Source organism: Oryctolagus cuniculus, chromosome 5, assembly GCF_051225735.1.
Source record: "Oryctolagus cuniculus isolate XC-2025 breed Fujian yellow rabbit chromosome 5, ASM5122573v1, whole genome shotgun sequence".
NCBI lineage: Eukaryota > Metazoa > Chordata > Mammalia > Lagomorpha > Leporidae > Oryctolagus > Oryctolagus cuniculus.
The window spans coordinates 125,559,119-125,702,975 of NC_142871.1; the positions used below are offsets into that span (position 1 = coordinate 125,559,119).

The 143,857-nt window shown below is 46.0% G+C and overlaps 3 protein-coding genes, 2 long non-coding RNA genes and 1 pseudogene across 10 annotated transcripts; 3 read left to right on the forward strand and 3 right to left on the reverse strand.

Moving 5' to 3' along the window:
* Nucleotides 1-18,006: 18,006 nt before the first annotated feature.
* Nucleotides 18,007-69,101, reverse strand: CDC5L (cell division cycle 5 like). The gene is made up of 16 exons (XM_002714454.6): nt 68,923-69,101; nt 65,306-65,409; nt 63,804-63,965; nt 60,079-60,206; nt 58,292-58,391; nt 54,044-54,262; nt 51,901-52,045; nt 49,263-49,451; nt 41,828-41,976; nt 40,139-40,301; nt 37,879-38,043; nt 36,640-36,720; nt 35,087-35,329; nt 31,831-32,028; nt 19,096-19,308; nt 18,007-18,441 (listed from the first exon to the last, which is right to left on the reverse strand). The coding sequence occupies exons 1-16, from the start codon at nt 68,965-68,967 to the stop codon at nt 18,337-18,339; spliced, it is 2,409 nt and encodes an 802-aa protein (XP_002714500.1). The 5' UTR covers nt 68,968-69,101; the 3' UTR covers nt 18,007-18,336.
* Nucleotides 60,459-61,813, forward strand: LOC100341621 (F-actin-capping protein subunit alpha-1-like; annotated as a pseudogene).
* Nucleotides 69,102-70,293: 1,192 nt separating the features above from the next.
* LOC149126642 (uncharacterized) lies at nt 70,294-82,189 on the forward strand. Its single transcript, XR_016234576.1, has 3 exons — nt 70,294-70,932; nt 80,842-80,930; nt 81,963-82,189. It is a non-coding gene; the product is annotated as an uncharacterized LOC149126642 (long non-coding RNA).
* On the reverse strand, nt 77,716-113,875 carry SPATS1 (spermatogenesis associated serine rich 1). 6 transcript variants are annotated; one of them, XM_089333881.1, is made up of 9 exons: nt 113,541-113,875; nt 113,190-113,305; nt 104,781-104,916; nt 94,796-94,917; nt 90,447-90,608; nt 85,558-85,678; nt 84,920-84,982; nt 78,095-78,210; nt 77,716-77,854 (listed from the first exon to the last, which is right to left on the reverse strand). In XM_089333881.1, the coding sequence occupies exons 1-9, from the start codon at nt 113,858-113,860 to the stop codon at nt 77,826-77,828; spliced, it is 1,185 nt and encodes a 394-aa protein (XP_089190007.1). In that variant the 5' UTR covers nt 113,861-113,875; the 3' UTR covers nt 77,716-77,825. The 6 variants fall into 6 exon arrangements, with proteins under 6 accessions (XP_089190007.1, XP_089190009.1, XP_089190006.1 ...); XM_089333883.1 differs by lacking the exon at nt 84,920-84,982; XM_089333880.1 differs by having other exon boundaries at nt 77,722-78,210.
* Nucleotides 86,443-89,287, forward strand: LOC149126643 (uncharacterized). Its single transcript, XR_016234577.1, has 3 exons — nt 86,443-86,675; nt 86,982-87,098; nt 89,164-89,287. It is a non-coding gene; the product is annotated as an uncharacterized LOC149126643 (long non-coding RNA).
* Nucleotides 98,003-98,249, reverse strand: LOC108177428 (large ribosomal subunit protein eL39). The gene has a single exon (XM_051854673.3). It carries the CDS (start codon nt 98,171-98,173, stop codon nt 98,018-98,020), a length of 156 nt encoding a protein of 51 aa, XP_051710633.3. The 5' UTR covers nt 98,174-98,249; the 3' UTR covers nt 98,003-98,017.
* Nucleotides 113,876-143,857: the final 29,982 nt, after the last annotated feature.

The window sequence follows — 143,857 nt, forward strand, 5'->3', positions numbered from 1 at the left end:
TTGTAACATCGGAGTCCTTAGTAAGAGAAAAGCGGGGAGTGTACTTGTCAAGTGTATTAGTCGGGATTAAGTTCAGCTGTAACAGAAAAGCCCGCAGTAGCAGTGGCTTGGTTCTGTTTCCCATGTCTGAATGTATTAAGTGACAGTAACGCCTGCTGTGTGCCAGGCGCTGCCCCAGAGGCTGAACATTCAACCCTCAAAAGAGCCCCTCTCGGAGGGTCCCCTCTTCACAGGTGACCGAGGCTCAGAGAAGGGAGGACACTCGCCCGAGGTCACACAGCCCCTTTGTTGCAGAGCCTGCCCAAACCCAGAGTTCTTCCTGCCCCACCAATTGCCCCTCAGGAGATGACAAGTGCACCCTCCCCCTACCCGGAGGGCACGGAGGGAGGTGAGGAGACAGAGCTTGGGTTCCCAGAATGGCTTCTAGCACGTACGTGCTAAATGGGTGAAAACTCAATTCCCAGTGCTGTTTCCCACTCATCACCCCATAGCGCCTGTTAACATTTTTTAAAGCCCACAGAACAACATATTTGGGTTGTGCTTCTGGTTCACCAAGTACAACTCATCAACACATCTGTGTGCTCAGCTATGAAGCCACGCCAAGGACACCCGAGTCCAGAGCCCTCGGCGCACCGCCGTCTCCAGGCACCCCTGCCTCTCCAGCCAGGGGGCCCTGTCCCGCCTCAAGTACCATGTCCCCACCCCCACCCCCACCCCCACCCCCGGGCAAAGCAACCCAGCTCGTGGCTCACAGCTGGGGTGAGCGCTCCTGCATCTGCTGGGTGAGCTGTGGTCCAGGATGAGGATGAGTGTGGTGGAAAGGAAGCCTTCCAGACGCGGGCACTCGGCGTCTCCCGGACCACACAACCCGACTCGTGACAACCCTCCATGCGGTTTGCAACCGCTGCATTTCACACCGGAAGTCAAGACAGAGACGCCAAGTCATCTGTCCCGAGACACACAGCCTACAGTGACAGAGTCGAGGCTCAAACCAGAGCTCACTCCTGCCCCCAGGAAGTTCTCCCTCCCCGCCGTCTCCCTCGTCCCCTTCCCTGGTGTCTGCAGCAAACGCACACCAGGGCTCACCTACGGCTGTGGGTGGCAGAGATGGTGATGGGGGTGGCAGGGCTGTTCTCCCGCTTCCGTGCAGTTCAGCCGTGCAGGGCGGCGAATCCCTCACAGACTCCTGAATTCAGTGATGCGTCTTTCTCTCCTTGTTGTGCTTTGGAAAACTGTCCAGGTTTTCAGTACCATCACCCCCAGGGCTTGTTTAAAATGGTGTGGAGAGAACTTCAGCCTGCAGCAGGAAGCTCTGTAACCCCAGGCCAGATGGCAAAGCAGGCGCAAGATGGAGAACTCGGCCAAGTGAACCGTCCTGCCATCCTAACTGCGCACCTGCTGATCCTGACTTACGCATTCTCTCTCTCCCCTCAGCATCCTTTGAAGTCTGTAGCCATGGGAGAGGCACAGGGGTGCAGGTTAGGCTACCACTCAGGACAGCTGCATCTCCTATCAGAGCGCCGATTCAAGTCCCAGCTACTCCACACTTCTGATCCAGCTTCAAGCCAATGCTCCCGGGAGGCAGCAGGTAATGGCTCAGGTACCTGGTTCCCTGCCACCCATGTGGGAAACCCAGATGGAGGTGGTGGTGCCTGGCTTCAGCCTGGGCCACCCCTGGCTGTTATAGGGATTTGGGGAGTAAACCAGCAGATGGAAGATATTTTTCTCTCCTCCTCCTCCTCTCTGGGCCATACTGCTTTTCAAATAAATAAATATATATATTTTTAAAAGTTTGTATTCACATAAGATGTGATCTCAACTAAGTTAAAACTATATTGAAAGGAATTAAGATTGTGGAGTAGGGAGGGAGCTTACTGCTCTAGTCTAGAAGATAGTTCTTAAAAAAAGGAGAGTGCAGTCTCAGGGGAGAGTTAGGGAGAAAACGGCAGAGGAAACTGTACACAAGTTAGAGGGACACAGTGGACCCAGGTGATGGGCGTGAACACCCACAACTCAGGACCCCAGCACCAGCATTGGAAAGTGAGGTGAGACCAGACTGCAGCAGCCCAAGCCACTGGTGAAACAGTTACAGGAAGAACCTGGAGGGCACCCAGCTTGGAGCCCCATGGGGTATAGTGTACCTGCCAAACTAGAGGAGGAAAAACAATGGAGGGGCACGTTTCTCTCCCCCCAATCACTCTGCAATGGCATCCTGTAACAAGCTGATAGAGTGGGCACCATTTTGGACATAAGCTCATGAACCAGCTCATGTCCACGCCCAGCAACCAGCCGAGTGGAGACTCTTAAATCTGGTGGGGAGAACCGACGGGGGCTGGGTGCTCACGTCTGTGGGAGGCTTGTGTGCTGGCACTGTGAAAACACTGAGGTGCATGGGAGGGTTCACGGTGTGTCTGGGACTTTGGGCAGTCACTGTGGGAGACTCCACCTGCTCAGGGATCCCTGGTTACCTGATGAGGGACATTGCTGGGGAATCTGAGTGTACACTAAGGACTACACAGATCCTTTGTGTGTCCTTGGGATAGAGCAGACGAATATTATACCCACTGGGGCTAGCGCCCAGGCACTGATCTCATTTGAAAGGAGCTCAGATGAGCAGAATAAACCTCCCCTCTGATTAAAAAAAAAAAAAAAAAGAGTGAGAGATTTACTGTGCCAAACCTGGGTGTGTCACCTTAGACATGCCCTTCACCCTGGAGAACTGAACAGAGCTCCCTGGCCACACCCACCACATGCCTCTAGATACTCACTGAAAGCAGACACTCCACTACATAGCACAAAGATAAAAGCCGCCACAGGGAAAAAGAAGAAACCAACAAGTATCTCCATAGATGCCAAATAACAAATGCACCAATTCAAGAAACAAGAATAAGGAAGACAACATGACACCCCTAAAAGAACACAATACTTCAATACTAGATTGTGAAGATCATGAGATTGAAGAAATGCCAGAAATGGAATTCAAAAAATTGACAAGATTACATAGAAGTAATCAGAACAAATGCACCAACTAATAAAATCCAAACATGACAAGAAAGAAAATTTCACCCATGAAATTGAGATCTTAAAGAGAAATCAAAATGAAATCTTGGAAATGAAAAATTCAATAGAACAAATAAAAATGTAGTGGAAAGCCTTAACAACAGCATAAAATTATTAGAGAACATTGGGGAAACCCTTCAAGCCATTGGCACAGGCAGAGTTCTTGGAAAAGACCCCAGAGACACAGGCAATAAAAGCCAAAATTAACAAATGGGATTACATCGGGGCCGGGGCCGGGGCCGGCAGCAGGAGCAGTAGGTTAATCCTCTGCCTGCGGCACCTGCATCCCATATGGGAACTGGTTCTATTCCCAGCTGCTCCTCTTCCAATCCAGCTCTCTGCTATGGCCTGGGAAAGCAGTAGAAGTGGCCCAAGTGCTTGGGCCCCTGCATCCATGTGGGAGACCAGGAAGAAGCTCCTGGCTCCTGGCAACAGATAGGTGCAGCTCTGTCTGTGTGGCCATTTGGGGAGTGAACCGACGGAAGGAAGACCTTTCTTTCTGACTCTCCCTCTTACTGTAACTCTCTCTCTCAAATAAATAAATAAAATCTTTTAAAAAAAAATGGGATTACATCGAATTGAGAAGCTTCTGCACTGCAAAAGAAAAACTCAGGAAAGTGAAGAAGCAACTGACAGAATAGGAGAAATTATCTGCAAACTATGCAACTGATAAAGTATTAATAATCAGAATATATGAAGAGATCAAGAAACTCCACAAGAATAAAGCCAACAACCCAGTTAAGAAATGGTCAAAGGACTAAAGGACTTAAAATTGTTTCAAAAGAGGAAATCCAAATGGCGAACAGACACATGAAAAAATGTTCAGGATCACTAACTGTCAGGGAAATGCAAATCAAAACCACAATGGGCCGGTGCCATGGCTCACTAGGCTAATCCTCTGCCTGCGGCGCCGGCACCCCGGGTTCTAGTCCCAGTCGGGGCGCCGGATTCTGTCCCGGTTGCTCCTCTTCCAGTCCAGCTCTCTGCTGTGGCCCAGGAAGGCAGTGAAGGATGGCCCAGTGCTTGGGCCCTACACCCGCATGGGAGACCAGGAGAAGCACCTGGCTCCTGGCTTCGGATCAGCGCAGCGCAGGCCATGGTGGCCATTCCGGGAGTGAATCAATGGAAAAAGGAAGACCTTTCTCTCTGTCTCTCTCTCTCTCACTGTCCACTCTGCCTGTCAAAAACAAAAACAACAACAACAAATAAAAACGCACAATGAGGTTTCACCTCACCCCAGTCAGAATGGCTTTCATACAGAAATCAACAAACAACAAATGCTGGCAAGGATGTGAGGAGAGAGGTACTCTAATCCACAGTTGGTGGGAATGTAAACTGGTAAAGCCACTATGACGACAGTATGGGGATACCTCAGAAATCTGAATGTAGACCTACCATATGACCCAGCCATCCCACTCCTGGGAGTTTACCCACGGGAAATGAAATCAGCATATGAAAGAGCTATCTGCACCTCCATGTTTATTGCAGCTCAATTCACAACAGCTAAGACATGGAATCAACCCAAATGCCTGTCAGCTGAAGACTGGATAAAGAAATCATGGGATATGTACACTATGGAATACTACACAGCAATAAGAAAAAAAAAAAAAAAAAGAAATCCAGTCATTTGCAACAAAATAGATGAATCTGGAAAACATACTTTGTGAAATAAGCCAGTCCCAAAGGGACAAATAGAATATGTTCTCTCTGATCTGTGATAACTAATAGAGCACCTAAAAGGAAATCCGTAGAAGTGAAATTGACATTTCAAGAAGCAATGACTTGGGGCCTGTGCGGTGGCATGGTTAATTCTCCGCCTGCGGCACTGGCATCCCATATGGGCGCCAGGTTCTAGTCTTGGTTGCTCCTCTTCCAGTCCAGCTCTCTGCTGTGGTCCAGGAAGGCAGTGAATGATGGCTCAAGTGCTTGGGCCCCTGCACCTGCATGGGAGACCAGGAGGAGGCACCTGGCTCCTGGCTTCGGATCGGCGTAGTTCCGGCCGTGGCAGCCATTTGGGGGGTGAACCAACGGAAGGAAGACCTTTCTCTCTGTCTCTCTCATTGTCTAACTCTATCTGTCAAATAAAAAAAAAAAAAAAGCAATGACTTGAACACCCCCTATCTTGACTATCAAGGAGCAGGTTTTTTTTCTTCATTCTATTTTTGAACTCTTTACTTAATATAGACTTAATCGTATGTGTATAAAGTCAATTGAAAATAGATCTCAGTAGGAATAAGAGAGGGAGGAGGAAGTTTGTAACTGTAAAGCTGTATTGTTCTGCATTCATTCCTATGGACTTACTTCTAAGAGTACAATTTAAATACTTGCCATAGAACCCCAAATCCTATTAAGCTGGGTGGTAAAAATGCCATCTTAAGTGTTAAAGTGAACATATAGATAGGATTAAGTGTTGGGGCCGGCGCTGTGGCTCAGTAGGTTAATCCTCCACCTGCAGTGCTGGCATCCCATGTGGCACCGGTTCTAGTCCCAGCTGTTCCTCTTCCAATCCAGCTCTCTGTTGTGGCCTGGGAAAGCAGTAGAAGATGGTCCAAGTCCTTGGGGCCCTGCACCTATTTGGGATACTGGGAAGAACCATCTGTCTGGTGCAACTCCAGCCATTGTGGCTATCTGGAGAGTGAATCAGTGGATGGAAGACCTTTCTCTCTGTCTCTCCCTCTTACTGTCTGCAACTCTTACCTCTCAAATAAATAAATAAAATCTTTTTTAAAAAAGGATTAAGTGTTAAAGTGATAAAATAAATAGGATCAAGTGTCTGCTAATAATAGAATTATAAGGAAAGAATGTTTCAACATGGGAAGTAGTCCACACAACAGACTCATAGGGTGACAGTTTCTTTAAGTAGCACTCTGACCTCAGATTCAGCCTGTAAGGCATTCTGGTCTGGCTGAAAACCCCATGAAAGCATTTCAGGCAAGGAAAGCCAAGACACTGTGGCAAAAAAATTTTCTACATGAAGGATCTCTATGAGTGAGATGCCAGTGGAAAGAGTGGCCATTAAAGAATGTACTCTTCTGTGAAGGGAGGAGAGAACTTCCACTTTGCTTATGGCCTTGTCTAAATACTGACGGAGTTTTTGGATTCAAAAGGCTTCCATAGCCTAGGCAGCTCATATCAACAGCCTCGAGTGGTCACTGATGTCATACAGAAGAGTGTTAATTGTTAAATTAACACAGGAGAAATTGTGCACTAACTTCACACGCAGGACCTCTGTCCTTAATGAGTTGTACTATGAAAATTAACTGTAAAACTTGTTCTGTTTTTTCGTGTATATGTGTGTGCAAATTGTTGAAATCTTTCCTTAGTATAGAGTTGGTCTTCTGTGTATAAAGTTAATTGAAAATGAATCTTAAGAATGGGACTGGCAATGGGAGAGGGAGGAGGAGAAGCAATGTGGGTGTGGGTGGGAGGGTGGATATGGTGGGAAGAATCACTATATTCCTAAAGTTTTACTTATAAAATTTGTATTCCTTGAATAAAAGGTTTCTTTGGGAAAAAAAAAAAAAACTATATTGAGGGGCTGACACTGTGGTGTAGCGGGTAAAGCCACTGTCTACAATGCTGGCATCCCATATGGGCATCTGTTCGAGTCCTGGCTGCTCCACTTCCAATCCAGCTCGATGCCATGGCCTAGAAAAGCAGCAGGAAACGGCCCAAGTCCTTGGGCCTTTGCACTCGAATGAGAGACCCGGAAAAAGCTCCTGGCTTCAGATTGGCCCAGCTCAGCCATGGCAGCCTTCTGGGGAATGAACCAGTGGATGGAATCTCTCTCCGTCTCTGCTCTCCCTCCCTGTAACTCTGCCTTTCAAGTAAAATAACTAAATCTTAAAAAAAAAAAAAAAAAAAAAAAAGACTCAAATCCTAGATGCTGTTTTATCCCCCAAGGAGAACCAATCAACAGCACTGAATGAGTTAAAAGAAAAAGAACTTTTCTCTTACTGACCAGGAAAACACTGCAGGGAGCAAGTACTTTTAATTTCAGGCAGGAAAGGAACAAGCCCTTCCTTAAGTAAAATGTGGCATTATATCTTCTGTTGCTTTCCCAGGAACATTAGCAGGGAGCTGGATTGGAAGCAGAGCAGCCGCGATACAAACCAGCGCCCATATGGGCTGCTAGCACTGCAGGCGGCGGCTTCACCCGCCACGCCACAGCATCAGCCTGTCCTTGGGCTTCTCTCTTTGTCAAAGCACACAAACAGGAACTGTGGGCAGAGCAAGAGCCCCTGTTCTCCTCTCCCTCATCCCCAACCCCCTGCCCTTCCTGCATTTTCCCTGCCACCCAACTTCGCCAGACTTTTCTGGGGCCAAATATTATTTCTAATAACAGAGCTTTCTCATTCCAGTTACAGTCTCAAAGCCCTTTGGGGATAAAGTCTTAGAGTACAACAAATGGCCTATCCAAAGGTCTCGGAAAATTACTTCTCAAAAACCCTTTGGAGTGGATGATGCAGGAAAATTAAGCGAGTATCAGGCTGGCTTGGGTAAGCTATCGCATACGCCCCAGGAGCTTCAGGGCGTGTTTTGAGAAAGCTTTCTTCACTGGCCCCAAATAACAGACAAATTGTTAACGTAATGACCGATCGAAGGCAGGGCCGGCTGCAGCCTTCTGAGCAGGGAGAATATTAATCAAGCCTTCTTTAGAGCAGGGGGCAACCAGGAGGAAAACAAGCCGCTGCTTCGTGGACCAGGCAGCTCCTGGTGAGACTCCAGCAGTCTTTCTTCCCGAATCACGCACACCACCAAGGGAATCGTGTTAAATAGATTCCCACCCCGCAGGGCCCAGCGATGCTAATGCCATTGGTGCAGTGAGGTTCCAGCCCCAGTGTCCTGAAGTTCACAGGGTCCACTGAGCACAGCCCTGTCTGGTGGCTGGCTGCCACTGTACATCTCCCAGTCCCCCTCCGCAGGCCAAAGGCTGGGTTCTCTTAAAATGAGCATCTTAGAGCCGAGCCTGCTTCTTGTAGAAATTCAGCCCTGCTTTATAAACCCACCCAACTACAACCAGCAGTCAATCAACAGACCTCTGTGAAGTTGCCAGAACCATCCAGATTATAGGACCAAAGCCCCAAGACACTAGCTAGGGAGATATAAAAAAATATTAAGAAGGGCCAGCGCTGTGGCACAGCAGGTTAAGCCACTGCCTGCAGCACTGGCATTCCACGTGAGTGCTGGTTCGATTCCCAGCTGCTACACTTCCAATCCAGCTCCCTGTTGATGCACCTGGGAAAGCAATGGAGAATGGCCCAAGGGCTTGGGCCCCTGCATCCATGTGGGAGACCCAGAAGCCCCTGGCTCCAGTCTGGCCCAGCTCTTGGCCGCTGTGGCCATTTGAGGAGTAAGCCAATGGATGGAAGACCTGTCTTTCCCTTTCTATCTGTCCTTTTATATAAATAAAAAATAAATCTTAAAAAAATTTTTTTTGGACTGGTGCTGCGGCCTAGTAGGCTAAGCCTCTGCCTGTGGCACCAGCATCTCATATGGGCACCAGTTCGAGTCCCAGCTGCTCTACTTCTGATCCAGATCTCTGCTATGACCTGGGAAAGCAGTAGAGGATGCACCTGTGTGGGAGACTAGGAGGAAGCTCCCAGCTCCTGGCTTCAGACCAGCCCAGCTTTGGGCCGTAGCAGCCATTTGGGGAGTGAACCAGCAGATGGAAGACCTTTCTTTCCCTCCCTCCCTCTTTCAAATAAATAAAAAATTTTTTTTAATATACGTATAGATGAAAATACCATATTCCTGTATTTCCCACATGGGCAATAAGCAGGGACATCATCCGCAATGCTGCCTGTTCCCACCTCCTCACAAGCTGGTGGCATCCACCTTAACACCTTTCAGACCTGTCAGCGTTGCGCTCAGTGCTGCTGCTGCCCTGTGTCCGGTCTTCTTTACCTCTCTGCTCACCCCTAACCTGAACTTCAGAGATCCTCATTCGCTCTTTTGGAAACTCTCCTCCTTACCTCTGAAGTCTCCCACCTTTGACCTTGACCTTGGCGTGAGCTGGAATGGTTTGTTTCCAAGTAAGCAACACCAGTACGAGCTCCTGTAAGCTAATGGGCAGTCTTCCAGGGACCAAAGGGATTTTGCAGCTGGATTTCAAGAAGACCCTGAAGGCAGAACTGACGCCTCTGCAGTTCCCCCCAGGCTCCCTCTCTGGCCCTTTCAGCAGACAGCTCTCTGGGCTCATCCTCCACATGACAAACAAACAGCCGTGCATGTGGCTCCTGGGTTCACACCCAGCCGGCCATCAGCTGAGACTCCAACTCTTTGTTTCAACTCAACTTCCCCATATAAAAGATTTTATTTGCACAGTTCGGGTCAGGAATATCAAATCTATTACAGTACAAACAAGGAAGCTGGGACCTGGCAGCCACAGTCTCAATATTCAAGGTGTCTTCAAAAAGGTTATGGAAAATGTATGTTTCCAAAGAACTGCAGATTTCAAAAAAATTTTTGCACCAAAATAATTTTTAATTTCATATTTCCAGAAAATTTTTAAAGTCCCCCCATGTAACCTCCCTTGGTATCAAACATCTCCAGTGCATCTCTCTCCACTCGTCTGCATGGACCTATTACTGAGATGGCCCTTGGGGTTCTAAGTTGCAAGCAACAGAAGCCAATTCAGAAAGGGCGTGGACAGTTCACACCTTCATCTCAGGGAGGCCCAGGAAATCAGGCACTCTGTCTACATTCCCAAAATGCCCAGAAGACACCCCGCTGGCTCAGGCCTGACACTGGGCAGACACTGAGGCTCACCTTGTAACCTTACTCGGATAGTCCTTGAGTGCCTGTGAAGCGTGTGGCGCTCCTGCCAAGCTGAGAAGAGCAGAACCTATGGCTCTTGTGCGCCTTGCACCAGCAGTTCCTGAACTGGAGTCCCGCCAGGTGTGTCTGACCAGGGAGCTCTCACTGTCATAAGTCTGGGGGATGGGTCAGTGCTGTGGTGTAGCAGGTTATGCATTAGCCTGCAGAGCCAGCATCTCATATGGGCTTCAGTGTGAGTCCATGTTGCTCCACTTCCGATCCAGCTCTGTGCTATGGCCCAGGAAAGCAGTAGAAATTGGCCCAAGTGCTTGCCTGGAAGAAGCTCTTGGCTCCTGGCTTCAGATCGGCCCAAGTCCAGCCATTGCAGCCATTTGGGGAGTGAACCAGCAGATGGAAGACCTCTCTCTCTCTCTGTCTGTAACTTTATCTTTTCAAAATAAAATCTTAAAAAAAAAGAAAAAAAGAAGAGAGAGCAGTAAAACCCAAACAACAAAATCTAACTGGTCACTTCTGGGGCTCATTCAGGTTCAAAAGCCTGAGTCAGTGAAGAAAAGGGCAGTGACTCTCACGTGGACACGACCTCCACCATCCCTTCCCGGCAGAGCAGGCAGGACGGGGTGCAGAGGAACTGGGAGAGCACGCGCTAACACTTGGGTTCAGAGAGAACAGAGAACCAGGGACTGTCTAGGCAGAGGTCACTCTCCTCCTTTCTACACTGCTGAAAAACTGAGGACGCCAAAGAAGCTGCTGCGTATGCAGGTCATACCTATTGATATTTACTGTATTCGAAATTAAGACAGAAAATTTTAACATACTTGGCCATAACATCATTTTAAATTAACAACAAGCAACATTTACTAGGACAAGGACAGGCAAGGTTTTTCTGTGTTTCGGGCTTGTAGGCTGCCTGGTCTCCGTTGCCATGGTGTGAAGGCGGCCACAGACCACAGAGAAACATAGACATGGTGTCAATGTGCTCCTAAACAGGCCGCAGAAGGACTCAGCTGACTACCAAGCAAACTGTGAAAAAAAGCCCAAATTAATTAGAAGGAAGAAAACAGGGGCTGGCGCGGTGGCGTAGCCAGTAAAGCCGCCACCTGAGGTGCCAGCATCCCATATGGGTGCCAGTTCGTGTCCCGGCTGCTCTACCTCCGATCCAGCTCTCTGCTATGGCCTGGGAAAGCCGTGGAAGATGGCCTAGACGCTTGGGTCCCTGTACCCATGTGGGAGACCCGGAAAAAGGTCCTGGCTCCTGGCTTCAGATGGGTCCAGCTCCGGCCATTGTGGTCATCTGGGGAGTGAACCAGTGGATGGAAGACCTCTCTCTGTCTTTGAAATAATAAATAACTAAGTAACATTCACAATGTGTACCCTCCTCCTTGGTAGGTGCTGGGAAAGGAGGAGAAAGCCAGTCACAGAAACAAGCCAGAAACGACAGACGAAGGAATTAGTACGCAAGCGCATTCAAACCTCTAAACATGCTGCACGTGCTCAAGGGTGTACAGGGAACGTGAACAAGATGAAGCGATGAATTAGGTTAAAAGAAAAAAAAAAGGTGGAACTGCTAAATAAGAAAAAAAAACGATGTTTGAAACAAGGATTTCATGGGAAAGGATTAACAACAAATGAAGATACTGCAGGAGAAAATCGGGAAACCACAACAGCAATCGTTACAAAATGAAGACAAGGGAAGGAATGAGATTTTCAAAAGGAACACAGCCCAGCGACCTGCAGGCTCTCAAGGGGCCTGAGGCACTTGCCTACCTCAACCCAGTGACAGGACTCCTGGAGAAACCCTCTTCAGGGGCGGCCACGCAGCCTAGCAGCGAAGGCACTTGTTGAGATGCCGGCACCCCGGCCGGGCCTGCCTGGATTCAATGCCCACCTCTGGCTCCTGGCTCTAACTTCCTGAGAAAGCAGACCCTGAGAGACAGCAGGTGACAGCTCAAGCAATCGGGCACTCGTCATCCACGTGGGAGGCTTGGATTGAGGTCCCAACTCCTGGTTTTGGCTTGTCCCAGCCCTAGCTGATGTGGACACCTGGGGAGTGAACCAGTGCATGGGAGAGAGACAGATCCGTTTCTCTCTCTCTGCCTTTCAAATAAATTAATGAATACATTTTTAAAAAAAGATACAGAGAGGTGAAAAGCTGGTGATGTAAACACACCTCACTCAGCAACAACTTACAGAACAAGCAGGGAGAAAAAGCAATCGAGCATTTTGGGAGCCTTGAATTCTATCAACAACTTGACCTAAGTGGTATTTATTGATGATTACAGCCTGCAAAACACACATTATTTTCAAATGAACAAAGAACATTCACAAAGAAAGACCATATGCTGGGCCATCAAACAAGTTCCAGCAAATTTAAAAGGACCAAACTCATGCCAGCTATGTTCTCAGACCACAGTGGAATTAGAAATCAGTAACAAGCACGTTAGAGTCATGCTATGTGGCAGGAACAGAATGCAAGCCACATATATAATTGTAAATTTTCTACTAGCCACAAAAGTATAAAGAGGCAGGTGAATTTCAATAAAACATTTTACTTCACCCCAATATATCCAAGTACTCTCATTTCAACATGTAAGCAATACAAACACAACTGGGCTACCTTGTCATACTAAAGTCTTCAAAATCCATTATTTTATATATAATAGCTCATTTCTGTTTGATTGAGCCACGTTTCAAGAGCTCAACAGCCACACATGGCTAGGAGCTACCACACTGGACGGCACAGCCCTACGCGACAGGTTAACAAATGCGCTGTGGCTGATAATTCTAATATCCATCTAAGTTACTACACCTTTTTCAAAAAAAAAGATCTTGCCTGAGACCAAACAAGACTTCTAGAATATTTCAGCCCTTCTTAAAAACAAACAAACAAACAAACAAACAAACCACTAAATCATTAATCATGGAGGCGGAATGCCTACTGGCCATTTCAGAACTCCCGTCTTTCGATCTGTCGATGCGTGAGCTCTTCCATTTCTCTCTGCAGATACCAATCGCTCGTGGGACTGTAGCTGGCTTCCCCTTGACTCTCCCTATTTTGGAGTTCATGGAGTATCTAGTAACCTAGCTGTGTTGTGAATGTTATCCAGGGGTTTTTAGTTGACATTTTTATGTAGAGAGTAAGAAAATCCCAAAACTCAAATATATTCTGGCTATCACCATTTTCTCAGAATATGACTTTGTAAAAAGTATGCATGTACTGCTTAGTTTTTAAAGAGATAATGTCTGAACTCCATTCTTTGGCATTACATCTGGGGGCAAATGTGGAATAAAAGAAAAATAAAGGACCACAGGAAGGATAGGGAAGGAATCACTTCCCACAAATAAGCCAAGAGGACAGACAGAGATAAAACAATGGTTACTGTGCCAGCTCCAAACTCATCTTCTGCCCTGTTTCGTGACACTGAAGTTGCGACTTAGAAATATCTCCAATTCACCATCTCAGACCATCATTTACTACTGCTATCACAGAATTCCCGAGACTGGGCAATTTATAAAGAAAAGGAATTTATTTCTTACACTTCTAAGACTGGGAGGTCCAAGGGTGAGAGCCTTCCAGCTGGTCACTCCATGACAGAAGACAGAATGGCAAGACAGCACACACAAGAAAAAGAAGGAAGCGGTTGACCATGTCCTCTATCAGGAACCCACCCCCTTGATAAATGGTATTAATCCACTCATGGGGGCAAGACTCCAGGATCTCAAGGGGGCACTTCTCAATACTGTTGCACTGAACGTTCATTTTCCAACATCTGAACTTCAAGGGACACATTCAGGCCACAGGGCCAGTGGACACAATCACCAGGCACTGAGGGGCGCTGCGCAGAGAAGGGGCCTCACTGCTGCATCCGGGGCTTCTCTCCCTGCTCCTGCTACACCACTGTCGGATGTGGCTTTCCTGGTAGCGGGAGGCTTCTCTGCCACTGAGGTGAGAGCCACAGTGGTACAGCCTCTCCAGAGCTGTGCAGGTGCCCAAAAGGCAGTGTTCCTCTACGCATCCCCAGCACCCCAGCAAGTGAGCCCCTGGCAGGTGTCTGGCACGCTGCCTGCCACTCCAGTCTGTGGGACCTCAGCAAGCTTCTCTCCACACACCCCTTCACAGAGAGGAGACGCTGCCCTGGGAGAGGAGGCGGGCGCTCTTTCAAGTCTGTTCCTCCTCGGGCACTCGCTTGGTCTACAGGCAGCGGCTGTTCCCTGTACCTGCTATTCCTATATTCCCTTTTGTAAAATGTAAGATCTGTCTTGTATTCTTTAGACATGTTTTCAGTCCACTAATAGATAATTCCTCATTACTGGCCAATAATTCTCCATCTGAATCTTCCTTGTTCCAAATTACTGACGTGGTTTCTTTATCCTGAGTGGATCCCAAACTCTGTATAATACTATAATTACTTTTAAAATCTAAAAGAGAATTTATATTGTCTAACTCACTAAGAGAATTAAAGCCAGGAAATTACAGTTCATTTAGGAAACAGAGAAAGAATAAAATAATCACAAAAGACAAGTCAGTTATTAACATACAAGCAAATGGACTAGACCCTATTCAAAGATTCTTCAAATGGGTTGAAATAAAATGAATAAAATAAAATCCAACAAGATATGCTGTTTAAGAGACAACTAAAAATTTATATATAACAGTTTAAAAAAAGGCAATTTATCAAACAATTACAAACAAAAAAGAGAAACATTCTAGTATCAAAGAAAATAAAATTCAAGGCAAAAAGCATCAACTAAACAAAAACAGTCACTCTAGTAAATGTTCCTTATGAATTGTACATATGGAAGTATTTCTATACTAAATAAAGGTATTGAAATATACAAAAGTTCCACACAAAGAAAACTGAAAGAAATAACTATAATAGGATACTTTAAGACACCACTATTTTCCTACATATATAAGCAAAAAGAAAATATGATTTGAATAATATAACTCATTAAAGAGACACATATTTAATCCGTCTCATACCAACTGAATAAACCTGCACTCACTCATACAATAGTAAAGAATGCTAGGTTCCAAAACTTCAATAAATTCTAGCTACATAAACCGTACTTTCTTTCCATAAGATAAAATCCTACCAGGAGAAAACATTTTTAAAAAACAAAAAAAGCCAACCACAGAAATTTTTAAATATTCTTAATTATTGAACCAAAAGATTAAAACACAATGATAAACTACTTACAAAACAAGACTACTACGCATCAAAATGTATGGGACGGTAACACACAAAACTCACAAGCCTTCAACGTATCCATTTATATACAGACAAAAGATAAACATCACTCAAAAAGAGGGAAACAAATCTAGAGAAAATGAAGAGTAATAAACATAAAATGAGACACTAATATATTTTAACACAAAATCACAATTGATCAACAGTAGTTTTCTGAAGGAAAAAAAGATACTTAAGCCAAATCAAGTAAAAAAATAGAATTAAAGATGTTTCTTAGAACTCAGAAGTGACAAAATTAAAAATATTCTGGAAAAATATAAATTACTTAAGTTTAATATGCAAAAACACGAAAGGGAAAACTTCTTAAAAATTTTAAGTTTAAATTTACTTAAATGTAAAATCAGACACCAAAGCAACTGATAATTATCAAACTATTTCCAAAAAGGACTCTGAATTCAGAAATTTTACAAGCAGTCTTTTAACCTGTCATACAACAAATCAATCTCATGCTATAATTGCTTAATGCACAGAAAAATACTTATCCTATTTACTTTTTAGAGTTAGCAAAACCCCAGTGTCAAAATTTGTGCAATAGCCCCAAAGTCCTATCTCAGTCATCTAAGAATGTAAATTTTCTAAATAAAAGATTAGCAAATTAAATTCTAAAATATCAACAGGGCAGTCACATTTTAGGAGAGAGAAGTGCATTCCCAGGGAGGAAGTGTGGCTGGGCGGCATAGTCTACAATCACTGTAATATAGTTTGTCTTTGACAGTATCTTCTGAATTATCCCAGCATTATTTGTAATACTTCAGAGAACTCTCACTCTGATGATGGTTTCTTTCAGCGTTTGTCGCATTCTACATTACTGAGACTTGGATGTGCTTTCCAACACCTGTTTTAACACAACCACTTAGTGAATGCCGCGCGAGAACAGGACGACATGAATGCCGGTTAACATGGTGGCCAAGCATGCCCAGAGTGCTGCTGAGGACCCCTGAGCTCTACAGGTGCTGCTGACAAAGGGTGATGCACGTCTGTTTTGAAGCCGACATGGCAAAGGTGTGGCCAATGCCCTGAGACTGCCAGTTCTGAGAATTTTCTACTCTTGGTAATATTTTTTAGGCTATAAATCTGTGCATTACTTCAAATTTTGAGAACAAAGTGAAACCTATTTTAATCCCACATAAATCAAGTCTACATAAAATGCAAATTTTAACCTACTGGATTCCAGGAGTACAAACGTGTTTTTAATGTTGGAAAATCTAATATACTATGTCATTAACATATCAAACAAGGAAAACTACACAATCATCTTAACAGATGCTCAAAGTGTATATTTGACAAGTTTCCAGAGCCATTTATAATTAAAATTTAAAAAAACTAAAAATAGATATAATGCAGCCAAGTTAAAAGTAAAACACAATGGCAGTTTAATTAAAATCACAAACAAGATTGTCTGCCATAATCACGGATACCTAACACTATTTTAAACATATTAACCAATCAACAAAACATGCAAAAATGAAACAAAACTATTAGGAGAAAACATCACCATTATTCATAGATGATATCAAAGTCTTTGCTAGAAAACTCAGGAGAATTTACTGGAAAAATTGCTAGAATTAAGTGATCAGATAGGAAAATTTCAATTTTTGGTCTCATAAGACTAGAGGTATTATCTCAAATCTATCACCATCATCAGCATTTTGTCTGCACAAGAGTTTGAGTCACTATTATTGTTTGCCTGGATTACTCTATCAGGCTCCCAAATTCACGGCCTTCCCTATCTGCGGCCTGGTAAGACAACACACAATATGGTCACAGCGATGTTTCCAAAACCAAAGCTAATATCCTTTGTTTAGAATGTCCTCATAGCTCCCTCTCACATTTAAAACAAGATCCAAATTCTTCCCCCAGTTACAACCTATATGTGCAACCCTATACAACCAGGCCATTCTTCACACTCCAGCCTCACCATCCTCTTCTGTTCCTCAAACACAGCGGAAAGGCTTTGTGTTAGCTATCACCCTACCTGATGTGCTTTTCCTTGACTCTCACAAGAATGGCTCTTTCTGAAACATCAGTCACGTGATTTAAATGCTACCTCTTCAAGAGATCTCTTCGACCACCCAATCTACCCAGTCATGATCTCATACCACCCTACTTAATTTCCGAAACAGAATAGAATCTGAAACCCTGCACGTTTAGTATCCACTCCCCACCAATCACCATCATGAGAGCAAGAAGTTTGCTTAAATAATTGCTCATCTCCAACACTTAAAGTGTCCAATACACAAGTCACTCTCAATAAGCCTAAGTTCCACAAAACAGAAACCAAGAGTTCTTATTCACAGTTCTGTCTCCAAGACCCCGGCACAGGATATATATTCAATAAGTAGTTGGTGAATGAATGAATGAACCTCTCCTTTCCTCCCTTTAGTCCCTAATATTCTGAACAGGATAAACTTTTTTGGTGAGTCCAACACATCTACAGCCTATATGGAGCTTGTAACCAACTAATACTGTACTAGATCATTCTATATGAGCCCTACGTCTACCCATTCCAAATTCCACACTTATGTGACTGACTCACTAAGCTAATGCAGAACCTTAATAAACAGTCTCATTCAAACTTTATAAATGCTTTTGTGAAAAAAATACAGTAACAGGTCAACAAACATTAAATCTTTTAAATCCTAATTCTAAGTGTGTAAGTAGCTGACAGACAAGCGACCATCCCTAAATCAAAAAGTGAAAAGAAAAAAAAAAAAAAGGAAAGAAAAAAAAAACCTGAGGTATTAAAAAGTGAATCCTGTCAGTGTATATAGAGAAATGACCTCTGAAAGATTTGAGATACTGGATCACCATTTTGAGTAGCCAAGAGCTGCTCATTACAAATGACACAAAATACCCAGCTGCTTGTTTGCAGGCACTCTAAGTAGCTAATTACATCAGACAAAGGGCTACATTCTCAGTCTTTTATATTTTGTTTTTATTCAAGAGTTTACTCACAGGCAGCACTTTAGAGTCAGGCTTTTTAAGGTAAAGGCCAAAATAAAAATAAAAAAATTTGCAAATGTGACACTGGTAAAGAATGATCATCTTAATAATTTAAATCCTTATCCCTCCTGGCAGGGGTTAAGTCTTTAACACAGTATGTGGAAGGTCAGCATCATTTAAAATAAAAAGCCCCAAAACTACAGATGGTGGGTACATTTGTCAATGAAGATGAACATCAGTGTCAGTCTTGCCGAGTATGAAAACCAGCAACTAACTCATTCTGTGGCAGAAGGTAAACTGTACTTCAGAATTTTGATTTTAAAGTCTCTTTCTCCAGCAGCAGGTCAGCATATCTATGCTGAAGTTCCTTTTCTCTTTCTTGTTGCCGCTGAACATCTTCTTTTAGACACTTCAAGAGATAAAAACATTGAATAATTATTTCATATGTAAGTACACTGGAAATTAAAAACATCTTATGGTACTCTGTCATCTTAAGAGGTAATATTACCCAAAGAGAAACAAATACAAAGGATACTTTCGATATAAGTACTGCAGTCATTCTTTGATTTGGTTATCTGACTACAATCTCACTGTACAATCTCTGCTGCTACCTCAAACAAACAAGCCATTCTTATCCTATCAATTTCCCACAGATGCACTTAAATAGGCCCTGACCGCCCTCCACCCAGCAGGGGCAGGGGCTGATAAAGCCAAACCAAAATCTGGCCAAAGGAATTTGATGCTTTGGGACGACTATGTCCCCAGAATCCTAAACTAAAGAACAAAGGCACTAGTTTGGTTTTCCACTCATAGAACTATACGAAAGGGATGTAAATTAAGTTTCAGGGAGACAAATTACAAGGGTTAGTTATTCCATTCCACAGTCTATCTAGACACCAAACAGAAAACCCTTTGCACCCACCACTTGCCTGGTCTATCCCTCTACACATTGGCCGTTCTAGATTAGTCTTTAGGCTTTCACTGGAAAAAGCCTGACAGTACCGGCTTCAGAAAGCCTGCACATCAGAAGGATCGTAAGCAACGCTCTGAGGGAAATCCTTACCTCTAGTCTCCGAGGAATAGCAGAATCTTCATGTTTCTTCAGTTCTTCAAAAGTGCGTAACTCCAAGTGTGCCTGCTCAATTTGGTCCCATAAATCATTCAACTGTTTCATAAGCCCCATAGCACGAGACTGGTAACCCCCAAGCAAAATTTTCATCTTCTTTTCCATCTTTGCAGCTCTCTTGGCTTCTGTGGTCATGTGACCCCTGTTTATCTGAGACAGGGAAGATCCCATCAGCATACATGAAAAAGCTACTAAGTAACTGGTTAAAGGTACCACTGCTTCACCTAGAGCCTGAAAGCAAAAATACATTTAGAGCTCCTTGAATTTCAACAAGAACAACACAAAATTAAGATCAAGGATTAATCTTCAACTGAAGGTTTAACAGGTTAGTCCCCTAGATTATAAATCTATAATCCATTTGTGATAACTTTGCCAATCATTTTGCTCTCAAAGCAGAGTAGAAATCCACAGTACAAGAAAATCTGCATTGATTTTGTACTGCTGGCAACCCATCCTCATCATCCACAACTCAAAAAACATACTTCTGCATTACATGTCTGGTACTTTTTAATAAGTGAATAATATTTCATCTAATTACTATACTATAGCTGGGATCAAAACATAACTATAAATTTACTAGATTTTTATAATCCTAAATTTGGCATAAAAACCATAAAGGAAAGAATATCAGTATGACAACTGGTAACAAATTTTTTTTTAATTTTTAGGAGTGAAAAGATACCATAAAATTAAGAGAAATTAGTTTTCCTATCAAAAATGTACACTTAGCACACGTTGGCTGTCTTATCAAATCACTCCAAAATTAGGGAAAGAATTAACAAATGTGTGAACACAAAAGAACAAGAGGGACAATGAGCAGAAGAAAGCTTTCAACAAAATGCTGGAGCATGCAAATGATGCTTGTGGGCAGGGAAAGCCCCAGCTTAGAAGGCCCAGGTAGATGGGGATGAGAATGAAACAGGTGCCACACGGAACTCCATTATCATAACTTTTTTCTAGATACATCCCCACAACATAATAACTTCACATTTTAAAGTGAACTACAAATGCTTGCGCTCTATGCACAACATTTAACAACTGCGAAGCCAACGCCTTGGGAATAATGATTAAATCTGTGCTGATTTCTTGGTGTCTACCTGTTCCTCCCTTCCTCCCCTACCCCCTTTCTCTTTCTTCCAAACTGCGTTTACCAAGTGACTTCTGTAAGAAATCAAAACTATGTACTTTCAGGATAATGTATACTCAAATGATACTCTAATTCAAAACAATGTAACTAAGAGCATGTTACAGTAAAGGAGATAGTATGATGGTGTAAATGTGTGTGGGAGATGGGGAGGGCAGAGTTACATAAGCAGAACTGGTGCCATAGAGAAAATATTGTCAAATGCAAAATATTGATATGAAAACTGTACCTACAGGGCCAGCACTGTGGCACAGCAGGTAAAGCTGTCGCTGGCAGCACCAGCATCCCATATGGACACCGGTTCAAGACTCCATTGCTCCACTTCTGATCCAGCTCCCTGCTCATGTGCCTGGAAAAGCAGTGGAAGATGGCCCAAGACTTTGGGCCGCTGTACCCAAGTGCGAGATGTGGAAGAAGCTCCAGGCTCCTGCCTTTGGCCTGCTCCAGCCCTGGCCATTGTAGCCATTTGGGGAGTGAACCAGAAGATGTATGATTTCTCTCTGCCTTTACCTCTCTCTATAGAAACAATATAAACAACAAAAATACAAAGCTTTGCATAACAACTTGGAAACACTTACCTCAATGCATAACATCTGACTTAAAAACATACAATGCTTTTTTATGATTAGAATATATAAATGCCAAAACACAAGATGTCCCTCAAAATGTAAAGTGCAGTACTTCTACTGGAAGAGGAGTACTTCACATTTACCCAACTCCAGCTTAGTTTATGAAGTCAACGTCAAATAAGCTTAGGAAGAAGGTGGGTGTGGCACTGCATGTACACGTGTTGGATGAATGTGAGATGGATCTAACATTAACTTGAATAAAGCTCCTTTAAACCATTCCTTTCTTCAGTGTTTTCTAAAAGTTAAGCTTTTATTTCTCTGTATTTTAACTGAATAAATCCATGAGAACTGTTAATGTCTTTTATAAAAGAACCATTTTTCTCTAATAGGTATCAGCTGTTCTCTCAACTGCCAGTTACAGTCCTCAGTCCCATCAAGAAATAAACATCTAAATCCAACAAGTTACATCTAATTCCTTACACTATAATTCAGTAGGTTCTAAGAATATTCACATGAGATACTTCAATAACATGTGGGTTCAAATACACTTTCAAACAACCTTAAAAGCGTAAATTTCAAATTCATACATACAGTGCTTTTTAAAACTTTGTCATGCAAATTAACATTTTCATTGGTTAAGATATTACAATTAGCTGTATACTGACTATACTCCATGGATATATAATTTCCAGCTCGACAGAACAGCCTAATACCTATGCTCACAAACTTTCATTAGTCACTGAGGTACATTTATTATGAATACTCTGTATCTGGAAATTGCCTCACCTCATATAGTTGAGTCATTTACTATTCCCAAACCAACAAATATAATTTTTTAAGATTTATTTATTTATTTATTTGAAGGGCAAAGCCATAGTGCAGGCCCCAACAAAGATTTTAAGACTTGGAAGTTTTTAGTTTCCATTTAATGCCAGTAATATTACTTCATTCAGTACAAGCTTTAAAAAAAGTTTTCTGGTTTAAATACATTGTGCTGGGGCCAGCATTGTGGCATATCATGTTAAGCCTCTATTTGTGAAGCCAGGCATCCCATATGGAGCCAGTTCGAGCCCTGACTGCTCCACTTCCATTTCAGCTCTCTGCTAATGTGCCTGGGAAAGCAGTGGAAGACAGGCCAAGTGCTTGGGCCCTTGCACCAATGTGGAAGACACAGAAGAAGCTCCTGGCTCCAGCCTGGCCTATCCCTGGCCACTGTGACCTTCTGGGGAGTAAACCAGAAGATGGAAAACAGATTCTCCCCGCCCCCCCACTCCCTTCTCTAACTCTGCCTTTCAAACAAAAAAAGAATAAATAAATCTTAAAACTATGTATGTGTGTATATGTGTGTATGTCTATAGATTAGAGAAAAATAGAGTACTAAGATCCTAAGGAAATTTGGAAATAAATTACAAAAACATAAAGCACAGAAAAAATTAATTTGGCCAAATTACCAGATACAGTTAGTCATCAGACGTAAAGAAATGGAAGACAGTTTTCAGTATTCAATTTTAGCTTAGTAATCTTCCAGTTAGTTACCTTACATTTGCCAAATGACTATGTGAAGGAAGAGATCTACATGCTTTGTAAAAGATTCAGCTGACGTCTGCTCTATACATTAAGAGGCAAAAACCTTACCTATAGCTTCTGGTGTTTTTCAAGCTAATAAAATTTCAACAGTGAACCCACTTGCATGCAGGGCACAGAACTACCTTAAATCAACCCCACCTTCCACACAAAGAAACAGCACTGAAGCTCAATAGAGTATAAAATCTTACTGTTTAAAAGACAAACAATCAGGACAACTCAGGCTCTGATTTAATCAGAATCATGTTTCTTAAGTCCTTAGGGAAAAAAAAGGCATTAACAGCTGTCTTGAAAGACAATTTATTTTGAACAAAACAAAACTGGCTTAAAGAGCTTGTACTGCATCTTTTAGCTGATTTAACAGAAACTCACCCAAAAAATACTTTTCAAATCACCACATCTTAGAGCTTACTTACCAAAAGCTCTTCTTATCTTTACATCTGCTTGTGGATACACTTTCTTTTCTTTTCTTTTTTTTTTAAGATTTATTTTACTTATTTGAAAGACAGTGTTACAGAGAGAGGTAGAGACAGAGAGGTCTTCCATCCACTGGTTCACTCCCGAGATGGCCGCAATGGCTGGAGTTGTGCCAATCTGAAGCCAGGAGCCAGGAGCTTCTTCCACGTCTCCCACGTGGGTGCAGGGACCCAAGGACTGCCCTCCCAGGACATAGCAGAGAGCTGGATTGGAAAAGGAGCAGCTGGAACTAGAACCGGCGCTTATATGGGATGCCGGCGCTTTAGGTCAGGGCTTTAACCCGCTGTACCACAGCACCGGCCCCATATACTTTCTTAGAACATTTAAAAGTTGGCAGTGATGCTAGGATTAAATACATTGTTCTGATCATAATATAAACTTTGCAAATAGTTACGATGGAGGTTAGAAGCCACTACTGTGTTACAGGTATTTCTCAACACAAGATTTCTAATACAAGGGGTCTTCAAAAGTTTTGGAAAATGGGTATTATGAAAAGTAATGAATGTATGACTCTCAGATTATCTTACAGCAAAATAAACAGATCTTTTAATTCATGTTTCCATGAATTTTGGAAGCCCCCCATGTAATCTTACATAAAACCAATTTCACTAGTACTATTAAGAGTTAAAAGTAGGCTGGCGCCGCGGTTCAATAGGCTAATCCTCCGCCTTGAGGCGCCGGCACACCGGGTTCCAGTCCCGGTCGGGTGCCGGATTCTGTCCCGGTTGCCCCTCTTCCAGGCCAGCTCTCTGCTGTGGCCCGGGAGGGCAGTGGAGGATGGCCCAGGTTCTTGGGCCCTGCACCCCATGGGAGACCAGGAGAAGCACCTGGCTCCTGCCTTCGGATCAACAGGGTGCGCCGGCCACAGCGCACCGGCTGCAGCGGCCATTGGAGGGTGAACCAACGGCAAAGGAAGACCTATCTCTCTGTCTCTCTCTCTCACTGTCCACTCTGCCTGTCAAAAAAAAAAAAAAAAAAAAAAAAGAGTTAAAAGTAGACCAATACTAGATAGAATGTAAGCTGGCTTTTCCAATATAAATGAGTAAATTTCAATTCAAAGCAGAAGATGAATGAAAATGTAACTACATGTAAATGTATAATGTAGTATCTGGAATTTGCTTTTAAACTCTAGAAGGCAAGATGTTAAACAAGAATGGCTAAGACTTTATATGTATCATAACAGGGTGAACATACATGAGGCTTCATTATACTAGCCTATTTTGGGACATGTTTGAAAATTCCTGTACTATGAGGGTACTTCAAAAAGTACACCTAAGAATGGAATTAGGGTCTGGTGCTATGTAGCAGTAGATTAAGTCTTTGCCTGCGGTGCCAGCATCCCATATGGGCGTTTGTGTCCCGGATGTTCCTCTTTGGATCCAGCTTCCTGCTAATGCTTGGGCCCCCCGTCACCGAGCAGAAGACCTGGAGGAAGCTCCTGGCTTCGGATCAGCCAGCTCCAGCTGTTGCGGCCATTTGGAGAGTGAACCAGTGGACGGAAGACCTTTCTCTCTGTCTCTCCCTCTCTCTCTCTGTAACTCTACCTTTCAAATAAATAAAATAAATCTTAAAAAAATAATTTGGTGCAAAAAACCTGAAATCTATAAGCATTTTTCATGAATGTGTTGAAGACCCCTTCTATAAAAACCTTTTTGCACCAAAATAAACTCATCTTTCCATTCCATTTTGCATGAACTTTTTTTTTTTTTTTTTTTTTTTTTGACAGGCAGAGTGGACAGTGAGAGAGAGAGACAGAGAAAAGTCTTCCTTTTGCCGTTGGTTTACCCTCCAATGGCCGCCGCAGCCAGCGTGCTGCAACCAGCGCACCGCGCTGATCCGAAGCCAGGAGCCAGGTGCTTCTCCTGGTCTCCTATGGGGTGCAGGGCCCAAGCACTTGGGCCATCCTCCACTGCACTCCCTGGCCACAGCAGAGAGCTGGCCTGGAAGAGGGGCAACCGGGACAGAATCCGGCGCCCCGACCGGGACTAGAACCTGGTGTGCCAGCGCTGCAGGTGGAGGATTAGCCTATTGAGCAGTGGTGCTGGCCCATTTTGCATGAACTTCTTGATGTGCCCTCCTAAAATATTTTTTAAATGCAAATTCAACATCTACTCTAAAAAATTACTCTGGTAACAACTTAAGACCATACATCCCAAACCATAAAACATCAATTTAATGAAATGTAATGGAAACATTAAGATGTACAAGTATGTAAACCATCTCAGCACACCAAAATGTATACATGAAATTTTAAATTAAAATCCACAATGATGTAAAATCCAATTACAATGACCAAAATCTGAGCCTCACTATCATAATCTTTCTCGTAAAATCAACCCACATCTCAAATTTCTGACATTCATCAAAATTCAAAGAATATAAAAACAGTCACTGTTTCTCAAGATGAAGTTAGATCTGATACTTCAGTATCAAATCAAACTTAATGCAATTTAGGTAACTCTTAATGGTGATGCAGACTTGAAGACACACAGGCGAGAACCCTGACTAAATAACTTGCTATTCTCTTGTGACACAGTATCACATTTAATCTTACATTCTCAAATTTCAAATTACTATTCATCCAAATTTTATAGGTAAGGAAATTTAAGACCCAGAGAAGTTAAGTAACTTGTCCTAGGCCACACAACTACTAAGCTATTCCACTGTACCCACCTCAAAGTCCAACACATTAAGACATACCACCACCAATAAACCAAGTGTCTGCTATGCCTCTGTGAAAGATGCAAACCTGCCTGGACAGTCAAGCTGTAGGAATGAACGGCTCAATGCCACCAGACAGCTCCCAGAAAAACACATTCTTCCAGACACACATGAACAAGATGGTAACAAAAAGACCTGCCCGTCATTCTTTCCGATGTAGATGTTAATCTTCATGTGACCGTGTACAAAACCTTTACTTGACACCTGAGAAAACCCTGTACCTTTCCCAGTTTATATATTAAAATTCTAACTCTTTTATTCTTAACAAGCTATAAAACCAGAGAAAAATATCTCTCAAAAAACTTTTATAAGAAAAAGTTACCATTTACCATAACTAGAGCAAAATATAACTAGCATTTAGTTCTTGGAGACTATCAAAGCTAACCACAGCCACCGACTTTAAATGAGAGCAAGTAATCAGTTTTCTCTTTGTTTCGATCACATTTATAATCTTGTTCTATTAAATACACAAGGATCCCAATTTGGTTTTAAATACCTTCCTCCCTTCATCCATACGTACAAAAAAGCAAAGACCCATGAGCGTGCGTGCCCGCCTTTCAGCGTGCTTGTGTGTACCACTGATGGGGGTCTGGGGAGGCAGCTTATTTCTCCTTTATTTTTTCTATTACTTTTAAATTCTCTACAAAGTACAGGTATTATTTTTAGAAAAACTCCTACAAATGTTATTTTTCTGTAATGCACAGAAGAGAAACTGTCTAAAAAAGACTGGCCAGAGACCAATGGAAAACTGATGGTCCCCGGGAGATGAATCAGTAGAACCGTAAGTGTTTCCTCGGGTCATTACAACAGGGAGCTGTATGGGACTTATAAAAGTGTAATTGTTACTTTCAAGCTCAGTAAGTTTGTTAAGGTTACTAAGCTTAAGTAATTCCAAAATAAACACATTATCCTGGGGTCTCCAGTACTGTCTTTAGTTAAAGTCTGTTACTGTGAGGTTGGCAGACATTAAGCGCATCCCTTACTTGGGGGCCCAGGATATAACCTTATACCACTGGAAAAACAGGTTTAACGATACCCAAAATAAATAAGCCAATGGCAGCTCCACTTCCTAGTCCATCATTCAGTAATTTGATCCTCTAATAGTAAAGATGTGGTTTAACCACCAAAGCATTTGCAAACAAGAGCCCATGAAGGAGTCTCCTGTAATCTACACTACTCACTAGCATTAAGCTTTATCAGTGAACCCTCTCTACACTGATGGAATCCAGAGCCAAGCAAATGGTTACTGTCAGCCTTGAAGAGTTAGTCACAAGATCCACACTGTTAAGCTGCCACCTGCAGTGCTGGTATCCCATATGGGTACCAATTCAATTCGAGTCCCAGCTGTTTGGCTTCCGATCCAGCTCCCTGCTGATGCACCTGGGAAAGCACTGGAAAATGACCCAAATGCTTGGGCCCCTCCTACCCACATAGGAGACCTGAAAGACGCTCCTGGCTCCTGGCTTGTGACTCAGCCCTGGCTGTTTTGGCCATTTGGGGGAGCGAACCAGCGGATGAAGAGCTCTCTCTCTGTCTCTCCTTCTCTCTAACTCTGCCTTTCAAATAAATAAATAAACAAATTTTAAAAAAATACTTAATCTTGGGGCTGGAGCTGTGGGCTAAGCTTCTGCCTGCAGTGCCGGCATCCCATATGGCAGCCAATTGTAGTACCAGCTGCTCCTCTTCCAATCCAGCGCTCTGCTACGGCCTGGGAAAGCAGTAGAAGATGTCCCTGCACCCGAGTGAGAGACCTGCAGGAGGCTCCTGGCTCCTGCTCAGGTCAGCCCAGCTCCAGCTGTTGCAGCCATTTGGGGAGCAAACCAGCGGCTGAAGACCTTTCTCTCTGTCTCTCCCTCTGTCTGTAATTCTCTCTCTCAAATAAATAAATCTTTAAAAAAATTAGTTTTGCTTATAATAAGCAAGCCAAGCAGTGAGACACATCTTAGTAAAAATCTTTCCAAGGACAATAACACTTCTCATTTCACTCATTCAAAGCACCTGGAGGAAGACCCCTGACAGCTACATGTGTTAGGGAATGAAACACAAACCATAAGAAACAAACTCTAGGCTAAGGCTAACAGAGAAAATGTAGTTGGACTAAGCAGATCCCTAGTATTGCTTAGTAGCTAGCGGCAACTAAGAAACCCATCACTGTCTTTAAGGATCACAGCAGAGAGCAGAATTTAGGAACAAGATTATCCCCAAGGCCTGTCAACACCTTCCGTCCTCCACGGCACCATTCACCACCACCTTCACATGAGACAACATAGTATAAACCCACTGACACTACAAAACACACCCCTCTACCCAGGACTGTCTACTACCTCAATCCTTGACTTAAATTTTCACTCCTTAAAAGTATTAAGGAAATTTTTTCCTATATAAAAATATCTGACTTTATAATAAAAATCACTGAAAAAATAGGATCCTTTATACAGATCAATTTTGTTGAAATATAATTTCAGTAAAGTTGGGGTCCTCCTAAGAGCTCTCCAAATATACTAAGAAAGATTTTGTGTTATCTATATCTTTTAAATTACTTTATTGCCAAGAAGTCAATGTTACATAATATTTCTTGACTATAAAGACCGTGCCAATAAAACAGAGGGAGAAGTATTACTTCTGGAACTAGTTTCTACCTCTAAGGAAAGCCTTTTCGTTTTTATAGCTAACATGACAAAATCTACTTTCCAGCCAAACTTCCTCAACACAGCAGTTTAGATACTATTTCAAGTACTATTAAGTTTAATGGCAGGCCTAAATTCACTTCTCATTTCACTTTTGTACCTACTGGAAATTATTTCACTCAAAATAATTATGTCTTCAGATGATTTCCTAGTTCCACTTAAAGTGGAAACAAATTAGAGTACTTCAAATTCTATTTGCACTTCCCAAATACAGTAATGACTCATTTATCTGGCATCATCAGAAAATGAGGTTCTCCTCCACAGTAAGCATCTTGCAGATAAGTGACACAGAATTCACCTGCCTCAGTGCCGGCTCTGTTCCCCAGGCCAAACACAGTGAGCGTCCGTCCATAGCAGATAGTCAGTAATGTTCACTGCATACGCAAATAAGTAACAGTGAAGCTCTTTTATTTTTAAGCATTTGATGAAAAATTTCCCACAGTGAGTTACAATCATCCCTCCTTTTTTTATTGGCTGTGCTACAACGCTGGCCCCTAAGCCCTCCCTTTTAAAGGAAAACATAAAAATGAAAAGAAAGTAAGTTTATCTTATTAATTTGGGGTTTCATTACTAAATAGCAATCATTCTACTCTCCTAACATATGCCTGCAATGCCCTCAGAAGCTATTAGAGCACACAGGCCTTCCTGCCACCATGGTGCAACATCTTCAGTGTGCTGTTTTCACAACTTTTCTTTCTCCTCGCAGTTGTCATTTCTCTATTTGCTGTTGCTGCCTGTATTTCACACACAACGGTTCTAAAGTTAATTTTGCTCCCAAGGCAGAATAAAACACACAGAGCCTGGTTACAATTCTTAAGTCTTTTCCACTTACTTCTGATCTGTAACTACGCTCTGATTTTATTTACTTAACAGATTGCTTGCACACATGTAGCCCCTACCACATTCTATACAAAATCCGAGATGGTTCTATTAGTTTTAAATGAGTATCTTAAGGATTTTCAGTTATGTGCTAAAGTTTCAAATATTAATCATGAGTAATAGCTCCAAGATTAGCTCTAATATAAATCTCAGGGCCTATTTTTTTAATCCATTTAGGATACACCAGCCACGACAAAGCTGGATCTCATCTTGCTTGATAGGCTGTGATAGGGCCATAATTTAGATTCACTGTTCTACAGTTCATGCAGCCACAGCGTACTGTGCTTGCACAGAACGGCCATCTCCCCACGCCGAGGAGTGGAAAGGGTAATTTCAGGATAGTGCTTCGTTTATACAATATAACTGTAGTTCCTTCCCCACAACAAACTTTGAATAATGTTTATAATTTAGCAATCAACTGAAATGATGAAAGAATTACCACAATTGAAATAAAATATTTATGTATTTCAAACCAGTAAAACTGTGCCTTCAAAAGCTATGAGAAACCTAGTTCTAAATTAGGGATGGATACAAATAATATGGGGATTTGTTTGTTTGGGTCTTTGGGTCGCTTTTCTTCTTTTTAAAGATTCAGTGAACTTCCATTTGAAATAAGGATATTTTACTAAATTAGAGAATTTGATTAAATATTCTTTAAAAGTAACTAGTCGGGTAACAACAAAGATATCCAGGAGTGAAGAAGAGAAAAATTACTTCAAACCATTTTATGAATATTTTTCCAAAATCACCAATCCTTCAACAAAAATAGTTCAACGGAAGATTTCAGTTCCTGGTACTGAACTGAACAAAGAGAACCACATGTTTTTAATGGTTGCTCATAAACGACCCAAATAAATCTCCAAAAGAACAGCAGTGGGCCTTTCTGTATTTTTCCCTTAAAAACTCACAAGACCAATTCAACACAGAAATAAAAATTACTGTACTTTATGGCACCACTCACTTTGTGACACATTTATTTGCTGTCATGAAAGTTAGTACCCCAACAAAGTAAATGAGATTTAAGGAAAAATTTTTCTTTAAATTTTAAACAGCACAAAACATCCTTGCCATTTGGGGCAGAGTTTACCCACCTCAAACGAGAAGATTTTCAAACTTAAGTAGACCTAAGTATTTGTATTTAAATGTTACAAGGAAGCTTTCCAAACGGCTTTCCAATCAATTATGCTGCTGACCTTAGATCAGAATTACACTGCTAACTACCATTTATAAGAAATAGAGCCTACACAACAGAAAACATAACTTACAGTTTAACCACTGATGTTCTACTTTCCCTGACTTTAACTCTGAACCAAAACACAGAGCAACAGCACACCCTGCTGGAAGCAGACTATACAACCAGAGTAAATGGCAGCACAGAAACGCTAAAATTTTCCCCAAGATGAAAATTACTTCAGAAACATCAATTTCCCACTAACTGGAGGGGAAAAAAAAAAGAGGTTCAAGGCCTTAAAGGTTAAACTGAGACTGAGAATAACTTTCAAACTAAGAGATACTACTGGGGCAGAGATTATGGTGCAGTAGGTTAAGCACTGGCTTGGAACATCAACATCCCCTAATCAAAGTGCCTGGGACTGAGTCCCACCTCCACTTCCGATCTAGTTTCCTGCTAATGCACCTAGAAGGTAGCAGATACGACCCGAGAACATGGGTTCCTGCCACCCACATGGGAGACCCAGATGGAGTTCCGGGCTCCTGGATTCGGCCTGTCCCAGCCCCAGCAGTTGTGGATGTTTGGGGAGTGAACAAGCAAATTGAAGATCTCTCCTAATAAAGTTAAAAAAAATACTGCTTTCTTCTGCTCATTTCCCTAACCACCTCAAGAGATTTCACTATTTCTAGTTTTAACTCTTAAATTAAATAAAAATACTTTCAAACCTGCCTTCTGTAGAGAAACTGGTAATAATATAAAACAGGAAACTGAGACTATTTTCTGCATACAATGGCCTGAAGTCCTTCTTCCCATCCCCTACTGGTCTCAGAAACTTCCCTGAAAATCACCATTAAGAATCCACAAAGCAGTCTGGTGGTCTGTGAACCATGATTCACATGCCATTGGCAAAATGCCTACACAGATCCTGGAATTCAAGACATGCACACTACATAAAGAAGCCACATACCATGAAACTGCATCTTGTATATGTCTGCGTTTTCAGAGACACAAGAAATCATGGAAGCCATTGTTTAGGTAATGCAGCTCAGCCCTCTCCAATTCGAACTTAAGAATCAGGATGAACAGTAAGGCATCAAAATTTTATAAGTGTGCTTTCTTGGGTATAAAGAGAAAATTACTTGATTTCTCATTAGAGAAGACCAACTTTTCCATGATTGATCTACACTCTTCTGAACGTCTGGCTCCTGGCTCACCAGCTGAAAGGTTCCAGCCGACCTCTGGTAAGTGTGCACCATTAGACACCAAGGCCAGCAAGCACGAAAAACCAATGAACAAAGATCAAATAAACCCCGGTGAAGTTTTCTTCTAAAACTGCAAAGGCAGTCAGCACCTCAGGTCGATTTTTGTCATCAGTGGCATTATTTCGTTCATAATTTCAATCAAGGTTCATTTAAACTGGAATTTTAAAAGGATACTAACCTCGAGCCTCTTTTCAAGTGATTCAATTCTGTCCTTCTTGCTAGCTAGATTGGCCCGTGTGTAGCGGCTCTGCCCAGGAAGATACAAAACTTGACTGTAGCATTCTTCCCACACCTGGTTATAAGCTTCACTTGAGAGTTCTCCATGGCTCATCCCTTGTTTCACCACTTCCATCTCCTGCACCAGAACGTCCTGGGCCTGTTTACAATAATGATTTCAGTAAGTGTTAAGTATTACTAATACCTGCCATCACCAGAGAACTTGAAAAAGCTAGTTTTTGTTCTTCCTCCTTTTTTGGAGCAAAGTCAAAAAGGGGGGGGGGGGGTTGGTGGGTTGGTTGATTTTTGGAAGGCAGGGGCCATATATAAGGAAAATGAATCAAGAAGCTTACATAAGTACATGTAGATTGATCTTATAAGGTCAAACATCCAGATCTTCCCAATAGTATAAGCATCCTATATGCATACTATCATTGTCAGCGCAGTTATTAAGTATCTACTATATGCCAGGAACTGGATTAAAAGTTTTACCTACATTATCTCCAAAGATCACAACCATTTTACAAGAAGCCAATATTAACCTCATTTTAAAGCTGATGAAATTAAGCAGTTTGTTCAAGACTACACGGCTAGTAAGCAGGCAAGACAGGATCTAAGCCAGATGGTAGCAAAGCTTGGCTGTGCACCTTCCACTCTAACAATCCACCTAATACTCAGGACGTGAAGGGAAACCAGGCAGCCTTCTGACATGTGCCTCGTCCTCATTCTTCAGGAACGTCTCTGACATGGTCAGAGAATGAGACTGAAGACACAAATATGGATCACAAATCACCTTTAGTTCATTACTAAATAAAGAGTTAAAGATGGCAGAACAACAGGAAGAGTAGGATAGGCCTGGGTTAAAATCACAACTTTACCTTCAAGTAGCTAACTGAATTTGTTTCATTTCTGTGAGCTGTTTCTCATCTGTAAAATGAATGGGCCTAATACTTGCCTGACATGTTTTTTATTAGGATTAAGTGAATAAATTACAGAGAGAGCCTAGCTCAACAAGAGACACACAGAATTTCTTTCTAGAAGCCCTTCACCTCATGGATTATGAAAAACTGGCAACCACCTTCTGTGCCCTATGGAAGGCTTTCAATCTTTCTAGCAAAACTGGAAGAAAAAAATTAACAAAATGCAGAAAACAATACAGATGATCAGCAAACCAAAAAAAAATTTTTATGTTGGAATCAAGAATAGAAAAGAGAATGAAAGGATATATTCAAGCAATGCCTCTTAAAAGGGAAATAACAGAAACAAACCAATTCTAATGTACTTAATGAAAATCTGACAGCTATTAAAAGAGAAATGGATTTCACTCTGAAACTGTCATAGTAAAAGCTCTTATAGTCTAGGAAAGCATAGCTAGCTTATCTTTCAACTGTCCATAAGGAATCTGCTAAATGAACAGCTACCCCCAATTTTCTTATAATAGGAAAAGATATATAAATAGATATACAAAATATAGGAGAACATTTAAAGTACTTGGTTTCAAATAATCCTACAGCAGTATTGCAAATATTTTCAAAAGTTACAGTACAATTTACCCCCATAGAACCTCGAAAAGCAACAATGAATGTGATCTTCATTTCAGATTTCTGCATGTACAGTAAATTTAGGAAAATTTATTTTCTAAATTCCTTTGCTCCTCATATTTTCAGTTTAAAAAGAGGCGTTAATTCTGCAGCCTGATATATACCACCCCAATTCAAGGATTAAAGGTGTTTGCCAAAAAGCAGAAACTTAACAGATGTCAGCTTTCCTGCTGCAATACTGAAAAAGAGTAACTCAAAGCTCCTTAAAAATCAGGAGCAAGTTGTTGGAATATAAACAGAAACCCTCCTTATCTAAAAATCCTGTAATACAGATGCATTGCTTAGGCAATAGGGAAAATGAAGGGTGAGAAACAGAGGGACAGAGAGGAAACGTACTGGAGAAAAGAATGGAGAAAAGGTCTTGTTTTCTCCCAAGTATGCAGCAGCCCATTAAAAAACCAATGGGTCCGACAGTGCCTCTCAGGGTGAAGGCTGAAGGCAAAAAGGCTTTCATGTCAGGAAGTTCAAGATCAAGGGTGTGCATTTAAGAAGGGCTTTTCTGCTGTCCTCTAACACAGGGAGGACATCAGAGTGTGTGAGTGGGCATGACAGAGTTTGCTTTTATAACAAAGCCACTCACAGGTAACTCACTGCCAAGATGACAACATTAATCCATGCGTGAGGGCAAAGCCCCCTCATTCAATCACTTCCTAAAGGTTTCACCTCTTAATTCTGTTACAATGGCAATTACATTTCAACAGGAGTTTTGGAGGGGACATTCAAACCACAGCATCCAACTATGAAACCAACTGTATTTTCTTACACCACTGTGGATTTCTAGCACATAATCATAGCTGTCTGCTGTCAGAGCACAAAGAGTATAAAATGCATATGGAGAAGAAACACAAACCCTACACAAGGAATCTTTCATTTCCTCATCCAAAAGAATAGGGAGAAATCACGTCAGGGGAATAAATTCAGCAAAAGTAATTCCTTTCTTTGAATAAGTGAAAGGTTTAATCTGCAAATACTTTTAATACAGATAGTCCTTCTTTGTGATGGTTTGACTTTTTGGCTTTGCAACAGTGCAAAAAAGCAGGCATCAAATCGATATTCTACTTCATATTTTGAACTTTGATCTTTTCCTGGACTAAAGATATGCAATATATTCTTCTCACATTGCCAAGCAACAGCAGCGAGCCGTAGCACCCAGTCAGTCATATGATCACTGGCTAAATAACTAACACTTCTATAGTGTACCATGTTGCTAAGCTAGGAGTTCAGTAGCTGAGGTGTGGTAAATGCAATTTTGATTTATGTTATTTCCAAACTACAATGAGTTAATCAGGACATAACCCCATCACAGGTTGAGGAGCACCTGTATATTACTGCCCTTCAATTATCAATCAAGCCAAACACTCATGAAACAATAACACCTTGCCAAGAAGGCCAGTGTTTACCTGATAAACACTTATTCCTAAGCATGAGGGAGAGGGGTACTTACAGCGTGTTCCTTTCCTAACACTTAATGTGAGCATTCATCTCCTATGGTCATATGCTTCAGTTGTTTATGAATACACAGTGTGGCAAAATACATTCACCTCTGTCCATGACACACAGCATCTAAACAGATGCTTAAATGTCATGTCATGGAAGAAATATTCCTGTTCCACATACCTTTTTCAGCTCTTCTTTGGAGAACTTTTCATAAGGGTTATGTTCTAGATAGGTAATGTGCTCTGAATTATTAGTACCAAATCCCACAGTTTTGCCTTTCTTATTTCCAGATGGCTCATAAGGGTGATGGAGAAGATCGTAATGAAGCATTGTGATCATTTCCTTTTTGATTAGCTCTTCACTTTTCTGTAAGTCTGTCAGAGGTGGTTCTACATTTAAGGGTCTTAGAATAGTTTCATTTACCTAAAATTTTAAAACAAGTACAATTATCAAACACATCACTCCAAAAACTATTGTTACTGCCTGTTTGTTTTACAACATGAATAAAATAGCAGTTTTACATTTTCAAAAATGATTTTTTTTTCCTTCAAAATTCTTACCGGTGGGGCCGGCACTGTAGTGTAACAGGTTAAGCCATCACCTGCAATGCCTACATCCCATAAGGGTGCCAGTTCAAGCCCCAACTGCTCCACTTCCAATCCAGCTCCCTGCTGATGTGCCTGAGAAGGTAGTGGAGGATGACCCAAGTCCTTGGGCTCCTACATCCATGTGGGAGACCCAGAAGAAGCTCCTGGCTCCTGGCTTTGGCCTAGCCTAGCACTGGCCATTGCTGCCATTTAGGAAGCGAATCAGTGGGTAGAAGATCTCTCTCTCTCTGCAACTCTGCCTTTCAAATAAATAAATCTTTTTTAAAAAAAATTCTGGTAACAGTGCAACATTTTAATTTCTTTACCTTCTTAAAATGTGTTTGAGATAGACAGGAAGTGGAGGGAGAACGGGGGACACAGAGAGACAATTCCACTGTACCCCCATCTTATGGTTCATCCCCCAAATGCATATGATAGCTAGGAGTGAGCTAGGACAAAGCCAGGTCTTCCATGTGGGTGCATTTCATGAGTGGCTGAAACCAATGGCTTAAATCATCACTGCCCTCCAAGATCTGTATTAGCTATCAAACCCTGATACTCCAAGAGAGGACAGAGGCATCTGAACCACTAGGCTAAATGCTCCCATATTCCCACCCCCAGTGCAACATTTTGGAGACTGGATTTGAGAATTACTTTACTATATTCCAGAGAGTAGATGAAATTCTGTTTTGGTTTTTTGTTTGTTTGCTTGTTTGTTTTTTGACAGGCAGAGTGGACAGTGAGAGAGAGAGAGACAGAGAGAAAGGTCTTCCTTTGCCGTTGGTTCACCCTCCAATGGCCGCCGCGGCCAGCGCGCTGTGGCCGGCGCACCGCGCTGATCCGAAGGCAGGAGCCAGGTACCTATCCTGGTCTCCCATGGGGTGCAGGGCCCAAGCACTTGGGCCATCCTCTACTGCACTCCCTGGCCACAGCAGAGAGCTGGCCTGGAAAAGGGGCAACCGGGACAGAATCTGGCGCCCCAACCGGGACTAGAACCCGGTGTGCTGGCGCCGCAAGGCAGAGGATTAGCCTAGTGAGCCGTGGCGCCAGCTGAAATTCTGTTTTATAGTCTTTATGGATGATATAAAAATATCAACCATATAAAAGAAATTTAAAACTTCCTAAACCAGAAATCCTAACACTTACTTCTGATGGTCTTGGCAGATCTTTCTGGACAGCTTTGTGCATTCGTTTCATTTCCTTTACACGTTCTGCATCTCGTATGGCCTAAAAAATGATTTTTATGTCCATTATTGCTGCTATACAATAGTTGACACTTCTCAATAAAGCTGAAGACACTTTGGCCTGTAGGATCAGGTATGTTCAAGAGCTAAAGCTGTAGAAATCTATGTAAGTTTATAGGAAGATAATGGTAAGGCAACAGAAATTACTGATTCTCATAAAAACTAAGAAAGTTCAATGTCTCATAGAGCATTCTCCAAATCTACATGGCTGCATTCATCAGATAAATAATCTTATCTGAGTAGGAATCCTAAACTTAAGAGATTCCCTCAAACAACTTTTCTCTTTCATCTCATAGCTCCTGACTTTTAATTCAAAAGGCTAGACAATGTTTCCTGATCCTTAAATTATGAATGTGGTAACATATTAAAATTTCACACCATTTCAGAAAAAGTAAATGTAACTCACGGTAGCTCAAAAAACTAAACAGAAAAAGTATCCTCTGTCTCTCACCAAAAAGCGTAATTATGATTCTCCTCCAAAAGTGATTTTCAATGATAGTTCTCATTCCAATGCCCTGAGATTAAAGCTCCCTAAAGCCACCCTGAAGTAGACTACAGCTTGATTTTCTGAAAGGGGTCCCATAATCTTAGTTGTAGCTCAGGAGTCACCACTTAGCAGCTTCAAGACCTGGCAAAATTCATTCATTTGATAATGTTTCCTAATGTCTAAAGAGGAGCCAATATCTCTCCAATTTACATCATTGGGATGTTACATGTAAATGAAGAAGAAATGAACTCTAAGATATATATCAGTACAAGGTACTACTACTATTATTCTGTCATACTCTAAAATTTTAAATGTATTTTTTATTAATTTACATTGGTTGAAAATTATTTACTCAACCCAAGATGTACTTTGTTTTTAAGATTGACCAAGAACATCTCTCTTCACTAGACTGAAGCAAAGTCTACAAGACTGTATGTTACAGAAGCAGACTTAATTTGATGGAGTATTTACATCTCCACATATATGTACATTTTAAGAATGCCCATCAGGAGGGTGTGGCAATATATTATTAATGATGTAAGTCACTGACTTTTGAGATTCTTTTTAAATGTTGAAAAACCTGTCATGTCCTTCACTAGCTAGGCCTGCTAAGACCCTCAACCAAAGTGACACTTCTTTCCAGCAGTCACCCACCTGCTTTCGAGCATCCACATCAGCAGCATCTTCAATGTAAGTCTCGTCTACTTCACGCTCTTCCAGCTCCTTCTCAGCATTTTCTGGTAGAACAATTTCAAAATCATTCTTAGGGGCAGGAAGGCCCAACAACCCTAAACGGAGATGTTCACGAGATTCTCTTTCCTGTAGAAAAAATATTGGTTCTTATAAATTCATATATGTTAAGTATTCAACTAATATAAGACTCTTTAAAAAATAAAAAAGCCTAATATTAATTCTAGAAAAATTATACTCAACTTCAGAGCTGAGACAAGAATTCTGTTTATTTTCTATGTGCCTTTACTCTTTACATTAAGCACAATCAAGTTTAACCTGTGGGGCAGCTATATGGTCTAGCGGTTACAAAACCAGTAAGGATGCCTACATCCTGCTCCTGAGCACAAGGGTCTGATTCCTAGACCCTACTCCTAATTCCAGCTTCCTGCTAATGTGGACCCTGGAAGGCAGCAGTGATGGCTCATGTAATTAGGCTCCTGCCATGTACATGGGAGACCTAGACTGAGTTCCCAGCTCCCTGCCTTCACAAAGCACTTGGGTGATGAACCAGCAGATGGGAGTGATCATGCTCTATCTGCCTTTCAAATTTAAAAATGAAAACAATAAACTCTGATTTGTGATCAATGAAAACACTTCAGGAATATTCTAACAGAAGGTTTGGAAATGACCTCTGCAGAGACAGGAAAAAAAAATTTAGAATTTTCACTTGAAGAAATTTTTTTTGACGATTTATTCATTTATTTGTAGGAGTTATAGAAAGAGAAAGAGAGACATAGAGAGATCTTCCATCCACTGGTTCACTTCCTAGATGGCTGCAATGGCCAAGGCTTGGCCAGGCTGAAGCCAGGAGCCAAGAGCTTCATCCTGGTCTCCCACGCAAATGGCAGGGAGCCACGTACTTGGGCCATCTTCCACTGCTTTTCCTAGGCCATCAGCAGGGAGCTGGATCAGAAATGGAGCAGCAGGGATACAAACTGGTGCTCATATTGGATGTTGGTGTCACAGGCAGTGGCTTTACCAACTCTACCATAACATAGGCCCCTTAAAAGAAACACATTTCTGACAATAAAATTTAACAACAAATGAAAAGAACAAGTTCAAAATTCCTTTTGTCCTTAGACTAATAAAACCTAAGCTGAAAGATACCTGAATTTGTGTGCCTGTTTTTAATGGAAATATTAATTCACAGACAAAAGAAAACAGAGTTCACAGACTGCAGGCAATCTATCTGGTACACAAAGTTTTCCTCAGTACATCTTGGCTCACCTTTCCAGCCCCATTCCTCACTACTCCTTTTCTGTGTGCTAGACATGAGGACCAGAGAGGCTGCTTGGCAAAAACATGCTATATGCCTTCCGAACTACAGCCACCATCTGGTACTACCCTCACTTTCCTTCTGAACACACTTCCTCAATGAAGGCTTTCCTGACACCCAACGAATGCATTACTTTCTTTTAGCATCCCAGGCATGTTGGTTCTTTTAAAAAGCTTATGTTCGTCTGATATCCCGATTATTTTCTGTATTTTGTATGCCTCTCTCTGTTGCTCTTTCAAGTAGATAAAAAATAAAAACTGCTTACATTATAAATTAATCAAATCTACACATGAAATCAGAATTAACTCATAAACTGAAGACAGGTCATTATCATTAGAACTCATTTTTTAAAAATTCCACAATGATCCCTTCCTTAGGAGATCAGACGAAAAAGAGCAATAGTGAAGCAAGAAAGGCAGAACCATGGGCAGAAGCAAAAAGTGTAACTTTTTAACTTGCTCTCACCTTGTAAAATATACAAAAGAAAACATGACTGGAATCAACAGACACTAAATCAACTTAGCTTTAAGATGTAGGCTACTTAAACTGAGGAATTCAAGACTCAAAATTTATGAAACATTTGATACTCAAAACTTAACGTACAGAAATAGAAAAAATTAAAATCTATTACTCAACAAAGGACACTATTTTAAATGATAAAAAATTAAAATCATAGAGATTCCAGGAGCATTCTTTTCATCAATATTCAAATACATAAAGAGTAATAAAAAGTAGTCTTATGATCCCAAAGAAAGGTTTCATTCTCATCAAATCTTATCTACAGCATCCAAAGCTGTATAGCTTCTTAATGTATATGTGATAGGTACTAATGGGGGAAATTTTCAATTTGGCGCCCATGAGATGTAAGAACTTTTTTCAGTGTATAAAAGGGGAACTGATAGTCACCATCTGCTTCACGTAAGAAGGATCGCTGTAGTCGGCCATTCCATCCTCTGGGTTAATGTTTAACTTATCTCGAAGAGGGGTTCTACCCGGGGTGGAGTTGACAACTGGTTTGGGAGTTGTTCCACTCCGGGGAGTCAGTCCTTCAGCTCCATTAGAAGGAGTCCTAGAAAAGCAAAATCCCAATAAAAAGGCCACTTATAATTACATTGTGCTTTGCAGTGCTTTCTGTAGAAATTACTTCACAGAGAATGCAGAAAAAAAAGTAAGATTCCTGAAATTCTACCTGTTTTAAGTCAAATCTCTATGTTGAATAAAGATCTGGTGCAGCAAGTGTAAAACTGACACACAGTATTTTTATTTTACTGACTTCTAGTCATTTCATTTCACATTGTCTTGCCTGCCTAAGCTGGGCCCAGAAAACTGACTTGTTGACACATTAATGAGGCTAAGATCATGCAGTGTGCAGGGAGGCCAGCTACCACACTCAGTGACCCCAGATGACTCTTTCTGGGTTCAGTATCTTCATTTTATTATTTGTCTCTTCCCTCCCTATTATGCTGTTGGCTATCACATCATTATCACCAAGTGCACACGTAAGTAGTTTCTCCCTTTACATTTTGTTTGGACACCAAATGTCACACTTAGAATCACATCGAAATGTAAGTAGGCTCTGAGTGAAGCCTAAAAGACTCTCCTAGCAATAAAGTCCACAGACTTGCAGCAACTTATAAATGTTTAAAGCCCTTTTTTTAATTGCTTACTTCCTGTATCTTGGCTGTGTTCCAGACTGGTGGTGCTGCCAGACAGCTGTTCCGGATAGGTGAGGTGTTACCGTATAAGACATGGTCCCTGCCCCCAAGGAGCTTACAATCTAGTTGAGAGACAAGACATACACAGGAAAACAGGGATTAGGCTCTCTTACAAGCCTCATGAGAATTGTTAAATCTTATACAAGGATTAGCTGCCAATGCTCTCGATTCTGCTGTCATGTACAGCTTTCACAGTCTGAACAGCTTTGGATACTAAACAACCAGTAGGAGGACAAATCCTAACACTTAAAACTCCAAATATTTCTAGCCCTTAAACACTCCAACTCTGTTTCAATACAATTTGCTTCTATTTAGTTGAAATTCTTGAAAAACAGTAGCTTAAAAGAACTGCAAACAATAAATTGGAATTGATGATATGTACGTGGAAGTGTTTAAGAAATAACACCTGCAACTACTTTAAAATTCCTTAGAAGATGAGATGAACTAATGGGCAGGTAAGCGGTAAAGCAAACAAATCACAGAAACTGTGGGAAGTCTATGGATGCTCACTTTACCATTCTTTCAACCTCTATGATTGTCTGAATTTTCATAATAAAATGCTGGGGTGGGGCAATAGTAATACACACATAAAATGAATTCACCAAGTAAACATCAATGATGAATCCATTTTTTTCTTTAAAATCAAAAACAAAGTATTCAAAAATAACGTGAAAACATACTAAACTCTGAAAAAACAAAGAAGCTCCATAGTACTTAGCCATTTCCTGTTTACTACTATGCTATTTATTAATATGAGTAAAAAGAAATCAAGGCAAATTGAACATTTACTTCCATTATCTGTCAACATTACTAAAGCAAACACAGTGTCCAAGTCCAGGGATTCTTTTTCTAAAATATCAAACATGTTTATTTACAATACCTGAATGGAGTAGAAAGAACCGTGTTTGGAGTCTGTACAACCTGCCGCTGTGGAGTCACACCTGAGAAATCACTCTCATGTAATGGAGTATTAAGTCCGCCTTTCAATGGGGTGTCCACATTAGTCAAGGCCATGAGGTTCTGGGCTTCCTGATTAACAAGAAGGTGAAGAAACATGTTTAACAGTTAAACAGGCTAGCAGAATCCTCTCTTCTTTCTGTACCTACTATACAAATCTTCAGGAAGGAAGAATTTTTTTTTTTTTTTTTTTTTTTTTTGGACAGGCAGAGTTAGACAGTGAGAGAGAGAAAGAGACAGAGAGAAACAGAGAAAGGATTTCCTTCCATTGGTTCACCCCCCAAATGGCCGCTACGGCTGGCGCTGCACCCATCTGAAGCCAGGAGCCAGGTGCTTCCTCCTGGTCTCCCATGTGGGTGCAGGGCCCAAGTACTTGGGCCATCCTCCACTGCCCTCCTGGGCCACAGCAGAGAGCTGGCCTGGAAGAGGAGCAACCGGGACTAGAACCCAGCGCCCCGATCAGGACTAGAACCCGGGGTGCCGGTGCCACAAGCGGAGGATTAGCCAAGTGAGCCATGGCGCCGGCCAAGAATGAAGAATTTTTAAACATTTTCTCAATGAAAACCAAGAAAGAAAATGAACACCAGTCTTGGCAGATTTCAACACTTCCTCTGTCAACCTCACACATCACATCAGAAGGTCTGGAGTAAATTTTATGTTCAAGTATGCTGTTATCATCTCATGTATGAAATTATCATTACCTAAAAGCTTCTCCTATTACCTGTGCAAAATCTCTTTAAAAAGCAGTAAGAACTCAAATTTCCCAATGTGAACTTGGGCCAAATGTCAGAACAGTTAGGTTTTAGTCTGGCTTCATCACTAATTCTTTATCCAGTCTTCACTGCCTTCTCTGTCTCATTTTCTTGTGCCACAGCAAGTTAACATACTCCCAGGTACCCTATCCACTTCACAAGACATCTGGGTCTAGCTCCTTCAGAAGTCTTGCCCGATATCTTCAGGCAGACCTGATTATGCTCTCTTTGGTCCCTCCACTACAACCCTATCCTCACTACCTTTGCAACTGCATTCCGGGTCTGTGGGAGACTTTATTTCTCAAACATGGTCACAACTGTTGCCTCTCATGCTTTATGTTTTTCTTACAATCCATTCTCGAATCTGCATGGGTTTGTGATTCATCTGTAACCAACAGAGCACAGCAAGAATTAGAGCGCTTGACTTCAAGAGCGCTAGTTAGAAAAAAAGATGCTGCTTCCCACCTCACTCAGTGTAATACACTGGAGCCCGAGATACCTCATGAGAACTGTTCTAAGGCCACCACGTTGTGAGAAAGCCCAAGCCACATGGACAGGACACAAGCAGATTTAACACATTTCTAACTGAGGACTAAACCAACAGCTGTCATCAACCTCACGGAAAGATGCAACGCCCAACTACAACATCATCCTCAACTGCTGAGGATTCCTAACTAAGGCCCTGGACACCCTGGAGCAGACAAGCCACACCTTCTGTGTCCTGTGCAAATTTCTGACCTACAGAAATCATAAGCACAGTGAAATATATTAAGCCATTAACTTATAAGGCAAAATTAAAACAACCAGCACAGGCCGGCGCCGTGGCTCACTAGGCTAATCCTCCGCCTTGCGGCGCTGGCACACCCGGTTCTAGTCCTGGTCGGGGAGCCAGATTCTGTCCCGGTTGCCCCTCTTCCAGGCCAGCTCTCTGCTATGGCCCGGGAAGGCAGTGGAGGATGGCCCAAGTGCTTGGGCCCTGCACCCCATGGGAGACCAGGAGAAGCACCTGGCTCCTGGCTTCGGATCAGCGCGATGCGCCGGCCATTGGAGAGTGAACCAACGGCAAAAGGAAGACCTTTCTCTCTGTCTCTCTCTCTCTCACTGTCCACTCTGCCTGTCAAATATATATATATATATATATAAAACCACAACCAGCACAAAATTTATCCTATTACTCTGAAGATCTTTATCAAGAGAATCAATTCTGAATATTACATAATCAAAATCCTATCTGTGGCCGGCGCCGCAGCTCACTACTGCGGCACCGGCACCCCAGGTTCTATTCCCGGCTGGGGTGCCGGGTACTGGTCCCAATTGCTCCTCTTCCAGACCAGCTCTCTGCTGTGGCCCAGGAAGGCAGTGGAGGATGACCCAAGTGCTTGGGCCCTGCACCTGCATGGGAGACCGGGAGGAAGCACCTGGCTCCTGGCTTCAGATTGGTGCAGCGCACCAGCCGTAGTGGCTATTGGGGGGGGGGGGTGAACCAACGGAAGGAAAACCTTTCTCTCTTTTTCACTGTCTAACTCTATCTGTCAAAAAAAAGGGGGCGGGGGGAGTCACACATCCAGCGTCGGGGCCCAGGAGCACTCTGGCATGAGATAACCTAGTAGGATGCTGTGCATCTCTGATTTGTCTCCTAGGGGCCTGCGCTGTAGCGCACAGGGTAAAGCCTCTGCCTGCAGTGCTGGCATCCCATATGAGCTCCAGTTCGAGTCCTGGCTGCTCCACTTCCGATCCAGCTCTCTGCTGTGGCCTGGGAAAGCAGTGGAATATGGTCCAAGTCCTTGGGCCCTTGCACCCGCGTGGGAGACCGGGAAGAAGCTCCTGGCTCCTGGCTTCAGTTTGGCACAGCTCCAGCCGTTGCAGCAACTGGGGAGTGAGCCAGCGGATGGAAGACCTCCCTCTCTCCCTCTCTCTCTGCCTCTCCTTCTCTCATTGTGTAACTCTTTCAAATAAATAAATAAATCTTAAAAAAAAAAAATTGTATCCTACATGGCAGATTATTCTCTTGTCAACTTGATTACACCAGGATGTTTCCTACACCTCCTTCCTCAAAAGGTTCTGGGTTAAAGTTCATCGGAAGTGAAACAGAGGAAGAGGCAGATTGGAAGCTGAAGGTGGCAGAGGTGAGGCAGTGCCTGCTACGCTCTGAAGGCTGTGGTGTGTTAGAGCAGTGAAGGACATGCAGGAGTTGGCAAGTTTCAGCGCGTCCTTATGCCCCTGATCCATGTCCAGTCCTGCTGTACCGCCAACTCTGTGCCCATCTCTAGACTTCCAGCTATCAGCTCACAGAAGCAGGAGCCGACAACCCTGGGTGGGCGGCAGAGGGTAAAACCACCACTTGCGATGCCAACATTCCATGTCAGAGCACCAGTTCCTGTCCCAGCTGCTCTGCTTCTGACCCAGCTCTTTCTGATGTGCCTAGGGAGGCGGAAGAAGGGCTTGGGCTACTGCCACCCCTGTGGAAGACCCAGATGGAATTCTTGACTCCTGGTCATTCTGGGAGTGAAACAGCTGATAGAAGGTCTCTTTAAAAAAAAAAAAAAAAAAGAATTATTGATTTATTTATTTGAAAGGCAGAGTTACAGAGGCAGAGGCAGAGAGAGATCTTCCATCTGCTGGTTCACTCTCCAAACGGCCACCGCAATGGCCGGAGCTGGGCCAATCCAAAGCTAGGAATCTGGAGCTTCTTCTGAGTCTCCCAAGTGGGTGCAGGGGCCCAAGGACTTGGGCCATCTTCTACTGCTTTCCCAGGACATAGCAGAGAGCTGGATCAGAAGTGCAGCAGCCGGGACTCAACCAATGCCCATAGGGGATGTCAACACTACAGGAGGCAGCTTTACTCGCTACGCCACAGCACCAGCCCCTGGAAGGTTTCTTTCTCTTCTCTCTACCCCTCTGTCACTCTACCTTTCAAATAAATAAAATAAATCTCAAAAAAATCAAAATAAAAAAGGGGGTAGGTGTTGTGGTATAGTGGGTAAATCCACTGTCTGCAATGCCAGCATCCCATATGGGCACTGGCTCAAGTCCTGCTTGTTCCACTTCCAATCCAGTTCCCTGCTAACGGCCTGGGAAAAACAGCACAAAGACACAGGAAAATCTTCATGACTCTGGGTTGGGCAAGGCCTACTAAGATAAGACTGAATGCATAAACAACAAAAGGAAACAATAAACCGAAGCATTTTATGTTGAGTGAGAATGTTAAGAAAATGAACATACCCACAAAATGGGAGAAAATATTTACAAGGTATAAATCAGATAAGGGACTAACATTCAGACTACATAAAAGACTTATACAACTTAATAATAAAAGCTAGTAACTTAACTTAGAAACAGGCCAAGGAGATGAACAGCCATTTTCTAACACAGACATAAAAATAAGCACATGAAAAGATATTCATTATCATTAGCTATTTGGAAACTTCAAATTAAAACACAACATGACACCACTTCACACCCAGAGTGTGTGTAAATATAGGATGGCTATAATAAAAATATAATAATAAATACTGTCAAGTATGTAAGAAATCAAAACCCTCGTACATTCCTGACAGAGAAGTAAAATGGTGCAAAAACTTTGGAAAACAATCTGGCAGTTAACAAAAAGTTAAAATACAATTACCATAAGACCCAGAATTCTGAGGCCGGTGCAATGGCCTAGCAGGTAAAGCCGCCACCTGCGGTGCCGGCATCCCATATGGGTGCCGGTTCGTGTTCCGGCTGCTCCAGCTCTCTGCTGTGTCCTGGGAAAGCAGCAGAAGATGGCCCAAGTCCTTGGGCCCCTGTGCCAGAAGAAGCTCCTGGCTACTGGCTTCCGATTGGCTTAGCTCCGACCATTGTAGCCATTTGGGGAGTGAACCAGCAGATGGAAGACCTCTCTCTCCCTCCTTCTCTGTCTCTCTCTCTGCCCCTGCATCTCTGTAACTCTGCCTTTCAAACAAATAAAAAACTCTTTAAAAGGACATGTAAAAATGGAAGTAAAGGGGCCGGTGCTTTGGCATAGCAGGTAAAGCCGCCGCCTGCAGTGCCAGCATCCCAAATAGGCACTGGTTTGAGTCCCAGCTGCTTTACTTCTGATCCAGCTCTCTGCTAGGGCCTGGGAAAGCAACAGAAGATGGCCCAGGCCTTGGGCCCCTGCACCCATGCGGGAGACCTGGAAGAAGCTCCTGGCTTTGGATAGGTGCAGCTCTGGCCATTGCGGCCAGTTGGGAAATGAACCATTGGATGGAATACCTCTCTCTCTCTCTCTGCCTCTCCTTCTTGCTCTGTGTAACTCTGACTTTCAAGTAAATAAATAAATCTTTAAAAAAAATCCTAAAAAAAAAAAACTCATAATTCTACTTCTATGTATAAATAGTCAAAAGAAATGAAAAACATATATCTGTGAAAAACACTTGCACAAAGCAGCATTATTCACAGTAGCCAGAAGATACAAATCATCAATGTACATTATCATTCATCAGCTGATGAATGGATAAATAAAATGTGGTAGATTCATACAATGGAGTATTATTCAGCAATAAAAAGGAAAGTTGTACTGGTAAGTGCCACAAAAATGAGATAGACCCCAAAACCATCATGTTAAGTGAAAGAAGCCGGTCACAGGTTACACTGAGTTATTCACATGAACCGTATAAACAAGGAAACTCTACAGAGATAGAGTGTATCACTGGTGACCCAGGGCTTGGCAGGTTTGAAGGGAATGAGGAGTGACTGGTAATGGGTACGAGGTTTTCACTAGATGATGGAAATACTCTAAAACTCACCAGAGTGCTGGCTGTACAACTCCATAAATATACTAAATAAATGTTGCACGAATTGTCTATAAAAACTGTTTAAAAAGCAATGCAGCCGGCGCCGTGGCTCACTAGGCTAATCCTCCGCCTTGCGGCGCCGGCACACCCGGTTCTAGTCCCGGTCGGGGCGCCGGATTCTGTCCCGGTTGCCCCTCTTCCAGGCCAGCTCTCTGCTGTGGCCAGGGAGTGCAGTGGAGGATGGCCCAAGTACTTGGGCCCTGCACCCCATGGGAGACCAGGATAAGTACCTGGCTCCTGATATCAGATCAGCGCGGTGCGCTGGCCGCGGCGGCAGACACTGGAGGGTGAACCAACGGCAAAGGAAGACCTTTCTCTCTGTCTCTCTCACTGTCCACTCTGCCTGTCAAAAAATAAATAAATAAATAAAAAGCAATGCAAAGGATTCCTATTAAATGTTCTTTATATTACCCTATGATACAACCTTTCCCCAAAACAAAAAGCTTTATTATTTTTCTTAAAATGTTCAAGTGTTACTAATCATCACACCTGGCAAACTGTTTGAAATAGTGAGGAAAGAAGGGGCAGGTGTTCCTATCTGCCAGCGAAGAGGACATGGGGATGCTGCGGGGCAGGCGAGCACACCCTGCTGTGCTCCACGCTGACATGAAAGCGGGGAGCAAGCGCTACGTGATCGGGGAGCACCTCCCACTACACCAACACCACGGCAGGGTCACCAGGGCAAGGTGGCTAACGGGATTCTTACCATACCTACAGTCACTAGCGTCCTCTTTAGTAATAGGTTTATTCTGCTGAAGTGGATCTCGGCCGTATTCTGGGCTGTTGGGACCCTCTCTATTCCCTCTGTAGGTAGTTAGCTTTTTCTCTTTCCCTATCTGCTTGAACAGGCTTACCAGACACTTTACCTCCCCTTCAACACTGTGGAACAAACATACCTGATTGGTAATCAAGGGTCCAAGACAATAAATCACAAGATTGATTTTTAAAGCTTCTGAAATGCTGGATATATGACTTATTTACTTGTGAAAGCCTGTGTCCAAACCTCTTCAAAACCTTGAGTTGGAGTAGGGCGTTTGGTCTAGCAGTTAGGACACCAGTGTTGCATTTTGGTTTAATTCCTGGCTCTGGCTCCTGATTCCAGCTTCCCATCAATGCAAATAGGCAGCAGTTAACAGCTTCAGTAGTCAGGTCCCTTTCACTCATGTGAGAGACCTGGCATAGTTTAGTCAGGATCACTGCAGGCGTTTGGGGAGTAAGCCAGCACATGAAAACTCTAATTAAAAAAACACTTTTTTGTTTTAAAAGCCCTGAGCTGGCTGATAAAATAACCAGTGAGCAATAATTTAGTGAGCTTTTTCATAATATACAATAGCATTTTGTAGGTGTGCATACACTCTGGCATGTAGACACCCTGGGAACACAAAGATCTATGTCTACCCTGTGCGTTGAGAAGGAGGGAAGCAGTACTACTGGCACCATGCCAAGCTAAGTTTAGAAATGCAAGGAAGTTCTAAATCTTACTGACTACACATCTGATTTCTTTCTAGGATTGTGGGTGATACAAAATTTAAAAATTTAAATGTTATGCTTTACTGACAGTACAAAGAGCTGGTCTCAAAAGCTATAAACTAATGAATACAGGAACCAAACCATCTAAATACAGAGTCTGCTGATTTTGCTTCTCTACCACAGAGGTGATCTATGCTTGCAGGACTCAGTTTCACAGTTTATCCTGAAAGAAACACAGTCAACCCACTGAGTGATCTTCCTGACACTTTTAAGGACCATAAACAAAATTAAAGGCTCACTCTACTATGTGACACCTTACCTGCAGAATTCTGTCCTGGGAAGCTGGTGTTCGTGGTGTTCTAAGAGCAATGCTGTTGTTGGTGACATTATACTCTGACAAGAGAGTACTGGAAGCAGAGTTTGTTATACCAGATTCCTCAGCAGTCTGACGTGCAATTTCACTTGCTTGGCCTACTTTTACAACTTCCTGGAGTTCCGCATCTGAAATCTAAAAGGACATAACTGTCACAGTAAGCAACATCGTAACCAAGAATCAACACAGCTTAAAATGTCCATATACTAGGAAGAAAAATTATTGAAGCTGTATGTGCGATGAACACACAGGAATTCCTTGCACTACTCTCCTTTCTTGTGAAGCTCTGAAAATATCCATATTGAAGTTTTAAAAAGCATGGTGAAGGGGCCAGCATTGTGGCACAGTGAGTTAGGCAACCCGTATGGTTGCTAGTTTGAGTCCCAACTGCTCCACTCCCGATCCAGCACCATGCAAATGTGCCTGGGAAAGCAGTGGAAGATGGCCCAAGTCCTTGGGCCCCTGCACCTACAGGGAGATCTGGATTCAGCTCCTAGCTCCAGCTCCAGCTTGGCATAGCTTCAGCCATTTGAATGAAAATCAGCAGATGGAAGATCTCTCTCCCTCTCTGTTGCATGCTCACACTCACTCGCTCACTCTCTTTTTGTGACTCCGCATTTCAAATAAAAAAATCTTAAAAAAAAAAAGTGTGGGCCGGCACCGCGGCTCAGTAGGCTAATCCTCCACCTGGCGGCGCTGGCACACCGGGTTCTAGTCCCAGTCGGGGCGCCGGATTCTGTCCCGGTTGCCCCTCTTCCAGGCCAGCTCTCTGCTGTGGCCAGGGAGTGCAGTGGAGGATGGCCCAAGTGCTTGGGCCCTGCACCCCATGGGAGACCAGGAGAAGCACCTGGCTCCTGCCATCGGATCAGCGCGGTGCGCCAGTCGCAGCGCATCAGCCACGGCGGCCATTGGAGGGTGAACCAACGGCAAAGGAAGACCTTTCTCTCTGTCTCTGTCTCTCTCACTGTCCACTCTGCCTGTCAAAAAAAAAAAAAAAAAAAAAAAAAATTCTTTTTTAAATTTTAAAAAAAGTGTGGTGAAAAAAATTCATATGATACTTCCATGCCAAAATTCTTTCAAATCAACATATTAATATACCAAGAACATAAAATAGGGGCTGGCCTGAATCCCATATAAACACCAGTTTGAGTCCCAGCTGCTCCACTACTGACCCAGCTCCCAGCTAATGCACCTAGGAAAGCAGCAGCTGGTGGCCCAAGTGCTTGGGCCCCTAACACCCATGTGGGAGACCTAAATGAAGCTCCTGGCTCCTGGCTTCTGGCTTCCACCTGGCCCACCTGGTAGTTGTAGCCATTTGAGGAATCAACCAGCAGATAGAAGATCTCTCTCTCTCTCTCTCTTTGTAACTATGACTTTCAAATAAATAAGTAAATCTTTTAAAAAAAAATCTTTAACAAAACATGGGGCCCACACTGTGGCACAGCCTGCAGTGCCAACATCCCATATGGGTGCCAGTTTGAATCCTGGCTGCTCCACTTGCCAATCCAGCTCTCTGTTATAGCCTGGGAAAGCAGTAGAAGATGGCTCAAATCCTTGGGCCCTTGGATCGGCATGGGAGATCCCGAAGAAGCTCCTGGCTCCTGGCTTCAGCCAGGATCAGCCCAGCTCCACCCTTTCTGGCCATCTGGGGAGTGAACCAGTGGATGGAAGACCTCTCTCTCTCTGCCTCTGCCTCTCTGTAACTCTGCCTTTCAAATAAATAATCTGTTTTTTAAAAAGACATAAAATAATAGCATTTGCACAAAACAATTTATCAATATCAGTAGAAAATAGATTGAAAGCCAATTAAAATATCATAGAGAGAAAGTTCATTGAGCCACAAATCCTAAGAAAATATAAAGGTGTTATCTTAGTAATTTCAAGGAATACTGAAAAAAGACAGGCAAAATTTCAACTTGAAAAATATCACTACTAGAAAAAGCAGCATATGACAAAATTAGTTCATGTCCAAGAATCTTGTGTTGATGCAGACAATAAACTCATTTGAAGAAGGAAGCTCTTCTGATTTCCTAAGTCTTTTCCTGTATCCCACTAAACCTGTATGATTCTATAGAGCTGCACTTTTCAAAACAAAACCAGCAGTTACTCCAAGTTCCCATGTTCCTGATCAACTATAATTAAGTATACAACAAACTGAGTAAGAGAATGTTTGTTGTCTCCTCCACAACTCCCACACTGATTATCATATCTATTGTCTCAAAGAGAAGCAAGACATACAAAACAGTCCCTGAGAGAAAGCAGCTTCAAGTTCACAGAGCCAACACACATCTTCAACGACAAAAGAGGCTGAAGCCCTAACCTGCTGCAAAGTGGCGAACAGCTGACGGTTACTTAACTGAATCATCACAAAGCAGTTTAAGACCTGATATGGTAACTTACACAGAGAACATGTTGTTTATTCATCATACCATATCTCAACTTACTTTTATGTGTGAATCACCCCTAAGACTGAATTTCTAAAAAGATTCTAGCACAAGTGTGATAGATAGGCCCTTAAACATTTGCTGAATAAATAATACAAGATACACATTCACACAATGAAAAACTGCTTTTATGAGATTACCTGAGGTGCAGGAAGTACTAATTTGCTTCTCTTTTTAGTGAATTCAGAAACACCACTAGTTTGAAGAATAGCTGATGGTAAATCAGATTCTTTTTTCCTTTTCAAATGCTGTTTGTCTTTTTTTCTGTCTCTTCCCTCTTTTTCACTGTCATGGATCAAGGTAAAGAAGAAGGCATTTGTAAGTTACATATAAGCAGTAACACTAAAAGTCATATATAAATACAATTCCATTTCTAAGAAAATAACTAAATACAAAGACGAAAACAATACACATTTTAAACCATTACTTACCTACTATAGTCAAGAAAAATACAAAAATTCAATACAGAATTAAGAAAGCAGGGTACATTAAGTAAATACCAAATATCGAAATACATTAACTATAGAAAGATATGCAAAACATTACTTAATGTCAAAAGACTAAAACTATTCACACATTAACATATTTATATAAAAATGTGTGACACACAGGAAAAGGATGAAATGATATGCCAAAAAGGATGAAGGAAATCAAATTAAAACACACTGTAAATTCTTAAATTTCCCTTTAAAGCTGTTACTAAATTGTAATGATTTTTAAAATTCACAGAGGTAGGCACGTGGCCTTGTGGTTAACATGCCAATTAAGTCACCCGCATGCCATACCAGAGTACCTGGATTCAATATAGAGCTCTGGCTCCTGACTCCAGCTTCCTGCTAATACAGACCCTGGAAGGGAGCAGTAATGGCCCAGGTAATTGGGTACCTGACACTCACATGGGAGATGTGATTGAGTTCCCAACTCCTGACTTCAGCCAGGGCTGGCCATAGTTGCTGTGGACATTGGGAAATGAACCAGCAGATGGGAACTCTATGTCTTCTGTATCTCAAACTGTGTGTGTATGTGTGTGTGTGTGTGTGTGTCTGCCTCTCAAATAAATATTAAGAATAAATAAATAAAATTCACACATTTTTAAAAGGGTTGTTAACTATTTGAAAGGCAGAGAGAAAGAAAGAATCTCCCATCTACTTGTTCACTCCTCAAATGCCTGCACTGCACAATGCTGAAGCCAGGAGCCAGGAACTTAATCAGAATCTCCCACATGAGTGGCAAGCACCCAGGTACTTGAGCCATCATCTGCTGTCTCCCAGGGTGCACATTAGGAATTGGAAGTGGAGCCAGACCTTGAACCCAGACACTATAATACACAGCACAGGCATCCCAAGTAGTGGCTTAACCACTACTCCAAATGTTTGCCCCAAAAAAGGATTTTGAGCACTGAGAAATGACACTCAAAGGCCATTAGAAAGCCTACAGCTAGGGGAAGGTGATCTTTCAAACCTCCACTATCTCCTTGTCTTCTCTCAAATGTCTTTCTTTCCCTCCACTGGCCTATTACTTCCAAATGACCCATTTTCCTCTCTAATCTCTTTATTTGTAAAGCCTATCTACAGCAAGGTCCTGATTTGATAAGTAAATACAAGGGCGTATATCAAGAAAACTGTTTTACAATGACTTGTATCTGGTTAGTAACAATTCATGTCAACAGAAATAGAAAGGCATCAGAGAACAGAAAACTAAAAGAATCCTTAATGATTGTAAGATGTTCACCCCACAATATTCACATATAAGATTAAAGTATGTTCTAATAAACTCTGACATTAAGAAAAACCCTCTGCACCATAAATCCTCTACAACAAAAATAACTTATAAATATGCCTAGCTATCTCTATCAAGTGAAAATATTCAAGAATGCACTGGTAACTTTTTTTCCTTTTAATTTTAATAAAAACAGGGCAAAATTTTCAACTAGTAAAGAACCCTCTTCCCAAAAAAAGAAACCAGCAGACTAGATTTTGATGACAGATTCCTTAAGGCTATTAGTAAAACAACTGATCTACTCCAAACATGGGAAGATGTGACTCAGTGAGTAAACAGCCACTCAGAGCCAAACACTACAATTCAAGAGCCACAAACAGCATTCAGTGCTAAAAACAGGACCACCAAGGCCACCTTTTCTCAGAAAGGTGAATCCATAATAAAGGAGACTGAAGACCACACTCTGCTAAATAATAAAAACCTGGCTCTGATAAAAACAATAGCTGGTCTTTCAGAAAATTCTTCCCATATCTTTCCATTTTCCAAGTCAGAAAGGCAACTTACGATCTCAGCTCTCCATCCAGATCCTGTTGTCTTAATTTCCTGAAATCTGCATCAAGGGTTTGGTAGTTTTCCTCAGAAGTGTCGTAAAAACCAAGGGCAGGCTTTTTTTCAAATGGGATTTCAGCATTATAATCAACTCCTCTCTTCTTCTTTCTTTTCTTCTGAATTTCTATGCCAGCTGCTCGAAGTTCTCTTCTTTTCTGGAGGGCAGCAAGACGCCTAAACAAAGTGAATACAAAATCACCTTGAAAATCACATACCATGGGCAGGGAGGTTTGATCAACAGAGTTTAGAAAACCAGCTGGCTATTTAGGAAAGAAGTATCTCCTTAAATCCTCACCTCACACCATCCTAAAATAAATTCCAGTTTTGGTTTAACGGTATACAACATAAGCATATATAGTATAATACAAAAAGAAAAACAAGAAAGAACTATGATAAAACTTATCTCTAGATAGGAGTGTACTTTGTAATTAAATAAATGGCAAGAAAAGATTAACAGCTATGAGATTTAAATTCTATAACTTTGTAGCACTATAAAAAAAATCCTAAAATGAAATTAAAAGACAAATAGGAAAAGTACAATTAATATTAGGAATGCTTAAATAGAGTCCATGCAAAGCTTTTCATTTATTTTATTTTTTTTTAATGCACTCCAGAGCAAATGTTTGGTTTAGCAGGTAAGATTCTGCATTGGGGGAGTCCAGCATTGCATCACAGCAGGTTAAGCCACCACTTGTGATGCAACCATCCCAAATCAGAGTGCTGGTTGGAGTCCCAGCTGCTTGTTTCCAACCCAGTTTCCTGCTAATATACCTGGGAATACAACAGGGGATGGTCCCATAGTAAGCTAAGGCTCTGCCTGCAGCACCAGTATGCTACATTGGTGCCAATTCAAGTCCCAGCCGCTCTACTTCCATTCCAGCTCTCTGCTATAGCTTGGGAAAGCAGTGGAAGATGGCCCAATGTGGGAGACCCAGAAGAAGCTCCTGGTTCCTGGCTTCAGAGTGGCTCAGCTCTGGCTGTTGCAGCCATTTGGTGAGCGAGCCAGCAGATAGAAGACCTTTCTTTCTCTGCCTCTATGTAACTCTGCCTTTCAAGGTGAAATTCCATTTAATTTTTACTCTTTTCTTTGTATTTTCCCATGCCTCAATGATGAGAAACATTATTCACAATATTAAAAGAGGGAGACACATTACAATACAGTATATAAAACTACTTTCCAAGGGGCCAACCCTGTGGCTGTAGCCTGTAAAACCACTGTCTGCAGTGCCAGCATCCCATATGGGTGCTTGTTTGAGTCCCAGCTGCTCCACTTCCCATCCAGCTCCCTGCGATTGTGCTGGGAAAGCAGCAAAGGACAGCCCAAGTGCTTGGGCCCTACTACCCACATGGGAGATGGAGATGGAGTTCTGAGCTCCTGGCTCCTCCCTGGAACAGCCCTGGCTACTGCGGCCATTTGAGGAGTAAACTAGCAGGTGAAAGATCTCTCTGTTTCTTCCTGTAACTCTGCCTTTCAAATAAATAAATAAATCTTTTTTTTACAATAAAACTTCAAAAATGACATGAAAACTTCAAGAAAAGGACTCAACGAGTGGTTTCAAATTAGAAGAAAAGTGAAGACAGATCAGCAATGATTATTACATCCCAAAGAAAAAGGAAAACAAGAAATATAAACAGCGCCTCAAGTGTATGTGGAACACCTTTAAATGTACCAACACATCTAACAGGAGAACCCAAAAAAGAGGGGAAAGAAGCAAAATAAAATATTCAAAGATACCATCACAGAAAAGTCTCCAAATTTTTTGAAATACATCAATCTTTACATCCAGGAAGCTCAAGGAAGTCCACGACAAAGAAATCCACAGATAAATCATTAAAATTGCTGAGGGCCAAAGACAAAGAGAAAATCTTTTTTTATTTATTTATTTATTTATTTTTTTTTTTTTTTTGGACAGGCAGAGTGGACAGTGAGAGAGAGAGAGAGAGAGAGAGAGAGAGAGAGAGAAAGGTCTTCCTTTTGCCATTGGTTCACCCTCCAATGGCCACCGCGGCTGGCCACAGTGCAGCCAGCGCATCATGCTGATCCGATGGCAGGAGCCAGGTGCTTCTCCTGGTCTCCCATGGGGTGCAGGGCCCCCATCCCCCACTGCACTCCCTGGCCACAGCAGAGAGCTGGACTGGAAGAGGAGCAACCGGGACAGAATCCAGCGCCCCGACCGGGTCTAGTGCCGGCACCGCAAGCAGATTAGCCTACTGAGCCGCGGGGCCAGCCAAAGAGAAAATCTTGAAAGCAGTAAGGCAAAAATGATTTAACACTTTTAAGTGAACCCTCAATAAGTTTAACAGCTGACTTCAAACTTATAGTATGATCCAACTTTGTATAAGTATTAGTGGAACAGGTCTTCAAAAAGTTCATGGAAATGTGTACTGTGAGAAAACTGCATGAATTTCAAAATAAGCAATATTTTTATTTATCAATGAACTTTTTGAAGTACTCTTATATACATAAGTGCATATCTATGTTATTGAGAGAAAGGTTTGGAAGGATATATTTCAAAATGCTGAAAAAATTTCATTCTTTAAATGAAAAAGAAAAAAGAGTTAAAATTATACTAGAAGGCTTTTAAACATAATGTTCTGTGACTATAACCAAGTCATAAAGCATTGTCTCAACCATGTCCCAAAATAAAAGTATGAAAAGTACTTTTATCAACAAAAATGCTTTGAGTAATAAAACAGATCTATAATTTAACAGTTTCTTTAAGAATTCTGCACTGTACATTGCATCCAGCCAAGATGTATGTATGACACAACTTATAAATACATGTAGATTCTACGAGAAAACCTACCAGAAATTGTAGGGCAAATTAAAATCTGCAAATATGGGGTCTGTGTTGTGGTGCAGTGAGTTAAGCTACCACCTGCAATGCTGGCATCCCAAGTACCAGTTAGAGTACTGGCTGCTCCACTTCCAATCCAGCTGCCTGCTAATGTGCCTGGGAAAGCAGAGAAAGTTAGCCCAAGATGCCACCCATGTGGGAGATTTGGATGGAGTTCTGGACTCTTGGCTTTGGCCTGGCCTAATACTGACCATCTCAGCCATCTGAGGAGTGAACCACCAGATGGAAGATCAGTATCTCTCTCTCTGTCACCCTGCTTTTCAAATAAATAAAGCCAAAAAAAAAAAAAAAACAACAACAAACCTGCAAAAATGTATTTAAATCATTCAACACTAGCCACACTTAGAAATTTTTTACATATGTATTTGCTGTATCTCTTGGCACAAACCACATGGCTGAAAGGCTCTGAAAATCTAGTCCTCAAACAACCCTGGCCCAAATGGAAAAGTAAATTCTTTTAAACCTTACGTTACTTAACCCTAAACTGTATACAGAACAGACTGGGTAGTAAACTTAGCACTTCCTCCTGGTTTCTGTCTTCTACCCCAAGCCAGTCACAGTCCCATCAAAAGTATCTATTCTAGCCTGGTGATTGGCCAATTATGCCAACAACCATCCTCAGACTGAATGAATCCTCCATCCCAGGATCTGGCACTTTTAAGTCATTACTGGGGGAACTATCAACACAATGCTACCCATCAGGTCCAGAGCACTTTCTAGCCAGCTTGGGGAGCACAAAAAAACACTAATGCCTAAATCTCAGATGTAATAAGTTATTATACAGTTCAAATTTTTCCCTTTATTGACTTCATTCTGGGCTAACATGGATGAGATCAACCATGAATTTAACCACAAGGAAGAAAGAAGGGTAAAGTGGAGAAAATCCTGGTGCTTAATATATACTCATTTCTCAAATGACAATTTCTATGACCATAAAATTTGCTTCAAAGTTCATTAGTTCTCTCTGCTCATTTGAAATTCCTGTTTCACAGCCAGTGCCTGCCCAATAATAACTAGGAAGAGTAACTAACTGGTAGTCATCCTAAAGTCGCATGATGTTGTGTGTCCTCCAGAACAACCCAACATACCTGGTACACTGGGCATCACTTCTGTGATGTCTTATAAAATTTTGTAAAGATGTATTTTTTTCTATAACTACTCTGAAATGGTGAGGGAAAAAAGTACAAGACTTTTTCAAAGTAATAAAGCAGCTAAGGAATATTAGCAAAATGGGAACTGGATAATTCCAATTATTATTTACCCAACAAGGCTGATAAATCACGCAGGTTTGTCAGGCCTACAGATACAGACACTAACCACTGAACATGGATGGAGACAATCATACCTTGCTTCTTCCAACTGTTTTTCTCTTGCTTTCCTCTTGGCCTTCTTTCCCTGAGTATTAGCTAAGCGAGCTCTGGCTTCAGAGAGCATCTCAAGTTCATCTGCAAAAATAAAAAGAAGAAAAACTTAGTTCTTTCCTAACAGACATACACTAATGCTTAAAATGAGAAAAAAAAAAAATTGAATAGCACAATAGAGGTAGCTTGAGTTTTGAGGCCCGAGAAACAGGTTAAAAACCAGGCTACTACTGCTAACACTGTGACCTTACTCATTTATTTACTGTCCCTGACCAAGTTCCCCTATGAGACTGGAATAATTCCTATTTCACAGGGATGTTCAGAAGCACTAAGTAAAATGAAACATGTAAAGCACACAGTAAGTATTTATTACATGGTGGCTCTAATTACCATATCCTTCATTATCATCAACTAACAGGCAGTGTACAAATTATGAAATATTATAAAAACTACTTAATTAGGGAGAATTGCTCATCTTCATTAAACATTTTTTCCTCAGAACTATTTCTCTCCTCCAGCACATTTTCCATGGTTCTCCAGAATAGAGTAATAAATGCCATTACTAATGCCTTAGAGCAACTCCTATACAAGGCTATCCAATGAAATCACATGAACTTTCAAATAACCCACATTCTAGTATCATCGGTCTCCCTTGCCTCCCAGCTATACCCAACCCCCTTCTCATCCCCAGACGCACAGAGTCACTATCTGCAGGGTAGGACTTGGCACATATTTGCAAAAGTTCCACAAGGCGCCAGGGCTGTGATGACGTGGGTAAAGCTGCCACCTGCAACGCCAGCATCCCATATGGGCACCAGTTCGTGTCTCTGCTGCTCCACTTCTGATCCAGCTCCCTGCTAATGGCCTGGGAAAAGCAGTGGAAGATGCTTGGCAAAAGTGTCTGGGCCCCTGCCACCTACATAGGAAACCTAAGTGAAGAAGCTCCTGGTCCTGGCTCCAGCATGGTTTAGGCCTGATCGCTGCAACCTTCTGGGGAATGAACCAGTGGTCAGAAGATCTTTCTATGTCCCTATCTCTGTGTAACTCTGCCTTTCAAATAAATCAATCAATCATAAAAAAAAAAAAAAAAAAAAAAAATGTTCCCCAAGTAGCAATGATGCAGCCAGTCTACCCAGTGTTCCTTTGGGAAATACCACCTTCAAACACTTTTAAAACTCAACAAATAACCATTTACTGTTCACAAGAACCATGAGAGGGAAAGCGGGTGTTATTCTCTAGCTGACAGGAAAGAATACCATGACTCAGAAAGATTATGACTTGCCTAAAGTCACATGTCTGTCAGTGGCAGACACAGGTCTAAAATCCAATTCCTCTGGGTCTTGGTTCAATGCCTCCTGGAATCATTAAGTCTCTATCAGAGTTCTGCAATGCTGCCATCTCAGAGATTAAATGACCATCAAAGAAGTAGTTAACAGGAGAACTGAGATCTGATATCCTGACTTGTTACCTCTGTGGAAGGGGAATGAGAAACAAAACTCAAGGGCTCACTCTAGCCTCCAGTAAATGTGCCCAGTGCCATTACACTGTTTCATTTATTAAATGAATTAGAGAAGGAAGATAACAGAGCACTGTCCAAAAAGAGCAAATACTCTGTAATAGGAACGACTGGACACACTTAGATACCTGAAGCAACAACTGATAATGTGGACTCAAAAAGTCAGGGTTCAAAAAGGAGCTAAAAAGTTAAAAAAGGAGGCCTGAGGAGTTTACAGTAACCAAAGAAGCAAACTCTTCAGAAGCATATATTTACCTTCATCCATATCAATTGGATCAGGTCGTGCTGGTTTTGTTTCTGGATTTGGGTCTATTTCTCCAGGTTTAAGTTTTCGTGGATCATCTGTTGTTTCCTCCTCATTGTCTCTTTGGGCAGTTTTATCCCTACAAAAAAGCCCATATAAGTCAGTTACACTATCATACTATGTGGTATGACAATTATCAGATTTCCTAACTCTGGTATTCTATTTTTTCCCAAAAAAAAACACTGAATACTAACAAGATAAAGCATGTCCAGCGTTGCTTCATCTGAAATAAATGAAATTGAAATCTTCTACTTTCATTGAGTGCTTCCATTCTCTATGAAATAACTCTTAAGCACAAATACACAGCCATACTAATACAAACCCTATTAGCCACCTGCAACGCCAGAATCAAAATGTTTCATTCAATATTTAATTTGCCCAGATTTTCTATGAACACATAGGACTTATAAAAGTTTTTTTTTTAATTATTTTAACAAGTATGTAACGTGCCAGAGGAACCCAAAATGGCAGACTTTGAGGACTGGGTATCAGATGAGGAGAAGGTACACATAGCTGCTAAATTCATAACTCATGCACCCCCAGGGAAATTTAACAAAGTATTCAATGATGTCTGGCTACTACTTAATAATGACAATCTCTTCGGGGAAGGGACAGCACATGCATTTGCCCAATATAACATGGATCAGTTCATGCCTGTGAAGACAGAAGGATCCGAAGATCAGGTCTTTTTTTTTTTTTTTTTTTTAAGATTCTATTTATTTGACAGGTAGAGTTATAGACAATGAGACAGAGTTTGACAGGTAGAGTTATAGTGAAAGAGACAGAAAGGTCTTCCTTCCATTGGTTCACCCCCAAAATGGCCGCAACGGCCAGAGCTACGCCGATCTGAAGCCAGGAGCCAGGTGCTTCTCCTGGTCTCCCATGGGGTGCAGGGCCCAAGCACTTGGGCCATCCTCCACTGCTATCCCAGGCCACAGCAGAGAGCTGGACTGGAAGAGGAGCAACCAGGACAGAATCTGGCGCCCCCACCGGGACTAGAACCCGGGGTGCCGGCGCCGCAGGCGCAGGATTAACCTAGTGCTCCGCAGTGCCTGCCCCAACCAAAGAAGATCAGGTCTTAATTATAGAGAACAATGACCCGGGTAATAGCAGATTTTTAAATCCAAGAAACAAAATTTCCTTTAAGTCTGATCACTTACAGAAAGAAGCAAGAGATCCCCAGTCAGAGGAAGCAGCTAAAGGTTTGAAGTCTTGGAGAGAACCCTGTGACAGTGCTTTAAGAGCCTACGTAAGAGATCATTCTTCCAACAGCTTCTGTACTGTGTATGCTAAAACTATGGATGGGCAACAGACTACCACTGCATGTACTGACAACCACCTGTTTCAGTCTAAAAACCTCTAGAACAGTTGCTGGAGATCAGAGTGGAAATTCACCATCACACCACCCACAACCCAAGCGGCTGGAGTACTCAAGATTCAGGTTCACTATTATGGAGATGGCAATGCTCAGCTGGTTAGTCATAAATCTGTACCAGATTCAGCAATTGTGTCAAATGAAGACCAAACTGTCGAGTTTATTAAACACATAAAGAACACAGACAACGAGTATCAGACTGATCAGTGAAAACTATCAAACCTTACACCAGTAACTTTCAGTTACCTGTACCAAAATGGACTGGAACAAGATACTCAGCCAAGATTAGCAAAGAAATGCAGAATGCTTAAAAGCTGACTGTAGATTCTTCAGTATGTGCAACTAAAGGATTCAACATGTGGTCTTATGATAAGTGATTTATAACCAAGAGTGATATCTTGCTAGGGCTTTCAAAGCTAACAGGTTTTAAAGTACTGTTGAAAACTATAGCATTGTCTTGATTTCTTTTGTGTTGTCTACCTTGTAATTTTCTGTGATCACTGAATTTACTCGTAAATCTTTTTTCCTTACATTTAACGTTGGAGAAAGAAATCTATCCTGAAATCATTTTACTGTTCAGAAAATTTTCTTAGTCACAAAGCCCCATTACTGATGTAACAGATAATATCTTCAGTACTTTCTAACCCCTGTCCTTCAAAGCACTTCTGGTACTTCGGTGGTGATCCACCAACAGCTAAAGAGGCTATGCTACAAACTACAGTTAAATGGAAGACACTGGCCGGCGCCGCGGCTCACTAGGCTAATCCTCCGCCTTGCGGCGCCGGCACACCGGGTTCTAGTCCCGGTCGGGGCGCCGGATTCTGTCCCGGTTGCCCCTCTTCCAGGCCAGCCCTCTGCTGTGGCCAGGGAGTGCAGTGGAGGATGGCCCAGGTGCTTGGGCCCTGCACCCCATGGGAGACCAGGAAAAGCACCTGGCTCCTGGCTCCTGCCATCGGATCAGGGCGGTGCACCGGCCGCAGCGCGCCGGCCGCGGCGGCCATTGGAGGGTGAACCAACGGCAAAGGAAGACCTTTCCCTCTGTCTCTCTCTCTGTCCACTCTTGCCTGTCAAAAAATAAATAAATAAATAAATAAATAAATGGAAGACACATTCATTCTCTTCCTAACCTCTCTGATCATTTATGACATCCCATAATGGTAGTTCAAAAGTTTTAACTGGGGCTTTTCAGACTCTTTTTGAGGAGCAAAGGAAGTTTTCTGGAACTTCCGTTATAGCCAGCTTCTCTGCAGAACTTGCTTTTAAATCCAAAGACTTGAACCATGTTCCCTGCACACAAACATGTTTGCTTCTCTCCCTTCTCTCATTGGATCCTTTCCACCTAGTACCACTGTAGTTACAGACTGTTTAGAACAGTTTTACCCATTTTTTTTTTCAATTCAAGAACTGCTGACCTACCGTGGATATAACAGAGTATAAAACTTGAAAACTGCAGATGTTAAAGAAATTATAATTACTTTGTACTTTGTTGCAGAATTGTGCTATAAGCAAATAAATCAACTATGTGAATCACAAACACAAAAAGTGAACCAAAGTGTAAAGGATAACTGTCAAGCAGTATCTTTCCATTGTAATCTTTTATTTAACTGAATACTAGTGATTTCTTCTAAATAGGATTTAATACTTGTTTCAAATTATTTTTCCTCAGTCCTGTCTGCCAAGAACGCAAATTTAAGTATGATACAACAACCCTTCCCAGGTATATTGGCAGGTTTATGTGTGATCTCAGAATACGCAAGTGACACAGAAATGATATGACAACTGGAAATGGTGGATTCATTTGCATTGTTTACACTTCTAGGAGCAGGCCTTAAGGAAATGTCCATGTTTTAAGAAACTCAGTAGTGTCTTCCTACTTGTCTCCAGATGTATGTTTTAAAAAAAAAAAGTGTTTGCTCTTCAGAGTTGTTTTTGCTCAGAAATACAGTCAAGCAGGAGTCTGTCTCCAAGTGACCTGGTGAGCTGTGTAAAAATTTTTTTTTATTTCAAACAAAAGATATTTGTATTTTTAGCTATTCTTACTAGCCATCCATACCACACTATCTTCTGTATAGGTAGTTCAACAAAAATACACCTGTTTTGTCTTTAAAAAAAAACAAAATAAAATAAAAGTATAAATAGACTACAAAATTCTGACCAACCATATGAGATTTGGAATATATGCTTTAGATTTTTGGTCTTTTCATCTGTAATGAAAAGTTTAAAGACAGGCAATGCTAAAGATTTGTTCAGCCTCATTCAGTACATACACATATTTCATATCACTTCTGGAGATTCACTTACAGGAGAAATTCATAGTGTTCCAAACACTGGGCCGCCGTTCTTCCGATGATTGGAGCAATGGTTCTCCACTGAGTTGGCATCAACTTAGCCAAGTGCAAGAGTTTTTCCTCTTCTTCTCTGGACCATTCTGTTTTCTTAATGCTTGGATCCAGCCACTCATACCTATTAAAAAGATATCTAATCACTCACCTAGTACAAATATCCAATTTATACATTAAATACACTGCCTTCTAGTGTCTGAAAAACACAGGCTCTCATCCTTCACTTACTACAGCTACTCTTTGTGAAAACAGAATACTGTTTGGTTAAACTTACACTATTCAGTAGGCCCATCTCACTACATTCTACTATATTTTAATTATGTAAGATTAGTAATGCTTTAAGAACTTGACTGAAAATAATCTTGTGCCTTCTTTCTCAACTATCAATTTTTATTTTATTAGAGATTTTGAAGTTACCTGGGAGTAAGACAATACCACTTCATATTTTTTATGTGCTTCTAATTTTCACAGTGCTTTTTCATGGTTTGATTCTCACAACACCTTGGCTTGCTTCTTTCAGCATCTGATCTTTGCTAGATGTTTCTCAACATCATATGCTTTCATCTGATATTTTTAAAATTTAGGTAAAACTATTATGGCATCCTTTATCTTTCTTAAAGCCCCATCCAACCTATCTTCCAGATGGTCTGCTTAGCTGGATGAGAGATTGGCAGACATAATGTAAATCCTGCCAAACAGTGGACCAGGAGCTTTGTGTCACTAACAGAAACAAATCAGAAGCCTTTCCTCAGTGTGAGAATCATCTTGCTCTTTGGAGTTCAAGCCCTGCATTCTGATCTTTACCTCTGTCCAGATCCTGAAAAATTAGATCACTCTTGTACAACCCAAAGAATGATCACAATACCAGATGGGTTGGGACTGATACCAAGAACACAACTAGTAAATAGTTTAATATGTCCTTTGATTTAAAATGTGACACCATAGGTGTAGTATTGGCTTATATTATATTTTATGGTAGTAAATATACACCCTTTCAACTCTGCTATAAAGAACCTCAACTACTATGAGCTTGCCTGAAAATTAACCATTCTTTATTATTTATTTCTTGGAGGAAGTTGAAAGAACCACTTTATACATTTTTGGAACACAATCTATTTGTTTATAAGTGAGGCCCATCTGTCTCTAAAAGTAGATCTTTATGCTCCACAAAGCACTCTCAAATACATTTACTCATTTAGATGGGGCCTCACACTTCATCAGTTAGTGCCAAGTATTATCATCCCTAATTGGGAGAAAACAGGGACAGGGAACAGAGGACAAAAAAATGGCATGCCTAAGATCACCTAAGAAGCAAGTGACAGTCTAAAATCCAGATTTTCATCTCTTACTCCATACTCTGTTATATCACAATGCCTGCTTTCTTTGATATGTTCCAAAGAATGAACATGTTCCTCACATAATTAAGGTAATTTTGTTTTCCACTTATTCTTTGTTACATACCATCTGGCTTTGCACTGCTTTGCTGATTTTCTATGCAGCAGTGAGGCAATTCTAGACCACTGGTTTTTCCCATATTTCATTACCGCTGCTTTCAGAATTTCATCCTAAAAAGCCAAAGAAAAAGAGTACATTCAATCAAAAATTTCAAGGAGGAAAGACAAAATCTAAATTAGCTCTGAGAGGGTTGCTATAGGGAGACATACACACACACACACACACACACACTTGTTTAAAAAAAAAAATACAGCAGCAGGTGTTTAGCCTAGCAGTTAGCATGCACCCCACATCTGAGCACCTGAGTTCAATTCCCAGCTCTGGCTCCTGACTCCATTTTCTTGCCACTACAGACCCCGGGAGGCAGTGGTGATGGTTCAAGCAACTGAGTTCCTGTCAATCACATGGGAGACCTGGATGGTGTTTTCATCTCCTGGCTCTGGCACTCACCCAGCCCAAGCCAGTGTGGGCAACTGGGGAATCAATCAGTGAATGGGAGCTCATAATTTGTCTCTCAAGTAAAAAGTAGTAATAAATTTAGACTGCCGCTGTGGCCCACCAGGTTAAGGCCCCACTTACGATGCCAGCATACCACACATCATCCCATATTGGAGTAATGGTTTAAATCCCCTACTGTGGGGCCGGTGCTGTGGCATAGTAGGTTAAGTCTTTGCCTGCAGTGCTGGCATCCCATATTGGCACCGGTTCATGTCCCAGCTGCTCCTCTTCCAACCCAGCTCTCTTATGGCCTTGGAAAGTAGTGGAAGATAGCCCAAGTGCTTGGGCCCCCCCCCAACCGCATGGGAGACCCAGAAGAAGCTCCTGGCTCCTGGCTTTGGATCAATCAGCTCAGCTCTGCTGTTGCAGCTATTTGCAGAGTGAGCCGGCAGATGGAAGACCTTTTTCTCTGTCTGTAACTCTACCCCTCAAATAAACAAAACCTTTAAAAAAAATCTCCAGCTGTTCCACTTCCAATCCAGCTTCTTGTTAATGAGCCTGGGAAAGCAGTGGATGAAGGCTCAAGTACCTGGGTCTCTGCCATCCAAGTGGGAGATCTGGATGGAGTTCTTAGCTCTTGGCTTCATCATGATCCAGCCCTGGCTGTTATGATCATTTCAAGAATGAACCAGTGAATGGAAGATCTCTGTCACTCCACTTTTCAGACATAAGTGGCCAGCATTGTGGTATAGCAGATTAAGCCTCTATTTGCAATGCTGGAATCTTGTATCTTGGAGCATCAGTTCAGGTCCCACCTGCTCCACTTCTAATCCAGCACCCTGCTAAATGTGCCTCAGAAGGCAGTGCAAGACAGCCCCAGTGCTTGGGCCCCTGCCACCCACATGGGAGACCTAGATGGAGTTCCTGGCTCCTGGCCTAGCGTGAACCAGCAAATGGAAGATCTCTTCTCCCTGCCACCTCCCTACCCCCATCGCTCTTTCAAACAAATAAAAAATAAATCTTTTAAAAAAATAAATATTTCAAATGTACTTAAGAAATAAGAATTTTTAAACACACAAAAAACCTCACTGACCATAATGATAAACAGTAAGCAACCAGCAAAATGCAAGAAATTAAGAAATTCCTTAGGACATCTTACTGTTCCTTATAAACACACACCCAATTGTGTGTGGGAACAACCACCTCTGAGCAACCCTACTTTCGGACAGAGATTAACAAAAAGTATTCTCCAATATGTGGCTGTCATTCTTCAAGCAGGCACAGCTCATTCATTTACACCTTCACTCAGAAAACACTTCCTGAACACTTGCCTTGCACCAGGTCTTGTATACTTGGGGAGAGAATCGAATAGGACACATCCAGGCCTCAAAAAGCAAGTTGGGACTCAGATGAAACCACTCTCCAATTCACACTTCCTGCCTCCAGTTCAAGCACGGCCTTTCCTCCCCAGCCCCATCCGCCCCACCACGACCCAAGAATCCACATCTCAGATTAGACCATATCTCAGTTCTAACCTGAGATTCAAATATTTCTCTCCACAACCCCTCCCAAGTCATCTCTCTCCAGTCTCCCCCAGACTCTAGATACTATTTCACCAGGGCTGCCACCCAAACACGGAATGTACCAATCCCAGAGCAGCCTGGCAAGCCAAGCCACTGGCGCGGAGGACGATGGAGCCAGATGTGAATGCACTTGAGACATTTCACTTGCAGGCTCTGTTCCACAGCCAACTGTAGAAATCTGTCAGCAGATTTGACCGTAGCACAGGAATCCTGCTACTACTTGATTTTTTCACGGGTCTCTCCCTCACAAGTCAACTCCTCTCCATTCAAACAGCCTAGTTCCCTCAGCACAAGGGAGGGGACTTGCACTGCACTGCCTTCATCTGTCACGTGGTGCTGCACCTCTAATACTTAGATCACAGCTACGTCCCGCGTACCCGCCGAGATGCATTCCACAAACATCTGCCAAGCAACCTACTACTTCACGCTGGTTACTCTCCTGTGCTCCAGGAAGAGCAGGACCTGTTCCCCTCCCCTCCCCCAGTGCTGTCTGGAGAGGTAAGAGGTGCCTAGCACTGGCTGAAAGGCTACTGTGTTCCCGACTGTTCCAAATGTCCCAAATGTGGCAGCTCACTTAATCCCCACAGAAACATGAGGAATCTAAGGCTTGGAGAAATGGAGAAACTTGCCAGCATCACTCCCAAGGATGTGACACTGGCAAAAGTCAAAGCAAGCCGACAACAAGTGGATGACAGGCACCGTGGGCCCACAGGGGGGTGCTACCAACGCTCACAGGCTGAACAGGCGAAGATTTGGCCGCCAAGGGCTTCTGAACCAGGTCAGGAGGATGCCAAGCGGGTCGAGGATACCGCAAGGAGGCACAGAGGTAATAAAAGACACGAGATAAGCCGTGCTCAGAAACTGATCGATCCAGGGCACTCGACACGAAACGCACTCAAATCTCATTTCTGTCTTGCTCCCTTTCTACTGCTCTCCGGCTCTCAGATGGCACGATCCACTACGACACTACCCGCAGCAGTCTGTCCTATCTGGCTTCAAGCCATGCCAAGGCGGAGAGACGGGAAGCTAAGAGAGAGACAGGCCTTGGCATCTGTCGGGAGAGCGCGCACAGGCTGTGCCTGGCTGACGGATAAACCGACGGATGCAGGCAGAAACGGGCGCCGAGAACTCGGTATGCAAGCTGCTTCCCCTCTCTGCAAGAAGTCAGCGAAGAAACAAAGTTGTGGCTGCACCAAGTTCTTTAGTTTTGGGGTGCCAGAGACAGCCGCGAGCTGAGGGGGGGTAGCGTCCCGGAAGATCACCTCTCCTGGATGTCCCACCCCTCCTGCCACCCAGTGGGGACCTCGGGGAAAGGGGGCCGGGGCGGCGCGGCCTCGACTCAACAAATGTTCGCTAAGGGCCTAACAAGTGCCTGACGGTGAGCTCGGAGCCGAGCCGCCGGTCCTTGGGGCGCTCCCGTCACCCCTGGCGGGGAACAGCGCTGAGGCGCCGAGGGTCGTCGGCCCTGGCGCTGCGCGGCCCGGCCCGCCCCACGCAGACCCCACAGGGCATCCTCGTCCGCTCCCCGGCCCCCGCGCGCGCGCGTGCGCACAAGCTGCCGGAGGGGGCGGAGGGCAGCGGACGGCGGGAAAAGAGACTCACCTCGGTATTTCTCCACACGCCGCCCTTGATCATAATTCGAGGCATCTTGGCGACAGGTGGTCTCGGCAAGCGGCCGAGAGGAGCTTCAGAAAAGTAGTAACGGCGCTCCGGTCACGGGACCCAAAGCCTCCACTTCCTCCAAGCGCGACCTTCTGCTTCGAAGAGATCTGCGCAGGCGCAAGGAGGTGGCGGGGGGGGGCGGTGGCAGAATAGCAAGTCTCGCGATATCTCGGGAGGCTGAAAGGTTAGAAGTGCTTTCTCAAAGCTCTAGTGTACAGACTGACAGAAAACCATCAAACTGCTGTGGCCGAAGCGCCGTGCGCCGCGCGCATGTCCAAGTCAGGCTGGAGGAAGCCATAGCTCTCGCGAGACATGCGCAGCGGCTGCCAGCCCGGCGTCGCGGTGGGATTGGCCGTCGTGACGTCACTCGGCGGTGGGGGTGCAGGCGGGTTGTGTGTGGCCTTGCAGAGTAGCCGGTCCGGAGAAAGCGTCGCGAACTAGCGCTTTATTGAGCGTTTCGCTAGTCGAGTACGCAGGAGGAAGAGAACAGCTTATCTGCGGCTCAGTTTCCCAACCTGTAATATAGAGTAGTAATAATAGCCCCCACCCAGTGGGGTTCTGCTAAGAAGTGAGGTCCCCAGCGGAGTGCAGGGTCTGACAGACGACTGTTCCCAAAAAGCGCCGCTGCGATTCCAAGGAGGGCAGCGCCTCCACCCGCCCCCGGGGAGGGGCGCAGCGGCTGTCCCGGAAGACCCACCGATGTCCCCTCAGCGTCTTTCATCCATCGCCATTCAGTCTGTGTGAATTAATAACAAAGACTATTATGGGCGCTGGTATTAAGGGAGACGGACTCGAGTTGGGCCGGAATCTTGGCTCTCTCGTCAGCGTGGGTAATACCCGTGCTGAATCTCAGAGTGCTCGTCTGAAAAGTGGAGCCAGCAATACCCGCTTCAGCAATCGGAGGGGCAGGATTAGCTGTGACAAACCAAAACCTAACCTTGGATAAGGGTTGTCCAGCTCTCCGCCACCCCACTTCCGAGTTACTCAGACTTCTTTCCCATTTCAGAACATCGCTTTGACGCCAGTCCTGGGAAATATGAAAATATTTAGTTAATGGATGAAGAAAAGTCCTGGGTCTTTATATAGTGCCTTTCTCTTTAGGTTTTTTCATTTCTCCATTTGCGTCTTCTGGAAAAACTACAGAATGTTCTGATAATTTTTTTTATCTTGAAATGGGATCTTTTTGGGTGTTTTTAATAAGGCTGATGTCATTTGTTGGCATAAAAATTATTCAGATACAACATGATGTTTTTAAGATTTTTTTTAATTTATTTTTTGAGAGGTAGCTTTACAGACAGAGAGGGCAAGAGAGGTCTTCCATCCACTGGTTCACTCCCCAAATGGCTGCAATGGTGGGAGCTGGGCCGATCAGAAACCAGGAGCCAGGAGCTTCTTCTGGGTCTTCCACACGGGTGCAGGGACCCATCTTCTATTGCTTTCCCAGGCCATAGCAAAGAGCTGGACTGGAAGAGGAGCAGCAGGGACAAGAACCAGAGCCCATATGTGATGTTGGCACCACAGGCAGAGGCTTAGCCTACTATGCCACAGCACCAGCCCCACAATGTAGTGTCTTTAGAATGACTATACTTTATATTCTGTGTATTTAGTCAAATATTTTTCTCATAACTCCCAATGTGTACTTGATCTCCCTGTGTGTTCAGCAACTAATGACAGCACTGCTGTTTTCCAAGCCCTTTCTTGCAAACAGTATTCAGATCTAACAGAACACGTCCAGGAACCATGTAGGGAAGGCCAGTGTGGGCCGCCCTGCTGTGCTGTGATCTTTGTGGGTTTGCTCAACCCAGTGACCTGAACAAATTCCACTCCCGGCAGTTCAGGTCTTGGATTGCAGCAAGTGACTTGCAACATCACTGGGCCAGGCAGAGGACGGATCTTTTGCAGCCATTTTAGACTGTCTTGTGTTGCGGATGCTGTCCCTGGACCAGCGAGGTAATGGGGGGGTGGAATGGACCACGTGTGCTGCTTCTAGTCCTGGACTCTGATCCGTGTCCTTCCTGACCTGAGGCTTGGTGACTGCGCTGAATCCCTTGTCCCCATGTTGAGAGCATGACAGGGCCATTCTTCTGTCAGCAAATATGCATGACGAGTCCTCTTGTAAGTAGAACCTGTGTCTCTAAAGGATCTTCTGTTCCTCCAAATCTACAGGCTTTCTTCACATGGTATTCCTGTTTCACTGTCCTGGGGACCAAATCAGGCCTGTGTTTCTAACTTCAACCACAGCTAGAAAATTGGTTCAAACCAGCTTGGAATATGTGGTAGTTCTTTTCATTTACACTTCTAAATAGTCAACAAAGTCAGTTTTCCTGATGAATATTGGTTTAGAAGAAACATCACCAAAAGCCTCAGAGGAAATGTTGTGGGTACATCTGGGCCTCCAGGTAGCAGAAATGACACCAGCCAATGTAGCACTGGCAGAGGTTTCCAGGGGATGTGGCTTGTCTGATGAGCAGGTCAGTTTGTGTTGGGACATCCAGAGTGTCATCATGAGAAAAGTCCTAACTTTCATTTCTCTTATTTCATGTTTTCTTCGGTTGCTTCAGACAGGCTGCCAACTCATCACATTTTTGATGTCACCAATGACTTGGAGCCATCTTCGATCCCTCCTCATTCCTCATGCCCCATCTTCTATCTTTCTTTTAGAATTAAGGTGGTTTTTTTTGGAAGATTTATTTATTTATTTGAAAGTCAGAGTTATACAGAAGGAGGAGGAGAGGCAGAGGCAGAGAGAGAGAGAGAGAGAGAGAGAGGTCCTCCATCCACTGGTTCACTCCCCAATTGGCCACAATAGCTGGAGCTGTGCCGATCTGAAGCCGGGAGCCAGGAGCTTCTTCCAGGTCTCCCACGTGGGTGCAGGGGCCCAAGGACTTGGGCTATCTTCTACTGCTTTCCCAGGCCATAGCAGAGAGTTGATCAGAAGTGGAGCAGCAGGGACTTGAACCGGCACCAATATGGGATGCCATCACTGCAGGTGGCGGCCTAACCCGCTATGCCACAGTGCCAGCCCCCTCTATCTTTTTTATTTTACCTCCTCAGGATCTCTTGTATCCATCCTATCCCTATTCAACCCCCTCTAATCTTGAAATGGGGACTGTCATCAACAAAATCACTCCCTCTGTTGAAAGGGAAACAGTGTAGAATTATGGAGAGCACTCAGAGTTGGCCATCTAAGATCTAGACTCACTCCTATCTGTTGTCAACTGGAGGTGTGACTGGTGATAGCCATTTTCTGTGTGGACCTCTCTGCAATGCTCCCCTGTGTCATGTGTGGCTGTTATCTCCTGCCCACTCCACCCCCAACATCCATTCTGTTGCCATGGCTATGATCTCATGTACACATACACACTAGCCATTTGATTGATCTGATCCAGGCTGAACCAATTAAGTCTTCTCTCCAGGAATTTTGACTCTGCAAACTAGAAGAGGTCAATAGCTCTGCTGGCTGCTGAACCTCCAGGATGGGACCCATGTGTGACACCCAGGTATTGTCTACCACCTTGTTTTGCACTAGGCGGACTAAGAAGGCCAGTCTCAGCTGCAGTGACAGGAGCAGATTGGAACATGTAGAGAGATAGAGGTAGGTCTCTACCATGCTGCATCCCTGGACCTATTATGTTCCTGAGTCCTACCTGCATCCCTATTCTTGGGTTCTGGTAGTTAGTTCCCTTTTAGGCTTCAGACAGTTGGAGTCGGATTTCTATTACTTGTAAGCAAGAGTTCTAGCAAATCCAGAGTTGGACCAGTGCTCTCTCAGTGCCATTTCAGAGCTAATATTTCTTTTTTATTATTTTTTTTTTGACAGGCAGAGTGGACAGTGAGAGAGAGAGAGACAGAGAGAAAGGTCTTCCTTTGCCGTTGGTTCACCCTCCAATGGTCGTCGCGGCCAGCGCGCTGCAGCCAGCGCACCGCGCTGATCCTATGGCAGGAGCCAGGTACTCCCATGGGGTGCAGGGCCCTGGCCACAGCAGAGGGCTGGCCTGGAAGAGGGGCAACCGGGACAGAATCCGGCGCCCCGACCGGGACTAGAACCCGGTGTGCCGGCGCTGCAAGGCGGAGGATTAGCCTAGTGAGCCACGGCGCTGGCCCAGAGCTAATATTTCAAGAGTCCATAATAATGGCTTCCTCCTTCCCACTCAGGGTTACCTCTATGCCACATGTCACTTTTATACAAGCTAGAAAAAGGTGCCCCTGCATCAAGACAATTTGCTGCTACATCTGAGGGAACTGTTGCAAAATACTTATGCTTTGTGAACAGAACACTCTACTAGAAGAAAATTAAATCTACCACATCTAGGATGTGAATTAGATTCCCTTAGGGGCATGCATTGTACAACCAGCTGACCTGAAGAGAGTAGCCCTGTCAATTGTCCTTCAGGTTACCCTTGAACATGCAAATTGTGTGTCCCTTTTCAAGATTCCGAAAATACAACATATGCAACTTCTGGGATATCTGAAACCAGAGCCCCATGGCCATAAACAGACTGTCCTATAGGATGGCACGGATTGGCCAGTTTCCCATACCATATCACCACAGCCTCACCAGCCAAGTCTGAAGGACTCCCCCAAAGAAGCCATCTCCACCCCAAGAACTACCAGGGATCTCTAGTGAAGAGCCACAGGAGCAGCCACAACCAGACAGTCTAAGGTGTCACATGCTAGAGGTAGAGTCAATCACCTTTAGCTACATGAGTGGCCACTCTGAACCTCCACTTCCTCCTCATTTATCCAAGGAATTGCTTCCCAAATATGTTCCTCAGAATGCCAGTCATGTGGGATACCCCATAAACAATGACAGGGGGACCTGAGTGTGAAAAATCACATGCTCTGGTCTCTCCTCTTGCAGAGGCTCCAAAAAAAAAAAAAAAAAAAAACCTGTAATAAGTTGTAAGACAAAGAAATCTTTCTTCCTCTTGTTAGTTGAGTTGTGTCCTCCAAAATAGATATGTTCAAGTCCCAATCCCCAGGACCTGTAAATGTGACCTTATTTGGAAATAAGAGGTTTTGCAGATGTGATAAAATTAAAATGAGGTCGTACCAAGGCAGGCTTTTGGCCTAGCATTTAAGGCACTGGTGGGGCACCCACATCCTATGTTGGAGTACCTGGATTCCATTCTTGGCTCCAGCCAGTGCTGTGCAATAGCAAGTTAAGCTGCTGCCTGCTGTGCTGGCATCCCTTATGGGCACCAGTTTGAGTCCCAGCTGCTCCACTTCCTATCCAGCTCCCTGCTAATGCACCTGGGAAAGCAGTGGAAGATGGCCCAAGTCCTTGAGCCCTATACCCACTTGGGAGACCCAGAGGAAGCCTCTGGTCCTGGCTTCGGATCAGCCCAGCTCCAGCTGTTGCAGCCATTGGGGAATGAACCAGAGATAGAAGACTTCCCTCCCTATCTCTCCTCTCTCTGTGTCACTCTGCCTTTCAAAATAAAGAAAATAAATCTTTTTAAAAAAATTAAAAGGTTATGTCATACTGGATGTTACAGTTTGATATTTGTCCCCTTGACCTCAGGGCTTTTGTCCTAACGTTAACTAAGAAGGTAGAAACATAATCCAATTTTTTATTTTTGGAGGTGGAGCTTTGGGAGGGGATTGGCTTGAATTGGGTTATTAGGGTGGAACCTCCATGATTAAATCCTGGTAGCTTTATAAAGACAAAAACAGACATATGCCTCTTCTTGTCATGTGGTATTCTGTGTTGCCTTGGGACCCTGACAGCAAGAAGCCATCAGCAGAGACTGAAGCAGTGGGGCTGCCTAATCTCGAACTGTGAACCTCCAAAACAATGAGCCAAAACAAACCTTTTTCCTTTCTAAAGTTTGGCCACCTCAGGTATTTTGTTAGTGACAAAAAGCTGGCTGACACACCGGAGTAGGGCTGACTCTAAATTCGATGATCAGTGTCCTTCTGAGAAGAGAGATGGGCTTACAGGGAGAAGTCCTCGTGAAGAAGGGGGCAGAGATTGGAGCGGTGCATATGCCAGCCAAGGAACTCGGTGCATTGCCAGCAACCACCAGAAGCTATGAGAGAGGTATGGAAAGCATTCTCCCTCTGAGCCTCCAACAAGGAGCCCACCCTGCTAACACCTTCATTTCAGACTCTCAGCCTCCAGAACTTCGAGAGAATCCATTTGTCTTGTTTCAGAAGATGCAGTTTAGGGTTCTTTGTTAAAGCAATCTAGGAAGCTAATACACTTTTCTTAAAAGATTTATTTATTTGTTTATTTAATTTTTAGAATTATTTTATTTCTTTGAAAGACAGAGTTACAGAGAGAGGTAGAGCCAGAGAGAGAGAGGTCTTCCATTCCACTGGTTGACTCCCCAAATGACCACAATGGCCAGAGCTGAGCTGATCTGAAACCAGGAGCCAGGAGCTTCTTCCAGGTTGCCCATGCAGGTGTAGGGGCCCAAGGACTTGGGCCATCTTCTACGGCTTTCCCAGGGCTTAACAGAGTGCTGGATTGGAAGAAGAGCAGCCAGGACTCAAACCGGTGCCCATATGGGATGCCGGCCCAGCAGGCTGGGGCTTTAACCCACTGAGCCACAAAGCTGGCCCTGAGATTTATTTATTTTAGGGCCAGCGCTGGAGCCTCAGGGTTGGCTCTCAGATCAGCAGAGTCCTCCCCATTTCTCAAGGTGGGGTCAGGTCAAGTCCCTCTTGGAGCTCCCCAGCATCAGAAGGGCACCATTCAATGCCCATGTTATTTTCCCTCTACAAGGTGACTGCCTTACCACCACCTAGCATATTGTTCAGTCTTGAATGGAGGTATTTATCTATCCAGCCGGGGAGGGGCGGAAACCCTCTCTAGGCTGCTGGCATAATCTTGAGGGCCTCAAGCTCTAAAATGCTTTACCAAGTCAAGCTCTATACACAACATTTTTATCTATCTAGTTTTAGAGGGCTTAAGAGGAAACAGTTTAGCCAAACTGAATATCTCCTATTAGAAATGTAGACAATTAGTGGAGTCCCCCAGAATATTCACAAATCCTTTTTAGTCTCAGCACGGGCCCCAAGTCTCCCTTTCCACATTAAGATTTTGGAGTGATCAGAGCTGCATCCCTCATTCACCTCATTAGCCCCCTTAGGGGGAAAGGAGATGGGCTATGAGAATGCTGGGAGTCATTAGTTTGACTCTGTCACAGCCCAACTATATAAGGTTGGTTTTTGCTCCCATCTTTTCCTCTAAATGTTGTGTATTAAAAAAAAAAGTAGATTTTATTTGAGAGACAGAGTTACAAAGAGAAAGAAAGATCTTCTATCCCCTGTTTGACTCCTCAGATGGCCCCAATGGCCAGGGCTGGGCCAAGCCAAAGCCAGGAGCTAGGAGCTTCTTTTGGGTCTGCCACGTGGGTGGCAGGGCCCCAGGCTCTTGAGCCATCTTCTATTGCTTTCCCCGGCCCATTAGCAGGGAGCTGGGTCAGAAGTGGAGCAGCTGCGACATGAACCAGCATCGCAGCAGCAAACACTCATCCTAAATATCTGTTTTTTTCTGATTGGTGGTAGGTCCTAGATTCATGATTGGTGGCCACTGAATTCTCGCTATAGTTGGCTGTGTAGGCAAACACTGAAGTAGGGAATGGGCTACAGGGTAATCAAAATAATTACCTAGTATGGATCCACCATTCACATTTTTCTTACATGTACCAAGTGAATATTTGAGAAAATACCAAAAGGTATTCAGAAAATGAGACTGGTTTTACCAATAAATAGTGAAAGCTCACTGCTATGGTCTGAAAGTCTGTGTCCCCCGACTCAGCCGCCATCACACACACACACACACACACACACACACATGCACACATGCCTATGTTGAAACCTAGCCCCAAAGGTTATGGTATTAGGAGGTAAGGTCACTGGGAGAAGACCAGGTCCTGCAGGATCCCCTCCCAGGGGTGTGATTAGTGCCCAGAGAGCTTGCCTGCCCCTTCCACCGTGTGAGGACACAGCAAGAATCTATGGCACAGTCTATGAAACAGGACAGGGCCCCTCACCAGACACCAATTTACCGCACCTTGAGCTTGGACTTCCCAGCCTCCAGAACTGTGAAAAATGAATTCCTGTTGTTTATAAGACACTCAGTTGGGGTGGGCATTGGGGCACAATGGGTTAGTCTGCCACTTGGACTGCCCACATCCCATGTCAGAGTGCCTGGGATCAAGTCTCGACTCTGCTTCAGATCCAACTTCCTGTTAATGCACACTCTGAGAGGCAGCAGATTATGGATTAAGTACCTGGGTCCTGCCACCCATGTAGGAGTCCTGCACTGAGTTCCTAGCTCCTGGCTTCAGCCTGGCCCAGCCCCTGCTGTTGTGGGTGTGTGGGGAGGGAACCAGCAGATGGAAGATCTGTCTGTCTCTCTCTTTCTCTTTCTGTCAGTCTGCCTTTCAAGCAGATCAAAAATAAATAAATAAGCTTCTTTTAAAAAACACCCAGTTGATGATAGTTTGTTACAGCAGCCCAAACAGACTAAGACATTTGCATGGTATCTGCATTTTACCATGGACTTGAGGGTATCCTTGGAAACAAAATACAGCTGAATGATATTGGATGTGGACTGACTATATATTAGCAGTATTGTATCAACATTAAGTTCCCTGACTTTGGCATCTGTATTGTGGTCGTTAGAGGATATCCGTGACCTTGGGGGATCCACACTGATGTAGGCAGGCTTGCAGTGTAAACCTTTACAAAATATAAGATTAAAAAAGGCAACACACAGCGTTCCCTTTAGAATCAAACTTTTAATTTCCAATGGTCAGACTGTCAAAAACCATCAACTGCAGGAGGCTAGCCGGATGTGCTCAGTACATCCTTGCAGGACCTGCTGAGACTCAGGATTGTCTTGGAAAGTCCAAAGCACCTGTGGGTAGAGGCACAGAGTTGCGATGTGTTCCACCACAAGACTAGGAGTTCTCTAACAACATCTTTGAGCCTGGATGCACAGCCATGGCCCCTGCCCAAGGGACCAGCTCGAGGCAGATGATGCATCCACCCCAGAGAGGCCTCACATTCTCTCCTCAGCATTGCAAAACCTCTCAAAGACCTGCTTTTCTGCACTCATCCAGTTTTTCTGGTATTTCTGGAAGGTTCTTTAACCCACCAGAAGCAAATAAACTGTTGGCCAAGGACACCGCTGGCTGCCACTTGTTGAGCTCCTCAACTTCTGTTATCTCATTCCTCAGGTTGTTGGCCTTCTCCTTCACCCAGAAGGGCAAGCTGTAGGGAGAAGAGAGCCCTGAGTGTGAATCTGTCCAATGCAAAGTTCACAAGCACTGTTGGTGCTCCAAAGTAAAAAGGCCTCCCATTCAGGAGACCAGCTTCAAAACAAAAGACCACCTTACTTGTTCACCATTCACCCTCCCCAGGTCTCCCTGCTGCCCTTCTCTGCCAGGAGGCTGACCCTGGCAACTGGCATCACCCTGGCTCCCCCTGCCCCTGCCCTTGAGGTTGGGCCTGGCTAAGAAGAGGCACCAGCTGGAGATTGGAAGGTGGAAAAAGAGAGATTGGGGTGTTTCTTACCCTGATTGTCACCCTACCTTCTGGGACACCTCACCCTAGTGGTGGCTCATCCTGCAACGTCACAGCTCCCGGGGGGCAGCCCTCTTGCAGGGCTCCTGCTCTCATGGCTCTGTGAACCATGATCTCGGTTCTTGCTACTCACACCTCTGGACGCTGCACCCTCCCCCAACTCTGCCCACATTCCCATGAGGAGTCCCTTTCATTAAGCTGTCTTCAGAATCCCAGCTGGGTGTGCTTTCTACTTTCTGCTGGGGCCTTGGCTAAGGCAGACACCAGAGCCCTCGTAGGTCCATTGCACCTCGAAAGGGCACATGATGGGCGAGTGTGGAAACATGCATGTGCTCCAAGAGGTTACAGGAAGTAGAATTCCTGGGGTAAGTGTGAGCAGGGAGGGAGAGAATGGTTTTATCTTTCGGCAGCTGGAATTCTTGTACTTTTAAGAAGGAATGTGCCATGACTAGGAAAATGCCCTGCTAGAATCACTGGAGGTAGGGAAGTTTCTACGAGAAGGAAGAGGGCCAGCACGTGGGCAAGAGGCAGGAGTCAAGGTGATCACTTAGAGCTGACAAGCCAAATAGTAGAAGCCCTGGTAAGAAAAACAGGATTAAAAACTAAACATAGGGGTGGTTGCTGTGCTACAGCAAGGTAAGCTGATGCTTGAGACACCCACGGCCCATATCAAAGTGCTGGTTTGAATCCCAGCTACTCCACTTCCCACCCAGCTCCCTAATAATATGCCTGGGAAGCAGTGGGTCATGGTTCAAATACTTGAGTTCCTGCACCCACATGAGAGACCCAGATGGAGTTTCTGGCTCTGAGCCCAGCCTGGCCCAGTCCCAACTATTTCAGCCATTTGGAGAATAAACCAGCAGATGGAAGATTTCTGTCTTTCTGTCGTTCTCTCCTTCTCTGTCACTCTTTCAAGTAAATAAATCTTAAAATATATATACATGTGTGTATATATATACACATATATATAAGCACAAAGAACCACTAAAGCAACAACATAAGCATTTCTCAGTATGAAAAGGAAGACTCTCTTTTCTTGAAGCAAATGAAGGAAACAGTGAAAGAGTCACAGTAAATTCAATAGAATACACAAAAAATATAACAACATAACATGAGAGGTCTGAAATCAAATATATCAGTCAAAACAATAAATACAAATGGCCTTAATTCACTTATTAAAGAAAAAATATTTCCAAATTGGCTCATAAAGCAAAATCCAATTCTAGGCCAGCGCCGCAGCTCACTAGGCTAATCCTCTACCTGCGGCACCAGCACCCTGGGTTCTAGTCCTGGTTGGGGCGCCAGATTCTGTTTCGGTTGCTTCTTCTCCAGTCCAGCTCTCTGCTGTGGCCCAGGAAGGCAGTGGAAGATGGCCCAAGTGCTTGGGCCCTGCACCCGCAAGGGAAACCAGGAGGAAGCACCTGGCTCCTGGCTTCAGATCGGAGCAGCACACCGGCCGTGGCAGCCATTTGGGGGGTGAACCAACGGAAAAGGAAGACCTTTCTCTCTGTCTCTCTCTCTCACTGTCTAACTCCGCCTGTCAAAAAAAAAAAAATCCAATTCTAAATGTAAAAGACAAACCCTAAAATGAAGGATTTAAAAGCAAAAGAATAGGCAAAGGAATATCAGTCAAACACAAACAAAATAAAGTAAGAACTATCTTAATATCTGGCAAAGTATAATTAGGACAAAAAGCATTACAGCAGAAAAAACAAAGGTATTTGTATAATGCAACAAGGCACAATCCACAACAAGGATAGGAACACACTACTATTCAGACACTTGAACACACCAGCTCTCAGTCCATGCTAGGGCAAGAGGACAAAAAAAAAAAAAAAAAAAAAAGCAAGGAGGGCCGGCGCCGTGGCTCACTAGGCTAATCCTCCACGTAGTGGCGCCAGCACCCCAGGTTCTAATCCTGGTCGGGGCGCCGGATTCTGTCCCGGTTGCCCCTCTTCCAGGCCAGCTCTCTGCTGTGGCCAGGGAGTGCAGTGGAGGATGGCCCAGGTGCTTGGGCCCTGCACCCCGTGGGAGACCAGGAAAAGCACCTGGCTCCTGGCTCCTGCCATCGGATCAGCGCGGTGCGCCGGCCGCAGCGCGCTGGCCGCGGCGGCCATTGGAGGGTGAACCAAGGGCAAAGGAAGACCTTTCTCTCTGTCTCTCTCTCTCACTGTCCACTCTGACTGTCAAAAAAAAAAAAATTAAATTAAGAAAAAAAAAGCAAGGAGATACAGAGACTCAACCACAGGAATAGTCAGCTCAGCCTTTTGGGTATCTAACTCTGCACCCGGATTAAGTGGAACATACTTTCTTTTCCAGTGTACATGGAAAGAGTCTCGTGAAGCAACACCTGCCCTTCTTTGGGTGAAAGATGAATACTGACTTCAGAATGGCTAAAATGTTGAAAAGTAAGTTCTACACGTGATAATATGGATGGGCACCCTAATACCCTCTCCTTGGAGGACACATTCACTGTAATAGCCCTCTTCCATTCTTTCCTGGCAAACTTCTACTACTCATCTAGGACCCATGTCAGAACTTGCCCCCTCTACAGCACATTCCCAACTTCCCCACAATCATCCTCCCTCCATGTGCACATTGTACCCTGTGCACTTTCAGCTTCTATGATTGCTCCCGTACTGGTCTCTGTCTGCCTCTAACCAGTGAGCCTTGAAAGAAGCATCATGCCTTCTTCCCCTCGGGGTCCCCTGCCTCTATCACCTCACCACTTTCCCATCTATCCTTAGGCCCAATGCACAAATGGTGCTTTATTGACATCTGGTGAGCTGATGAAATCGTAACTGATAGTACAAATGACAGGGATCTTTTCAGTAACTTATCTCATCCACCTAATTTTTATTTTAATTCTGGCTCTGTCACCAACTATCTAGGAAAGACTTGAGCAAGTCATAAAAAAAAAAAAAAAACTCTTGCTATCAAGTTTAATCCTTGTCTTAAAGTTGGATTGTTGCATTTGCAAATTTTTGCATTTTTAGATTTTAAAACACAATTAGTACAATATTTAAAGATGTAAACAGGGTTGGTGTTGTGATGTAGCAGGTAAAGCCACTGCCTGCAATGCTGGCATCCCATATGGGTGCAGTTTGAGTCCTGGCTGCACCATTTCTGATCCAGCTCTCTGTTAATGACCTGGGAAAAGCAGTAGAAAATGTCCCAGGTGCTTGGGCCCTTGCCACCCATGTGGGAGACCCCAGTGAAGCTCCTGGCTTCAGCCCGGTCCAGTTCTGGCTGTTGCTCTAGGGAGTGAAAAACCAGGGATGGAAGACCTCTCTCTCTCTGACTTTCAAAATAAATAAATCTTTTTTAAAAAAAATATGTGAGGGCCAACACTATGCTGTAACGGGTAAAGCCACCACCTGCAGTGCTGGCATCCCATATGGGCACTAGTTCAAGTTCTGGCTGCTCCACTTCCAATCCAGCTTTCTGCTGTGGCCTGGGAAAGCAATAGAAGATGGCCCAAGTCCTTGGGCACCCGCATCTGCTTGGGAGACCCAGAAGAAGCCTCTGGCTCCTGGCTTCGGATCTACGAAGCTCTGGCCGTTGCAGCCAATTGCGGAGTGAGCCAGCGGATGGAAGACCTCCCTCTCTCCCTCTCTCTCTCTGCCTCTCTTTCTCTCTGTGTAGCTCTGACTTTCAAATAAATAAATAAATCTTAAAAAAAAAAAGATGCGAATGATTTTAATGAGAGTCCTGTATGTGTACAAAACTGATTCATCAAATAACTCAGGCAAGAAAACACCTTCAGTTTTTATTCACAGGTAACCAGGAGTCTGGCTTCCAGCCATATAGAGTAGCAAGGATGATATTTACTCTCCTGACTAAATCAACTAGAAAGCTAGACAAAATGTGTGACACAATTGCTTTCAGATAGGAGGCCACAGACAGCATAGGATTTTCCTGGGGAAAGGCAAACAGAGGGGAGAGCCCTGTGGTCACCAGCTTTGGCACATGGAAGGCCACAGAGCAGAGATGGGCAAGACCAGGCAGAGCATGATGTTCTTGCTGAGTTTAAAGAGTCGAGAGCAGAGTCCAGAGCGTTTTAGTGGTCTGGAGCTACAGGGCACAGCTCTGGAGGAGCCAGACAGAAAACATGCTACAGAACTTGGCATGGCGCTCCCTTTGAGTCTTTGCTGAATACTAAGGCACACGTATAAAGTGGAACTCCACGAGATTGGATAATAAGGTGACTAGGGAACTGAACTGGATGGTTTCCAGGGCTCCCAAAGAGCCAAAGATCCTTTGAGTTCCCACAAACTAAAGAGAAGACTCCTTATTCGTCACTCAAGCCATTCAGTGGAGACCTCAAAAGAGTCCACCTTAGCAGCAGGGTTGAACTTTTCCTAGAGTAAAGGCTACTCTAGAAATGCATCTGGGGGGCCAGCGCTGTGGTGTAGTGGGTGAAGCCTTTGCCCACAGTGCCAGCATCCCATACGTGTGTCAGTTTGAGTCCTGGCTGTTCCACTTCCAATCCAGCTGCCTGCTATGGCATGCATATGGGAAGCAGTAGAAGATGGTCCAAGTCCTTGGGACCCTGCACCCAGAAGAAGCTCCTGGCCCCTGGCTTTGGATTGGCCATCTGGGGAGTCAACCAGCAGATGGAAGACTTCTTTCCCTCTGCCTTTGCCTCTCTGTAACTCTGCCTTTCAAATAAATAAGTAAACCTTAAATAAAAAAGAAGAAAAGAAAAAAGAAATTCATCTGGGAGGCAGTAGATGATGGCCCAAGTGCTTGAGTCCTTGCTACCCACGTGGGAGACCTGGATGGAGTTCTTGGCTCCTGGCTTCAGCCTGGTCCAAACCTGGCTCTTGAGGCCATCTGGGGAGTAAGCCAGCAAAAGGAAGATCTCTCTGTCTCTCATTTTCTGTCACTGTCTTTCACGTAAATAAATAAATAAATCTTTATAAAATACCATTTTTAAATAAAATCCAGATTAATCAGTTGTCTATGATTTATACACATAAAACATATTTGCATATGAATGGCAATTGTACAGAAGGTAAAATATGTAGGTAGGGTGATGTCATTTAGACAATTGCTATTATTTTGAATATTCTAGAATAGTAGTTATAAAAAGTGTAGGATATAGACATGAGACGCCCTAATTATGTGTGTGTTGTATATAATAATGCTGTATAACAAAGGTATCAAAGGTCCCAAGTTTGGAATAAAAAACATTTATTCCCACCAAGCTCAGGGTTTGTCCCTCTAGCTTGTTCCTGGTGGGTGAGACTGTGAGATGCTTGCCCGCACTAGCCATACTTACATGAGACTACTTAATATTGGAAAGTAAAAACAAAAACAAACAAACAAACAAAACTCTCTAGTTCAGAAACTGCTTCGGGTCAGAATGCAGCTGAGAAGTATGAAGTTAGAGGGATGACGCTGGCCTTCTGTCTCTCAAAACTCTCCCTGCATGCAGTCATCCAAATATGCATCATTTTTAAATCATTCATTTACTTGCGAGGCAGCTACAGAGAGAGACAGATGGGAGGGAAAGAGCCTTCCCATCTGGTGGTTCACCCACAGCTGCCTGCAATGACCAAACTTGGCCAAGGCCAGAATGCTATCCAGGTCTCCCAGGTGGGTGGCAGAAACCTAATCACTGGAATCACTTGAGCCGTCAATGCTGCCTTCCAGGGTGTGCATTAACAGGAAGCTGGAGTCAGGAGTGAGAGTCAGGAATGGAACAAAGATACCCGTATGTGGAAGGCATACGTCCTAACCACTAGGCTGAATACTCACCTCTAAGTATGTGTCTTTATTTTCCAACAAACTCTTTTTTTAAAAGATTTGCTTTTATTTATTTGAAAGACAGAGTTACAGAGAGAGGTAGAGACAGAGAGAGAGGTCTTCCTCTGCAAGTTCACTTCCCAATTGGCTGCACAGCCAGAACTGAGCTGATCTGAAGTCAGGAGCCAGGAGCTTCTTCCAGGTCTCCCACGTGGCTGCAGGGGCCCAAGGACTTGGGCCATCTGCTTTCCTAGGCCATAGCAGAGAGCTGGATCAGAAGTGGAGCATCAGGGACTTGAACTGGCACCTGTATGGGATGCTGGCGCTTCAGGCCAAGGCTTTAACCTACTGTGCCACAGCACCAGCCCCACCAACAAACTTTTTATATTCTGGAAGCAGGAATCCTCTCTTTCCGCCACTTGTAAACTCTCTTACACACACAGCCTACCATAGCACAGGACAGTCAGTAGTTCCCCAGTCACATCTGTTGTGACCATCCCAACTGATAAAATCCACAGACACTTGACCTCCACGGTCTCCCAAATGCCCACCTGCAAGGATTCAAAAGATCCCTAAGTGTTGGTCCCTAGACTCCACCACAAGAGAAATTACTACAAACTTGATAAAACATAGTGGGAGAACTCACTTGGGAGATTGTGGAAGAGGCTCAAGTGGAATAAAGGTATCAAATTTCTTTACGTAAGGCACTCTGAAAAACAGAAAAGGTAACCATAAAATTGGTATGGCTTCAAAGCATAGAGAACAATATCTTATTTGGTCAATAAAAAGTCCTTTTTCCTTGCTTTGATTTTTAAGTACAGACTTTAAAACCGTTGAGCCATCGTTTTTATTATTTGGATCACTTTTAATCAAATCATTAAATGCCACTTGATTAATTTCTTAAAAAACATATTTTAAATTTAATACACCACCTATTTTACTAGTTTAATGATGCTCCCATTCTCTTCAATCACGTTGATCTAACTTCAGTTCCAAGTTTAAGTTAACCCACATAATAGTCACTACCCAACAATCCGGTTTGGTAGGAAAATTTGAGTCTTCAAATTTGTGGTAATAAAAATAGACACAAAATTAACAACCACTTCTTTTTGTAATCCTGTGTATAATTTCAGTTACACACATGCACGTGTGTATATACTAATCAAGGACAAACTGTTTAAGGAATCTTCACCAATCATGCCTTGTTGAGCCCTACCACTTTATATTTAGTGGAGAGAGATCTAATTCCTTTAAGGCTACCTACATACTACCAGATACACTTACATTGAAAAGTTCACTGGTGGAAGAGTTGATCCGGCTTTGTGGAAGTCTTTACTCTGTTCTGGGGACATGTATGGATTATCCCCTGGAGTCAACTTGGGGATTCCATTCCTGGAATCAATATCTGTGAGAAATATTGAAAATAAGATCATTCAACATCCTATGTTTGGGATGCTAGTGCAGGCTCTGTTGAGGCGCTGTGTTCAAAACACATATGAGGTGTATCAGAGGGATCTTAGCAATGACCCGAAAGATCCCTGATGCCTGGAGTCCCAGCAGGCAGCTGTGCTTGGGGCCCAGCCCCTCTGAGCCGGGCGAGAGGAAACCAGGTGATGAGCATCCTGCATCCGGCTGCTTTCAGGCCTGGGGCTGTGCGGCAACAGCAGCGGGTTCCTTCCAGACCAGGAGCAGTCTGGAGAAAGCCCACTTGTTTGTTTGTTTGTTTGTTTTTTAAGATTTATTTATTTGAAAGGCAGAGTTACAGAGACAGAGAGACAGAGACAGAGACAGAGAGAGAGAGAGAGAGAGAGATCTTCCATCTGCTAGTTCACTCCCCAAATATCCACAATAGCCAGGGCTGGACCAGGCAAAGCCAGGAGCCAGGAACTCAGTCCAGGTCTCCCACGCCAGTGGCAGGGACTCAACAACTCGCTGCCTCCCAGGGTGCTTATTAGCAGGAAGCTGGAATCAGAAATGAATCCAGGAGTCGAACCCAGGCACTGTCACATGGAATTCAATAGCCCCAAGAAGTGTCTTAACCACTATGCCAAATGCCCACCCCTCAAGGCTTATTTTTTTTTAAGATTTATTTATTTATTTATTTGGAAGGCAGAGTTACAGAAAGGCAGAGGCAGAGGCAGAGAGAGAGAGGGAACGAGGTCTTACATCTGCTGGTTGGCTCCCTAAATGGCCACAACAGCTAGAGCTACGCCAATCCAAAGTCAGGAGCTTCCTCCGGGTCTTCCCATGTGGGTGCACTTGGGCCACTTTCCACTGATTTCTCAGGCTATTAACAGCAGGGAGCTGGAGCAGAAGCAGAGCAGCCGACACTCAACCTCATTGCAAATGGCAGCTTAACCCACTGTGCCACAGTACTGGCCCTGAGCATACACTGTTATGAGGTGAGGCCGCCCCTGCACGTGGCCCATCAGCACTTGGGTGGTTGCTTTCCCACTCCTCTGTCACACTGTGAGGCCGCCAAGATGCTGAGATCGGGGTGCCTGACCTTGGGCTTTCAACCTCCAAAACTGTGAGCTAAGCCAACCTCTTCAGGAAGTACTCAGTTGCAGGCATTTTGTTATAGCAACAGAAAACAACCTAATACAAGCTGATTCCTACTTACCCAAACCCTCTGACTAAGCCATCTGCAGGACATCTGGGGGCCTGAGTTACTGGGGGATTTAACTTGTTACCTTTATCTTGCTTAGCTCAACTGTACCCACGCCTGAGTGCCCGCTGGGCATGTGGTGCTGAGGCTTCAATGCAGGCACAGCGGAGTGATCCTATCTTCTGATTTTCAAGCCAAGCTCCACTGACAGCAAGAGGTGACAAGAAGGGTTTGGTCTTCGGGGTCAGTCACACCTGAGTGCCGATTCAATGCGGCAATTTCTAGCTCTGTGCCTTTGAACTCTTTATTTAACCTCCCAGGGCTTAGTAACCTCATTTATACACTGCTTACTCCAAATGTCTACTTTGCAGGTACTATGAGTACTAGATAGGGTGGATAAAGCACAAAACTGGCACTCAAGTAATGCCAGCGGATAGATTAGTACTGGAATAATGCCCCTAGTCCAACTTTTTTAAAAATTTTTATTGATTTGCCTGAAAGGCAGAAACAGACCTGTGCCGATCTGAAGCCAGGAGCCAGGAGCTTCTTCTGGGTCTCCCAAGTGGGGCAGGTGCCCAAGCACTTGGGCTGTCTTCTACTGCTTTCCCAGGCCATCGCAGAGAGCTAGATCAGAAGTGGAGCAGCTGGGACTCGAATCAGCACCCATATGGGATGTTGAAACTACAGGCGGCCGCTTTACCCACCTTGCCACAGTGCCGGCCCCTCAATGTTTTAAAGACATGATATTGGGGCTGGTGCTGTGGTGTAGCTGGTAAAGCCACCGCATGCAGTGCCAGTATCCCATATGGGCACTGGTTCAAGTCCCATCTGCTCCACTTCTGATCCAGCTCTTTGCTATGGTTCAGGAAAGCAGTGGAAGATGGCCCAAGTCCTTAGGCCCCTGCTCCTACATGCGAGACCTGGAAGAAGCTCCTGGCTCCTGGCTTCAAGATTGACACAGTTCCAGCCATTGAGGCCAACTGGGGAATGAACCAACGGATGGAAGACCTCTCTCTCTCTCTGCCTCTCCTTCTCTCTCTGTGTAATTCTGACTTTCAAATAAATACATATAAATCTTTTTTTAAAAAAATAAATATATAATGATAAGTCTTCAGATAAAATGATAATGATGCTTGGAATTTGCTTTAAAATAGTCTCTGAGGGGAGGGGTGAAGGTGGCAGGAATGGCTGCCTGCTGATAATTACTGAAGCCAAGTGCATGTGCACATCAGATTACATCATGCTAATCTCCCTACCTTAGACCTTTGGAAACATATCTAACAAATTCATTTTCTTTTTAATAAAGGCAAATTTGGGGTCACCAACAGAGGGGGAGGAAAGATGCAGTATTCAGAGAAAGGCATATTGGAAGCTTCAAGCATAAAGAGAATATTCCAGGGCTGGTGCTCTGGCACAATGAGTTAAGCTGCCACTGGGATGCCAGCATCCTATGAGAGCCAGTTTGAGTCCCCACTGCTCCACTTCCAATGCAGCTCCCTGCTAGGGTACCTGGGAAAGCAGTGGATGATGGACCAAGTACTTGGGTCCCTGGCAGCCACATGGGAGACGTGGATGGAATCCAGGCACCTGGCTTCAGCCTGACCCAACCCTAGCCATTGTTGCCATTTGGGGAGTAAAACAGCACGCTCTCTCTCTCTCTTTCTCTCTCTCTCCTTTGTGTATGTCACCCCCTCTCTAACTCTGCCTTTCAAATAAATTTAAAAAAATCTTTAAAGAGATAATATTCTATTTTTTAAATTATGTAAGAAATACATAATTGTGGAATTTTATTTCATATACTGAACAAATATTCCATAAACATCGCTTTGCTTTTATTTGGCCTTTCTAAAGTCATAAAATAAAGAAAGGAAAAAAGAGTGAAGGGAGAAGGGAAGGAGAGAAGAAAAGAAGAAGAGGGGGAAGAAAGGGACAGGACGGGACGGGAGGGGAGGGGAGGGGAGGGTTGGGGAGGGGAGGGGAGGGGAAGGAAGGGACTCATAAACCTTTAGGACAGCGTTTACGTCTGAGTTGGGAAAGCGATGGGCTAAGGTTGGGATTGGATCTTCACGAGAATCCCATGTATTTGTGATGTGTCAGGAGGATGCCTGAGCCCTCAAAGACGCCCCTATCCCTGTCCAGCTCACCTAGCTGTGAGCTTTTCATATGTTTTCTGTCCAAAGAAATACAAGCCTCGATTCTGAAGACTATTTGTCTCTGTGATCAGTTTAAACGTCTATTCTGAAGCTCAGAGACGAACGCTTTCTGGTTCTCTCCCCTTGCAGCCCTGCCACAGCAACCCTATCCCTCCCTGAAGCAAAGGCTGCTCCTACACATGTGTTTCCATGGAAGAGTGAGACAGCCACGCCCGTGGGTACTCAGCAACTCTGGGATCTTTCAATAGACCTGGTAAGAAAACTGGAGCAGAAAACTCACCAATCTAAAATCCAAAGGAACCTATATTATATTGACTGGGGTACTTCAGAAAATTCATGGGAAATGGAATTTAAAGAGAAGCTTGGGTTGGGGCTGGCGCTGCAGCATAGTGGGTAAAGCTGCCACCTGCAGCACCAGCTTCCCATATGGGAGCAGGTTCGAGTCCCGGCTGCTCCACTTCCAATCCAGCTCTCTGCTATGGCCTGGGAAAGCAGTAGAAGATGGCCCAAGTCCTTGGGCCCCTGCTCCTACGTGCAAGACCCGGAAGAAGCTCCTGGCTCCTGGCTTCGGATTGACACAGCTCTGGCCGTTGCGGCCATTTGGGAAGTGAACCAGTGGATGGAAGACCTCTCTCAACTCCTCTCTCTCTCTCGACCTCTCTTTCTCTTTCTCTTCATCTCTTTCTCTCTCTGTGAAACTCTGACTTTCAAATAAATAAATAAATCTTAAAAATAAGCTTGAGACAAGTGTTTGGCCTAGCAGTTAGGATATCGACTAGGACACCGACGTCTGTATCAGTGCGCTCGGGTTCGATTCCCAGCTCTGTCTAGACTCTGTCTGTCGGTCCGTCTGTCTCTTTCCTTCTCTCTCTCAAATAAAAATTTAAAAATAAAAAAAGTAATGTGTATTTTGGCACAAAAAAATCCTGAACCCACGCACAGTTTTTTTTCACACTGCATTTTTCATAAACTTTTTGAAGACCTCTCATATCACGTGTTCATCTCAATTGTCTTTAGTTAAATGAGCTATAAAATAACCACAGGCACTTCAAGGTTGAGGTTTATGGGCTATTTTCCTAGTGGGGAATATAAAACACACTTTAACACATAGAACAGGTGGCATCTAATGGAAAAAACATAAGTGATTTTCTCCGGACTTCAATGAGGGCTTCTATTAATAAGTATCTGAGAGAACTTATCTGATGACTTAAATGTCACATTAGCATTTTATGAAATTGAGAGAAAAGCAGAAATGTGGATCCGCATATGTTGCGAGTTCTTTGCCAAACGTGTAGGCTGCCAAGCGTCCCCTTCACTCTCCTATCTTCCCGACTGCACTAGGGAGGCACGGTGACCCCACAGGGCTGCAGAAGCGGGCAGCGCACAGGCGAGGCCCGAGGGGGAAGCTGTACCGTATTTCTTTCTCCCGAGGCACGTGTCCACCGTCCTCTCTGATAGCGACCTCCGGTTGCCAAGGAAGACCCCGTTGAACAAGCACTGCTTTCCCACGTGGTACGTGTGGATGTTGCTGCTAAACCTGGGGTAAAACGTCCACTCTGGTCGCTGCCCATCCTCTGCAAGACATCAGAAACCCTTCCATGAACACCACCTCCAGCCTCGTAACGCAACGATGACACGGAGCTGTGAACCCCCAGGTATTATCGGCCATATGCCTCTATCAATGTGTGTGATTCCATGGTTCCACAAAAGTGAGAGGGAAGCTACCTGAGACCCTGTGTTTTTGTTTGTTTCCATTTTACCCTCTCCTTCAAAAATAACAACAATTTTACGTTTAGAAGTAATGTATGCAGGCTGGCACTATGGTTAAGCCTCTGCCTGTGGTGCCAGCATTCCATTTGGGCACTGGTTCGAGTCCTGGCTGCTCCACTTCTGATTCAGCTCCCTGCTAATGGCCTGAGAAAGCAGTAGAGGATGGCCCGTGGGCCCTGCACCCATGTGGGAGACCTGGATGAAGCTCCTGGCTCCTGGCTCCTGGCTTCGGATCAGCTCAGCTCTGGCCATTGCAGCCACTTGGGGAGTGAACCAGAAATGGAAGACCTTTCTTTCTCTCTTTCTCCCCCTCTCTGTCTGTACCACTGCCTCCCAAATAAATAAATAAAATCCTAAAAAGAAGAAGTTATGTATTAGGAAGCTGAGAGACAACCTCACAAGCACCTATGATGCAACCTTCCTTGTGAGAACTGTGTAGAGAAAACAGAACAGCCCTTGACCAGGGAGTGGCTAGGCCAACCTTGGCAGCCTACCTGGATGGAACATGGCGCTGGCGGTGACAACGGCACAGGCATGCACCACAGTGACATGGGAACCGTGCACAGGTGACAAGGTCAAGTGTACCCCAAGGCTGTGAGACCCCGGGCTAGTTCCCGGACCTCTCGGTGCCTCTGTCTCATCATTCAATGCTTTCATTGTATAACTGCTTTTAAAAAAAAAAAAAAAGGTTTATTTATTTACTTGAAAGAGTTAGAGAAAGAAGAGAGAGAGAGAGAGAGAGAGAATGGTCTTCCATCCACTGGTTCACTCTCCAATTGGCTGCAACGGCTGAAGCTGTGCCGACCTGAAGCCAGGAGCCAGGAGCTTCTTCCGTGTCTCCCACGCAGGTACAGGGGCCCAAGGACTTGGGCCATCTTCTACTGCTTTCCCAGGCCATAGCAGAGAACCATATTGGAAGTGGAGCAGCCAGGACTCCAATCAGCACCCATATGGGATGCTCGCACTGCAGGTGATGGCTTTACCCACTATGCCACAGCTCTGGCCCCGTGTATAATTGCTAAGGATGGTTTTATTTTGTAAAAAAAAAAAAAAAAAAAAAAAAAAAAAAAAAAAAAAAAAAAAAAAAAGGTGTATATTTGAGAGGCAGAAAAAGAGAATGAGATCATTCCTATCTACTGGTCCACTCCCCAAGTACCCAAAAGAGCAGGGGTTGAGTCAAGACTGAAACCAGGAGCTGGGAACTCAAGCTGGGTCTCCCTCATGGTGGCAGCAACCCGACCACTTAAGCCATCACGTGTCCTCTCAGGGTCTGCATTGGCAGGAGGCCGGAGTCAGGAGCTAGAGCCTAGAATTGCACCCTGACCCTCCAATTCGGGCCACGGGTGTGGTGACCCCTAGGCCAAGCGCCCACTTTGCTAATGGTGATTTTAAACAAGAAAAGATCTCTAGCAGCTCTAGGCTTGCTTGAAGAAAAAAAAAAAAAAACCTGGGCTCTGGAGGGGCCAAGAAAGAACACAGATGTTAAAGGTAGGCAACTTTTTGTTTCAATCTCATCTTTCAACTTCCTGAGTGATTAAATCTCTCCAAACCTCAATTTCCCTCTCTGGAAAATAGGTAGATTTATATTAGGCAATTAGACCACAGAAAGTGAACATATATATAAGAAAGTGATCTATTACATACATACACATTGTTATACATATATATGTAACAGATATATGTAATATGCATACATATATGTGTATATGTAAGTATAAATAGAGCCACACACCACTTGACAATAGGGATCCATTCTGAGAAAGTCTTCATTAGGCCATTTCATTATTATGTGAACACCCCAGAGTGACTTACACAAACCTAGAAACTACAGAATCACTGATGTGGCCTCATTTTTGTTTTAAAGACATTTATTTGAAAGGCAGAATGCACACACACCCAGAGAAAGAGAAAGAGAAAGAGAAAGAGAAAGAGAAAGAGACAGAGACAGAGACAGAGACAGAGACAGAGACAGAGTTCCCATCTACTGCTTCACTCCCCAAATGCCTGCAACAGCCAGGGTTGGACCAGGCCAAAGCCAGGAGCCTGGAACTCCTTCCAGGTCTCCCAGGTGGGTGGCAGGGGCCCAACCACATGGGCCATCATCATCTGCTACCCTCCCAGGTGCATCAGTAAAGAGCTGGAAGTGGAACAGCCGGGACTCAAATTGGGTGCTCCAACATGGGGATGCTGGCTTCACAAAACACCTGCCCCGTGGACACAGCCTCCTGATATAAACATGAGATGGCTGAGGCTGCTGCCGGTGTAACGTGGCAGACTGTTTTACAATAAACTGTCTTTTCGTTTAAGTAGGAATATGCTCTAAACAATGAAGAAAGGGACTGACATGGTGGCATAGTGGGTTGGGCCACTGCCTGTGACGCCAGCATTCCATATGGGCGCTGGTCCAAGTCCCAGCTACTCCACTTCTGAACTAGCTCCCTGCTAATGCACCTGGGAAAGCAACAAAAGATGTATAAGTGCTTGGCACCCTGCATCCATGTGGGAGACCTGGATGGAATTTCAGATTCGTGGCTTTGGCCTGGCCCAGCCCTAGCTGTTATGGCCATTTGGATGAACGATCTCTCTCTCTGTCTCTCTCTCTCTCTAACTGCGCTTTCAAATAAATACTTTTTTAAAAAAAAAAAAGCAGTATAAATGGTATAATAAAAGCACAAACTAGCAACACAGTCTTTATTATCAAGTACCCATTACAGTGCAAGGTCATGTGTGCTGTACTTTGACATGGCCAGCAGTGCACCATCACACAAATTCACAAGTAACATGCACTGCCCTGCGTCACAATGGCTCCCAGCTCACTTGGCAGTAGGACTTTTGCAGCTCCATCAGGGGGGAGGAACATCTGGCCCACCGGCCATATAAGGCTCAATCATGGGGTCTGGCTCTGCCAAATCAACCGCAGATGGAACTGGAAATTCAACGAGTCTGTAGCAGGCTAATTTTTGAGTTGATGATTGTATATAGCCCATGAATAATACTATAAATATCCAAATGGCGGGGCCGGCACTGTGGTGCAGTGGGTTGAAGCCCCAGCCTGCAGCATTGGCATCCCATATGGGCACCGGTTCAAGTCCCATCTGCTCCTCTTCTGATCCAGCTCTCTGGATCTCTCTTTACCCGCTATGCCACCGCACCAACCCCAATCATTATATACTTCTGATGGAACCTGGGAAGCTCCTGGCTCCTGGCTTCAGATCAGCTCAGCTCTGGCCATTGTGGCCATTTGGGGCGTGAACCAGTGGAATGGAAGACCTCTCTCTCTCTCTGGCTCTACTTCTCTCCGTAACTCTGTCTTTCAAATAAATAAAATAATTCTTTAAAAAAATAAATATCCAAATGGCACTTGCCATAAAAAAGGTTCCCCTCCCCTGCATTATAATCACCTATGTGGCCCATCAACTGGCCAAATGTATGACTACATATGTATTTCTGAAAACACACAAGTGCATTTCAAAATTCTGGGAAAATGTGTATCAACTCTTCACACTCCTGGGCAGAGTGAAGGATACTGGGGACTATTGGAGACAGGGTTTTTACACTCTCTGTAGATGCCCATGTGATTTTCACACTCGTGCGGTCACATACCCCATCACAATATTCCAGTCAACAAGGGACCACATACACGACAGTGGCCCCATAAGATTAGTGATGCTGTTGCCGTCTTAGCTGATATAAGCACACTCTGTGATGGTGACAATGAGATTGCTTACGGCCACATTTCTTGGAGCACACTCTCATTGTTGATAGATGTGTGACTGTGTTTTGTTCAATGCCCCTATGAGGTTTACATAAAGGCACCTCCTTTTGGAGAAATGCCTAACCATTGCTCCCAGCAGAGCTGCTGCAAGAATTAGAAAGGAAACATGTCCCGTGCCTGGCACTTGTGGGACTTTAAGACTGTGGCCAGCAGTGTGGCAGACTTCTGGGAAGGCCCTGGGCAGAGGCCCGTGAGCAGGGGCTCCGGGTTACTCACTTGTCTGCAACTTGAGCAGGCTGAACTCCTCGGGATGGTTCTCCTTTTGGCCCTCAGTCGGAGACATTTCAGAGTGATCCGAATGCGAGGAGGAGGATGTCTGATCCAAATTTGCCACAATGCTGGAAAGAAAGCAGAGGGTCGTTGTCTCCATGTGAGTAAGCAAGCAGCTAGAGCCTGGCCTTACAGATCTCACCCTAGAATCACCCTCTTCTCCGAGAACTGCGCCTGCTCCTCTCTAACAAGTGGGGTCAGTGTCATGGTGCAGCAGGGAAAGCTGCCACCTGCGATGCCAGCATCCTATACAGGTGCTGGTTCAAGTCCCAGTTGCTCCACTTCCGATCCAGTTCCTTGCTAACGGCCTGGGGAAAACAGCAAAAGATGACTCAAGTACCTGGGACCCTGCCACCGATGTGGGTGACCCAAAAGAAGCTCCTGGCTTCTGGCTTTGGCTTGGCCCAGCTCTGGCCATTGTGGCCATTTGGAGAATGAACCAATGGATAGAAGTGCTCGCTCCCTCTCTGTCTCCTCCTCTCTCTCTCTAACTCTTCCTTTCAAATAAATAAGTAAATCTGTTTTTAAAAGTCCATGAGTGTACTGTTTCTTTGTTCACACTTGAGGGGACTGAAATACACTTAAAAGATGCATGCTGAAGAAGAATGAGGTAGTTCCTCAAAAAGCTCAACAAAGCTCATGACCTAGCACTTCCATTCCCCTGTATATCTCCAGAGAATTGAAAACAGAGACTCAAACAGAGACTTGCGCGTGAATGTTCATAGCAGCATTATTCATAATAGCCCCAAAGTGGAAACAGCTCAAGTGTCTACCAGCAGATGCATGAAGAAACAAAGTGTGGTCTATACATACAATGGAAGAATATCCAGCCATCAAAAGGAATGAAGTTCTGACAATGCTACTGCATGGAGGAAAGAAGCCAGCCACAGGACAGATGTTGTGTGATTGCACTTATGTGACATATCTAGAACAGGTAAATTCATACCGACAGGGAGCAAAGTAGAACTTATGGGAACTGGGAAGAGGGAAGAAGGATGAGTTATTGCCTAATGGGTACAGAGTTTCTGTTTGGAGTGTGAAAATGTTTCAAAACAGATAGCAGCCACAGTTGCACAAGATTATATGTGGGGGTCAGCGCTGTGGCATAGCGGGTAAAGCCGCCACCTGCAGCGCTGGCATCCCATGTGGGTGGTGGTTTGAGTCCCAGCTGCTCCACTTCTGATCCAGCTCTCTGCTATGGCCTGGGAAAGCAGTAGAAGATGGCCCAAGTGCTTGGGCCCCTGCACCCATGTGGGAGACCTAAAGGAAGCTCCTGGCTCCTGACTTCTGGCTCCTGGCTTCAGATCGGCACAGCTCCGGCCATTGCAGCCAACTGGGGAGTGAATCAGTGGATGGAAGACCTCCCTCACAACACCTCTCCTTATCTCTCTGTGTAACTCTGGCTTTCAATTAAAAATAAAAATAAATAAATCTTTAAAAAATATTCTATGTGGAATTAATGGTACTTAATTGTATACTTAATAACACATGAAATGGCAGATGCTACTTCACATATTGTTTAGGAGGGAATGTTATATGATGATATATGTTACAACACGGAAGAACCTTGAATGCATTATGATAAGTGAAAGAAGCCAGACACCAAAGACCACATGCTAATATTCTATTTATGTGAAATGTAACTCTGCAGAGACAGAAAGTGGAGTGACCATTGTCTAGGGCTGGGGGTGAGGCAGACAGTGTGGCAGAATGCTAACAGGTGGTGAGAGTGTTCTGAAATTGGTTGCACAAAGAGCTGCACGACTCTGTGAACCTACTACAAACTATTGAGTTATACACTTGACATGGGTGAATTGCACGGTGTGACAGGTGATTTGGGGTGTCAGCTTGACTGGATTAAGGGGCTTTTCGGCGTGTCAGGGAGGGTGTTTCCAGAGGAGACTGGAATGAGAGTTGGTGGACAAAGTGGGGCGGATCCTCCCTCAGCCTGGGCAGGCACCATCCCATTGGCTGGGGCCAGAACCGAACTGGAACTGGACACATTTTTCCTCTGTCCCTTGGACACCAGAACCCCAGGCTCTCCTGGCCTTTGTGCCCCCGTCCCCTCCCACCCCACCCCACGTTCCCAGGACTTTGGCCTGGGACTCAGAGTGCCACCACCACCACTCAGTGCCGCTGAGACCTTGGGTCTTGGCTGGCACCAAACTGGCAGCACCCCAGGGTCTCCAGCTGACAGGCAGTCTGTCATGGGACTTCTCAGCCCCCAGGACTCGGGGAGCCAACTCCCCTAGCACACAAATCCTCTATCATACATATCCCATTTATATGCATCTTATCAGCTCTCTCTGGAGCACTCTAATTTATACAGTATATGAATTATGTTTCAATAAGTCTGTTACCGGGTCTGGCACTGTGGCACAGCGGGTTAACGCCCTGGCCTGAAGTGCCAGCATCTCAAATGGGCGCCGGTTCTAGTCCTGGCTGCTCCTCTTCTGATCCAGCTCTCTGCTATGGCCTGGGAAAGCGGTAGAAGATGGCCCAAGTGCTTGGGCCCCTGGACCTGTGTGGGAGACCCGGAAGAAACTCCTGGCTCCTGGCTTTGGATCAGCACAGCTCCAGCCATTGCAGCCAATTGGGGAGTGAATCATTGGATGGAAGACTCTCTCTCTGCCTCTCCTCTCTGTGTAACTCTGACTTTCAAATAAATAAATAAATCTTATAAAAAAATAAGTCTGTTACCAAAACTGATACATGTTCAATAAAACCATTAAATGCAACTTTAAAAAAAACCATTACATACACGGAGCAGAGGAAGAAACAATCAAAAGCAAACCTAAACTGAAATGATGGCAGTAATGGAGCATTATATTTAGCACTGAACTTGCTGGCAGCTGGAAAAGGCCCACCACAAACTGCCGTAGTGTCGGCAGAAGAAGCATTCACTTCTGGTCTAAGTGGCTTAGCCACAGAGAGACAAAGCTTCCAAGTGGACTTCTCTTCTATCTAGTCTTTGGATCTTCTTTTTTTTTTTTTTTTTTTTTTTCCAAAAGGGCTCACATATTTAGTACTGAACCAGCCCACTGGTCACAGTCCTAATCAAACATGTCCAGCTGTCCAGATGATGGTGACATCTTCAACTTGATGTGGTGATAGTGACATTGTGACATTGAGACAGAAGAAATGAGCACACCATTCAAGTGCAATTCCTTATAGACCCAGTTTGGTTCTTCTCCAATGTCTCCTCTTGGAGTTATACCTGATTTTATTACCAGTTTTCATCCGAATCCACTGCGGAAAGGGGCGGTTTTGTTTTTGTTTTTTGGCCAGGAACCTCTTGATTCTGAAGGTCTTGTGAGAAGACATGGCGAGGAAGAATCAGGGACACCCACCACGATGGCGGAGGAAAGGAGAAAGCTAGTCTTTGGATCTTCTTTTGTTTTCATCCTGTTGCATCACTGTTCATCCTTGAATAGTTTTAAAGCAACTCCTCGTTGCTTGTCCAGTCTGCCCCCTACTCATAGTCCAGCAGTGTGGGTGGGACTGATGCAATCATTCCCATTTAAGAAGGCAATGGGCTGGCATGGGCGTTTGCCACAGTAGCAAAGACATCACTTAGGACGCCCACATCCATATCAGAATGCCTGGGGTCAAGTCTGTATGCTGCTTCAGATTCTAGCTTCCTGCTTATGCACACCCTGGGAGGCAGGATGTGAAGGTTCAGGGACTTAGGGCCCTGTCACCCACATGGGAGAACCCAGATTGAATTCCAGGCTCCTGGCCTTGGCCCGGCCCAGCCCAGGCTGTTGTAGGCATCTGAGCAATGAAGCAGCAGATGGAAGATCTCTATCTCTTTCTTTCTCTTCGTCTCTCTGCCTTTCAAATAAAATGAAAATAAATAAATTTTAAATTTTTTAATTAAAAAAAGAAAATGGACTGTCATAATTAACTTCTTTGGATAAAAAACAAACCTAGACATGGTCAGAGCTGGATCGGAGGCCGAGATCTCCTAACTCAAGACTGTATGACCTAAAAGTCATGGAGAAGCCGAGCTCGGAAACTTCGTGCTCCCCCCAACTGCCAACTCAGCTTATAAGACAGTCCTGACATTGGGGTGAAAGTCATCTCACCTAAACACGAGGACAAAAGGTTTTGTTGAACAAACTGTGTAGAAAACACTGCAAGGATACAGAAAACTTTCCAAAAGAACTTTCGAAGTATCGACCTACTTTGTTTACTGAACTCACATGTTCATTTTGTGGCTGGCACTATTCTAGATGTTCGGGAATCCAAAGATGACTCCACACAGTTCCTGCTCTCAAAGGAGTTCAGGTCTAGGGGAAGAGGGTGTGGATACGAACACAGATGAGTGTGGGAGAGCGGGCAAATGCAGCGAGAGACCCTTCTGGGGAATTAAAGGAGCATCCAGAAAGCATATCTAACCCAGGTAGGCTGGCAGCAGCGGAGCAGATGCTTGGAAAGATTTTATAGATGCATACCTGAACTGCGTCTCAAAAGCGGGTATGAATTCACTACATGGGGCAGTCAATATTCTGGGCCCGAAGTGACAGAAACCCAGCTCAAACCATGGAAGTTTAAGGAATGATGGGGAGGAACCAGTTTCCGTGACAAAGGTATAGTTGGAGACAGCTGGACCTGGAGCTCAGCATCTCCATAACTGTCGCTTGCCCACACTGGTGTCTGCTTGTCTTGAAATCTTGGCATCGCTTTTGCCAGCTACAGACCAGTGTCTCCACGTAGGCAGGAAGGGGTCTGCCAACCTCAGATGCAGATTCTCACGGCCCTCCAGCCAAGCTCCGGCCCCACCTCCAGCGTGAAAAAGCTCAGGGAAGGGCTCTTGCCACACCAGCTTGGGCCATGTGTCCGCTTAAATCCATCCGACGAGAAACAAGTCACATAAGATGGCAGGTCCCACTGGGAAACCCTCGTTAAGACTGGGCAGAGAGGGACAGCAGAATAGCTCCTTGAAAACAGAGGGTGGCATGGGCAAAGCCACCGGGAAGGATCTGTAGACACAGCAAAAGGCCTCGGGGACAACAAAGGAGGGGAGAAACGGCAGGCAATGAAGAAAGTCCATGCGGGGGTGGCAGTGCTGGACATGAGGCTGGACAAGAGATGGAAGATCGAGGATTTGCAGTCTGGGGGTGGGGGGTGGGGGAACAGATGCTCCTTTATCACATTTTAATTGGGTATCACTTATTAATGGTAGGCAAGGACATGGCATGCTCACATTTGGGCAGGTTTCTGTCTTCATAAACTCTGGAAACTGCACGAGAAATGGACTTTAAGAGTATAACATAGGGGGGCTGGCGTTGTGGTATAGCAGGTAAAGCCACTGCCCGAAGTGCCAGCAACCCATATGGGCACTGGTTCTAGTCCTGGCTGCTCCACTTCCCATCCAGCTCTCTTCTATGGCTGGGAAATCAGTAGAAGACGGCCCAAGTCCTTGGGCCCCTGCAGCTTTGTGGGAGACCTGGAGGAAGCTCCTGGCTCCTGGCTTTGGATTGGCACAGCTTGGCCATTGAAGCCATCTGGGGAGTGAACCAGTGGATGGAAGACCTCTCTCTCTCTTTCTCTGCCTCTGCCTCTGCCTCTCTGTAACTCTGACTTTCAAATAAATAAAATAAATCTTTTTTAAAAAAAGAGTATAACATAGGGATTGGTGCCAGAATCCCATATGGGTGCCGATTGGAGCTTCGACTGCTCCACTTCCAATCCAGCTCCCTGTCAATGTGCCTGGGAGGGCAGTGGAAGATGGCCCAAGTGCTTGGACCCCTGCACCCACATGGGAGACCCAGAAGAAGCTCCTGGCTCCTGGCTTCTGCCAGGCCTAACTCCAGCCATTGCAGACATTTAGGGAGTGAACCAGTAGATGGAAGATCTCTGTCTCTCCTTCCCTCTCTGTAACATTGCCTCTCAAATACATAAATAAAATATAATATATATAATATAATATCAATGACATAAGGTAGGGTGTCTATTTAGGAGTGTGCGGTAGGCAATCCTTCCCTGCCAACGATCTTACCTCTCAGTATTTACTCCTGTTTGAAATCTCCTCCCTTTGAGTACAGGCCAGATCTCCTGCCTCACTTCTAACAGACAGAACCCAGCAGAAGTGACAAGGGGCTTTCACTCCGTAGACTGGGTACACTAGCTTTGTCCTGCGTACACTCTGGCTCACCTGCTACCATGGTGGGCGTTGCCTTTTCGAGAGGCAAAGAATTAAAGAAGCTTCTGGACAACCTCCAGCGAGGAACTGAAGGCTTCAGTCCCAACAGCCTGCAAGGAACTAGCTGTTGCCACCAACTGTGTGAGTGAGCCGCGAAGTGATCCTTGCCCGAGTGGAGCCTTCAGGTGAGCCCTGGCCAACACCTTGAGGACAATCCTGTGAGAGACACCTTGAGCCAGGGGCATACAACTAAGTCATATCCCACCTCCTGACCCACAGAAGATGCAATCAATGTTCCTTTTTTCAGACTAAATTTTGGGTGATGTGTTACATCAACAGGTAACTAATGCAGAAGGTCTTGTGCTGGTCCAGACAAGAGCTTGGCAGGACCAGCAGTGAGTCGGTGGCAATACAGATGGAGTAGAGAGATGGACTCACACTTCAGGACTTGATGCCAGTGGAAGGATGCACGGAGCTGAGCTGACCCCTGGGTCTCTCTGTCCCTTGCAACTGCACAAACAGAGACTATCGATTGAGACAGGGGACCCAGGAGGAGAATCTGGTTTGGGGGAGGGGTGATCCATTCAGTCAAGGCGTGGGGAGTTGGAGGAGCCTGTTGGGACATCCAGATGCGGTTGAATATATCAGTCTGAGGCTTGGGACTATGTCCAGCCTGGCGTTTCAGACCTGGGGGTACATACTTTAAATGAAGTCCTCTTTATCCCAGGCCTCACGACAGATGAAAAAGAGTTATTTATGGGGGAGTTATGGATGTGGAATCAGCGCTGGTCCCCCAGCCCCCCATTCCACAGCACATAAGCCTACCATCCGAGCTTTCTCCCCCTCCCAGCACAGGGACCCACTGCTGCCGTGGCAAATTCTACCCATTGCAGAGGAACCGAAGTGGCAGATAGTGAAATGTATGCCCGCCTGTTTCATATCTAGTGGGAGGGGCCGACAAGTCCACTTGGAGTGGATTTTATTACAGAAAGAATCACTTGAGTGACTTCTCCTCCCTTTGACACACTGATTCCACTTCTAGGAACTTATGTTCATGATAAAACCAGAGACGGGCAAAAGACGCGTACAGGTTCGCTCATCAGATCATCGATTGTAAGAGCAGACTCTGAGTCCATAGGGTGCGGGCTGGACTGCTGCCTATTCATCTCCAGCAAGTAATTTGCAAAAAACGTGCTCTTGAAAAACACTCCAGGATATGAGAAAGTTCTCTCTGTGTGTTGTTCAGTGGAAATGCAGGCTTTGCAAGATGTCCTTCAGCAGGTGAATGAATGATTAAGCCTTGGTACACCCAGACAAGGGAATACTATTTAACACTTGAAAAGGATGTGCTGACAAGCCGGGAACAGACACAGCGGAGCCTTCAATGCATCTACTAAGCGAAAGACACCGATCTGAAAAAGGCTATATGCTCTGTGAGTCCAATCATACAGCATTCTGGAGAAGGAGGAAACATGGAGACATTTAAAAGATCAGGGGAGGCCAGCGCCGCGGCTCACTAGGCTAATCCTCCGCCTAGCGGTGCCGGCACACCGGGTTCTAGTCCCGGTCGGGGCGCCGGATTCTGTCCCGGTTGCCCCTCTTCCAGGCCAGCTCTCTGCTGTGGCCCGGGAGTGCAGTGGAGGATGGCCCAGGTGCTTGGGCCCTGCACCCCATGGGAGACCAGGAAAAGCACCTGGCTCCTGGCTCCTGCCATCGGATCAGCGTGGTGCGCCGGCCGCAGTTGCGCCGGCCGCGGCGGCCATTGGAGGGTGAACCAACGGCAAAGGAAGACCTTTCTCTCTGTCTCTCTCTCTCACTGTCCACTCTGCCTGTCAAAAAAAAAAAAAAAAAAAAAAAAAGATCAGGGGAGGGGCCGGAGCTGTCGCACAGTGGATTAATCCTCCGCCTGCGGTGCCGGCATCCCATATGGGTGTCGTTCGAGACCCAGCTGCTCCTCTTCCAATCTTGCTCTCTGCTATGGCCTGGGAAAGCAGTAGAAGATGGCCCAAGTCCTTGAGCCCCTGCACCCATGCAGGAGACTGAGAAGAATCTCCTGGCTCCTGGCTTGGGATTAGCACAGCTGTGGCCATTTGGGGAATGAACTAATGGTCGGAAGACCTTTCTCTCTGTCTCTCCCTCTCACTGTCTGTAACTCTACCTCTCAAATAAATAAATAAAATCTTTTTTAAAAATAAAATAAAAGATCAGGGAAAAGAAAGACACTTTAAGGAATAAAAACGTCATTGGTTGCAAGGGCGGGGGTTTCGGGATGCAGGAGCGGGGAGTGAAGCAGCAGGGCATGGCAGGTGTGCCGAGCCGTGAGGCTCTCTGAGCGAAACTGCAGTGAGGGACACATGTCGCTGCGCGTTCATCCAAGTGCACAGAAGGCACAGCGCCGAGAGTGAACCCCACGGACGCTGCGGACGGCTGTGGCAGTGAGCTTCACCAGCTGGAACAAGTGCATCTCTCTCTGGGGACATTGATATCGGCCGTGGCTATGCACGCAAGGGGACAGTGAGGTATACGGAAACTCGCTGAGCCTTCCTCTTTACTCTTGCTGTGAACCTAAAACTGCTTTGAAAGAGTAAAATCCTTCACACATCTTTTTAGAAAGCAGATTTTATGAAACAGTAGTATAATATGCTCTTAACGTTTAAAATAAATTTATGTATCTATGGATAAGGAAAAAACAAATACCAAATTTATTCTCTAAGATGTGAAATTAGTGTGGGTGGTTTTAATACTATTTTTATATTTGTAACTTTTCTATAATAAACGGAAATTACTTTTATTATAACAAGCAAGTGTGAGAAAAGATTTTTCTGAACTTTTTACTTTAGAAGAAACATAAACAAAAAACTATATAGGGACCGGCACTGTGGCCTAGTGGGTAGAGCTGCCACCTCCAGTGCCAGCATCTCATATGGACGCTGGTTCATGTCCCAGCTGTTCCACTTCTGATCCATCTCTCTGCTATGGCCTGGGAAAGCAATGGAAAATCGCCCAAGTCCTGGGGCCCCTGCACCTGTGTGGGAGACCCAGAAGAGGGGCTTGGATTCTGGCTTCAGATCAGTGTAGCTTTGGCTGTTGTAGCCAACTGGGTAGTGAACCAGTAGATGGAAGACCTCTCTCTCTCTCTCTCTCTCTCTCTCTTTCTCTACCTCTCCTTCTCTCTGTGTAACTCTGACTTTCAAATAAAATAAATAAATGTTTTTTAAAAAAGAAAACTATGTAAATAAAGTTTTACAAATAATGGCAAAGCCAATGTCCAGGTCAACAAACAAAGCACTGACCGCCCCCCCAACCCTGTGTGTCCCTGTGCCGAGAGGTGGCCGCCATCCTGACTGCAACTCTCAGAATAATTGTTCATTCCCTTGCTTTTATTTAAGTTTTACACCTACATATGTGCCTATGTATTCAAAATATTTACAGTTTAGCTTCACTCACTTTTGAACTTCCTAACAGAAGCACTTTGTGTAAGTACTAAGCACTTATCATATGCTGGGAGTCTTTCAGTCACCTTACATCTATCAACTCATGCAATACTTACAACAATCCTATGAAATTTTATGCCCATTTTATGGAGAGGAAAACTGAGGGCCAGGAGGTGAAGTAATTTGCCCAAGTTCATGCACATACCATGTGGCAGAGCTGGGATTCGAACCTGACAGTCTAGTTCCAGAATCCATGCTCTTGCCAAGCGGCTCATGCCCCCGTCAGACTACTGGCTTCTCGGACAGAACTTCCCCCACAGTGACAGCTCTTCACCAGCCTCTTACTTACTCTAGCTGAGCACACACTCTGTGGATGCTGACACCTGCACCTGTTCCAACAGAAGATGAGGAGTTGGCCCTCCGGACAGAGAGGGCTGTACTGGCACAGCCAGCCTTGGACTCCAGGAAATCACCATGGTTAGCACCTGCAACACACAAATAGCGCCATTTACTTGCATTGTTGGAAATATCTGGGCCAGCCCTGTGGCACAGCAGGTAAAGCCACCGCCTGAGACGGTGGCATCCCACACGGGCACTGCTTTGTGTCCCAGATGTCCCACTTCCAATCCAGCTCCCTGCCAATAACAGCCTGGGAAAAGCAGTGGAAGATGGCCCCAGTACTTGGGCCCCTGCCATCCATGTGGGAGACCTGGATGAGCCTCCTGGCTTCCGCCTGGCCCAGCCCTCTGCCACATGGGGAATGAACCAGCAGATGGAAGATTTCTCTCTTTCTCTCTGTAATGCTGCCTTTCAAATAAATAAATCTTTAAAAAAAAAATCTGCAAGCACTTACCGTGTACTGGAGATTAATGTTAACACCTCACACACATTACCCAATTTAACCCCAGTGACAATTTATAAGTATTACCTCCTCTATTTCACAGCTAAGGAAACAGAGGTCAGAGAGGTAAGCAGCTTGCCTATGATCACACAGCAAATAAACTTTTAGGCCTAGATTCGATCACAGTTCACAGAACAAAGTCCAAAACTCCCAAGCACTGTGCTAGACTGTTTACCCCTACACACAGCTCACCCGCTCTGACCAAAGCGGAAGAGAGATCTGAATCAAGTTCAATAACGTTGCACATCAAACCAAGCTTGCCAGTGCAATCTGCCCAGGGATTCATTCGCAGAACGACTCCCAATACAGCAGGAGATCAGAAATGCCCCAGGGCCCCCTCCCACTGCAGCGTCATTGTTCATTGATGAACACGCTTCCCCACCAGACTGTGTCTTACTCATCTCAGTAGCATCCAGGACAGCGCCTGGCACAAAGTAGATGCTCAATAAGCGTTTGAGCGAATGAACTGATAAAGAAGTGTAACTCCCCAACCACAGCCACAAGTAAGGGAGTCCCCAAAGCCAGAGACGGTCAGATGGAGAGACGGAACCACCATCCGCACCCACTCTTCTATTCAGTCACCACTCCGTGAGTCAGTCTGTTCTCTCATAACGTTACATAGCTGTGTGCCTTTGCCAATCACAAAAGGATATTGGGTTTCTTCAGGCATAACTTCGTAGATCACGGAAGCTCCATACGCACAATGTTAACCCAACGGTTACAAGAAAATGATAAGAAGTCAGTCAGAGTTCCCTGACGCTTGAGTGTACTTTTAGACTGACCGAAATTCCACCTGCGCAGTACCAGGCTTCCTGAGCATACGATATAAACCATGTATTTTACAAACCTTGGCAAATTCCCATGCTCCACCAGCAGGACTGCCATGCGGGTCATCTTTCCATTCATTTCCTCCATGAGTTGAGTATCAGGTGAATCCTCTCTTTTCCACTCTTCTCATGTTCCATCACCATCCACAACCCTTCATTCTTAAGAGGATCTCCCCTGTGATTCTAGACAGTTTAAAAACCACGGCGCCGCGGCTCACTAGGCTAATCCTCCGCCTAGCGGCGCCGGCACACCGGGTTCTAGTCCCAGTCGGGGCGCCGGACTCTGTCCCGGTTGCCCCTCTTCCAGGCCAGCCCTCTGCTGTGGCCAGGGAGTGCAGTGGAGGATGGCCCAGGTGCTTGGGCCCTGCACCCCATGGGAGACCAGGAAAAGCACCTGGCTCCTGGCTCCTGCCATCAGATCAGCGCGGTGCGCCGGCCGCAGCGCGCCAGCCGCGGCGGCCATTGGAGGGTGAACCAACGGCAAAGGAAGACCTTTCTCTCTGTCTCTCTCTCTCACTGTCCACTCTGCCTATCAAAAAAAAAAAAAAAAAAAAAAAACAGCTAAGGGGGCTGGCGCTGTGGCGTAATGGGTAAAGCCACCACCTGAAGCGCCAGCATCCCATACGGGCACCAGTTCGAGTCCCAGCTTCTCTTCTTCCAATCCAGCTCTCTGCTGTGGCCTGGAAAAGCAGTAGAAGATGGCCTAAGTCCTTCGGCCCCTGCACCCACGTGGGAGACCTGGAGGAAGCTCCTGGCTCCTGGCTTTGGATCGGCGCAGCTCTGGCCAATTGAAGAGTGAACCAGAGGATGGAAGGATGGAAGACCCCCCCCCACCTCTCTGCCAATCCTCTCTGTGTAACTCTTTCAAATAAATAAATAAATCTTAAAAAAAAAAAAAAAAAAAAAAAAAACGAGCTACTTCCTTCCTCCTACCCCCTCCATCGGGGAGTATGGCATTAGAACTGGCTGCATTGGCAATGCTTAGGAGGTCAGTTACAAATGCAGATGCCTGGGCTCCATCACAGACCAATGGAATTAGAACCCTTCCTAGAGAGGCCTAGGAACCTGCCTCTTAGAAATGTCCCCTCCCCCAGCAGCTCGTGGCCTTGGCTGTGCTTTTCCTCTTCTTCACGTCCAACTCCACCACTGTCCTGCGTTCTAACCAATCCCACGTGCCGAAGCCGCGCCGAATTTCCCAAAGTTGCCATCGGAATCCCCTTGGTGCACTCACCTAACACACGCACTCTAGGGCTCTGGGCAGATCGGCCGTCTGGAGATCAGTGTGTTTAGGAAAAAGCTCAGGTGGCCCTTGGGGCGAGCCGCGTGTGAGAAGTGCCGCTCTGGAATATTCCCTGGACGTGCAGCAGCCCCAGGCACAGACAGGGCCTTGCGGCGTGAGTAGCTGGGACGGAGCCAAGGCCAGCAGAGGGCATGAGGGCAGCAGAGCTGTGAGGAGGAGAGGATGGGTCCCCAGCAGCCGAAGGAGCGGCCACCCAAATACTCAGCCACAAAACAAGTACCCACAAGCGTGACTCAGATCACAGCGCAAGACCATCAAACGACAGCCAAAACCCATCCACAAGCGTGGGAAGTCAAACCACTAAATAATTCAGGTAAAAGAAGAAATCACAATGGAAATCTTGAGGTGCTTACTAACCAATGAACTATACATCAAACCTGCGGGACTCGGCTAAAGCAGTAATTAGAGACCTGGAGCCCTAAGTGCATATACTCTATTCCACTGAACGTAAGACACCACTGGGGGCCAGCACTGCGGCACAGCAGGTTCAGCCTCTGCCTGAGAGGCCAGCATCCCATATGGGTGCTGGTGTGAGTCCCGCATGCTCCACTTCCGATCTGGCTCCCTGTTAATGCATCTGGAAAAGTAGAGGAAGATGGTCCAAGTGGTTGGGCCCCCCCACTCCCACACTCATGTGGGAGATACAGGAGAAGCTGTGTGCTCCTGGCTTCGATCTGGCCCAGTCCTGGCAGTTGCAGCCATTTGAAGAATGAACTGGTGGACCAATCTCTCCTTCTCTCTCTCTATCTCTCTCTGTGTAATTCTGCCTTTATTTTTATTTATTTTTTGACAGGCAGAGTTAGACAGTGAGAGAGAGAGACAGAGAGAAAGGTCTTCCTTCTGTTGGTTCACCCTCCAAATGGCTGCTATGGCCGGCGTGCTGCGCCAATCCGAAGCCAGGAGCCAGGTGCTTCCTCTTGGTCTCCCATGGGATGCAGGGCCCAGGCACTTGGGCCACAGCAGAGAGCTGGACAGGAAGAGGAGCAACTGGGACAGAATCCGACGCCCCAACCAGGACTAGAATCTGGAGTTCCGGCGCTGCAGGCGGAGGATTAGCCTAGTGAGCTGCAGCGCCGGCCTTGTAATTCTGCTTTTCAAGTCAATAAACAAATCTTCAAAGATAAAAAAGAATCCATCAGTGTCAGGAACATTTTTTTGTAGCACAAAGGACAGAGACTGCCAACTAAACTATGACCAAGTGCTTTAGCAGTAGAATGTTTATTTTAAACTCACTACAAACATTCCTGTAACCTTCCTTACATGCTGATTTAATCACTTGTGTGCATATATAAAATATAAGCAAAATAAATTGATGAAGACATCCTTGAGCCTTATTCACACTCAAATGTCTGAATAGTTGGCCGGTGCCGTGGCTCACTTGGCTAATCCTCCACCTGTGGCACCGGCACCCTGGGTTCTAGTTCGGCTGGAGCGCCGGATTCTGTCCCGGTCGCTCCTCTTCCAGTCCAGCTCTCTGCTGTGGCCCAGGAAGGCAGTGGAGGATGGCCCAAGTGCTTGGGCCCTATACCCACATGGGAGACCAGGAGGAAGCACCTGGCTCTTGGCTTCAGATTGGCACAGCACGCCAGCCATAGCAGCCATTTGGGGGGTGAACCAACAGAAGGAAGACCTTTCTCTCTGTCTCTGTCTCTCTCTCTGTCTCTCTCACTGTCTAACTCTGCCTGTCAAAAAAAGAATCTAAATAGTACAGCAGGTGTTGGGTCCAGTGGTTAAGATATCACCTGGGAGATGCATATCCCCTATCATGGTTCTTGGATTCTGCCTCCTATTCTAGTTTCCTGCTAATGCATCACTTAGGTGATGGCTCAAGTCGCTGGGTCCCTGACACACACGTGAGAGATCCAGATTGAGTTCCCAGCTCCTGGTTTTGGCTTGGCCCAATCTCAGCAGTTGTGGCATTTGAGGATTAAACCAGTGGATGGAAGATCTCTCTCTCTCTCTCTCTCTGCCTTTCAAATAAATAAAATTTAAGTCTAACAACAAATTTCCTTTTCTCTTTTCTAAAATTTATTCAAAAGAGGCAGGCAGACAGGGGCCAGCACTGTGGCATAGCGGGTTAAAGCCCCAGCCTGCAGCACTAGCATCCCATATGGGCACTGGTTTGAGTCTCAGTTGCTCCACTTCCGATCCAGTTCCCTGTTGATGCACCTGAGAAGGCAGTGGAGGATGGCCCAAGTGCTTGGGCTCCTGCATTCACATGGGAGACCTGAAGAAGCTCCTGGCTCCTGGCTTCAGATCAGTTCAGCTCTAGCCATTGCTGTCATTTGGGGAGTGAACCAGCGGGTGGTAGATCTCTCTCTCTCTCTCTCTCATGTGTGCGCGCTCTCTCCCCCTGTCTACCTCTCTATATAACTTAGTCTTTCAAATAAATAAAAAAGTTTAAAAAGAAAAAGAGGCAGGCAGACAGATAGCATTAGCTCTCTCCTACTGATTTACTTCCCAAATGTCTTTGAAAACCAGGGCTAGAAATTGGAACCCAGGAACATAACCTGGGTCTTCCTTGTGGGAACAAACCAATTTCTTAAATTGTCTCACTGCTGCCTCTCAGAGTCTGGGTGAGCCTAATGTTGGAGTCAGGAACTGAAGCCAGGCATAAAACCAAGGCACTTTATTTTTTGTTTGCTGTTTCCTGTTTTTAGGATTTATTTTACAGACAGAGAGAGATCCTCCATCCATTGGTTCACTCCCCAGATGGTTATAATGGTCAGGGCTGGGCCGGGTCAAAGCCAGCAGCCAGATGCTTTATCCAGGTCTCCAGCGTGGGTACAGGAGCTCAAGAGCTAGGGCCACCTTCCACTGCTTTCCCAGGCACATTAGCAGGGAGCTGGATAAGAAGTGGAGCAGCCGGGACTTGAACCGGCGCCCATATGGGATGTCAGCATCTTCGCAGGCGGCGGCTTCACCTGCTGCACCACAAGGCCCCAAACCGAGGCACTTTGCTGTGGGACAGGTACCCTAACCTCTGGCTAAACACCTGATCCTGGCCTCTTCCATTCTGATACTGATGCTACCATTACAAAGAGGAGCATTGTGTTGCTCTAAGCAAGTCAAAAGCCTCCGGGTGCACAGGTTTCTAGGCTCCCCCACTCTGTGTCCAGCTCCCAAGGCTGTCAGGAGGAACAGAGATGCTGAGGGGGTGCACCCTTCTAGAAAGGGTCCCTGTGCCTCAGGAAAAGCATCACTCAAATGCGATAAATGCCAAGTAAGCCATAAACCAGTACACACTAACAAGACTCTAAACACTAGGTAATAGAAAAAATGATGCAATAAAAAAAAAAATCTCAAGAGAAGGTTCTGATGGCCACAAAAGAATCTGGGGGGAATGAGAGTTTAGGAAAAAGTCTGGTTCTTTGGTACCATCTGTGGGATTCAAGATACTGATTTCCATTTCTTCAGGCAGGAATAACACCTTACATAACCACAGTGCTCTCACACACTTCTCATCTTGGCTGATTTTCACAAACGCTCAGTCTACCGGGGAGAACAATACATCAAGTTATGTTCCTTTACTGGGGAGACCTTTTCAAGCAAACACCTGGTTTCCCAGCCCTGCTTATCTGCTCCACAAGCACCGTAAGTTTCTAGAGCACTGGCGTATGTAGCCCTTTTCACATTATAGAGCTGCTTCCCTCCTTGAGGAGTAATAAAAGCAGTGAGGCCGGCGCCGCGGCTCACTAGGCTAATCCTCTGCCTTGCGGCGCCAGCACACCAGGTTCTAGTCCCGGTCGGGGCACCGGATTCTGTCCCGGTTGCCCCTCTTCCAGGACAGCTCTCTGCTGTGGCCCGGGAGTGCAGTGGAGAATGGCCCAAGTGCTTGGGCCCTGCACCCGCATGGGAGACCAGGAGAAGCACCTGGCTCCTGCCATCAGATCAGCACAGTGTGCCGGCCGCAGCCCGCCAGCCGCGTCAGCCATTGGAGGGTGAACCAACGGCAAAAGGAAGACCTTTCTCTCTCTGTCTCTCTCTCTCTCTCACTATCCACTCTGCCTGTCAAAAAAAAAAAAAAAAAAGCAGCAGTGGGTGGCTCTCCCTGCTAGAAACACACACACACACACACACACACACACACGCATGTATCGTCAACTAATTTGTGCAGCCCCTTCCTTCCTAAGACCCAGGGACTCTATATTAAACTGGTCCGAGTGGACACACCAACAGAGCAGAAAATGAGGGGCAGGTGCCGTGGAGCACTGGGCTAAGCTCCCCGACTTGAGAAGCCAGCATCCCACGTCAGATCATGGGTTCCAATTCTGACTGTTCCATTTCCCATCTAGCTCCCTGCTAATGCACCTGGGAAACAGAGAATGATGGCCCATATGCATGAGCCTGGGAAACCTGGATGGGGCTCCTGGCTTCCTCCTGGCCCAGCACTAGCTGCTGCAGCCATTGGGGAGTGAACTAGTAGATGGAAAATCGCTCTTTCTGTCATTCTGCCTTTCAAATCAATATATCTTTCAAAAGAAAAGGAAACCAGAAGTCTTCGGTTAATGCGATCTGGTGAATCCCAGGGCCTCCCGCTCTGCTGGCACCACTAACTCAGGAACATGGAGCTTACCTGGTCTACCCTATAAATAGCAGCTTCGTTCTTGACCCCAAACCAGAGTAGGAACAGCAGAAAGTCTGGAGTCTGAAGTTAGAATCCCGGAACCCTGTTCTCCTCGCCCTCTCAGCCATGTGGAGCTCTTACTGGTTCTTCCTCCTGCAGCTCTCCTGGCCCCGGGGTGTCGATGACTGTACCTGCCTCTCCTCTCCGCCCTGTGAGGACGAAGGCCGCCTCCCTGGGTTATAGAAGACCAGGGAGCAAGCTAAGGTCCTTTGGGACAAAGATGGCCCATTCTACAGCCCCCTCCTGCAGCACACAGCACGCTGGAACAGGAAAGCCACACCCAGAGCACATGCTCAGCCCAAGGCATTCTGGGAGACTGTTCTGCTCCAAGTGCTCCCAGACACCTCCTCTGCCAGAGGAGCCAGCTATTACTTCGGGGGAGCACTGGACCTAGCAGGTAAGAAGCCGGGGACCCAAATCAGCGTCCTTGGGTTTAATGCCTGGCTGTTCACCCCAGCTTCCTGCTGCTGCACACCCTGGCTGGCAGCCGTGATGGCTCACATGGTTGGTCCCCGACACCCACATGGGAGACCTGGGTTGAGTTCCCAGCTCCCAGCACTAACCCCTGCCCAGTCCCAGCTACTGCAGCAGGTATTTGGGAAGTGAACCAGTGGATTGGAACGCCCTCTGCCTCCCAAATTAATTAAAAACAATTTTTTTAAAAAAGCATCCGTTTTAGAGCTACCAGCCGGTACTCAACTTCAGCCTTTCCTTAGTGTTCCTGATCTCCACCCAAGCTGCCCATCCAACAAACAGTGCCACAAATCTGCTAAGGTCCGAGCAGAGGAAAAACAGAAAGGGTAGGGGCCTGTGGAAACGCAGCCTCACGCCAAATCCCAGCCTCACGCCAAATCCCAGCCTCACCGGCGTGCACCAAGCACTGGACAGGGCAGCCTCTGCTCCCTGCCTGGTCCGTAACAGACTTCCCGCGCTGTTCCGAGCGAGGTCCCGGCCGGGTAAGGGAGACGTCAATCACTCCCCAGACAGTCCTTTCCGTGTGCCCCAAACTGGCCTGCCCGAAAGCTTCCCACCACGCCCCTGGGCCCTGGGATACCACGACCGCCGGATGCACACCCAGCCCTCAGCCTCTCCAAGAACTCAACTGTAACTCCTCTGGTCCTGGGCCATGCCGGCATCCCTTTCTCTGGAACCTTCTCCAGCTCTGTGCTGCAGATAGCTCTCGACGTGCTGTGGAGGTGGCGACTCCGCGTGCGGCCCCCTTGGGAACATGGAATCCTCTAAGCACGAGGTGATGGGAAACATTAGAAGCAACCGAGACACACACAAAAAAAAGCGCCCTGTGAGAAAGGAGCCAGTCGCAACAAACCGCGGCACCCCACGCGCCCTAGAGAGGCCAAGGTCAGGGCTGGCCTCCCCCCACAGGTCGTTCGCACCTCCGCGGCTGCCCAGCCCCTGCCCAAGGGAGGCCCCAGGCTGTGCCCGGATCAACGCACCGAACTGCCAGGTGCCTGGCGGAGGAGCCGAAAGCCCAGCGGCGAGAGCGAGAAGGAGGTCGCCGCCGCCGCCGCCGCCGCCGCCGCCGGGCGCTTCCATCGCTAAGACGCGTTCCGCGGTTGCTGGGACACCGCGCCCGCCCCGCGCCCAGCCGGGCCGGGCTTCCGGGTCCTCCTCTCCCGCGGCATCCAGGCTCCGGGTCCCTCTGTGCAGGATGGAGCCTCCAGAGAGGCGGCTCCTGCCAGGGCCAGCCATCGCCGCTTAAATGTTCTCGGTTGTTTTTCTTTTTTTTAAGAGTTAGGGTGCTTTTCCAGGACATTTTTATTGCTAGAACGGTAGCCCTCCAGGAGCTGGGAATGCGCCTCCACAAAGCTGGCTGGTGCCCTTACAATTGGCCTGGATTGGACAGGATTCACCTGCCACTTACAGAGTGCCTTTTCTGGGCCAGGCGCCCTGGTGATGCTATCTTCCTAACACAGCCTGGTGCGTTTTTCAAAATAGGAAACTGACCTTGAGCAAGGGCCTGCTCAAGGTCGCCGGGAAGGCTGGGTTGCATTTCCGAGTCTGCTCATTCCAAATCCACCACAACTTTGATGACTCTTTCCAATCCTATTAGGTCTTTTACACAAAACTTTTTGTTTCCAAATCTAGCTTAAGCCCCTAAATTCATATTTAGACTTAGTTTCACCTTTAATGAAGTGACCCAAAAAATGTGCTTTTATTTTTGATTTAAAAAAATGTGCAGATAACAAAGTAAGTGGTCCTCATAGAAATCTTGGGAAACATTGAAAATTATTGCTAATACCCGCAGTCTCACAATTCAGAGATCAACCACTGTTCCAGGTATGTAGCTACTGCTGAATAACAAGTCGCTTCAAATTCTGTGGCTTTTAACCACAACAATCACCATATCTCTGGGTTTTGAGGGCTGGCTAGGTGAAGCTGGGCTGTTCACCCTCGGGGTCTCTCCTGTGGTGGCATCAGGTGGCGGATAGAGCTTCTGCCGAAGTCTGATGACTCAAGTGGATTGTCCGCTGGGGCCTTTGCCAGGTCACCTACCTATGGGCATCCCAGAAACACCAGGCAGGAGCAGTACTGCCTTGCAAGTCTCCACTTCGGGGAGAGGGAACCCAGGCCCCACCTCCTAGTAGGAGAATCAACACATTGTATGAAGAGCCTGGGGGATGGGGGATCTTACAGCTGTCCTGGAGAACATAAGATGCCACACTCCTTAAGTATAAGGGCTACTTCCTCTCTGTCCTTTCTCTTTTCTTTTCTTTCTTTTTTTTTTTTTTTTTTTTTTAAGATTTATCTTATTCATTTGAAAGACAGAGTTACAGAGAGAGGTAGAGACAGAGAGAGAGAGGTCTTCCATCCACTGGTTCATTCCCCAGATGGCTGCAACAGCCAGAGCTGTGTCAATCCGAAGCCGGAGCGCCACACAGGTGCAGGGGCCCAAGGACTCAGGCCATCTTCTACTGCTTTCCCAGGCCATAGCAGAGAGTTGGATTGGAAGAGGAGCAGCCGGGACTAGAACTGGCACCCATATAGGATGCCGGCACTTCATGCCAGGGCGTTAATCCGCTGCGTGACAGCACCAGCCCCTCTGTCCATTTTCAATGCACATATATGTTAATGTAATTACAATCTAGCAATATATCCAATTGGGCTTTTAAGGTATTTTATCCTGAGCACTTCCCTCTGATTAGAGTTTTTCAAAACATAAGCATTTTGTCTGTTTAATTCTCCTGTGATAGAAGAGATAATAGCTTTATCACAGAAATGTTTGCTGGGCAACAGCAGAGCTATTAATGGCGTCACCCAGGATGCTGGCAATGATAGGAAGACAGTGATTTTTGTCTTAGTCCACTGCTCTGGGCTAAGCACCTAGCAAAGTGCCTGGCACATAGAGACACTCAGTGACCATTTGTTTCAATGAGAGAATAGTTGGGTGGATAGGAGGGTGGGCAAGTGGATATATGGGTGTATAGATGGATGGATGGATGCATGGATAGATGGATGGATAATTTAAAATGACTGAGCTGAGCCTCGCTCTCTCCTGTTTGCCTTCTCCTGAGAGGAAAGAAACCAAGTTACACACACACACACATACATACACACAGCCAAGATGTCAAGATCTAGCTGTTGGGCCAGTGACAGCAACACAAGTGTGTGACCTGTGGCTCACACCCTGCTGTTACACTGCTGCTTAAACCTCCCAGCCGCTTTGTTCTCCACCCTTGGGCAAGTTTTATTTATTTCCATGTATTTGTTTTTATTTGAAAGGTAGAGACAGACAGACAGACAGATAGTGAGAGAGCTCCCACCTGCTGGTTCACGCTCCAAATGCCCACAACAGTCATGGCTGGGCCAGGCTGGAGCCAAGGACCTGGCGCTCAATCTGGGCCCCCCATGTGGGTGGCAGGGACTTACATGCTCAGGCCATCACCGGCTGCCTCCCAGGGTGCATACTCATTAGCAGGAAGCTCAGGAGCCAGGACTTGAACCCAGCACTCTGATACAGCATGTGGGCATCCGATGCTACAGTGATCTAAATCTGAGATGCCTGCTGCATTGGGGCCTGACGGGCAGCAATCCTGAGGCTTGGTGGACACCGGAGCCACCTAAGGGGGTCCCTGAGGCTGCAGAGCTGCCCCAGGTCAACTTGGCCTCCTGTGCAGCCTACAGGTGCCCAGGACTTCCCATGCCTAGCAGCCCTGTCAGCAGAGACAGGAGTGGGGGATACTGGTCTGCCCTCAAAGCCTGCTGAAACTCCCAGAAAACCTTGCGCACCACCAGGAGGGTGAATGCCATAGAGAAGAAGGGCTTCTCCAGGGTTCCCTCACCAGCCCTTGGCCTCAAACCAGGCCCAGTCTGGAGGTCCCTGTGGCACCTGCACAGGAACACAGGGGCGTGGGGCTGGCCCCAGGCCTTGGAAGCCAACTCTGCCTGCTGTCCAGCTTCAGGGCTCTCCTTCCAGCTCCACAGTCCACACGCCTGATGTGCCCAGAGCCTGGCTCTCCCAGATGCGAATGAGCCCAGGAATCTTGGGGCTGCAGGTAGCCTCAGCGCATGCAGGGCTTGGGCAGGAAGAATTACGTGCTAATTCAGTGCTAACTAAGTATTAAGTACTAAGCACATGGAGTTGCTGTTCTGGAGGTCAAACAGGATCCCACATCAGCAATTTCATGCTAGCCAACCTAGTCGTGGAAGGTGGCCTTTCTAGTAGGTTCCAGGGCAAAGTCAGAGGAAGAGGGGGCTGGACTTTAGCCCCCAGCTCCCCTCTCTGCCCAGGAGGACCCCATTTTGCTGCCAGGGATGAAAGTGTGGCTCTGGGAAGGGTGACAGACAATGAGGCACCTGGGCGAAGCCATAAGAATGAGGTGCCCATGGCCGGCACCGTGGCTCAATAAGCTAATCCTCCACCTAGCAGCACTGGCACACCGGGTTCTAGTCCTGGTCAGGGCGCCGCATTCTTTCCCGGTTGCCCCTCTTCCAGGCCAGCTCTCTGCTGTGGCCTGGGAAGGCAGTGGAGGATGGCCCAAGGGCTTGGGCCCTGCACCCCATGGGAGACCAGGAAATGCACCTGGCTCCTGCCTTCGGATCAGCACGGTGCGCCGGCCACAGCACGCCAGCCGTGGCGGCCATTGGAGGGTGAACCAACGGCAAAAAGAAGACCTTTCTCTCTCTCTCTCTCTCTCTCTCACTATCCACTCTGCCTGTCGAAAAAAAAAAATGAGGTGCCCAGGGGTCAGTGCTGTGGCATAGTAGGTAATGCCGGCAATCCATATGGGCGCCAGTTCAAGACCTGGCTGCTCCATTTCTCATCCAGCTCTCTGCTATGGCCTGGAAAAGCAGTAGAAGATGGCCCAAGTCCTTGCGCCCCTGCACCCACGTGGGAGACCCGGAAGAAGCTCCTGGCTCCTGACTTCGGATTGGCGCAGCTCCGGCTGTTGTGGCCAATTGGGGAGTGAACCAGCGGATGGAAGACCTCTCTCTCTCTCTCTCTCTCTCTCTGCACCTCTCCTTCTCTCTCTGTGTAACTCTGACTTTCAAATAAATAAATGAATCAGAGCTGCGCTATCCGAAGCCAGGAGCTTCTTCCGGGTCTCTCATGTGGATGCAGGGGCCCAAGGACTTGGGCCATCTTCTACTGCTTTCCCAAGCCATAGCAGAGAGCTGGATCGGAAGAGGAGCAGCAAGACTTCAACCAGCGCCCATATGGGATGCCGACGCTTCACGCCAAGGTTTTAACCCGCTGTGCCACAGCGCTGGCCCCAAATAAATAAATAAATCTTTAAAAAAAGAAAAAAGAATGAGGTCAACAGAAAGCAGAGGGAGGAGAGACACTAAACAAATTCTAGCCTGTTTCTCTCAGGTCTCGGCAGAGCAAAAAGTGCCTGCATGGAGGGAAACTTGAGCTTAGCAGGGTGTGTTATTCGATGGCTGAGGGATCCTAGACGTTGATAGAAAATCCCTGTTTGCTAAACCTCAGGAGCTGCAAGCTACAGAAGGGGTGGGGGCGGGGCGCTGGGGAGGGTGGTCTGGGAGGAACCGCTCTTCCCCAATGTCAGGGAAAGGTCACCCACCACAAACTGCGTCTAACCAGCTCATCCCATAAAACCACACCAGAGGGCAGTGTAGACCCAGACATGGGAACTGCAGCGCGAGCCCAGGATCTCTGCTGTGGCCTCCAGGCTGAGGCGCCACAGGGCCTTAAAAAGGGCGCTGGGAGGAGGTGTTGAGTGGATTACTGAGCACAGCTGCCTGGCAGGCAGAGGGCCCCGGCCAACCCGGGGGCCAGGGAGCTCAGCTAGCTCAGAACTGGCCACCACCAGCAGCACCCCCCAGGCCTTTCAAATGCATCGCCAGCCGTTCAAGTCAGGAAACAATTGTCAAGCACCTACTATGTCCCAGGCTCTGTGCCAGGCACAGGGGTTCCCAGGTAGGCAGAACGCAACCCCTTCACATTCGTTACCTGTCAGCTATTGCACAGTAAAGTGAAAATAGAGTTAGCCCCATGGGTTGGTTGGTTGGTTTGTTTAAGATTTGTTTATTTATTTGACAGGTAGAGTTACAGACAGAGGGAGAGACAGAGAGAGAGGTCTTCCATCCGTGGGTTCACTTCTCAATGGCTGCAACATCCTGAGCTGGGCCAATCCAAAGCCAGGAGCCACGAGCTTCTTCTGGGTCTCCTAAGCAGGTGCAGGGGCCTAAGCACTTGGACCATCTTCTACTGCTTTCCCAGGCCATAGCAGAGAGCTGGATTGGAAGTGGAGCAGCCAGGACTCAAACCATCGCCCATATGGGATGCCGGCACTGCAGGCAGTGACTTTACCCACTATGCCACAGCCCCAGCCCCAGCCCTGTGGTTTTTAAGATTTTTTTTTATTTGTATTTGGAAGGCAGGGAGAGAGATAGAGACAGAGACAGAGACAGAGACAGAGATAGAGACCTTGCATCCATTGGTTCTCTCCTTAAATGGCTGCAACAGCTAGGGCTGGGCCAGGCTGAGGCCAGCAGCTAGGAACTCCATTGAGGTCACCTACATGGGCTCAGGGGCCCAAGGACTTGGGCCATCCTCCACTGTTTTCCCAGGAGCATTAGCAGGGAGCTGGTTTGGGAGTGAAGCAGAAGGGACGTCAACCAGCCCTTGGACATGAGCTTGCCAGTGTCACAGGCAGTGACTTAACCTGCTGTGCCGGGAAACCAGCCCCCAGAGTCATCCCCATTTTACAAATGAGAAAGACAGGCTTGGGGAGGGGTGACTAGTCAGCCCAGCTAGTAAGTGGCACAGCTGGAGCCCGGACCCAGGCTTTCTGGATTCCAAGCATGGACTCAGCACTGCCCGGAGCCTTCTTCATGTGTGCTGTGGGCATGGAAGGCCCACGTGTCCTCTCAGTGCCTGCCAGGCTACCATCACGCCCACCGAAGGCCGTCAGACCGTCGAGGAGCGGCCTGAGAAGATGCCCATCCCCGGAAGCACAAAAACCCCTTTGGACTTGCATTTCGGAGTAGCATAACCCCATGACAGAGATTTAAGAACAGCCCTAACGTGCACAGTATATAGAACAGACGGAATGAGGACGCCGGCTGAATGAGTGGAAGACCTGTTCTCGCCAGCAGGAAGGAAACAGACTGAATCAGGTGGGGAGGTGGTGGAACTCCTGGAGCACCGGGTTTTACCCAGGCTGGAATAGGAGGCCCTGCCAATCTCTGGCATCAGAGGATGAGGCAAAGGTGAGGCGTGTCCAGCACCCCCATCCCCTCCCTCTGCCCATCCAGGCCCACTCCCGCTGTCCCCACCCTGCTGTGGGTGTGGGAGGTTGGCTCATGTGGACTATCACCCCTAGCTCCCACGGGAGGCCCTGGGGGCAGGCGGAGGGGCTTGAAGGCAGGTACTTACTCCCTGGCCTTTGTCTTGGGGTTTCAGTCATCTGTCCCTCTCAGTAAGGCCACAGCTCCTGCCATGGGGCTCTCTGCACACAGCTCTCTCTGGAGCCCCATAACTGCTTTTTCCCTGGATCCTGTGGGCCTAGGGGTGGCTGTGACGTCCCACTGTTGCTGCTCTGGGCAATGCCCCATCCCTTGCTGGTATTCCTAAGCCCCGCCTGCACCTGTGTGCATAGTCCCTTTACCCCTCCCTGTGATCTCCCAGGTTGAGGGTGGCACTGGTAGCCTGGAGCCCTATGGAGATCAGTGTGGTGAGGCAGAGAGGCCCATGGGAAGGCCCCTGTCTGCAGAGGAAGGCTCTCGGCCAGGCCGGAAGGGACTTGCTGGATGTGAGAAGCCGACGGAACAGAGGAAGACACCAGGTCTTGGAAAACGGATGTAACTGTCCGTTAGCTTTGGTGTGAGCTGGAGAGGAAAATGGGTGGTGGGGGAAATGTTGAGGCTGGCTTCAGGCAGGCTGAGTGGCAGATGCTGGCCAGCTAATAGGATGTGGAAAGGACTCTTCCTGTTGCCTGGAATGGGGAAGAATCTGGGCTCCAGTTGGACACAAAGAGGCATTAAGGAATGCACATTCTATAGAGGACAATCACCAGTGGAGGTTGGGTTCTCCTGGGGCCTCAGAAGAGGCTGCCAAACCTCTGAACCTTGCTGAATGCTTGTTACTTTCCCAGAAAAAAAAATAGGTCAGTACATGTTACTGTAGCCTTCCAGCCAGCTAACACCGTGGAAATAAGCAACCTGACCCAGCGGGTGCAAGAGCAGGCTTCAGGGCCGGGCTCCCTGGATGCAGATCTTGCTGCACCTGCTTCCTGGCTGCACAAGTGACTCAGTCTGCGTGAGCCTCAGCTTCCTCATCTGCAAAGGGGGACCACAACAATACTTACGTCACAGGGCTGTTGAGATGACTGGTGAGCAAATCCCTCTCTGTCACTTAGAATGACACACACATGGTAAGAAGTCAGTAACTGCAGGTGGACATTTGGCCTGACAGCTAAATGTCTATTAGGATGCCACATCCCATGTTGGAGTGCCTGGAGTTCAAGTCCCAGCTCCACTCCCAACTGCAGCTTCCTGCTAATGTAGACCCTGGGAGGCAGCAGTGATGGCACAGGTTTCTGGGTTCCTGTCACCCACGTGGGAGATCCGAAGTGAGTTCCTAGCTCCTGGCTTCAGGCTGACCCATTGCAGGCATTAGAGAGTAAACCAGCAGATGGAAGTTCTGTCTCTCTCTCTCTCTCTCTCTCTCTATCACTTTGGTTCTCAAACAAAATAAATAATAAAATCCATTTAAAAGTCAAGAACTGTGCAGTTTTGTCATGGAGAGCGTTTCTTTGCAGGACCGCTATCATAATGAAATGCAAGATCAGACCTGAAGCCAGAGGAACTGAACAGCTCGTTCTCTTGGAGAAAGATCGAGGAGAGGAAACAGCAGAAAAGAACGTCATTCCTGCTACGGGCCTTTTGGGAAGAAGCTAGGTCACCCCCAACCCTGCTCACCACGCACTGCACAAGGAAGCTACTGAATCCTCTCACATCCCCACCCGGACCTCGCGCCAGCACCAGGGACAGACAAAGAGCCTCCAGGAGGGCTGGCTTTAGGGAGAACGCGGGGAAGCGAGCCTTCCCGGGACAGATGGGTTTCTCCACACAAACTCAAGGGTAAATGCAGAAATGGCTGGGCAGGGAGCCCACTGCTCTGGGAAATTCTCCCCTAGAAAAGAAGCATGCAAGGCCAAAATGGAGCAAACCCCTACAGTAGGCTAGGACGAGAAACGCAAGTTCCCGTCAGCAGATCGGTCTGGCTAACAACGCCTTGACTGCGGTGCAGAAGGGTCACGTGCTGTCTCCCAAACCACAGGCACGGCAGGGCGGCCGCCTGGCTCCTGGTTGGGGAGCCCACTCCAGAGTGACTCAGGCACTCCAGAAAGTTCATGGAATAGGAAGCCAAAAGAGAAGTTTATTTCAGCGCAAAAATGTTTTGAAATCCATGCATACAAGAGTTCTTTCAAACAGCTCATGGGAAATGCATATTGTGGGGAAAGCTGTGCATGGATTTCAAAGTTTTTTGCATCAAAATGAAACTTCTTTAAAATTTGAAATGCAAAGAGAGAGAGAGAGAGAGAGAGAGAGAGAGAGAGAATCTTCCATCAATTGGTTCATTCCCCTGAGAGCCTGCAGAGCCTGCAACAGCCAAGGCTGGGCCAGGATGAAGCCAGGAACCTAAGCCCTTGGGTGCCTCCCAGGCACATTAGCAGGAAGCTGGATTGGAAGCAGAAGAGGACTCAATCTCTAGCATTCTGATATACAATGCAGGCTTCCCACGCAGTGGCCTTACCTGCTGTGCCACAACACCCACCCCTGAACTTACCCTTTAGTGCTATTTCTCCCTGAACACCCTGGAATGCCCCCGGTGTGCACAGCCCAGGCTGGTGGTGAGGTAGAGCATCCGGCTGGGCTCAGCCACCTGCTCCTTCAAGTCCGCCTCCACCTTTCTCCCCTACGTGCATGAGAAGAGACAGATTGCCCCAAGGAAGAGGAAAGCAAATGCTGGCAGGTTGGCTGAGGTACCGGAGGCGTGACTGCTGCTCCGGGTATGGCCCGTGAGCATGCAGACTTGGTGCTACAGCCCACTTGGCAGGACTGCTGCTTTCCATCAAACTCAGAATAACACGGTGGGTCCATTCCCTACTGCAGCAGATACCAGTTCAGCAACAGCACAGCTGTTGATTTAATTCATGGAGGGCTTCCTCCTGGGCCAGGTTGTGTGCTAGATGCTCCTTCTTATTTAACTCTCGTATCTGCCCTGTGGGTTAGGTACGGATATTATCTGCAGTGTCTCCAAACCTCTGCACGGACAGGCTAAGGCACTTCCCCAAGCTCACGGGACCTGGCGGAGCCCAGCTTCTGCTAGTACAGCACCGAGTCTCCACTTTGGAGGGCTGATTCCCTGTGTAATGACTGTTGAAAGCGAGGAAGCACTCCAGCTAGTGGTGCCAATATTCCCTTCTGGAGAGTTCTGTCCTTAGCGCTCACAGGCACCTGCTTTCTGTCGTTGCTACATTGAACATGACCATGAGACCAAGTCGCCCTCAGAACTGGAAGTCTGGACTGCACTAGGAATCAAAGGGCTACTTTCTGGGTGCCTCCCAGACACTGGCAGCACTGAACACAGGCAGCAGAGAGGCCCAGAGGAGGGTGTGTGTGTGTCTGTGTGTCTGTGTGTGTGCGTGTGTCTTTGTGTGTCTGTGTGTGTGCGTCCTCCTCCCTCTGCCCAGCCAGCAAGTGGTGGAGCTGCTGCAGTATTTGATTCCCTGCCACGATCTCTACCCTGTTCCTCCTGGAGGCCCCTCCCTCCCTGCTCCCTGCTCAGACCCCACCACCACCACTTCCTTCTGACACACAGGTCAGCTGTTTGCTTAGCTCTCCCTCTTGACTCTGGCCTTCTGCATTTTGGTCTTTGTATGCGTGGGCAACTGCCACAATCATCTTGTGTAACAGAGGGGCCTACAACACAAGAGTTTTCTCACCGGTGGGCCTGGAGACCAGTCAGAGCTGGCTCCTGGGTGCAGCTCACGTTCAGATCCACCCCCTGGAATCTGACTTCCCCGGCGGGGGGGGGGGGGGGGGGGGCAGCTGCCCGAGGTGTGTTCTTCTGGTATCAGATGGCACCAGAGGCCTCCGTCTGATATTGTCACACTGTCACTTCCACCCTTCCTGAGTTTCCACCCTTCCTGAGTTTCCCAGGGGGAAACTCGCAACCAGTGCGATGAGGTCACACCCCCTCGGCACAAGTGGGAGAGAACACAAAGGCACAGGGCTCGGGGTGCCGCTGTGCAGTTCTAGTCCGGGAGGCTGGGCTAAGTCGACAGCAATGATTTAATCCTGAGCTTTGTCTTCAACAGCTCCTCCAAGGCATCTGGGGCTGGGGGAGGGGTGGTCCCTGTTGCTTTACCCGTGGAGGAAAAAAATGCCTCCCTCCTCAGTCTTCTCCCCCTCCCGAGATACCTGCGGTCCACGCCTGTGACAATGGGGCTGCCCGCTGCTCCATACTGGGCTTTGGGGAGAGCAAGGCGCCTGCTGCCCCGCTGCCCACCTCCTCAACCCACACATCTGCAGGCTCTCATGCTCTGGATACTTCGCCCCGGGGCGTGTTTGCCCGACACACTTCCACCTTTGCAAATCCCTTTTCTGCTTTCTCACCCTCTGGCACAATTCTAAGCCAGATGTGCCTTCTCTGGAGGATGGGACGAGCCTTCCAAATTCCAGATGTCCCTGGCTTGGCCAGGCAGGATTCAGGCTCAGGGGGCGGGGGAGGGCGGGAAAGAGGCGGAATTGCAGACTGAACACATTTTTTAAAAACAGACACGCTTTCGTGTATAAAACCAACACTTTTCGGCAGAAATCTTTCAGAGCAGATGTGGACGAGAACTCTGACATCCTCACTGACAGCAGCACCCCTCCCACGTGGCTTCCACTTATTCCAAGAGATGTTCAGGCCACCTGCCAGCCCTTGGTCGGCTCCGCGTAAGCGGAAGGAAGGCAGGGCTGGCTGTGACGCTAACTGCCGCCTCCAGCTGGAGACCACAGTAGGACACTGAGACGCGTGCTGCAGGGCAGTGTCTCACAGGGACTGTGGGAAGTCAGAGAAAACCGGTGACAGCAGTCTTCCAGGCACGAGAGCCAGCTGGGGGCTGCGATCACACGGTTGAACACTCACACGGCATACAGAGAATCGGGTGGCACGTCGCTCGCGTGGTGCTCAGGGTCACGGCCAGGCCATTGCATAGCCAAAGCCCGAGACTGTACGAGAGAAAGCTGGAATGGTCAGACTCACAGTGGCAGAAAGTACAACGGTGGTAGCTGCCGGCTGGGGGAGGGAAGACGGGGCGGGGGTTCGTGCTTAGGGGTGCAGAGCCTCAGTTAGGTTGACGCAAGAGTTCCAGAGATAAATAGTGGTGACGGTTGCACAACAGTGTGGACGCAAATTTTAAGATAGTTAAAATGGCAAATGTTATCTATATTTTATATTAAAATATGCAAGTAGAATGTTTTTTAAGTCCATACCACTGGAGAAACCCTTCGGATGCGTTCACCTATGTGCACCTGTTATACTTCCATGACAAACGCTGAAATGGCAGGAAAATAAGTAAGAAAATGAGAGAGAAATAAAGAAATGCTATGAAGAAAATGACACAGGGTGAAGGCATGCAGAATGCAGGAGGCAGAGACGGGGCTCAGGACACAGAACTTGGTAGACTATGCTGTGAATTTAACTCTCCTAAGAACATCAGGAAGAAATTTTACACATTTTCTTTTTGGATGGGGAGTGCAGGGAGAGATTAAATTAAAATCAAGAACTCAGTACAGTGTGTCAACTATCTACACCTCAATATATTTGTCTATTATGACAAATTGGAAAAAGCTACCTAAGGGTAAATAGGGTTCTCATTTCCAATTAAAATTTCATTTCAGCAAACTTCAAGGCTTTTCATTTAGCATTTATTTATTCTATTTTAATATCTTTTTTTTTTTTTTTTTTTTTTTGACAGGCAGAGTGGACAGTGAGAGAGAGAGACAGAGAGAGAAAGGTCCTCCTTTTGCCGTTGGTTCACCCTCCAATGGCCGCCGCTGCAGCCGGCGCACCGTGCTGATCCGATGGCAGGAGCCAGGATCCAGGTGCTTTTCCTGGTCTCCCATGGGGTGCAGGGCCCAAGCACCTGGGCCATCCTCCACTGCACTCCCTGGCCATAGCAGAGAGCTGGCCTGGAAGAGGGGCAACCGGGACAGAATCCGGCGCCCCGACCGGGACTAGAACCCGGTGTGCCGGCGCCGCAAGGTGGAGGATTAGCCTATTGAGCCACGGCGCCGGCTATTTTAATATCTTTTAAAAATTTCAGTTGCAAAGTTTTTGCATGAAAAACAAAGGAATAGATCTTTATTAAAAGCCAAATAAAATATTTATATTATATGTGTATGTGTGATATACATATGCTCATATATACACACCTATGAGGGTATGTCAAAAAGTTACAGAAAATGGAATTAAAAGGTACGTTTATCTTGGTGCAAAATCTTTTGAAATTCATTCATATGAGGACCTTCAAAGAGTTCATGGAAAATATATAATATGAAAAGCCTGTGCATGGATTTCAAAAAAATTTTGCAGCAAAATAAATAACTTTTAATTCCATTTCCACAAATCCTTCTTTTTAAAGATTTATTTGTTTAAAAAAAAAAAAAGATTTACTGGGGGCGGTGCCATGGCGCAGTAGGTTAATCCTCCACCTACAGCGCTGGCACCCCATATGGACACCATTTCGAGTCCTGGCTGCTCCTCTTCCAATCCAGTTCTCTGCTACAGCCTGGGAAAGCAGTAAATGGCCCAAGAGCTTGGGCCCCTGCACCCTCATGGGAGACACAGAAGAAGCTCCTGGCTCCTGATCGGCACAACTCTGGCCATTGTGGCCATTTGGGGAGTGAACCATCAGATAGAAGACCTCTCTCTCCATCTCTCCCTCTCGCTGTCTATAACTCTACCTCTCAAATAAATAAATAGATAAAATCTTTAAAAAAGATTTATTTATTTTGTTTGAAAGGCAAAGTGACACAGAGAGGGAGAGACAGAGATCTTCCGTCTACTGGTTCACTCCCCAGATGGCCATAATGGTCAGGACTGGGCCAGGCTGAAGCCAGGAGCCGGGAGCTTCAACCAGGTCTCTCAGGTGGGTGCAGGGCCTCAAGTACTTGGGCCATCTGCTGCTGCTTTTCCATAGCAGAGATCTGGATCAGAAGTGGAGCAGCCGGGACTGGAACTGTCGCCCACATGGGATGCCGGCACTGCAGGCAGTGGCTTAACCCGCTACACCATAGCGCCGGCCCCTCCCACAAACCTTTTAAAGTACCCCCATATAATTGTATATTAATGTATATGCATGTGTGTATATGTGTGTGTACGTATATATGTGTGTGTTTATTTGAAAGAAAACAATTTCCTTTAAGCTGTAATGAATCACAGGTAATCTTTTTAAAAGTCCATAACCACGTGTACTGCTGGATTTTGGCTTTGACTTAGGACTCAGCCAAAATCAGAGCCAGATCTGTGAGAACTACAGGGGTGAGGGGGAACTGTGCGGCTGAGACCCCAGGAAGCCAGCCTCAAACCACATTGCAGGCAACGGAAGCTCTTGTGACCCACCCTCCTCCGCCTCTCCTCTGTGTCCTGCTCCCCCCCCTCCCCCGCCCCAGCTCCTCAGATCTGAGCTCTTCCTGAGTCAACACTGTGTGAGGGGAAAAAAATGTCCGGTGTCTTTCAGGCATCATGTTTCCGTGAGCCGGCTCCCAAGCCATGAATTACGGGCGTCTTTCCCTCCGGCTGCCAAGTGCCATCTAATACCTCCCATTTGTCATCCGGCACAGTCCCCAGCTGGGGGAGGACTGCAGCAGCATCCGCTGAGCCGACACCTGGGCTGAGCGATGTCCCGGTCACCGGCCCGCCTGTCACTGACAAGGACTGGCACACACAGGGCTTTTGTGGGCTTTGCTTCAATCTTCAGGCCCGGCTGCCCCTCGGCCTTCACCTCTAGGGTCCTGGAAGGTGAAGGAAGAGACACAATCAGCTGGGCTGACAGCTCCTACCCGTGTCCCAGAGAGCAACGGCCACCCTCAAGTTCCCCTGGGACGAGCTGAGAGGCGCTTGGGGCCAGAAGCAAAGGGGCAACCTCAGCTTGGGTTTTGTTGGCCCCATTTCACACGGCCCAGGAGCCTCTGGATGGGCCCTCTAGCCCCTGCCGCCTGGAAACACAGATGCAACACTGCTGCGACACCAGCACCCCACATCACCACGCTGGTTCGAGTCTTGGCTGCTACGCTTCTGATCCGGCTCCCTGCCAATGTGCCTGAGAAAGCAGCAGCAGAGGGCCCAAGTGCTCCTCCCATGTGGGAGACCAGAAGGAGTTCCAGGCCCCTGGCTTCAGTCTGCTCCAGCCCCGGCTGTTGCAGCCATCTGGGGAGTGAACCAGCAGATGGAAGACCTCTCTCTGTCTCTCTCTTCCTCTCCCTCTCTGTCATTCTGCCTTTCAAATAAATAAATAAATCCTTAACAAAGAAAAAAATCAACAACAACACTGCTGCCCAGCCAAGCTTCCCCTCCGGGAACTTCGGACTCTGCCTGGACGTCTCTTCCCCTGCCCGCCTCCCCCACCTCGCTGCCCCAGCCCGGAGCCAGGCTGCTGCACCACGGGGTCCACGGGCGGCGGGGAGCTGGGCCTGCTTGCCTCTCTCTGTCCCGCACACCCTGAGGGCGAGGCCTCCTCAGCCTAGCCTGGCACACAGCAGCCGTCCCAGAAACACCTGTGCTCTCCTGTCACATCGGCCACGTCGGGGACGCCTCCTCTCTCTCCGCCATCACTAAGGAATGTCCCAGGAAGATTTCAGTAGGAGTAGTACCCCTACTGAGCCTCAAAGCCTATTTTTTTTTTTTGTTACCAAAATGCAGCAAACATAATACAACCTTTCTTTTACCTCCTGGGATGGATTCACCGGCCTGTGAGTTGGGCTGCTCGAACAAGAGGGGGCTTCCCGAAGCTCGTGGAAGACGTGCCTGTCTTTGGATTCCATGTAACCGTGACCTCCGTGTAGCCCCCACACAGAGATTTAAAACGGCTTTGACGAGAGAGGTTATTTCTCTCTTGCATATGCCACTGCGGGAATTAATAGCTCGAGGCTCCCACAGGGCCAGGGCCCCGGGCCCTTTCCATCCTCTCACTCAGCCACCCCTGGTGTTGCCCTTCTCTGACCCCCTAAGACCATATCACAGCTGGTGAAGAGGGAAAGGCGGGAGGGCAGAGCTTGTGCGACTCGGCGCCTGCCACTTCTGCTCCTGCTCCAGGGCCACATGCAGCCCAAGGCCATGGCAAGCAGTCACAGACTGGGCAGCTGTGGCCCATGTTGTTCTGCTGCTAAGAGAGAAGAGGAAATTGAGTGTTGGGGACAGCTTACGTGTCTGCCATGGTCATCTACATAAATCCTTTTTTTAAGTTTATTTATTTACTTGAGAGGCAGAGTTACAGAGAGGCAGAGGCAGAGGTAGAGAGAGAGAGAGAGAGAGAGAGAGAGAGAGAGGTCTTCCATCTACTGGTTCATTCCCCAAGTGGCTACAATAGCCGGAGCTGAGCCAATCTGAAGCCAGGAGCCAGGAGCTTCTCCAGGTCTCCAACGTGGGTGCAGGGGCCCAAGACCTTAGGCCATCTTCTACTGCTTTCCCAGGCCATAGCAGAGAGCTGGATCAGAAGAGCAGCTGGGACTCGAACGGGCGCCCATATGGGAAGCTGGCACTGCAGTCGGCGGTTTAACCCAGTATGCCACAGCTTCGGCCCCCATCTTCATAAATCTTAATCCTGGCTGCTCCACTGCATTGAGGTGGCCCCCGCAAGGACATATGAAGTGTGCAGGGCTGACCCCTAGCAAGGCCCCAGCTTGCCTGAGTTTACGGATTCCCCATCTCCTCGGTCACCACTGGCTGCCAGGCTGCCTCTCAATATGAGGTGTATTTGTCTCTTACGAGCCTACTTCCTAATCTGCTGACAGGTGGAAAACCAAATACCTAAGCTTTTTAAAGCTGCATGTTTTAAACACACACACACAAATCAGAAGGGATCCAAACGGAGCGTGGTATTTAATAGAATAGGTTGTGGGACCAGGCTGCCTGGGTTCAAATCCTTGCTATGCCACTTTCCGGGGTCGGCGCTGTGGTGTAGTGGGTAAAGCTGCCTCCAGCAGTGCCAGCATCTCATGTGGGTGGTGGTTCAAGTCCCAGCTGCTCCTCTTCTGATCAGGCTCTCTGCTATGGCCTGGGAAGGCAGTAGAAGATGGCCCAAGTGCTTGGGTCCTTGCACCCATGTGGGAGACCCAGGAAAAGCTCCTGGCTCCTGGCTTCAGATCGGCCCAACTCCAGCTATTGAGGCTATCTAGGGAGTGAACCAGCATATGGAAGATCTCTCTCTCTCTCTCTCTCTCTGCCTCTGCCTCTCTGTAACTCTGCCTTTCAAAAAAAAAAAATAAATCTTTAAAAAAAAATAACAGTAACTTCCCTCATTGGGTTGTTGTGAGGATTAAATAAGCTATTACATATGAAGCAGGATACCTGGCACACAGCACAGGCCCACTAAGGGGCAGCTATTATTATCTGCATGGAGTCAGCCTCCGATTCCACAGGCCCCACGTGTGAGAGCCCCTCGTCTGAGCAGAGCAGTGTCTCACTGCTCAGAGCCCTGTTCCCTCACTCTCCTGCTCTGGTTTAAAGCTGCTGGAGCTGAGGGGCCAGAGAACGGAGTGCCACTGTCGATTAGCAACGACTTGAACTTCGATATGCTTTATCTCACTCACATCCTGCATGCATTTTTAAAAGCATCCCGAAGACGAAGGAGTAAACTGATAAGAGGTGGAAACTGCATTACTGGTAGGGTTCTTAATACTGTATTTACAGGTCCATTCTCCAGACAGCTTACAGACAGACAGAAGCCCCATTTCCGGAAGGGATAATGGAACTCTCTGCTCTAATTTATTAAATACTTTTTGCAGAAGCGCTTCCCGTCATGTCTCCAGACCAAAGCCGGAGCCACTCTCTCCACGCTCGTCAGCTCAGATGGAGAGAAGGAAGCCACAGGGAAGTCATGTGCTCTGATAAGTGAGCCAGATCCACTCCCAACCGACACCTGCCCCTGTGTTCCAGACAGCAGCACAGTATCTACAGCTACCACTCCCACCTTCAGGAAGGGGTTTGCGCAAATAACCTTGTGCAAGGGAAAGGACTTGATCATAAACTTACCTGTAGAATAAATGAACGGACTAAGAAGCCAAGCACAGAGAAATAAAACTGATCTCAAAATAACGTAGCTCGACAGCAGGTGCACATGACAACGTTTATTAAAACAGAGTCTTAGAGTCTTAGAGCAAGCGTTGAGCCTAGTGGCTGAGACACCTGCCTCCCACATCGGAGCACCTGGCTTCAGGTCCTGGCTCTGCTCTTGGCTCCTGCCTCCTGCTAACGCAGACCCTGGGAGGCAGCAAGTGATGGCCCAGGTAGTTGGGTTCCTGCCACTCAGCAAGGAAACCTGGTTTGGGTTCCCAGCTCCCAGTTCTGGCCCGGACCCGGCCTTGGCTGTGGAGGGCATTTGAGGAGTGAACCAGCAAATGGACGAGATCTCTCTGTCTCCCCTTCTCAAATAAATTTTAAAAAATAATAAAAAAAATTTTAAATGGAGTCTATCACAGCATAGTGATAGCCTTTGTCACTGATAGTACAATGACTTAGAGGAAAACACAGCCTTAAAATATTCCTTTTGTTTCTTTGAAGGAACTAGAGAATATTATTTCATGTTACTCTCCATTCTATCTTGTCAGACTGCACTCAACTTTGAACAGGAAATTCATTTACCTAGCTTGCAAAATGAAAAACAATAAAGAAGACATCCAGGGAAAGCCCCCACCCCGCACCTGGCGGGCCCCTACCTCCACCAGTCCCAAGAGGAACTGTGGTTACTTCTTTTGTGCCCCACCCTCCAGTGCCACACAAGGGAGTGATGAGAGTACGCACTCTTCCCATGCCTTTGTGTGCAGGGGCAGCACAAAGCCACACTACCAGGCATGCTTTTCCTCTCACTTCTGGAGATCTGCATTACATCAAGCACTTCCTTAGGCCAGACTTTTCTCCAGGAAGGACAAAACCCTACACAGGATCCCCGACCTTGGCCAGGGCTGATGACAAACGTGGAGCTCCTGGAAAGCTGCTCTGACGCCGCCTCACTTGAGCTTCGCTGGCGAGTCAGGTGCACTGCGTGCGTGGTTCCCAGGGGCGGGCTCCTAGCTGCACTCTTTGTACATCTTCGCCCCTCCTCCCCTCCCGTTCCCAGCACCAAAGCGTCTCAGGCCAATGACTTGCAGGTAGTTTTCTAAACAACACGACTGGCAGCACAAACAACCACAGCTACAAGAAACTGCTAATGTTACATGGTTTTTACAACACACATGCACTTCTTCCAAATGAGGAAAAATATATAATAAATGCTACTTTTTAAAAATCAGTCAAGGGGCTTGGGGATAGCCACATCCCATATCAGAGTGCCGGTTCAAGTCTGGGCTCCTCGGCTTCTCACCCAGCTTCCAGCTAACATGTAGCCTGGGAGGCAGCTTAAGGACCTGGGTCACTGCCACCCACGTGATAGACCCAGATGAAGTTCTGGGCTCCTGGCTTCAACCTGGTCTAGCTCTGGCTACTGCTGACATTTGGAGAGGGAACCGGCATATGGAAGAGCTCTCTGCATCTGTGTCTCTGCCTGTAAAATGGCATGAAAATAAATAAATAAGGCATTTTAATAAAATAAAATAAAAACACATCAATAACTGATGCTGATCTGATAACATGTGAGCGATTGTGTATATTTACAGGTTCAGTGTAGTGCTTTGATGAATGTATACATTATGGAATGATTCAAGCAACCTGATTCATGTCATCTCATCTACTTACTACTTTTTTTTTTTTTGACAGGCAGAGTTAGACAGTGAGAGAGAGAGACAGAGAGAAAGGTCTTCCTTCTGTTGGTTCACCCCACAAATGGCCGCTACGACCAGCACACTGCGCAGATCCAAAGCCAGGAGCCAGGTGCTTCCTCCTGGTCTCCCATGTGGGTGCAGGGCCCAAGCACTTGGGCCATCCTCCACTGCCCTCCTGGGCCACAGCAGAGAGCTGGACTGGAAGAGGGGCAACCAGGACAGAACCAGCACCCCAACTGGGACTAGAACCTGGAGTACCGGCACCACAGGCGGAGGATTAGCCTAGTGAGCCGTGGCTCCAGCCTACTTATTACTTTCTTATGGTGCAAACATTTAAAATCTATTCTCTCTGCAATTTTGAAATATAAATTAAATTATTATAAGCTAAAGTCACCATGCCATGCAATAGTTCTTTAAAAAAAAAAAGACTTATTTATTTATTTGAAAATCAGAGTTACACAGAGAGAAGGAGAGGCAGAGAGAGAGAGGTCTTCTATCCACTGGTTTACTCCCCAAATGACCACAACGGCCAAAGCTGGGCCGATCCAAAGCCAGGAGCCAGGAGCTTCTTCCTGGTCTCCCACGTGGGTGCAGGGGCCCAAGGACTTGGGCCATCCTCTACTGCTTTCCCAGGCATAGCAGAGAGCTAGATCAGAATTGGAATAGCCAGGACTTGAACTGGTGCCCATACGGGATGCCAGCACTGCAGGCAGCAGCTTTACCCACTATGCTGCAGAGCCAGCCCTGCAATAGTTATTAAAAACTTTAGATCTTAAAAAGAACTGGGGGGGGGGATTTCCTCTCTTGGATGCCCCCCTCCATGCCACTCTGGCTGGAGGTTTTTGATTCTAATAAATACTTTTAAATCTCAAAAAGAAGAAAGAAGAAAGAAGAGGAGGAGGAGGAGAACTGGGGCCAGTGGTACAGTGGGTTAAACTGTTGCTTCTAAGGCCAGCATCCCATAATGGAGCACAAGTTTGAGTCCCAGCTGCTCTGCTTCTGATCCAGCTCCCTGCTAATGTGCCTGAGAAAGCAGCAGAGGATGGCCTGAGTGCTTGGGAGGCCCCTGGTTTCAACCTGGCCCAGCCCTAGCCACTGTGGTCCATTAGGGGAGTGAACCAGCAAATGGAAGATCTCTCTCTGTATCTCTCTGTAACTCTGCCTTCCAAATAAACAAATAAATCTTTTTTTAAAAAAAGACTTTTTTTAGTTTTTCAAATAAAAAAGTCTTTTAAAAAAAGATTTATTTGATTTATTTGAAAGATAGAGTTACAGAAAAAGGTAGAGACAGAGAAAGAGGTCTTCCATCCACTGGTTCACTCCCCAGATGGCTGCAAAGGCTGGAGCTGCGCTGATCCGAAGCCAGGAGACAGGAGTTTCTTCTGGGTCTCCCACGTGCAAGGTGCAAGGGCCCAAGGACTTGGGCCATCTTCTATTGCTTTCCCAGTCCACATCAGAAAGCTGGATCGGAAGTGGAACAGCTGGGACTAGAAACAGCATCCATATGGGATGCCGGTACTTCGGGCCAGGGCTTTAACTCGCTGTGCCACAGTGCTGGCCCCAAACAAATAAATTAAAATAATAATAATAATAATAATAAAGGTCTTGGGCCAGCATTGTGCCACAGAAGATCAAGCCATCGCCTGTGACATTGGCATCCCATATGAGCGCTGGTTCAAGTCCTGGCTGCTCCACTTCCAATCCAGCTCCCTGCTAATGTGCCTGGGAAAGCAGCAGAGGATGGCCCAAGAACTTAGGTCCCTGCACCCACATGGGAGACCTGGATGAAGTGCCTGGCTCCTAACTTTGGCATGGCCCAGCCCTGACTGTAGCAGCCATTTGGGGAGTGAATCAGCAGATGAAAGATCTCTCTCTCTCTCTCTCTCTCTGTGTGTGTGTGTGTGTGTGTGTGTATCTCCTTCTCTCTGTAACTCTGCCTTTCAAATAAATAAATCTTTTTTTAAAAATTAAAAAAATATAAATTTTACACACTCTGATCAACATCTCCCATACACCACACACACACACACACACACACACACATGCTCACACAGCCTAGAAGGTTTGAACACCTTTGAATTCATCCTATTTTTGATGCATTTCAAAGTGGTGCAAATATCAGAACACTTCATCCCTAAACACTTCTGCACGCATGTCATCCACCAGGAGCCAGAAGCAGTTCTTGGTTAGCTGTTTGAGGTTTTTTGTTTTTGTTTTTGTTTTTTGGTAAAATCTACAACCACGCAGGGTTTTGAAATGAGTTTTCACAAATGCACATGACACCTGTATCAGCTAAGGGAGTGATGCTTTAGAGATTTTCCATCTGCCAATCAGGTAAAGAACGCTCAGGGGCTACAGCTGAGATAAGGAGAGAAACTCCCATCCGCGACAGCGTGAGTGATATGCGCAGAGACTTATTTTAACTCAGACCACAGATGCACTGGAGGAATAAAGTGTATGTAAAAATTCCACTCTCCAGGATCCCCAAAAATGGTTCTGTGTACCAGCTGGAAAGCATACGTGGGAGGGGTGAAAACTCCCAGGAAAGGATCCAAACAGAACCATGAAGACCATGAACTCTGCAGAGGGTCTGACAAGCAATCTGAGGAGTGAGCCAGAGAATGGAAGCTCGCTCACTTGCTATCTAGCTAGCTAGCTAGCTCTTTTCCACACATACTGCCTTTCAAATAAATAAATAAATCTTTTTAAAAAAAAAAAATAGTGTGAGAGTGTGTCTTCAGCCCCCTCCAGGAAGAGTGTGCCAAAACTCTGGCCGAGGAGAATGTTCCAGATGGCTTAGCAGGCACGCATCTGGCCACCCCAGTCGATGATGCTGGTCACTAGGCCACTGTCCCACTCACTCTCCCCTTGCCATGACACTGCTCCCCAAGGAGGCTTCTGTGGACACTTGCTTCTTGTGCCCACAGGACACAGCATGCAATGACCACCTGTCCCAAGCGGCTGATCCACCTGGCAGCCCCCATCTCGCCACTTTGGTTTGGGCGTCATTACCTGGGGACTGAGTAGTGTGACCAAGGCACACACAGGACACTCAGACGCTTTTGTTTCTGGACTTGCAAGCCTGGAGCCCAAACCCTGAGCCTTTGGTGCTGTGACGCCATTGGAGCCCCTTCCCGAGGGACCGCCCCTAGATCACACTGCCCTCTTGATTCTCTACGGCCGTGCTGCCTAGAACCATAGTAATACTATAAGTGCAATACCAGCAACGCCCTTGTCCAGACAGGACTCCGTCACCCTGATACACACGCTCCAGGGCCCTGGCTCCAGGCCAACTGCTCCTGCACAGCTTCTCCCTCAGGCCTCTGCTTTGCAGGAGGGGTCCTTTCAGTCCTTCAGACCCCACATTCACTGAAGGAGTCTCAGCCCTTCCCAGCAAAGCTTCTCCAATACCTAGAGAGTTTCTCCTAACTACGAAAATTTTCAGGGGCCGGCGCTGTGGCACAGTAGGCTAAGCCTCTGCCTGAGCCACCCACATCCCATACAGACACTGGTTCATGTCCCAGATGCTCCACTTCCAATCCAGCTCTCTGCCATGGCCTGGGAAAGCAGTGGAGGATGGCCCAAGTCCTTGAGCCCCTGCACCTGCGTGGGAGACCCGGAAGAAGCTCCTGGCTCCTGGCTTCAGATCAGCCCAGCTCTGGCTGTGCAGCCATTTGGGGAGTGAACCAGCAGATGGAAGACCTCTCTTGCTATCTCTCTGTCTGTCTGTAACTCTGCCTCTCAAATAAACAAATAAAATCTTTTTTAAAAAATGGCAATTTTCAAACATACCTGGACTCTACGATGTAAGCTTTTCCTATGTTTTCCTTAGCACAGTGTCATACATCTATCCATTCATCAATCCATCCTGTTCTGATGCATGTTCAAGAAAAATGCAAATACCAGGACACTTGACCCCTAAACACTTCAGCATGCATATCATCAACCAGCTTCAGTATTTGTTTAGGTTTGGGGGGTCAGGGGACTTGCATACTGTGATCAGTGTCACCTCATACCCATCAGGATGGCCACTCTAACAAACAAGAGAATCACACGCACTGGCAAAGATGTGGAGAAATCGAAATTGCGCACTGTCAGCAGAAATGTAAAATAGTGCAGCTGCTCTGGAAAACTCCTCAAGAACTTAAAAATGGAGCTACCATATGACCCATCAAGTCTATTTATTTTTAAAGACTTATTTATTTATTTATTATTTGAAAGGCAGAGTTACAGAGAGGCAGAGGCAGAGAGAGGGAGAGGTCTTCCATCCACTGGTTCACACCCCAGATGGCAGCAACGGCCAGAGCTGTGCCGATCTGAAGCCAGGAGCCAGGAGCTTCTTCCAGGTCTCCCACATGGGTACAGGGGCCCAAGGGCTTGGGCCATCTTCCACTGCTTTCCCAGGACATAGCAGAGAGCTGGAAGTGGAGCAGCCAGGACTCAAATCAGTGCCCATATGGGATGCCAGCACTGCAGGTGGCGGCTTTACTCGCTACGCCATAGCACCAGCTCCCATCAATTCTATCTTTTAATATAAAACCCAAAGAATGCTTAAATGAGTCTTGAAGAACTATTTGTATTTCCATGTTCTCAGCAGCATTATTTGCAATAACTAATATGTGGAGGCAGGGACAGGCATTTGACTCAGCAGTTAGGTTGTCACTTGGGACACCCACATCCCATATCAGAGTGCCTGGTTTGAGTCCTGGCTACTCCAGTTCCAATCTAATTTCCTGCTAATGAGCATTCTGGGGGACAACAAGTGATGGCTCAAGTACTTAGGCCCTTGCCACCCATGTGAGAAACTCGTATGGAATTCTAGGCTCCCAAGGTTAGGCCTGGCCCAACCTTGGCTGTTGTGAGCATTTGGGGAATGAACCAGCAAATGGAGGAGCTTGCGCGCGCTCTCTCTCTCTCTCTCTCTCTCTCTCTTTCAATGAAATGAAAATAAATTAACATTTTTTAATGCAAAAGCAGTCCTCAAGTGTCCACTAATAAGTGAATGGATAAGCAAAATGCAGCTCAATGGAATATCAATCAGCCTTAAAGAGAAAGAAAATGCTGACATACACTACAACATGGGTGAAACATGAGAACATTATGTGAAATGAAATAAACCAATCAGAAAAAGACAAATGCTGTATGATTCCACTGAAACCAGGTCCTTAATCAAAAATCATAGAGATGGGGCCGGTGCCGCGGCTCACTAGGCTGGTCCTCCGCCTTGCGGCGCTGGCACACCGGCTTCTAGTCCCGATCGGGGCGCCGGATTCTGTCCAGTTGCCCCTCTTCCAGGCCAGCTCTCTGCTGTGGCCCGGGAGTGCAGTGGAGGATGGCCCAAGTCCTTGGGCCCTGCACCCCATGGGAGACCAGCGCGCCAGCCGTGGCGGCCATTGGAGGGTGAACCAGCGGCAAAGGAAGACCTTTCTCTCTGTCTCTCTCTCTCACTGTCCACTCTGCCTGTCAAAAAAAAAAAAAAAAATCATAGAGATGGAAGTGGGAGGGGGTTCTAAGAGTTGGAGGGAGGGGAGATGGTGGAATCATGATTTAATGAGTACCAGGCTTCAGTTTGGATTACAGAAAAAGTTCTGGAGATGGCTAGTGGTGATAGTAGTACAATAACATGAATATATTTAATACCACTGAACTCTGCACTTAAACTAGTTAAGATAGTAATTTGCTAGAAAATATAGGGCCAGCACTGTGGCTCAGCAGGTTAAGCCACTACCACCTGTGATGCTGGCATCCCATGTGAACACAATCTCAAGACTCAGCTGCTCCAGTTTTCATCCAACTCCCTGCTAATGTGCCTGGGGAAGCAGAGAAAGGTAGCCCAAGTGCTTGGATCCCTACACCCACATGGGATACCTGAATGGAGTTCTTGGCTTCTGGCTTCAGCCTGGCCTAGCACTGGCCACTGTGGCCATTTGGGCAGTGAACCAGTGAATGGAGAACCTCTCTCCCTTTGTTCTTCTCTCTTTCTCCATAACTTCACCTTTCAAATAAAGTAAATATTAAAAAAAAAAACTAGAAAAAAAAGTAAATACTATGAATCGTTTGACATGAATGTTGACAAATGCATACAACAGTATAACCTGAACACCTCTGCCCAAAAACACTCTGAAAAGTCCCTTCAAATTCTTCCTTGGTCTGTTCTTGTCTGCACCCTCTAGAAGCAATCACTTTTTAAAAATCAGATTAAAAATGGATTCATTTGCCTGTTCAAGAGTGTCCTACAGATAGAACCATTGAGTGTGTCCTCTCTGCCATAAGCGTCTCTCACTCACTTAGATTCCTCCATGTTGTGTACGTCAATGGTTCTTCCATATACTGGGTTGCAGCTCATTATAAACCACAGTTTGTTGAGCCATTCTCCTGTTGATGCATATCTTTACTGCTTCAAGTTCTTGACCATACAAGTGAAGTGCTATGAACATCCGTGTGCAAGTCCTTTTGAAGGTAAATGCTTTCATTTCTTTCAGTTAAATACCTCGCAGAAAAATGGTTGGTTTGCAAGTCATATAATTATGGACATTGTTGGATTCAGTTCTACCATTTTGCTATTGCTTTATCTGTCCCTTATGGTTTTTTGTTCCTCTTTTCCCATTCTCTTTTCAGTTAACAAAATACATTTTACAATTCAATTTTACTTTCTCTAATGGATTTTTAGAATTTTGTTTTTGTTTTTATTTGAGAGGCTAAGATTCAGAGAGAAAGAGACACAGAGAGAGAGAAAGCAAGATAGAGAGAAAACTTCCATCTGCTGGTTCACTCCCAAAATGCCTGCAATAGCCAGAGCTGAGCCAGGCAGAAGCCAGGAGCAAGGGACTCATCTAGGTCTTCCATATGGGTGGCAGGGACCCAACTGCTCAAGCCATTACCTGCTGCCACCCAGGAGCTGCATTAACAGGAAGCTGGAGTCAGGAGCCAGGGATTGGACCCAGGTACTTCTGGATGGGATGTGGGCATCTTACCCAATAGGCCAAATGCCCACCCCTCTACTACTGGCTTTTTAATAATGCTTTACCCTTTTTTATTCCACTGAGATGAAATTTACATAACACAACATGAACCACCTTAAGTGTACAGTTCAGTGACATTTAGTGCAGAAGCAATAGTCACAGTGCCCTGCAGCCACCATGTCCATCTGGTTCTAGAAGATTTTCATTATCCCTAAACGAAATCCCATGCCCATTAAGCAGCACTGGTCATTCCCCCCTCCCACAGCGCCTGGTACCATCAATCTGCCATCTATTAATTTACCTACCCTGCACATTTCATGCAAATGGAATTGTACAATACAATATTGTTTTTCTTAGCATGATGTTTTTGAGGTTCATCCACATAGGGGTATATACTTTTATGATTTTTTATCTATTTATTTATTATATGCAATGCAGAGAGAAAGAGAGACTATCCTGTGATTCATTCCCCAAATATTTGCAGTGGCCAGGGCTGACTAAGATAGGCAGAAGCCAGGATCCAGATCCCCCATGTGGTGGCAGGAACCCCGGCACTTGCGTGATCACCTGCTGCCTCCTGGGGTGCACATTATCAGAGGCTGGAGTCAGGAGCAAACTCTAAGCAGGCTTTCTGATATGGGATGTGCACATCCTAAGGGCCAAATCAACCACTGTGCCAAACGCCCCGCCCCTAATACTGAGCAAGCTTCTACTGTATGTACCTACCATACTTTGTTTATCCATTCATCCACTCATGGGTACTTGGCTCTGTTTCCAACTTACATATAGTGCCGTTCGTTGCACTATTTTTGAGTAGTTGCTATGGAATAGAGATTTTCAACTGTCCTGGTTTTATGCCACCCTCGGACAAAATACTGAAGAGCCCCAAAGAACGCCTATATGTGTTATGATCATGAGAAATTAAACCTGAGGACTTTTTAAATATTTATTTTTAATTAAAGTAAAATTTAAAAACTATCTACATGTTAATATAAATGACATACTTTTATAAAAATAACTTGATTTTCAAAAATAGGGAGAAGAGTGACACCATTTTACATTTTTGCAAAGCTCTGATGTCTGGCTTCCTCGAACACAGATGGATTTTCATACTCACTTTCACAATCTGTTGCAATGTGTTGTTCTGGTTGACATACGTCAAGAAAATCCAACCTCCCACAGAAATGGGGAAACTTGCCTCCTTCCTCAAAGGACCTACAAGGTCCTCGCTCCACACTCTGAGAACCTCTGCTCTGGGGGTTGTAATTTATACCCTTAACTTTTCAGTCGGCCTAGAATTAACGCACTGCTTGGTGTCAAATGTGAGAGCTTTACAACTGTGTAGCTCCCCTGACTCCTCCCGTTCTTCACGCGGATCTGTTGGTTTATTTGCTGAGAGACAGAGAGAGACGGGGCTCCCACCCTCTGGTTCACACCCTAACACTGTGTGTCAGTCCGTGACAGCAGGGACCAGGCCAGGGCCAGAACCAGGAACACAAGGCAGGCCTCCTCGGTGGAGAAGGAACCCAATTACTCGAGCCACTGTCGCTGTCTCCCGGGGTCTACATCAGCAGAAAGCAGAGACGGGAACTGAACGCAGGCACTCTGATGTGGAACTCAGATGTCTTAACAGGCATCTCAATCTGTAGCTAGACACCTGCCCCCTTGTTTCCACCCTTACGTCATAGTCCTATACAACAGACCTTCAGAAAGGTGTGGAAATGCATATCTTTTTAAAATTATGCAGATTTCATTTTTTTGCACCCAAATAAGCTTATTTTTAATTCTACTTTCCTACAGATTTCTTGGTGTACCTGTGTATATTACACATATGTTACATAACAGGAAGGATAGGAGAAATAAATAGTACTAACAGTTGCACAATTCCATTGCTTTAAACCATCAGGGATAGTTTAAGTTAATTAAGGAGAAAATGATGGCCTTTGGTATGCAGCCGCAGATTTCCCGTTCCTGGTGTTCTTCATTCCTCCCTGAAGACTCCCCACCCGCCAGGCCCTCCCTTCAGTATCACCCCCCAGCCCACTGCCGACACTCGCCCGGGTTTTATTTGAAGGTTTTGTTTCATCTTCATTATTGAAAATGTTTTTGCTGGATACAGAAACTCTGCTAATAGTTTTTTTTGCCTTTCCACGCTTTAAAATTGCTTTGCCAGGGGCTGGTGCTGTGGTGCAGTGGGTTAACACCCTGGCCTGCAGTGCTGGCATCCCATTTGGGCGCCAGTTTGAGATCTGGCTGCTCCACTTCCAATCCAGCTCTCTGCTATGGCCTGGAAAAGCAGTAGAAGATGGCCCAAGTGCTTGGGCCCCTGCACCTATATGGGACCTGGAGGGAGCTCCTGGCTCCTGGCTTCAGATCGGCGCAGCTCTGGCCATTGTGGCCAATTGGGGAGTGAACCTTCGCATGGAAGACCTCCATCTCTCTCTCTCTGCCTCTCCTTCTCTCTGTGTGTAACTGTGTAATTCTGACTTTCAAATAAATAAATAAATCTTTAAAAAAAAAAAAAACTGCTTTTCCAGTGGGCCAGCATTGTGGCTTAACAGGTTAAGCCACCACCTTCGGTGCTGGCATACCATTAAGAGCGCTGGTTCGAGTCCCAGCTGCTCCACTTCTGATCCAGCTCCACACTAATGTGCCTGGGAAAGCAGCAGAGGATGGATCAAGTAAGTGCTTGGGCCCCTGCACCCACATGGGAGACCCAGAGGAAGCTTCTGGCTCCTGGCTTCAGCCTGGCTCAGCCCCAGTCATTGTAATCATTTGGAGAATGAACCAGGGGTTGAAGACTCTCTCCCCTTCCCCGCCCCCATAACTCAGCCCTTCAAATAAATGAAATAAATGTTTTTAAAAATGCCTTTCCGGCCGGTGCCACAGCTCAATAGGCTAATCCTCCACCTGCGGCACTGGCATACTGGGTTCTAGTCCCGGTCGGGGCGCCGGATTCTGTCCCGGTTGCTCCTCTTCCAGGCCAGCTCTCTGCTGTGGCCAGGGAGTGCAATGGAGGATGGCCCAGGTCCTTGGGCCCTGCACCTGCATGCAAGACCAGGAGAAGCACCTGGCTCCTGGCTTCGGATCAGTGCAGTGCGCCGGCCGCAGCGCGCCGGCCACGGCGGCCATTGGAGGGTGAACCCACGGCAAAGGAAGACCTTTCTCTCTGTCTCTCTCTCTCTCTCTCACTGTCTACTCTGCCTATCAAAAAAAAAAAAATAAAATAAATTTAAAAAATGCCTTTCCATTGTCTTCTGGCCTCCATCGTGTCTGACGCAGTCAGCTTACACACAGACTTGTCTCTTACGAGGCTAGTGACTACCTTGGTGACATAATTTTTAAATTTTAATGGACTAACAGTCTCTTGCCTCTTTTCCACCTTGAAAAAATAAACAAGACCAAGCTTCCTTAGGTGAGAAGGGGTCGCAGGGCACTTTTTTGTGATGTCTGTGTATTAGGTTTGCATTTTTCAGTTTGTGCCAGGACCCCACAGCTATTTGATGAGAGAAGGCCCCTCTATGGGGAGCATCTGCAACCAAAGACTAAACAGGATTCAGAACCGTACCCACCTCCTGCAAATGCTGGCGCTTGCTCCCCACTCTGCCCACACTCAGACTGCAGAAGCCCGCTGCTGAGACCCAGTCATCTGCCTGCTCTGGGGCTGCACCTGAGCCGCTGAGCCAGGCTGGAGGATATCCCACTGCGCTCAGCAGGCCCGGTGAAATCAAAGGCCTCCCATCTCCAGCTGCAGCCGGCAGGTCAGCTAACCCTGGTCCCATCCTTGGTAAATCCCTGCTCTCTTCCACCGCTGCCCTCACGGCGCGCTCCTGAAGGAAACAGATGCAGAGGGATGCGAGTGCTCACTTTCCCAGCCTGGGAGCCACGGACCTCCCGGCACTTTTAGCCACAATCTCCCTCTCTCCCCTAAATGGCAGGACAGTCTACGCATGGCTGTGGCCTCTCCCTCCACTTTGTCCTGAATTCATGGCTTCAATGCTAAGACTCTGCTCCTGAAACAATCCTCATTCTCTTGCCTTAGCGCTTTCTTCTCTGAGCTGGATCACTCCCAGCTGCACATAATACAAACAAGCCTTCATGTTACTTTTCTTAAAAATAAATACTTAGGGCCGGCACTGTGGTGGAGTGGGTCAACGTCCTGGCCTTAAGTGCTGGCATCTCATATGGGCGCCGGTTCTAGTCCCAGCTGCTGCTCTTCCAATCCAGCTCCCTGCTGTGGCCTGGAATAGCAGGAGAAGATGGCCCAAGTCCTTGGGCCCCTGCACCCATGTGGGAGACCCAGAAGAAGCTCCTGGCTTTGGATTGGCGCAGCTCCAGACATTGCGGCCATC

Coding starts and splice junctions, on each gene's coding strand:
- LOC108177428 (XM_051854673.3), bottom strand. CDS start 98,173: ATGTCTTCTCACAAGACCTTCAGAATCAAGAGGTTCCTGGCCAAAAAA.
- SPATS1 (XM_089333880.1), bottom strand. CDS start 113,860: ATGTCCTGGAAAAGCACCCTAACTCTTAAAAAAAAGAAAAACAACCGA. Junction 104,917..113,189: donor CCAGGACCAGAGGAGTTACA/GTTGAGTTCTTG, acceptor TGTGTGTTGCAG/GTGCTAACCATGGTGATTTC. Junction 90,609..94,795: donor CCTGCTCAAGTTGCAGACAA/GTGAGTAACCCG, acceptor GATGTCTTGCAG/AGGATGGGCAGCGACCAGAG.
- CDC5L (XM_002714454.6), bottom strand. CDS start 68,967: ATGCCTCGAATTATGATCAAGGGCGGCGTGTGGAGAAATACCGAG. Junction 54,263..58,291: donor AAACAGTTGGAAGAAGCAAG/GTATGATTGTCT, acceptor CACTTTGTTTAG/GCGTCTTGCTGCCCTCCAGA. Junction 41,977..49,262: donor CCCAGGACAGAATTCTGCAG/GTAAGGTGTCAC, acceptor CTTGTTAATCAG/GAAGCCCAGAACCTCATGGC.